Source organism: Marmota monax, unplaced genomic scaffold, assembly GCF_021218885.2.
Source record: "Marmota monax isolate L192 unplaced genomic scaffold, Marmota_monax_Labrador192_F-V1.1 WCK01_AAM20220418_F8-fsc00057, whole genome shotgun sequence".
Taxonomy (NCBI): Eukaryota; Metazoa; Chordata; class Mammalia; order Rodentia; family Sciuridae; genus Marmota; species Marmota monax.
The window spans coordinates 11,911,249-12,055,427 of NW_026693933.1; the positions used below are offsets into that span (position 1 = coordinate 11,911,249).

Consider the following 144,179-nt stretch of genomic DNA (forward strand, 5'->3'; position numbering starts at 1 on the left):
GTCCCCCACTGGGTCATATTTCCAACTTTAAGATGGATTCGGTTCCAGTCAGCAGAGTGGCCGCACACTCCAGGGGACTACCTTTTAATGCCTGTAACTCTTAAAAAGCTGAGCGAGGGTTCCCAAAACTGCCTTCTGGCTGTGAGCTTTGTGTTTAGGTGACTTTATACACCAGGCAGGGGAGCCACAATCCAGAGCAATTACCCCTTGGGGATGAGGGGAAGGAAAAACCAAAGGCCCTCAGAGTGACCTTTTTCCATTTAGTGACCCCATCAAGATCATATAGGAGCACTTGACATTGCAGTGATTGTGCCTGCTCCATAATGTAACCGTCCTGACTGTTCTGGGGCAAAGGCTGAGGGAGGAGATCGGTACCAATGAACCTTAGAATCTTCAGGTGGCTCGTCAGAGGGCATGTGATCCAGCGTCTCTATCTTTTCTTGAAGTGAAGAAACTCCAATAAGGACATGCTTATTCATCAACTGAATCATTTGTTGACTTTGAGATCATTAACAGTTCCGAGGTTGGTGGTGGTTGTTAAAAACAGATAACTTTCAAGCCAAATTTCTCCTATTCTGTCCTTGCAGAATTGATTGTAATACTTGTCATTTAGTTGGTTTTTTTTAATTTAAATTTGTTTTGTTCTAATTAGTTGTCATTCAGTTTTGCTAAATTTCATCATATTGATTTTGGCCTGTTAGTTCTATCAATGAAATATTTGAAAATTCTGAATTTGGTGTTTAATGTGCCTTATTTGTATCTTTCTCAAATTCCTTTATCTTTGTCCAAATGATAGAGAAAAATAGAAATTTCAGAGCTGGGAGGAAACTTGCTCATCATCAATCCAATGCTCTCATTTTAAAAGTTGTTGCACTAAAAGCTAGATGGGCCACCTTGCTTTCCTGAAGTCTAGATAATGAAATTAAACCAGGCATAGTCTTTGAATATAAGTTGTCTTACTATTTGAAAATAGGCACATGTAGCTGGGCTCGGTGGTGCACTCCTGTGATCCCAGCCGCTCAGGAGGGTGAGACAGGAGGGTCACGAGTTCAAAGCCAACCTCAGCAATGGTGAGGTGATTAGCAACTCAGTGAGACCCTGTCTCTAAATAAAATACAGAATAGGGCTGGGGATGTGGCTCAGTGCCCCTGAGTTCAATTCCTGGTACCAAAAAATAAAAGAAAAGAAAATGGGCACACATTTATTCATTTTATCCATAAGACTGTTATTAGAGACTTTATCCTAGAGTCAGAACCTGTCCTGGCATCTCTCTCCACATTACCTGCTCCTTAGGCTTCACCTCATATCCCCTTGCCTGCACCACTGGTTACTTGCTTCATTCAGCTTCCATGATGGTTGCTTTTTATGGGTACAACCTGGAAGTGCCTTTCTCATGGCTGTCCATGGGTCTCCCTCTTGGCACTGACTCATAAGATTATGGGGAATCCTGCTCTGCACCTCTGCATGAGCAGCTTGGAAATACAGGGCTGTGTTAGTCAAGGTTCCACAGGTAATCAGAACCAACAGGATGTATAGATGTATACTTTGGTCTGACTATGTCCCCCCAAGTTCAGGCATTGGAAGCTCAATGCCCAATGTAACAGTGTGGACCCATAATAGACCATCATGAATGGACCAATGTCATCCTTATGGGAGCAGGTTAGTTAATGTGGTAGTGAATTTGTTGGCCCTGACTCTCTTGTTCTACCTCTCTGTTGCTTTCTACCCTGGGGTTGTGCAGCATGAAGTCCTTCCCGATTGCCAGCACCAGGCTGTTGGGCTTCCCAGCCTCCAGAACCATGAGCCAAATCAATTTCTATTCTTTATAAATTATCTAATCTCAGGTATTCTGTTACAGCAGTATAAATGGACTAAAACTATATGTCTTAAGTGGTTTATTTAAAGGAATTGGCCTGTGTGATTGTGGAAGATGGCAAGTCCAAATTCTGGGGTGGGCCCCCTTGAATCTACCCTGAGATTCAGGAAAGCCAATGGAGCATTCCACCTGGAGGATGGCAGGCTGTCGCTGGTTTGAATGTTAATCTCATTCAAAAATATCCTCTAACTTGACACATAAAATTAACCATGACAAGGGGCTAATACCCTGTGAGATGAAACTTTTGACTGCTGAGGTATGGGAATTGGTGAATAAATATTCTCCTTATCCTTTCCTGCCCCCTGCCCCCAACTGCCCCTCCTCTAACAGATGGCCTGAAACACAGTAACTCAGACGACCTCTCTGAAGACCATCCTGCACAACTGGGATGTTTGTGCCTGAGTGGAACCCCATTTAATACCTTACCTCCTCATCCTCCTACTTCCCCTGACTCATTCCTTTCCCTCACTTCAGCTTCTCTGGGATTGTACCCCAGACACACTTTTAGCACATAAGCTTTTTACTCAAACTCCACTTTTCTAGAAAACTGGGCAACTATATCTTATCCATTAGCTGACCTCTTCTCAAACCTGAATAACGCCACAAGCTCATTGTACAAAATACATTTCCCAACTTTTGCATTCTTGTAGGATTTCAGGACCCTTTTTACTGCAAAGTTTCAGCTGATTTCCCTCTGAACTGTGTAACATCTATTGTAGATTATGTAGCAAGCTTTCATGTCGAAGATCACTCTCACCGTTCATGCATAGACTCTGAACTTCAGGTTCATCAGTTTGACTCACACACTCCAAATCAATCCTCTCTGTCTAGACAAAGCAATTTAACTCCTTTGTAACTTACCAATTACATAGTGCTCATTTATTGGAGAAAATGCAGGATATGATGAAAGATACAAAGAACACAAGATTTGATTCTGTTCTCAAATTGTTTTATCGTCTACCGTGTATTTTACTTTCTGTCCCCTACTCAGAATGAAGCACACTTGCCAAATTAGACAAATAAAATGTTTTATAAAAGTCTTCTGATCAACATGTTCCAAAATCCAAATGATGTTGTTGGAGCCATTAAAAACCTCGATGGGAAGGAGTCTGCAGATGCCAACCAACCCAGAAGATGGGGGAGGAGAAAATTCTGTAGCTGGAGCCACTACAAGATCATAGCAGGCTCAAGCTGCCTTTTCTCCTAGTTGCTTGCTGATGTTTTCAGAGAGTTGAGGGAAAAGAATTCACAGATAATATTAAATGAGCAAATAACCCACAGATAGCGTTGGCTCTGAAATATGCAAAACAGCTAGTTTTTTAGTTTTATAATTCTGACTAAAACTAGTTTAAGCCCATGTTTTGAATTAATTGCGTTCTCTCAAGCACAGGTGGACTTCAAGATGGAGGGCAAATCTGATGGCCAACACGAGGCTGCAGAACTTTCCGGTATTTCCTGCCATCTTGCTACCCTAAAGGCCCCAATGATCCAATTTAGCACACAACTGGTAGTTAGTTGGTGAAAAGTCTTCAGTTTTAGGTACATACCTTGGCTATTTTTACCTTTTACCCTGTTCTTGAATCTATAAGAAATTGCAGATAGACTTTATGGACTAGCTAGAAAACCTTTATGAACAATGTGTTTCCTGAATTATGGAGGCACTACCTCAACGTATCTGTGAAAAATTACTACAAGATCTAATATCTTTAAAAACATCCCCTTGTTTTATTATGCCTTCCAATAACTGGTCTTGACCCTTATTCAGGCAAAACTCCCACTGATTTTCAATTGATTGAGCTGATTCGACTTGAATAAGGTCAGCTACAAATGGCCTCCTTTCTACTCTGTATTCTGCTCGTGTGATGCCATGTGTCATAATGCCGCGATGATGTGTATTGGCAATCTTATACTGGTGATTAATTGCTGGGAAAGTAATTTCTTTATAATTGCACTCAAATGCTTTTGGTGGCCTGACATCATAGGGAACTCAGGTACGCTGGCTTCGAGTGGCCCCAGGAAGCTGACTGAATACTCTCATCGCACCCCAAAATGAACCCAAGTCTTTGAAAATTATAGCAGCAGTTAACATTTCTTAAATGCTGACTCCGTGCCAAGCAGGGTGTAAAATAAGTTTGCACACATAACCTCAGCTCTTGTAATCTTCACCCAAAGCCCCATGAGGTAAGCGCTATGAAGCAGGTTTACTGGCCCAGTTGGAGACCACTGGGGAGGTCAGTTTCTTTGTCCAAAGTCACACAGGCACTGGGAGGCAGACACAGGTTCTGGCTCCAAAGCCCAGTAGAGGCCCTGCAATAGCTGTCCCACTCCTTTCCAAACTGGCCTTCCCCTACCTTCTCCCCCTCTCTTCCATCCTAGCCACGCAAACCTCTTGTTGATTCTCAGCCCTTTCAAAAGTTTCCCTAGCTCAGTTCCCTTGCACTTTAAGTTAGCTGGGCTGGTCTGTTCTCCTGCTCATGGTTATGTAGCTGGGTTCTTTTCACATTATGAGTGTCACCTCCTTTGGCAGACTGTATCTGTTCACATCACAGAAATAGGCCTCCTGGCTAGCAGGGGTGGGTGGGAGAAACTCCACTTACTAGATTGACTCTCTTTCCCTTGTAGTATTTACCACAATCTATACTTATCTTGTTGGCAATAGCATTTTGTTTCTTTATTGTCTACCACTGGAATGTAAATTCCATGAAGACAGCAGCCCTGTCTGATTTATGTGTCATTCTAGCTCTAGCATCTAGGGTGTTGACCAGGACTTCATAGATGCTCAGCCACTGCTGCTGAATGACAAGGAGCAGGGTACCAGGAGCGGACTGCAGGTTGGATGCCTGGCAGGTGTGCAGACTGGGTGGGCTCTCAAGGAGGAAGGGAGAAAAGGTGCTGAAAAGGACAGGTGTGGGGCTTAGGAATAAGGACACCCTTCCAGCAAAGCACACTGCTAGCCTTGTGCTCCCATCCTCCATCAGGCCCACTCCGAACTCACCCCTGCCTTTCAAGCATCTTTTTGTCTCCCAGCAGAAATACTTAACTTCCCCTGTGTGGTGGGAGATGTTGAAACGGACTTTGGTTGTCTCATGACTGATGGGGACTGGCATTTGCTTTGTAGAATCACTGTGGACTCCAGACAGTCCCGGAAATCCAAGAAGACAGCTAACCAAAGGGACTTCAGCATCTCACAGGTCAGATGGAGGTGAGGGAGTGCTTGACAGGGATGCCTGCTGACCACACGCCTCCTTGAAAGGTGTCACAGCTCGTTACCAGCCTGTTTTCTTGGTGAGAAGTGACTCGACCTAATGCTCTGGTGTGAGTGCCCTGGCTTGGGAGGATGAGCTGGTCCTAACTAAGTATGAAACCAGATATTTAATGAAATACCTTTGTACCCCAAGGTCAGGAGGGAGACTGGAACGGCCTCTTGAATTTATTTGCAGGGTCGTTTGCTCCAGTTTCTTGGTGGCACACACACAGCAGGGCTCCAGTGTGAAGAGGATCCTCAAATAAGCACATTGCATTTGCATTCTCCAAGTTCAAAGCGCATCCTGGAAGCCTTTCAAAGCACCTGACATCCTTTCAAGTTAGCTGCTACAAAGGCAAATGCAAACAGAGCGCGTTTTGGGGCGTTCTGTCAGTCAGCCCTCAATCTGTATGTTCTTCCAGACACTTCTTCTCCTGCCTGATTTATTTCGTATTAAAAGGGCTGTCAGTCTGTATCACAAGAACAGGTTGAGAAAGAGTGAGTGATGTTTGTCGAGTGGCTTTTTTTTGTTGTTGTTTGTTATTGTTAAAAATAATGGTCTCCCCTTCTCCAGCCATACTCCTGACTCACCCTAAGTCACTTTTCCAAGTCCCTCCTCGCCTTGTCTGCAGGTATCCACACATCAGGCGACGAATTCCATGTGCTAGAAGCATTTTCATTAGAAACGTATTCTGTGAGGCTATGGCAGACCCTTTTTTATTATCCATCAAATATATCTCTTTTTACCATCTGATGGCTTGGCAACAGGACCATTCTTCTTTCAAATAAAATAAATGTGCCTGCAACGTGGCAGAATATTCAGCGTTGAAGAGGCTTTGCCCTGGCTAATGCGAGCTGCATTCTGTGGGCTTCATTATAGCGGGACACTAATGATGCTTTCGATGGCTCCCTGTGGGATGGCTTTACTGTACCAGCTGCATTATTGTTTTATGTTAGTATATTGATTATTGCCTTCTCCTGTCGTTTAGGCCAGGTTTCCCTACTTTTATCTGCTATTTTGGCTTACAAATAGAATTGCTACACCATTCTGTACTATTAATTTCTCTCTACTCTTGAAGGGGCCTAATTCCTGCGAACCAACCAATCAAGGCCATCTTCACTTGCCATGTGAAAACTCTCAAATTACAAAATCACCAGAAGTCAGATTCTCTCCAGCATAGGATCTAACCTAGTGGCTCTAATTTGAGGGTATATGGGAATTATTTGTGGGAACTTGTTGAAAAGCAAGCTCCTGAGCCCCTACCCCCCAAACTGTGGCAGGTGTAGGGGAGGGGCCCAGAGCTCTGAATTTTAAGTAATTTACTCAGGCGATGCTCAGGAGAAGGCTTGGGGCTGGGAGTGGACTCAAGTGATTGGTAATGAGGGGATGGCAGGGAGCTGGCAGGGGATCACAGGCTGCCTCTTTACCCAGACCCCACCCTCTTCCCTACAGTTCTCCTCTGTTCTCCTTCCTTGTTCTATCTTCTCTCTCCATCCCTCTTCCTCCCCTTCTGGCTCTACTATAAAGAAGTGTTTCAGAGTAATAATTTACTCAGTAGTAATTTACAGAAAGGCTCAAACCAGAAATATTAACATTGCATTCTGCTCTCCAAAAGAATTAGCTGCATAATACTATTTTGTGGTAAAGAGACAAGAGGGAGAGGGGAGGAAGAAGAAAAATATTCTCGAATAAAAATTATGCAAATGAATGCTCAATAACAAAGTTTTCCAGGGGCCTGAGAAAGATGGTGCCTTTGAGGAAGCTGCAGAGCCACCTCCAGGAGGTTGGGTCACTGGAGAAAACATCTGGGCTTCCAGGAAGGTCAGATTTGATAAGATGCTGCCATGGGAGGGAGCATCCTAGGCTATACAACCTGTATCCACCTTTCCTCTTGGAAAACACCCACTGGAAGGCAGCTCCTGAAGGCGAGGGGCAGAGACACGAGGACCCAATGGGAGTTAGGAAGAAAGCTCATGACACACTCTCAATTAAATAAAGTCTATTTATTATAAAGAAAGATAATACCCAGTGACTCAGGAGACTGAGGCAGGAGGATTGCGAGTTCAAAGCCAGTCTCAGCAACTTAGAGGGGCCCTAAGTAACTCAGTGAGACCCTGACTCTAATAAAATATGAAAAAGGGATGGAGATGTGGCTCCGTGGTTAAATGACTCTGGGATCAATCCCTGGCAATAAATAAATAAATAAATAAATAAATAAGGAAGAAAGATAATAAATACTTAAAACATTAATTTCTGTTTTTTATTATTTGTGTCTAGAATTTATTTATTGTATTTATGTAGTAGAAATATTATACAATGGTGAGTATGGATACTATGTGTCTTATCCTAATTGTGACATTGCCTTGGCTACTTCAAGTTGACCATGGCTGGAGTGTTTACATCACAGAAATGAGGAAATGATGTAAACCAGTCCTCCATTTATTGTTTTTGTAGTAGGTAGAGTTAAGAAAGCAATGGAGACAATGTTACTAATGCAGATTGAAATTAAAGGGTGTCATGTCTAGAGTTATTACATGGTGAATAGCACAAAAATCTGAGGAAATATTCTTCTAGTGTTTGAAAACTTTATCTGATTCAGCAAAGAAGTCACTCCTGTCATTGAGGAACATATGTAGTTTTGACAGATGTCCTCATCTTTTTCACGTTTGTTCTACTCATTACTGTAAATGACAATGGCAGTGCTATTTGTGTCACAACAGATTCTTATTCCTCACTTGCAACCTACAATAGGAAGGGCTAGAAAAGTTTGTCCAAAATTGGCAAATCTGTTCGTGAGAGAATCCACTGACTATTAGGAATTATAATAAAGAGTCATGCTAATCTAATTAATTGATTATTTATTTTTGTGTGCTAGGGATTGACCCCAGGGCCTTGTGCATGCTAGGCAAACACTGTACCACTGAGCCACATCCCTAGCCCTAATTTTATTTTTGTTTGTAAATGATGTGCTATATATCTTCCAAATCAGTAAAAATTTACAAATATATGTGCAGTAAGCTTACAGTTTATCCAGAGAGACAGTTTTTCCCTGCCCCTCCCTTCTCAGCAGATTGTGAAACCTTCATTCACTGCCCTAATGACACTGACAAATATAAACAGGGAACTTTTCCATGGGAACCCCAAGTGGGAAGCAAACTTCCTCAGGGCTTATCTTTCTGGCTGGATTACAGTCCTCTTGAATACCCCTGACGTGCTATCTTGCCTAGCACAGAGCCTATATTCAGAAAGTGCTCAAAGAGGCTGAACAAATAGCCTATCTCAATATGAGCAAGTCAACTAATTGTTACATAAAATACTCATGGTAAGAGTAAAACACAGAAAGATCAGAAAATAGAGAGAGAGGAAAAAAAAAGACTCCATGGTCCCTTATACTTTGGGATTAGAAATTAGGATGGAATTTCTTTTTTATTTGCACAAAACACTCTTTGACAGTTTACATTTAGGAAGGTGGCAAAACTTGTCTCTCTGTCCCTTGGCCATCTTTTCTGTTTATGGCATAGTCTTCGGAAGCCAGCCTGTGTTTGATATGCAAGACCAGCGAATTGGGCCTGGTGAAGACTGCAGCTGAGATGAGGAGGAGAAAGGATGAGCAGGAGAAGGGAAGGTCACACTCATTAAAGGTCTAGTTTATATTCTCACTAGTTACAAGCAACCGTGCTGCATATCACATCAACAATATTTTCTTTGAACTTCACCACCAGCTTTGCAAAGCTACTCTATCAACCTCATTTTGTACTTCAGGAAATGGAAACTGAGAGAGGATCCACAACCAGACAAGCCTGTCGCAGACCTGGGTTGCCCCTGCCAGTGATGCCCACTCGGGCTCTTCCTATGGACATCTTGACTGAATGACTTTTAGCAAGGAGACAGGGCTTTCTTTTCTCATGGCCCATAGCATTATGGAGATGCATAAGTTTTGGATCATATTTTGGTACATATGAGCCTGTGAGCCTGCTCTAAGAGGATATCTGGGTGTCTGTTTTTAGGGGGGTAGGGGGAAGCTGTGTGAGTTAGCAGAACATCGGGGACTTGGGGGTTGCCGCAGGGCTCTGCTGCTTTAGAAATGGCTTAATGGCTCCTGTGCTGGGAATTTTCTTGGCTTCTTTCAAAGAGGTCAAGTCCTCAGGCTTTGGAGGACGGGGATCATCAGGAGGCTTGTTCCATGCCAAGCTTGCCCTGAAAGCACCCAGGAGAGGGAGCCTCTGGAACACTTCTCAAGTGGCTTGTTCCACTGTTTTAACAAATTTGACTTGCAAGGATTTCTAATTTACATTTACTCTGACTTTCTCACCCTATTTGCGTACATTTCCCAGATCTGGGAGATGCGGTTTTCAGAGAACTCACATGGCAGTTACCCTTGGGGACTTTGGATCTTGAGTTACGAGAAGCTCCCAAGTGTGTTAGTGCAGAAAGGGCTCTGCAAACCTCTCTGTGCCAATGTTTTCACTCAAGCTGGGCCAGAAGGTGTTGACCTTAGAGTGGCCCAACATCGGAATGGGTGGCCACTTCTCCCCACATGGGTCTAATTGCCCTGGCATTTCCTAATTCCTCACTAATTCTTGTGATATTTGCTATAATAACGTGTCTCACAATGAACTCATTTGGTATTAATGTGAATGTAATATGCCGTTCCATAGGAATTCCACTGTAATTTAGCAATCATTAATGTCCACTTATTGTAAAGTGGTACAGAAAACACTTTATCGCCCGCAAATTGCCCAAGCGATTTCCCCCTGTGTGTGTATGTATGTTGTGTGTGCCATTTTTAATGAGGTCCTTGTGAACTCTGGAACCCTAGTAAATATAAACTTCCTATAAAGTCCCAGGTTGTAAATCAGGCAACTATTGCAAGTGACCTTACCATTGAAAGGTCAACTGTTCTTGGTCCCATCAAAGGACTTTGATCTTTTGCTGTGTCCAAGGACATCTCAGTACTTTGTTCCATTGGGCTTGCATCAAGGGTCTCTTCAGCCATGTGCACTTCCTGAGGTCTGCTGGGAGCTCCCAAATTCCTTCAGATGGCCATTTGTTGCATTTCCATCCTGACAGCCACAGGGACAGCCACATTCGCCTCCCCCATTCATGGGAATTTTCCTCTGTGACACTCCTGAATGCTAAGAGAACCAGGGCTATTTGAACCCATCCCACTTAGACACTAAACTCCTGTCGCAATAGTTTCAGCTAGATTTAAGATCAAAGGCAGAGGTAAAAGTCAGTGTAGCAATGCAAAGCATTAATCTCCTATGTCAGTTGCGTTCACTGTTGCTTTTTTTAAAAAAAAAACATTCAGTGGCTTGACATATTATTCATTTATATGCAATGGGAAGAATTTACTTTACTTCTTGCCATATACTTACCAACACATCTTCTGGGCTTTATTTATTTATTTATTTTTGAAACAAAGGTCATCTCTGTACTAAAAATAATCCCCACCAAAGAAAGGCAACACCCCACACCTTTCACTCTTCTCTATTCTTCTGATACCATTTTCTCTGTGATGTAACTGAGTGATTTTGCAGCAGAAAGCTCCAAAAATTAAACCTGAACTTTCCAAATAGCTTCCTAATAACCGTTGCCCAAATCAATGGGGCTCCATGAATATTTTGACACAGTTTAAATGGGTTTGTATCCTCACCACTGAGATCTGGTGATTTAGCCTGTCAGCCTGCAAATGTGGAAATATCACCTCTCACTGAGCAAAGTCCAATATCTCATTAGAAATGAAAATAGAAGAGAAGGGAAGCACAAATGCTGTCAGTGGCGGTGAGGAAAGAAATTAAACCTCTGGAGGCCTGTATATCTTATACAAAAGATTATGCACTGCCAGGCTATATAAATCATGCCAGGGCTCTGGGGCTGCAATGGGCTAGAAAATAAAAAACCATAAAAGTGTCATATTGAAATACAGTCACTGAGAATTCTTTTATGATGAGTCTAAATTCGCCTGACATTCTCGCAAATTCAGGGGCCTGCTTGGGTTGTTTATACCCGGCCTTTCTCTGTCAGTCACAAAGTCCCAGTTTCCACAGCAAATTATTCTAAACAGGGCTTATTATCAAGGCATAAAAAAGTTAAAACACAGATGGCTGGAGAGTTCCTGTTTAATTTAAATGCCCTGTGGCCCACATCAACGTGAGTCTGTCTTGTCCTAGATTTACTATCAATAAATTGGCTGCACTTATTAGATGGCAGAGGCCTAAGATGTTGGTGGGGAGTATTTCAAATAGAATTAACATGAAGAGATGCAGAGCCGTATCCTATCATCTGTGAAATATGGAGAAGGACAAGTCATACATAAACAGGTATGACCACTCGTACTGGGGTCTACACGGGCCAGTGTGCCTCCATCAGGAGCAGGAGCCTCGCCCGTGACAGGTATTAATTATTGTCTCAGGCTTAATTAGCAGTGGCATTTTCTCCCTGAGTTAAAAATAAAAATTTTAAATAAATGATCAGCATAACATGATCAAATGGTGATCCAGATTTTCTGAGCAAGCAAGGCAAGTTTGGGCCCCAAGAATCAAACAGGGCACATATAAGGATTTTATTTAGAATGACACACTGCCAGTTGGTGAAAATATGGGCCGGCTCTCTCCCGGGCTGATTTATCTTACAGCCTCGCTTGTACATCAACCAGCCAGTCAGTGACGGATGCTCGTTGAGTTTCTTGCTGTGTTGAGGGCATTGCAATGGGTGACTGGGAAGGTTGGAAAGAGGCGGAGAAGCCCCTGTCCTTGAGGCAACGGGAGCCCAGGGCACCTGAGCTGGGCATGGAGATGAGGGGATTCATTGTGAGTATATTACCAGTTGCCATTAAATGTCCCTTTTATCTAAAGGACAAGACAACTGCAGGGTGGCATCCTGGCAGCAGGAGAGCTGGCCTTCTGACCATCAACAGAAATAGGCTGGAGTCAGGCAGACCCGGGTTCAAGCCCCAACTCAGCCTCTTATGGGGTGTGTGTCTGGGAGTCCATTGCAAATAACTTGATTTCTTTGCTCTTTGGTTTCTCTAGGTGAAAAGAGAATGATCTGGTCTGTCCCAGAAGGTGCTTGGAAGGATCAAGCATGAGGAAGGACACGGGCAGACCTGGCAGGTAACCTGGTCCACTGTAGGCTCAGCAAGTAGCGACTGTGTAGCACCTGCCACGCTGACTTTTATGCTACAGAGGACTTTTCTGATCCACTGGAGGAACCAGTCAAAATCCAGTTAGAATGAGGGACTCAGGCAGCTTCTCATATTCGTGGAGAAGCTCAAACTCTTCTCTGAATGGTCTGTAACCAAAATCAAATGCCTGCCCAGCCCCTCCACACAGAGATTGTCTCTCTTCTGTAAGAAATAGCACAGCTTAGGGTTTGGGAGAGAGTGTACCAAGGGAGAGAAGGTGGCTCATTCCAGTCACATGGCCAACCTGCTGCCATCACTAAAAGTCACTGGGCTCCTCTGCTGGGCCTTCCCTTGGGTCTTCCCAGGATTTCTGGTCTCATTTGGAGAAACTCCAGGTCAGACTTCTTCATGACAAATAACTTCAGTCACCCATATTGAAGACGATGAGGGCTCCACCCTGCAGTTAGTAAAGGAGTCCTAAGTGAAACTTTTTCTCATCGTCCTCAACACCAAGTACAAAATGGCGGTGGTCTTTTCTCTACCTGAGTCAGAGCCATTTGAGAAGAATATATAGAAGGACAGATTTGGTTCCAGATTCCACTGTTTACTAAGAACAAAATAAATAATACAGGCCAACTATTCGTGGTTTCTGCTTTATCCCTCACCTTGTGTGTCTGGCTTTGGGGAAGAAAGTTGACCAAGGAGTAAATCAGCAGTCCGAGCTCTTCTCCTACCTTTGGCTTTGGACTGAAGTTCCAGCTCCATGTAGATCTCCCCAACCCCAAGGAGAGAAATGCTTGACTAGTCTGTCAACCAAAGACACCTGAGACTTTGCTTATAAGGTTCACCCCAGTTCATACCTTCTAGTGCCCTTATCTTTCTGGAAATTCAGCTTCTCTAAAGATTGTAACTTATTTTTGTTCAAATAACCTTGAATTGAATGTTGTCTGAAGATTGATAACCTGGCAGGCATTGAGACCATATTTGTTTCCTGCCCAGGATTTTTTCAGTGGGGAGATGAATGAGAAACATCTATGTGGCATGTCCTGCTACACACACACACACACACACACACCAGTAGGCCTCCTGAGTCATCACAGCTAGGAATTGCCTGAGAATTAGGCCTATGGCTTACTCATGTTACCATCAAGTGGGAGGGGCTAGGGAGCAAGGCACAGGGTTCCAATCTAGAAGCAGATGCCATGGTGCAATTCCTTTATTCTCCTTCAAGACTGAGATGTCATTTATCCACTCACCAATATTCCGGCCTACTAGCGGCTTACAGCAGAATCCTTTGGTCTTTGGCCAAAGATGGCTGTCTTGCTCCAAGTTAAACCCATCCCTGGGTATCCTGCATCTAATGACTGACCAAGCTGGGGTACAAAGGCCCCACTCCAATGTAATGACAGCCATCATCCCTGATGTAAATCTAATATTAAAACTCCATGACCATCTTCCAGCCCTCTTTCCTGGGTGTATGGGGGAGATATAATCATAGGTGTGATATATGCTAATGAGGTGGTTGATCTGTATTTTTTTTTTTTTTTTTGCTGGGATGTCATCACAATCTGAAAAGGCCCTCTTAACACCTTTAATACATTCTTGGGCAAATTTCCATGTTTGGAGAAAATCTAAATATGAGCCTGTGGTAGGAGGATATGAGGACTGGCTTATAAGTGGGAAGTGGTCAGTAGATCAACAATTGCATGTGATTTGAATTAATGGCATAGTTTTCTTGCACTATGTCTAAAATTTCAAGAACAATTTTGTTATTTGAATTTTGAAATATTAATAGTCTCATGAATATGCAAAAATAGGAGTTTAATACCTTATCAATTATTTAGTGTTACCTTAAACCAAGGAACAGGCGTAGAAGGGAGTGGGGAACGTGGGTGTGTGCGTACATGCGATCTGTAGGCAAGGTGCAGGGAACAGGGACACCCCTACCTGCTTTATCATTTCTCAGCTGTGATATGAGCCAAATGTTTCCCAATCCATGGTACCCATACCTGATCAAAGAGAATTTTACATTTAAATATTTATCATTTTCATTATTGTGAATTCACTGTTTCAGTTACTTTCTATTATGGCAAGTGTTTATTACAGGTAGTAATATAAAGTTTTCTCTAAAAATAAATTTATGTAAATACAAAATAAACATATTTAAATAAAATATTCAGTAATATAAATGGCCTGCAGATGTTGTTTTAAAAAAATCACCATGTTGGTGGTATATGAATGGTAAGAGTTTGGATATTAATTAATTTAATTTAAGGTGTAAAGAGAATAGACAAAAGAGATTGTCAACCAGCACATTGTGGAAACCCAGAAAACATTAAACAAAATGTTATCAAGAATTCATGTTGCATTGGTTAAAACTGTGAAACTGAGGTATATATGCATAATGGAATATTACTCACCCATAAAGAAGAATGAAATTGTAGCATTTGCCAATAAATGGATGGAACTGGAGACTATCATGCTAAGTGAAGTAAGCCAATCCCAAAAAACCAAGGGATGATATGTGGATATCTCTCTGATATGCAGATGCTAACATACAATACAGAGTGGGGGAAGAACAGAAGTTCATTGGATTAGACAAAGTGGAATGTCAGAAAGGGAGGGGGGATAGAAACAGGAAAGACAGTAGAATGAATTGGACATAACTTTCCTAAGTTCACATATGAATACATTACCAGTGTAACTCCACATCATGTACAACTACAAGAATAGGAAATTATAGTCCAGGTATGTATACTATGTCAAAATACATTCTATGGTCATGTATATCTAAAAAGAACAAGTTAAAAAGAGAATTCACATTTATTTGGTTAAAACTTTATGATTTTTATTGTTGTTTTTGATTTGCAGTCTTAAGCCAGTCCACCCATTCCCATTATATATTGGGCAAGATGGTTTTAAGGCTTTTATTCTCTGCCATGCTTGCGTGGTCAATGAGATTCCTACTCATCATGTCAATGTTATTATTGTTCATTAATTGTACACCCAGAATGGATCAGATATCATTGAAGCCAATTAACTAACATAAAAAGATAGATTTAAGAAGAACATGGAAAAAAATCCTCAGTCTGGATGATTTCCAGACTAACTATAGGAACACTGTAGAAAACTTGAGAAAACTAGTGGTTTTCAAAATTTTGCTGTCCCAGAACATTCTGTTCAAAGAACTCTTACTCAAAAGTTCCACAGAGCCACGGGAAAAATGATAACGAACTCCTTGGGTGAATAGAGGAGGGTGTGGATGTTGGGTACATAAAGGTTCTCACGTCATGCATAGATAAACTGTCCATTTCTCTCTCTGCTAGGCATCCACACCCCATCTCATCCCTGAGGCTTGTGAGAAATGATGTGTCATTTTAAAAGTTCCAATCTGGAACAATTTCCTTTTTTTCTATTCTCTCTGTAAATGTCCTTTTGTGTCTGCATCATGGTCAATGGAATTTTTTAAAAATATTATGCATTGATATATAGTAATTGTACATACTTATGGGGTACAGTGTGACATTTCGATGTATGTACACAATGTGTAATGATCAGATCAAGGAAGCAGGCATATCTGTCACCTCAGACATGTCATTTCTTTGTGTTGGAAATGTTCAAAATTCTCTCTACTATTTAAAAATATTCAGTTAGTTGTTGTCAACTGTACTTATAGATAGAACATTAGAGGAACATTAGAAATAATTCCTCCTACTCAACCTCTCGTCTATACCATGACACGGTGATTATGTATTCTCTGAGAGTATTACAGATATGTCTCGCCAAAGAGAAAAAAACAGCCTGAATTCAGGAGCAAACCAAAGAGCACAGGCTCTATTCAGAGCCTTGAGTTTCCGGCTTCTTTATACCAAGCAGTCCCAGCCACCTGAAAGAGTCCTGGTACACATTAGACGAACAAACAAAAGAATGGAAAGAAGAGAAAAATTGGTCAATGATAAATTTTAAGGAATGGAATGCGTGGGTCAAAGAGTTCACATTTTCACAACTTTTAGTGAATGAGTTAGTCTAAGGACCAGTTGGGGACAGTGGTAAGGGCCATAATAATCCAAATTTAGGGAGCTCTGTGGTTGCTATGTCAGGGTAAGCGGTGGCTAATGAAAGGACCTCTGAGACACTTAGAGAAAAAAGATTGCTGGTGAAGGGTGGGGTTTGGGAACCTCAAACTTGAGCCAATTTAAATTTGGGCTCTGATCACGAAACTACTTGTGTGAAGGACTGGCCAAACCACAGAGGTTTCTCACGTCGCAGGTCAGAGTCCGCTGGTGGCTTGGGCCAGCACTTGGCTTACCAGACAGGACAGCTTCTGCTGTGCAGCTGTGGGCATGCGATGTCCTGAAGACAAAACCAGGAATGCCTATGTGCTCGGGAGTTGCAGGCAGGGTTTGCCAAACCAGCCTATGGCACGCCTCAGTATTCAGATTGGGATGAATGACAGATAATTGAGCGTTCTCTTGTCACACGTAAACATGTCCCCACTCCTCCCTGGTGCTTCTCCTTCTCCACCCTTCTAAGTCATTTTGCAAGGCATTGAGTGCCTTCCACGTCTCCTTCAATCTTTCCCAGTCAGCCAGCCTGGGACAATGTCGCCAGTTCTTGTACACTTCTAGTCCAGGCCTGTCTGGTGGCTCACTGGTTGTGTGTAAGTCGTCTCCCTTACTGGACGAAAAGGTGTAGAGGGCAGCAGCTTGGTGTTTTTACACTCTCCACAGCACCTTTCCCTGGCCTCTCGTGGGACTCACTTCTGGTTGGCTGAAGGACATGAATAAGCTGGACAGTTTTGGGGAGTGCTCTAGTTCCCGGCCCTTCCTGGCCTACACCCTCTTGTTTGGATTATCCAGCCTACAAAGGCTGGTGGATTGGATCTTGAGCTAGCTTTTCTGGAAAACTGAAAGGACACTTGATTTAGTGGAGACTCACAGTTGAGTACCAGGAGGGACGGTGTCTTCTGCTAGGACATCTCCATTCAACAATGGTGTTAGCTGGTGCACGCTGAAGCCTCTTGCTCCACAGGGACATCCATTTGAAAGCTCTGCTAACATGATTCCAGGTGGATAGTTTTAGCTAATCTATCTTGAAGGAACACACACACACACACACACACACATACTCAGTGTTCACATTGGAGGCCTAGTGACCAAACTTCAAAAGCAGCTGTATGCAACCATCCTGGATTTAAAAAACAACAATAACTTGTAAATGAAATAATAAGGTGCCATCTATGACACTATCTTCCACCTGAGAAACTTAATTTGAAATTTTACTTCCACAGATCACTCCTCCCAACCCAATTACCCTGAAAGATAAGGCTGAGAGGCAGGAGGACGGGGAAAACTTTGACTGAGAATCTTAAGGAAACAGGTCATCCAGCTGGAGACCAGCCATAACATGCCTCTCTGGGTCCCTGGGCCCTCGTCCCAGTTCCAAGAGGCCATTACCAGGGAGGGATTGCAAAAAGCCAGCTCACTTTCTGTCTTTCCTTCCTTCGGGTGTTCTGGTTCTAGATCCTACCCACAGTGTATGATGGAACAAAAAAGCAACATAATTGTTTAAGAGTTCAGTGTTTGATGACGGGGGTGGGAGCAGACTCAATTTCCTGTTATACCAGGTGATAGGTCCATAAAAAATTTGTTTAACATTCTCAGTCTCTGTTTCATCACCCGAAACTAAGTTGATATTTATCTTACAAGGGTCCTGTGAAAAAATAAATGAAATATCATGTAAAACTCAGCATAATGACTAGCACAGGAAGAGATCAATGAGCATATTTGTTCCACATCTTTTTTTTTAAGCACCTGGTGTGTGCTGAACATTATTCTAGCACTTAGGCAATGTCAGTAAATAGTGGCTCTTTTAGGGGACCCAACAGTTTGGGACCCTGGGATGTAGGCATAGTGGGAGGAAAGCTTGGCTGAGTTTATGACATGATAAGGGCAGTTTACCACTTCTCCTGGTAACCCAGAATGAGCTGTGGGAAGGGACAAAGGAGGGACCATGTTATCACCCACAGTCTGGTGGAGACCCTGAATCCCTTCTGCACTAGTACCTCAACTCTAGTGCCTTGGTCACATCTCCTTTCATGGGATGGGAGACATCCAGGGATGTGGTCAACTGTATCCCCCAACCCCACTCCCAACTGAGATTCGCCCCAGCTGCACCCTGCCCAGAACCTGCTCTGGACCCCCTCTTCTCCTTGTTCTGACTCTCAGTAGTATTTCTGAGCAATAAGGTTAGTAAGACATGGAATCATATTCATTCTTCCTTTGAAAGCAGTTTCCAGATCTTTCCTCCCTAAACCATATTTTCCCTTTGTTTGCCTTATCTGGTTTACTAACAGTGCCAACCACTGCTCCTAGGAGTTAAGATTCTAACAACTAAGGAGACTAGAGGCCAGAGGTGATCTTGTGAACATGAGGGTAGTATGTTCATTACCAAGAACTGTTTCCCTAGAATAACAATCATACAAAGGCATAGGGAGGATACTTATACTTGGAATCATAGATCTGCCACATCTCAGCAAGAGTTGTTTTGCATGTGGGTTATCAAGAGTTGCACCTTCCTGTTGAGAGCCGCACTGTAAGTAGGAAATCAGCCAACAAGCAGGCTGTTCTCTGCTCCTTTCTGTATTTAGGACATCTGTGCAGCCTTACCATCCCTATAGACAGAGGCAAGAACACCATCTCCTACCAGAGGAGAGTTTGTGCTAATAATGGCCTGGGGGAAAGGCACTCTTGGTGTTTTCTATCAGCTCCAGATACAAAGGCTTGATTTTCAAGGTTGTCCACCGTCTAGTCTCCCACGGTCTAGGCCCTGCAGCCACAGAGACTTAGAGCAATTCACATTCACAGAAATGGTGGCTGTCCCATGGAAGCCTGATGGTCTCTTGTTGGTAGGAAAAGAATTTGCCTCTTGAATCACTTAGTTGATGCCAGGGTGACTAAGGTCCCCAAACAAGGTAATTTTCTTAAGCATACCACAGCATTCGGTTGAGATTCCCACAACCAAGTCAGCAACAACAGGAAGAAAATTCGATTCTCAGTCAGGTGACCCCAGTTACCTTCCAGCGGGTATTTTTGATGTCTTCAGGAGGAGCTGTGTCTCTGGGTCCTGGAACATCTTCCAAAACCTGCCTGCTGCTATTGAAGGGGCCAAAGTCCCACCCCAATGCTGGCCTGTGGTTTCCTTCTGCTCTTCATGCTGACCTATCTTCTTAGGACACAGCCACCAGGAAAGGGACTGGCCATCCAAGAATGTCTGGTAGCCAAAGTCCCCTGCACCAATTCTAGTTACCTCTTTCTACTCAGATTTACTTTCCAGTGTCAGAAACACTTTCAAGAGCATCAGCTCCCCAAGATATCTGGACCCAAAGTGAACCTGGTCAGAGGTATCCTGGCCTGCCCCCAACTCCCAGCTCAAAGAAGATGGTGTTGTGTTCTCAAGGATCCAGGTTTCACCAAGCTACCTACCTTGCAAGTCCAAAAGCTTAGCCTGTGAGGCCCAAGAAGAGGCCACCTGTGCAGCAAAGGCTCCATCTCTTGTAGCAGGACGAGCCAACAAGCTACTTGCCCTTGAGTCTCAAGGACCAGAACCAAGATCCTGCCAGCAGAGACCAGGGTGACTGTGCAGAGTTTTTGCTACCTCACCTGACAGATGACTGTTTCTCTGTTCAAGGAGGCCATTGGAGTGAAACTGAAAGCTGGTTTTCATGGACATCTCATTGCAAGCCAGCACTGGGTTACCTGCTGTAGCCCTCTCCTGTCTCTTTGCTCACACGCCTTGACTTGGCAGCACTGCTAGACAGAATAAAAACATACACTTCTGCCCAATTCCTGTCTCCTCTCATTTCCACCAAAGTTTAAATGATTTCTTTCTTTGTTTTATACTGCTAGGATTCTCACTGCCTTGTTCCAGTTTTTTTCTACATCTACTAAAGGAAGAATTCCGGAACCACTCAAATGTCAATGCTAGTTGTTAACAAACAACTAGCCTATTTTACAGATAAGAAGAATTACCACTATCATATTTGTTGATCCTCCACCCAGCTGTCCACACTAAAAATGGGCAAGGAGTGTCTGCTACGAACCAAGCAAAGTGCCACTTAATTTGAAATCGGAATCCAGTGCTTTTCTGTTTTACCATAGACTTTCACTAAGGCGCATCCTCCTTGATTATGAGGGAGCTTGAGTCAGTCAACAATTTTTATTTTTATTTTTTTGGTACCACCTCCAATGTTCTGGCACATTCTAACTTTGTACAGCAAAAAATAAAACAAAACCAAACAAAATCCACTTCTTCCTGAAGCTTTCATTCTAATTGGGGAAGGCAATCAAAATAAGAATAAAGAGTGGCGCATGCCGTAATCCCAGCTCGGGAGGCTGAGGCATGAGGATCATGAGTTCAAAGCCAGCTTCAGCAATGGCGAGGCATTAAGCAACTCAGTGAGACCCTGTCTCTAAATAAAATACAAAATAGGGCTGGGGATATGGCTTAGTGGCCGAGTGCCTCTGAGTTCAATCCCTGTACCCCTTCCCCTAAAAGAAAAGAATGAAGAGAAAAATGAACAAAAAGCAGAGATTGAGAATTGGGTGTTTAAACAAATGCTAGGTAAATATTATTGCCACAATTTTTTCCCCCCTGTATTGGGGATCAAACCCAGAGCCTCACACATGCTAGGCAAGTGCTCTACCACTGAGCTACAATCCCAGACCTCCATGAAGTTATCAACTGAACACCTGAGAGAATACATTTCTGTCCATACTAAAATATTCCTTAGTTTTAGCAATTTCTTCCTCTAAAGTGTCTCTGGAACTGCCAACCCGCTGTCCTGTCTCTTTTCTCTCGGGGCTGATCCCATCCAGTGAAGTGTCCAAGGTTTATGAGATTCTTTTTCATGAATGAAAGTAGAACTTCTGCTTGGTCCTTCAGCAAGGGTAGATCGAATGGAAATACCTGCATTTCTCTAGCTATATTTGGTTAACAACCTCTTTCTTCAACTCCAGCTCCAACTCCTCCCCCTCCAGTTCTTCTTCCTTGTCCTCCTTCTCCATCTTTTAGCTGTACTACAGAATCTTATTGATTTAGCCAGCTGTTTGACATTGATGATGACCTAGGTGGGCTTTGGCCCAAGATTGTTTTGTGGAGCTGATGTAAGCAAATTTAGAATGAAAATAAGACTGAGCAAATTGTATTACTTAAGGGAATAATTAGCTTTGTTTTTATTATCTCAAATAAGTTGTCTTTAAACACATCAGAAGGACAAAATCATAGTTGATTAATAGGCTCTTATAAACAATTCTTACCTATTCCTAAAAGCAGGGGCCTATTATGTACTTTCTACCTTGGCTTAGACTCACAATATTATACCTTGAGTCCCTGTGGATTTGAAAGTAATAAAATGACTTTCCTTAAAAACAAATATTATAGAATTTGCATTTCATTAAATTGAGATTGACTTTACCCAAATTTGGCTGATTTTAATATATATCACCCAAATCCAATTGGGGGTTTTCCTGTGGCCTATTTCAAAAGATGTATTTATTCAGCCTTATGGGTAAGATTCTCAATCACGCTTCCCTTGTATCAGGCACGTCAAGAGCAGGAGATAACACAAATGTGCTTGGTTTTTAATAGCTGAGATATGTCTACATGAACTTGGCTGTATATTTGCCCAATGCCAGATATTTGAAAAGGGTGAAAAATTAAGACAATCATTGGTCTTTCCAAGTAGCATGATGTTGGTGTCATATTTGCAACACATGGATTATGCTGTAAGGTCAGTTTGGGGATACTTTGGGAATTTGGGAATGGAATGGGGATTGTTGGCTGTGAATCTCAGACTGGGCAGGTGTGTGGATAGGTGATGAAGCAGATCCACAGAGGTGGTTACACTGTGAATCTATATGCATAGAGGGACACACAGTTTTGTTCCTGAGACACCAATTTCAAGGTCAGATCTATTTTGCTTAATAGCAATTCTATTCTTTTTATCCTTTTTAGAAAAACTAGAAAACATAGAAGTATATAAAGAAGAAAAAAAATTTAAAAATCACCTTCAATCCCACCCATCAGAGTTAAGCTATTAATGAGTTTTTTGGTATAGTTCTTGTTAAGTCTCTTTTAATTTTTCTTTTTATGCAAACATGTTTTTGAAAAACAAACATTGGTGTTATATTGTTTACACAACTTTATATGCCACTTTTTCCTACTTACTACAAGTAGGGCCTGCTTTTTTCATGTGATTAAATACTTATAGAAAGCATAAATATCTCATGGTTACATGAGATATTCAACTTTATTCAACTTCTCCTTGGCCGATGAACATTTAGACTATTTTGTTGTTTTCATTTTTTTCTTGTTTATATTAAGTAAACATTACTGAACATAAATGTATGTTGATAACTTTGACAAATTACTCCATGTCCATATTCATTAGTGTCTTCCTTAGCTTCAGAAGGACTGGTAGAGACTTAAAGTATGCTCAAGATCCTGAAGACAGACAGAATAGTTTATTTGTAGCACTGGATGTTTTGGAGTCACATTGATCAATTGTGTTTAATCAATTCTTGGCTTCATTTGCTTACTTAGCAAGAATTTATTAAAGTCATACCATGTGCAAGGCATTGTGGGGAACTGCAAAAAAGATGTCAGGACTACACGATCTTGTTGGGAAGATGTCTGGAAAATATTTAAAAAATCCTTGATTGTGTTGGATGATAATAACTGATAACACTTAGATAGAATTTTGTATCTTGTTCTGGATATTGAATGTATATTTGCTCAATCTTCTCAATAGCTGCTATTATTATTATCGTAAATCCCATTTTACAGTGAAGAAACCAAAACACAGAGAAGTTAAGTCATTTGCCCAAGATTACATACCAAATAAGTGGTGAAACTTGGATTTGAATCCAAGCAAAGAGGCCATGTTTTTTCCATTCCACATGTATCTTGAATATAACAATGCAGAGAAAAAGTAGTATAGAAGGTGTATGTCAAGGTTAGCATTTTACAGAGGTGATTTTTTTTCTTGCATTGGTTTTGTAAACCTTCAACAATAAGCAGATTTGGGTTTTTTATTAGTCAAAGCTACTCTGATGCCATTTTCCCCAATGCTTAGAATGTTCTGAGAATTTGTTGACCCAGAAGAAGTAGTTATAGCATGTGATTTGGATAAGTCATTTATTTGAGAATAGGAAAGTCATCATTTCACCTGTCCTGTCCCAAGAAACATCTGAGAAAATCTTGGAAAAATAACAATTTGTAATAAGCTCAATAGGGGTTTTATTTGAAAAAAGTAGCTATTTTTTAGGAACACGTTCATATTCCAAGTATACTTTTTTGAAAGTTCATTGTATCAATGAATAAATGCATTTAACAATACTTCAGGCTGCAAGGCTTAAAGATCACTGATCCAGATTCCATGGTATCCTGGTGCCAGCTCCTCCTGGTTCCCAATCTCTTTCCAATCTCCTGATGAGTGACTTTGCTTTGGTAGGTGATATCAGCCACGGTGGGAACAGATAAACTATAGAACTCAGAAAATGCTTCCAATCGAGATTCCCACACACACCCAGGCCTGATGGTTAAATATTTACCAGTACATCACTGCCTAAGCCTGTTAGGAAATTCATAAACCAGAAGTTCTGTGACTCCAGGGGAAGAAAGAGAAAAGTGTAAGTAAAATATCAAGAAGGCTATTCTCCTCCTGGATCTCAAATCTTTTTATCTGTGGCTTTTACTTGTTGGGTCATTGAGGGTGGAGGAGACCTTGTAAAGTTGGTTGAGACTCCTAGGTAACTGGAGGTTAATAGGTTAGTGCGGTGAAGAGTGGTGAAGAGTGGAGGCTGAGTGAGGAGGGCAGAGCAGCGAAACATCTCAAGGTCATCACTGTGGTTTCTGCCTTGCTCTGCTTGGTGTTGGTGGATGCCCTCTGGGAAGCCCTGGTGGAAGATCATTTTGTGTGCAAGGAGGAGGAACTAGATGGTGCTCAAGCTGGAATGAACCTCCTACATCTGGCCCAGTTCCTTCATTTGACAGAGGAGGAGAAAGGAGCCCACCTGATGGGGAAGGGAATTTCCCAAGGTCATGGGCAAGTTAGTTTTTAGGAAGGATCTGGACGAAACTGGTGTGACTCACAACTCTCCAAGGACTTGCTATTCAACATTGGACAATATCTTGGCAATAAATTGGAGATGGTGTCAGGATTAAATAATACATGCAAAGAGCTTAGAACAAACGCTCAATAAATATTTTACAGGTCCTTTGTGATGAGAGAGAGGGGGAGAGAGAGAGAGAGAGAAACACAGCATACTATTAATTAATAATATATTAGTTTGATTTACTAATAGATTAAAGACTAGGATATTACTATTTAATAATAGATTGCAAACCAGCCTACACATTGGTAAAACATTAACATTTTGGAATTTTCAATCTAGAATTTTCCTCAAACCCTGATTGTACAGGTATTCTAGTAAATGATTCACCCACAGCATTAGTTACTCTATTTTAAAAGAAACTTCAAAGAATTTGTAGCTGAATGAAGGGTCAAGTAATTGCCAGGTGTCTTTAGAGAACACAAGTTCCCTCAGGCCTTTTCTCATAGAATGCTTAAAGAGACCTTTCTCCTCTTGACAGGGAGGTAGCTGGCCTTTCTTTTGTGTTGGCAGTGACTTAAGGTTGATTCAAGAGCCTGACTCTTTGGGTTCCCTCTCCCAACTCTACTGCTTACTCTTCTCACTTCCATAGGAAAAACACTTAAAAGCTCTGACCTCCATTTCTCATCTGTAGAATGGGGATAATAATACTTGTTTCATAGGACTGCTGAGAGGATCAACTCGAAGAACACATGAAAAGCATTTAGAGCAGCACTTGGAACATAAGAAATACTCAATTTCCTGTTTTTAATTTATTTTTATTACTTTTCAGATTTATTTTACTGTGATAAAATATGCATAACATAAAACTTACTGTTTTGACCATGTTTAAGTCTACAATTCAATGGCATTGAGTACATTATTGCACAACCATCACCTCTGTCCATCTCCATCATCACAAACTGAAACTCTGTACTTTTAACCTTTCCTCATGTTAAGATAGGTTTTTTTTGTTGTTGTTAAGTTGTAGGAGTTCTTTATATATGGTAGATATTAATTCCCTATCAGATATGTTATCTGCAAATATTTTTCCCATTCCGTAAACTACCGTTTCATTCTTATGATAGTGTCCTTATATACACACAATCTTTTAATTTTGATGAGATCCTATTAATCTGTTTTTTTTTTCTTTTGTTTCCTGTGCTTTTAGTTTTATATCCAAGAAAGAAATCATAGCCAACTTCAATGTCATGAAGCATTCCCCCTATGTGATTCTTTCTTTGGGCTGGGGGTACCAGGGATGGAACTCAGGGGCACTGAGCCACATCCCCATCTCTATTTTGTATTTATTTAGAGACAGGGTCTCTCTGAGTTGCTTAGCACCTCGATTTTACTGAGGCTGGCTTTGAACTCACTATCCTCCTGGCTCACCTTCCTGAGCCACTGAGATTACAGGCGTGGGCCACCACACCTGGCTCCCCCGAGTGTTCTTCTAAAGTGTTTTATAGCTTTAGCTTTTATGTTTGGATCTTTGCTCCATTCTGAGTTGATTTTTGTAAACAGTGTAAGGTAAGGATCCTACTTTGCATGTGAATATCCAGTTTTCCCAGCACCATTTATTGAAAGAAAAACAGACAAACAAACAAACCAACTTTTCACCATCAAATGAACTCAGTACCCTTCTTGAAGATAATTTGACCATGTATGTCAAGGTTTATTTTTGACTCCTTAGTCTCTCCCCCTTGTTCTGTTTTTCTGCTGGTGCCACTTTGTTTCCATTAGTGTGGTTTTGCAGCAAGTTTTAACATCAGGAAAGGGGAGAGCCCCAATTTTATTTTTCTTATCAACATTGTTTTAGAACTTTAGGGTCCCTTGAGACTCCATATACAATTTAGGGTGTTTTTTTTCTATTTCTGCAAAAAAGGTTGTTGAGATTTTGATAAGGATTGCATTGTATCTATAGATTACTTTGAATGGTATTGACATTTTAACAATATTAAATCTTCCAATTCATGAACACAGAATGTCTTCCACTTATTTATATCTTTAATTTCTTTAAGCAATGTTTTGTAGTTTTCAGTTTGCAAGCCCTTTGCTTCCATAGTTAAAATTTATTCCTGCTCAGTTTATTTTTTTAACTCTAAAATATTGCTTAATTTAGGTTTGGCACTCTGCCAAAAACTTTATGAATGTTAACTTTTTCAATCTTTATATACAACATTCTGCAGATGGGAGAAACTGAGGGAAGAATATAGAAACAAAAAATAGCAAAAAAGGTAAAAAAATAGTGTGATAAATAATACGATAGGAGTATATTTGTGAACACATACAAATATTTATATGTATATAAAATCTATGTGGGCAAGATGAAGCAAGGCAAACAGTTATGTGTGTGTATGTGTGTATGTGTGTGTGGGTCTCTGTGTATGCATATAATGATTTTTATGCTTTTGTTTTGGGGTTGTTAAAGGTGTTTCAGGTACCAGGGTAACATGAATTGATTTATACATTTTCCTATGATGTGCATGAAGTATTTCCACACTTTGAAACTTTCCTACCCTATCATTATTTTTTTCTTTCTCTTTTTTTAACATTCCTGCTCCTACTTCATACTCTTTGGAAGTGTTACAAAGCATGGTTTTAATTTTTAAAATAAAGTAAATGAAGACTGTTCGTTGGGAAAAAAAAAAGAAGACTGTTCATTGGAATCTTTTTGAGAGTTTTTTCAAACTTTCTTAGGTAACTAGAATTATCCATCTGTATGGGGAAACCAGGGTTTTGAAACTGTTAGACTAAATACATGTTTGTTTGATATTAAAAAAATTTAAAAATATTTTCTTGCTAAGGTTTTCATAGCAACTCAAATCTTTGGAGGAATGTTGTTCAGTCCCCATCTTTGTACCATGAGATGAGGCCAATTACAGGGGGGTGTGAGACCCCAAGTTTCACAATATTTCTGAACTTATAATTCTGACAGTTCAGGTGTAGTGACAGGTTAGAGCTGTGTTGGGGGGCAGCCGTGGTTAAGAATGCCTTGTTTGGGTTGATAAGACTCAGTCTGGACAACGGACTCCAAGGGGGCCAGCCTCTGTCCCTAAGACACCAAATCCAGGGTCTCCTAATCCTGGCCTTTCTAGGATTCTGATCATTAATAAGCTAAGAAGTGGAGGCTCACTTGCCAACCTGGCTCCTAAATAATTTCCAAACAGTTGTGGAATTCATCCACCCATTCATTCATTCATTCATTCATGTATTCACTATAAAAATGGATGTTTTTAGTTGCCTCAAAAGGTTTAGGAAAACTAAAATATCCCATCTGACAGTCTTTATTTACTTTTTGTTGAAAGTTAAATATGTACTTTGAGGTGTTTTCAGGAGGCATGCAATAGGAGTGGGAATGTTAAGAAAATAATGATAGGGTAGGAAAATTTCAAAGTGTATAAATCTTTCCTCTCTATTATAGAAAAATATATAAATCAGTTCACATTGTGTTATGTGCCACACCTTTAACAACCCCCATTCAAGGCCAAGATGAACTTACAGGTGCATTCAACATGTATCTGTTGAGCCTGTTGCTAGGCAAAGTACAACAATGTTGCTCAAGTAGGTTGCCAGGAGCATCATGGAAGTATATCATCTGGGTTCAATCAGGAGAGCAAAACTGTGCTATAATCTGAACAGGGATAACTTTATATAAATTATTGCCTATATCGGGATTTTAGTAACAAGGTATTATCTGGTAAGAAGTAAGGAGAGGGCTGAAGAAAATGAGAATATCAGGTATAAGGAGCAGCCATAATGTGTGGGTCTGGAATTCTGATCTTCTTAGAGGGGACCTGATTGTGACTCATAATTGGCAGGGAAGATGCTATGAGGCCACGCTAGTGAAACTTGCCACCTGGAACTTGCCAGAATCTCCCCTCCTCAGGATGATGAGGAAAGGTGTCTCACAGGAAGTACTTGGCTATGAAATTGTCTGAAGAGAAGGCATGCCAGGGCAGCTTCTCAATTAGGTACTGCAGAAGCTGGGGACTGGGAAACCTGCTAAGAAGCCTGCTGAGCAAGCACAGGAGACAGCAAAGCAAACCCCTTGCCTCCTGAATGTCTCTCTAGCACCCTCTACCCACACAGATTAACATTGTGGCAGCTGGCGAAGGAAAGATCCATTCAAGGGCCCAGATTCATTTTCACAGAGAAGGCAAAAAGGGTGAATTTGGAGTGGAGAGGCATTGAATTGATAATTGGTTCAAGACAGCAGGGAATCCCACATGGAGGGAAGAGAACATGTAAAGGCAGGTAGACATGAAAGAGTATGCATGGATTTGGGGAGCAGCAAGTTTTGATCTTGACAACCAGAACAGGGTCACCTGTACCTATCTATACATCTGTCTCTGATCTCTTTAACCATAATGTATGTTTCTAGGGGTTAGTAATGGTGATTTTATACCCCTGCATATAAAATCTTAGCACATTCAGGCTCAATAATGATTGATTGGTTGATCAATTGTTGCAAAGCTTTAGGTTATTCTATTTGACCAGTTCAGTGTGATCCAGCAGGGTATGCTGCCTGTGTTTTTAGAAGAATAAAGTTCAGAATGTGTGAAGTAGTTTCCCCATGGAACCTACCTCTGGAATATTGTGTCCATCAAAACTATCTAATGAAAAACTATCTACTGAAAAACAAAACAAGATGGCAACAGCAGCAAAGGATGTCAAGCCCAGGATGGGCAAATGTTTGGAAACCTTATTTTGCTACAGTTGTATCCTGGTTTTCCTCCTAGCCACTCTCTGCTTTTCCTGACCTGTGCCCATTGCAAAAATGCTGTTTGCCAGGGTTTGGTTCTCAGTCCCCTTCTCCTGTCATGCAATACACTTCTGCTGGCAGACTTCATCCATACCCATGTTTTCAACAACCACTTATGGGCCATGACTCACTCACCTGTATCTCTGACCCAGATCTCTCCTCTGAGTGCTGGTATCACCTGCTCAACATCTTCACCTGTGTCCCACAAACACCTCTGACTTGACATGTACAAAGCAGCATGCCCCAGCTCCCCAGACCCACACTGGGCTTTCCTTATCTGTAGTGTGTTTTCTTAGTGACCTTGTCACCATCCAGTCAAACCAGAAACACCTACATCCAAGTGTTACTGGTTCAATGTTCCTAGCACTTCTCCAGTAAGTTCACTTCTTGCTATTTCCACTGTTACCATCTTAGGTAAGGCTTAAGGTGGCATTTTCCCCCGGCTCTCATGGTGGCTTCCTCATGAATGTTCCTGTCTTCACTTTTGTCCCTCTCAAGTCACTTCTACACATGAAAGTCAAGAAAATCTTTATGAAACTGAAATACTGTTATGTAATTCTTCTACTTAGGAGAATTCATCATGACTTTCAAATGTCACATGTTTTCTGATGAAAAGCCTTTGAGAACCAGAATAGAGTGGTGGTGGGAAGGCATCCCTGGGGATGAATCTGGGACTCATAAATCTTGGAAGACACCAGGAACTGGTGACAAGAACACTCAGTACAGGCAAGTGGCATGACAGGGGTGAGGCAGAGCAGAAGTGGGCAAGACCAGGTTTCTAGGAGTTCCTGCAAGAGGGTGTCCTAGGTGTGGTCCTATTAAAACACAAAGTACCACATCATGGCTGTAGATGAATGGCAGTTCAGGCAGGTTGGGCTGGGCTGGTGTTAGACAGCACAGGTTAGAGAACAACCGGCAAAACAAGTCAGGACCCCACTCTCAGACACCTAGGGTGGAGGCAAAAGCATGATGGCAGGGATGACTGCTGTGGCTGGGGAATAAGGACAAAGACCCTGCCACAGCCATCTCTTAATAATTAGCAACCTTGGCTACAAGTTCAGAGTGGGACCACAGTGGGAAGCTTGGACACCGGTCTAGAACTCTTCCTTCCCCCGCCCTTCCGTGAGAACAGGGTTAGCTTCTCAACTGGTGTAGTCTGAGCTCCTACTGGGGTTAAGTAGCTGTACCTGTGGAGAAGGGACAGGTGAAGACAGTAAGTGAGTCAAATCTTCACAGCTTGGAGATATTGTATATATCAAAATTTGCTCGTCCATTTGCCTGCTGATGAACATTTGGATTGTTTCCATTTTTGGGGCAATTTTGAATAAAGGCACGACATTCAAGTTTTTTTTTGGTAGGTCATTGGGTTGACCCAGCCCCAATTTGAGAAAGAGTTCCCTCTACTGGCTGATCTAAGTGAGAGTTTGTTGACTCAGGGTGCCTATTGTCAGGCTACTGAGTATAAGAAAACCATAGCTAGGTTTTATTATTACTATCATTTTAAAATTTTCAACAGATTAAAGGTTTTGGAGCTTTCTCCTTCTAAAAATCAACTTTATTGAGGTGTTCTTCATGTGAAATGAAATACACACACGTAAACACCTGAGTTACCACTACTACCATTGAGATATTGAGCATTTCTGTCACCCCTAAAGTTCCTTTGTTTTGTTTTGCAATCAGTCCTGACCCTTGACTACACATGTCTCCAGGAAACCGCAGATCTGCTTTCTCTAACCATAGGCCAGTGTTGCCTGAGTTAGGATAATAAATAAATGTAATCACTCGGCATAGACTTGTGCATCTAAATTCTTTCACTTAGCATGTTTTAAAAATTCATGCATGTCGGGCTGGGGGTGTAGCTTAGTGATAAAAGCACTTGCCTAGCATGGGCAAGATCCTCAGTACAACTCCCAGTACTGCAAAAGAAAAAAAAATGTTTGTGCCAAAATACATATAACAAAATTCAAAATGCATGCATGTTGTTATGTATCAGTACTTTTAATCATTCATTGTACGACAGATTCCATTGTAGATATCATAATTTTCTCGTCCATTTGCCTGCTGATGAACATTTGGATTGTTTCCATTTTGGGGGCAATTTTGAATAGAGGCACGACATTCAAGTTTTTTTTTTTTGTTTTTTTTTTGTAGACATGTATTTCTGCAAGTTGAACTTCTGGATCATATTATAAGTATGTGTTTAATTACAAAAGAAATAGCCAAGCTGTTTTCCAAAGCAGTTGTTCATCCCACCAGCAGAGTATGAGAATTCCATTTCCTCCATATCCCAACAACGCTCGGCATTGTCAGTTTTTAAATTTTAGATATTATGGTGGCTGTATTGAATATGTGAAAATAATTGTTAGATTTTGTTGCTCTCAGGGTCAGACATTCTTGAGAACTTAAAAAATATTTTTAAAAATTCAAATTGTGGTAAAAACCACATAACATAAAATTTACCATCTCAACCATTTTCAAGTGTACAGTTTGGTGGTGTCAAGTTCACCTGTTCATGTTGTATAACAGATCTTCAAAACGGTTTCCTCTTGCAAAACTAAAAATCTATGTCCACTGAGAACAATAACTCCCCATTTCCCCTCCCCTTTTTAAATTACACTTTTAATTTTGAGATGATTGTAGATTCATATGCGGTTGTAAGAAATAATTGGGAGGCACCCTCGGTTCTCCTACTCCTTTCCTCCAGTGACAGCATCTTACAAACCTACCAGCATGATGTCACAATCTATCGCAGCCTTTTGAAAATGCACACCTCTTGAAGTTCAGTAAGAGGGAAACAGAAACCAGGCACCATCATCAGATGGTGACCTGTGCTCCAAGTAGAAGAGCAGAGCTTGAAGCATTAGAAGCCATCACAGGGCTGAAGAACTCCTTTAGGTCACACTTCAGGGCCTGGAAGAACTTCTGGTCCCTTAATACTGTCAGTGCTTCTCATCTGAAAACACCACACTGAAATCTCAAATTAGATAGTTCTCATGAGAGAGTGAGACTCAGGGTAAATTGCAAGAAGATGGCCAGAAAAACCAAGAGGTATGAGCTTAGACTTCTGCCAGTGGGACTTGCACTCGGGTGTCTTTTTTCCCCACAGACATTTTCATCCTTCTGGTTTTAGGACTAACCACGGGCAGTGACCCTATTCAGGGTTAATGAAATAGCTGCAGATCTGAGCTAGGCCCCCAATATCATTTGAACTAATAGTTTGGTTAGATCCCAAAATAAGTAATAAAATAAACTGGTTTGAGTTTTCACTTTTCATGCTTTTGCAGGTGAGCCATGCAAAGGCTGAGATGCATAGGTCTGAGGTGAGAAAGAGAGACCCAGGTCACCTTCAGACTGGATGACTGGCCCCTGTGGGTTCTAGAGCTGATGGTAACAGGAGGAAGCAAATCCTTGAGTTGAGGGTTATAAGATGCTCCTGAGAAGTGAAGATGGGGAAGGGGGAAGAACTGCATTCGCCATTATTATAAATGTAATTTTAGAAAACCAGCCAGAAAAGAATAAGATGAAAATCGGATTGTTGAAAAATGAATGTAAGTGATCTCTTTCCATTCCTCTAGCACTGTCTTCTACTTTAGGACAGTCCCACCTGTTGTGACAGTACCATACCCCATTAGAGGTGATTTGTGATGGTGACAAAGTTAGAGGGGCCAGTCCCCAGTTCCTTCCACATCCCCTTCTCCATCTCAAAGTGACAACAGCTTCTTGCCTATTTCCTTGCTCCTGTCTCTGAAGGGCCTCTGCACCTTCCCACTTTGAATGAGTCCCCTCATGCCCTTGGTCCCTCCTGCTGCCCTGGATCTTGCCCCATCAGGAACACATTCTCCCCTGGGACCTTCTAGCTCTCCTTTCCTGGGACCTGCAAGTATGCTGTCTCTTTCAGCCTGCAAAGCAGGCCCTGCCCTGCCCTGCCTCTTTTTCAAGAGTAGTCTCCACTCTCTAGTTACTTTCCTCACCACCTCCCTGTCTCCTTGACCTTGGGCAAATGGCAGATTGCCCCTTCTTGATACTCTTTTCCAAGACTTCTCAGCAGCCCCACAATTAACAGTCCCTGACCTTTTCTCCTGGATCATCATCTTGGTCTCATTGGATACTAGGGACACGTCCCTCCCACCTGTCACCCTGGGCTTCCTGGGATTTCATGCCATTATTCTTTTCCCTTTTTCTTGTTTTGGAACGTCCTTTCCATTTCCTCTGTCCATGGATTTAGGCATCTGTAGAAGTTTCTTTCCTGGGCATTTTCCTCTTCCTTGTTATTTTCTATAGTTTTTCAATAATCTCATCTGCTTCCTGTGTTTCAACTGAAGCTCTGATTAGACGTCCTTGAACTTAGTGTCATCCTTTCTAAGGGCACCTCATCTTACTCCACTGGGCACTCCACGCACCTGTTTAAATGGTGGGTCATGGCAGGATGAGAAGGTCCCTTTGCTTTTCCCTCGTGGTCCTCAGTATCATGCCCTAAACACAGCAGAGATGCAGGTGATGATGTCAAGTAGCATCATCTTACCCATTGGCTGTTGGCATGTCTCCTTTTGATGGCCTTTTGACATGGTGGTAAAAGGAGGCCAATTTAACCCACAAACCCTCCCTTAACTATCTCAAAGTAACACCTGTGGTTGAGGACATTTGGTAGTGTGCCCTGCATCAGTTCTCCTAAGTGACAGGAAAGCCTTCAGGAGAGAAGTCCTGGGAGTAATTGAGTCGTGATTGGCGCCCCCTGCACTTTTCTGAACTGACAACAAGCGGGCCTGGCAGCAGGTGCCTCTTCCAAGTGGCATCTAATTTCTCGGAGGTGACTTTATATTGCTTTGCCGAGACTGGCACGCTGCTCTGGGGGAGCCTACTGGGAGTCGCACCTGAGCCCAGTGCCTGACTGCAGCAGACAGCTGCCTAGTTAAGGTGAATTTTACAGTTAAATTGTGTTCTGCTTGGGAATTGGAAGCTACTGCAGAAGGACAAATGCAAATGAGATTCCAGTTCAAGGAGGGAGCTTGTTAAGAGACAGCCCTGCCACAAAACCTGAAATCTCCCGGGTTCAGCTTTAACTATGGTTTTGGAGAAACTTATAAACCATTTTCCAAAAGGTTCCAAGAGAGGACAGAAGCAGCTTGATGCAATAGAAAGAACATGGGCTTTGGGAAATGACCATGACATGATTACTATAAGCACAGGCATCGCATGTTGGTTTCTAACGCTGTGTACCACCAATCCTGGACTGATAACCTTGGGCAAATTACCTTTAATCTCTGAGCCTCAGTTTTCCCATCTATAAGCTGTAAATAATACTTACCTTGCTAGGATACAGATAGATAAATAGAGAGAGATAGATACAAAAACTTTCACCCAGTGATAGACATGTAATAGGGCTTCAATCAATGCTAGAACATTCCTCATTATTATTTGCTTAATAATTGTGAGACCTTGGGCAAGTCAGTTAAACCCATGATATCTTTTTTCTATCCCTTGAGGTAGTTTTGTGAGGATTGAGGGGGAAAAAAGTTATATGAGGTGTTTGGCACAGGATGGAACTTCATTTTCTTACTTTAGGACAGTGAGCACCTGCTGGTTAGGACTCCCAGGGGGAGGCAGGTACCCTGAAAGGAGCAAGAGAAGACGAAGTAAGCATAGATTTCAGAGAAAAGCTTTTCATGTCAGATGGATCTGGTTCTATGGCTAATGACTTGATCTCCCTTCAACTGAATGTCCCCTCTCTATGAAATGAGGACAGCAGTGGTAATAGCATTCACATAGAGTTGAGGAGAGAATCGCTGTGCATACAGATAGCAGAGGAGGGGACTCGCCTACTCACTTTCCACCAGGTGAGGCTGTTGCTGAGGATGTGGGGGTTTGGGCAGGATTCTTGGGAGGGGGATGCAGAGAGGGAGGAAGAAGAGAGAGGAGAGGATTGGGTGGGGAGACCAGGAGAGAGCTGTTCTTAGCAACTCCTACAGAACATCCTAACATGCACGAGCCAGTGCTGAGTGTGGCTCGAGGCTCAGTCTTCCTTCTGTCATTGCATGTATCTCCTCTGGTGTCAAGCAGAGGATCCGACACACAGAAGGTCATCAGCAGATATGGATGGAGTTCAAGTTTCCCCCAGGGAGAGTGTATGTGCTTGATGGCCACTTCCAGGTTGTGGAGCACCAGATGGTGGAAACGTCAGGCCCTTCTAAGAAGTCTGTGTCTGGGGGACATTAGAGTGCCAGCCATTCTTTCCTATCCATTGGTGTGGACCCTGAGGATCTGATAAATGTCCACAGATAATGATTCAATTCTTTACCAAATAGGGTGGCATTAAAGTGGGAGTGGGTCTTTTGGGAGAGCAGCAGTCAAACTCAGCCGAGGTTCATAGGCAAGGTGCCCCATGGCCCAGTGAGTACAATCCCCAAGTCTTGCTCAGTGTGGTGCTGGATGAGCCAGCAGGCCCGCAGCGCTGCAAGGAAAGCTTTGAGAATCTCGGCTGGAGCACGGTTCTGCATCATCTGTTCCTTGGCCAAATTGCAACGGGAAGGAAGAGCTGTTTGTTTTCCCCCCAGAACAGGAATTCTCAGAAAATCGATTCTCCCTCATTGACAATGCACGCTAAGTGATTGAAAGGCCATTAAACCCATTAATGGGGTGCTCTTTAAATAAAATAAGTCCCTAAAAGGGATCTTAGGCTTGGCAACATCAGTAGAACTGACAGTGTGCCGGGCCTGCCCAGGGACCAGTAAATATACCAGAACAAATACTGGAGAGCAGGAGGGGGCTTGCAAACAGAGAATAAGAGAATCAGGAACGACCTATAGCACGGTGCATAGAGGAGAAATGTTGCCAGATGCACTTAATGGCTTTTATTTTATTTTTGACAGGATTTATAAAACGAGTAGATGAAGGGAAGTTTGCATCTTGATTTCAGTTAAACATTTGGCACTGCCTCCCACCAAATTTCATGCACAAAATTAATTCAAATTGTCTTGGATGGAAGCGAGGTCACATGAGTTGGAAATTGGCTGGCATTGCTTCCCTGAGCAGCAGGGGAGGAAGGTGGCCCCCTGTGGCTAGCCTAGTGGTAAGGCCTTAATTCCTACCACAAACTGGGGCTCCTCATTCTCCAACTCTCCCACTCTAGATAATAATAATTATAATTGCAACAATTAACATGAATCGATCACACACCATGTTCCCAACACTTTACCTGAGTGAGACCCTTCTTTCTTTTAGCTCCTGATATTTCTCTCACTCTCCATCAGCTTTCATATCCATCACCTCAGGGGACCAATTTGATCAGCATATAGAAGATACAAGGAAAAGAGAAAGTGCTTGGGAGAAGCAAGTGGGGGTGTCCCTCCTCAGACTTGAAACCACTTCTCCTGAGAGGCCATGTGGGCCTGGAGCCTAGGCCCCGTGTCGGCTCTCTCAGGCAGAGGTACTGAGAAGGAGTCACCAGGGGAAGTCCGACAGAGGTTACTGCCCCCTGCATGGCTCCTACCCAAACCAGCCAGGTCCAAATGGATCACTTGGGGAGGAATGTACACCCCCTTAGTGGCAACCTGTATGATGGAGGACAGTGAGTCAGCCACCACTTGCTCTCTTCTTGGACAAGGTGCAGGCTCACATTCAGAAGGGGAGTTGAGTCATAGGAAGTTTTTCTTTTTTTTCTTTTTCTCTGGCACCTATAGACCACAGGAATTAGCTCACCAGTTCTTCAGAGAAGTACTATAACATACAGATCAGGAAACTGAGGCTCAGAAAGTCAAGTAGGGGAGTAGTAGCAACTCAGGCAGAAGCCGCTTCTACTGAGATTTTGCCCTCCCCACTGGGCAGTAAGAACCTTCTGGTTCTATTTCAAATTGTCTGTTTCTTCTAAGGGAAGGGACATTTGGTGTCCATGGTGAGTCCAAATACATTTTTGGAAATAGATAGCTCCTCTGGGAAAGCAGCAACAGTCATAAAGAGGAAGGACTCCTCTCTTATCCTTGAAAGAATCACTTGGAATTCTGAATTTTTTTTTTCTGCCCAGATGTTTAGGGCAGGTAGGAGACTGGCTAATTATCTACCCAACACCTCAGACTTATAAATACTAGATTTTCTGTCTCCCTTCTCCTTCCAGAATTTCTATAGTGGTGTAGAATGTGAAACAGACTGGCCTCTTGTTAGAACCAGGAGAAGGACAGGAATTTCTACACTGGCTTCAGAAAAGTGTCTGATGAAGAGTCAGCATATTTTACTGTCTGGTGAAATAGAAAAGAGTTTATAAGTAAACACACTATATATATATTTTTTTTGTTTGAGTATTATATTTCAAGGACAAATAGTGTGTGTTTCATAACACAGGCTGCTGACTTTTGTTATAAACAAGGCTCTGGAATGGCATTGGGTATATTCCTCCTCACAAAAAAAACTAAAATAAAAAGCTTTTGAGCCAGGGGCAGTGTCACATGCCTGTAATCCCAGAAGCTTGAGAGGCTGAGACAGGAGGATCGTGAGTTCAAAGCCAGCCTCAGCAAAAAGTGAGCACTAAGCAACTCAGGAGACTCTGTCTCTAAATAAAATACAAAATAGGGTAGGGGATGTGGCTCAGAGGTCGAGTGCCCCTGAGTTCAATCCCAGTTCCCGCCCCACCCAAAGCCTTTAAAATGGGAACAGTGGTGTACACCTGTAAGGCTGAGGCAGGAGGATCGCAAGTTTGAGGACAGCCTGGGTGACTTAGCAAGACCCTGTTTCAAAATACAAAATTAAAAGGGCTGGGTATGTATCTCGGTGGTAGAGTGCTTGCCTAGCATACATGAGGTCCTGGATTCAATCCCCAGTATCATACATGTGCACATGTGTACACACAAAATAATAATAATAAAAGTAAATAAATAAAATCAAAAGGCTTTCTGCTATGGGAGTGATGCCCATAGTGTGTCATGAAACCACCCAGAAAGCAAAAACTTGGTGTATAGCATCTATTTCTTGGAGAGGAATCTGGAAGTTAGGGAAAAGGAAGAAACTACTTGTGACACTAAGCTGTGTCACCTCTTGGTATTTGGTAAGTTGGCAGAGGTGAATTTTTTGTTTTAATTTTTTAAATTTTTTAATTCTAATTTGTTATATATGACAGCAGAATGTATTCCAATTTGTTTTAATTTTTGAAGCAGAATGCATCTTGCCTGACCCATGTTTTAGAGAACAAGCAAACAACCAGGTACAGTGACAAACACCTGTAATCCCAGCAGCTCCAGAGGCTGAGGCAGGAGAATTGCAAGTTCAAAGACAGTCTCAACAATGTAGCAAGGCTAAGCAACCTATTGAGACCATGCCTCAAAATAAAAAGGGGGGGAGCGCTGGGGATGTGGCTCAGTGGTTAAGCACTTCTGGGTCCAATTCCTGGTACCGAGAGAGAGAGAGAGAGAGAGAGAGAGAGAGAGAGAGAGAGAGAGAGAGAGAGAACAGGCAAATACAAAATTGCATGTCCTTTGGTGTCTTCAATTGTGAAACAATAGATCTGATTCTTTCCTCATGAGTTCTTCAAAATGTCCCCTCTTTCTTTGGGCCTCCTCTCTGGACACATAGGGAGCAATCTGTGGCAATTCACATGTGATTCTGGATGAGACATCCCTGGATCAATATCTACCTTCACCTTGCCTTTTTGGGGGAGTAGGAAATAGATTGAGACAGTGTGCAGGCAATGGAAAAAAGACACCATGGAATTGTATGTTAATATGTTGGGTTGAAGGTTGTGTGGTGAAGGGACAAGAATCTTGACAGAGGAGATCTGTTCTTGACAAGATATCTCCATGACAACAGGGGAGTTTTTTTTTTTTTCCTGATGGAACAATGAGTAAGGGAAAGCCCAGTGATATTCAAGTCACCTTCCGGGTCTATCTCCTGGGCAAGCAGGGTTCCTCGCTGGCACAGGTTTTCATTGTACTTCTTCCAAACTCTAGACAGTCTGCAATCTATCTCTGGCCCTTACCTCTGCTCTGGACATGTGGCCATCTCATTTACCCTCTGGTTTCATTTCTCATCTCCATTTATCCAGTGTCTGCTCCGGCCTGGGTCTAGTGACAGTGAACCTAAGCCAGGCAGGGCCCTCTGGTTGCTCACAACCAATATAGGAAGCCACACAGGGGCCCTGCTTGGGTGGTGGGTATGTTAGGGTGTGCTCAGTGTCCAGACCACAGTGATGGCATGATGGAGGGCAGGATACTGGGGGAACTGAGGAATGTCTGTAGAGAGATGATGATCCTGAAAGACAAATAGGGCCAGGAAGAAAGGTGTTGGGAAGGGGAAGGATATTCCAGTACAAAAGACCATTATGAGAAAAGAGATTGAATTGTCTTGGGTAGTGTCAAGTGTGTTGGCTTCAATTGTAATATTAATAGTAAGCCCTCATATAGCACTCGTGATGTACAGGGCCCTGTCCAAAATTTTTAATTAACATACTCCTACTTATCTATCAAAGTTCAGCCCAAATGATACTTTCCCTACAGAATCTTTCCTGAAACAACCTCACCTTCCTCTGGACTTTGACTTGTGACATTAATCATTTTTTTTAACCTTGATTATAGTTAATAAAGTATGCTTGACATTTTGTCTTTAAGCTCTGACAGTATGGATACAAACAGTGATGTTTCAGCCCTCAGAGTGCCCAATGGACTATCTTACACATATTTGCTACTAAGAGTATTTGCTCCATGAATGAACCCGTGGACAATGCTGTCGTATGGTGCTTTTATAGTAAATCACTATCACCTTTTCCTTCTCAAAACCACCACTTGAGATTTATGATTCAAATTCCCTTCCTGCAGTGTGGGGATTTTTTAGAAGGTAAGGCATTCCTATAAGTGTCCAGAGTCATTGCACATCTTTGAATGCGGCCTAGGTTAATCCTGCGACTCTCCTATGTTTCCCTTCTTTCTAGAACCCTATTCCTGGAAAAGTTCTTGCTCAGAGACTTCCTGACTTTTATCTTCTGGCTTCTGTGTTGCCCCGCTGATTCCAGGGTGAAATGCATTTCTTGAAGTCACCTCCCCCCAGGGGTTGAGCACCTGAGCTTGTTCCAGGAATTCATGCTCATGGGACAGTGTCTCTCTCCTCTGCATTCCATGTGTCAGAACCAAATTCCTTGAAATGCTCCAAAATTCCCCCATCTGCTCACACCTGCCATACTCCTGCATCTCACCCCCTCCACCTTGGTGACACAGTTACCAAGTCCAGACTTTGAGATCACATTGCTTTCCCCTGCTGGGAAAACTAACATATCTCAAAAATCAACATTTTTTTTTAAAAAGCATATATTTTGAATAATCTCAGGACTCTTTCTAGTCCACATGTCATGAAAAGCCCTTGGCTGGATGTCTCACCTCCTTACAGAGGTGATGTTCTACCTCCTTGTAGAAACTTTCCCCTTAATCTCCTTCAGATAAGTCAAAGCCCAGGCTTTCATTTCATGAACATATGAACGGAGCACACATTATGAGCTGAGCTTTGTGAATACTTTGGTGGAAAAGGCAGAAGCATGGAAAAGAATTGTGCTAGAGTTGCCCCTCCCAAGAGCAGACAGCAGGGATGTGTGGGTGGTGGAGAGGTCAGATTCAAGGAGGTTTCACCCAGCAATGGACTCTGAGCTCAGCCCTGCAGGAGAAGCTGGGGGTGGCTGAAGATGGCAGGATAGTGGCAGAGAGGATGGAGAATATTCCAGGCAAAATGGAGGGGGTGCAGCCCTCGCCTCATTCCCTCTCAGATCCCTGCTCTATTGCCCTGGGTCTTCCACTTACTGGACACCTGGTCTCCCCTGCTCTATTTTCAGTCATTTCAGAATAAAGATGCTGTTCCCTTCCTTGGGAATCCTTGAGGTGACTAGAAGTAGCAGGCACTGCTAAGGAGAGCAGAAACCAGGTGGGTGTTCACAAGGCAGAGGAAGTCTGCAGGGGAGGCTCCTTTAAATGGATTGGAAGGTTTGTCCCCCCATGAAAAGATGGTTCCACTCGGGCCTTGAAATGAAGAGTGAACAGACGATCAATAGCTTCTTGCTTCTGGCCTGGGTGTGGTAACATCCAGGCCATTAATATGCTGTTGGGCCCTTTCCATGGACATTTGTTTCCCCGAAGCTGTGCTGCAGCATTTCCGAGATACTTGGCTTCCCCTCCTACCGTTCACACACCCTCGGGGAGGAAGGGCTGTCTCTCTCTCTCTGTCTGTTTATGAAGAAGGTAATGTGTGTCAAATTACCTTGGCTTAACCAGGCAATTGTGCACCTTTAAAAGGTACAGGGAAATGTCTCTCTGTGGTCAGATTGGCCCATCACGCACATCTGTTCTCTTGACCAAACTCCAGCAATCTGCCCTCGCTTCACTGCAGACTCCACAACCTGCTGCTGGCCGGAGTCCCAGGCCCAGCAGGAGACTCTGCAAGGCCAGCAGGCTGGGTTCCTGGCTGTCCCCAGGCGCTGAGAGTGGCAGTCAAAGGAATCAATGTTTATGTGTCCCCACAGTGTCAGGTCGTCCCCAGGAAATCTACAAAGAGCTCTGCAGGGACCCAGAGGAAAAGGAGGGGACAGTAAAGAGGGTTTGCCTGTAGAGAGCGCATGCTCACTGCTCCCAGGGAGTGTCAGGTAGAAATGGCAACTTGGACCTGCGTGGTTTTTAGAAGATGATCTACAAGGTGGTTGATTTTGACTTGTCATTGAAAAACCAGACACATTTTTGTCTTTCCCCAAACTCTGGTTTTCTTTAAATTCTATGCATGGTTTCTGCACTTAAGTATATTCCTGAGAATTTGGTGGGTCCCCAGGAGAAACAGCACAGGATTAAAACTGATGGTTGTCAGGGAAGATTTTATTTCCAAAGAACTTCAAGCCCCACCCAGGATCCCATGACTTCTCACAGCCCCACAGCCCAGCCCCTCACAGCTCCCATGCTGCTCTCCTCCCGACACCCCTCCCCACCACCGTCTGTTCTCAACATAGATGCCAGGTGCTTTAGAGAACAGGCCAGATCATGCCATGTCTTTGCTTAAGACTCTCCAAAGATTTCCCACCTAATGCAGAATAAAAGTCCACATACTTACTTCGGTCACCAAGGCCATCAGCCAACCCCACTCTAATGACCTCTCTGACCTCAATTGCAACTCTGCTATAGCCCCCTGACCTTCTCATTGCCCCTTTGGCTGGAATGCCCCTCCCCAGATGTCTGGATTTCCTGGGATTCTTTGCTCAGCCAGCACCTTGGTGGGAGGAGGGGGCTCACTGTGAGCAATCCTACAGGAGACCCTCCTGTCAGGCTGGTTTTCATGGCACTGGTGGTCCCCTGGGGCTTTCTCTTCCACCCTGCTCTCCCAACCCCATTTGAGTTTTCCCATAGTACTTATCACCCTCTGATGTGTGGTAGACTTTACTTTTGGGTTTTCTATTTATCTCCCCAATTAGAACTTACTGCTCCAATTCACTGCTGGGGCTCCTCTGTCAGGCTTGGTGTTCCCAGAATGATGGGTACTCAGTAAGATGGGTAAAAAGGATGGATAGAATCTGCATGAGCAGGAGATGTAAAATGAAAATTGAAAAAGATACAAAAATTGAGGTTTCTGAGAACAACAAAGTACCCTGAGCTTGATCTCAGGCTGTGAGTAATAACTAGCATGGGGCAAAATATAGGAAAGGAAGGGGTGAAGATGTCACAGCACTGGATTCCACATCCTGCTGGAAGAAGTAATGCACTGCCTGCTGTGAGTGACACTGACCCCGTCATCTAGGCATTAGTTTGGAAATAGTTACATCTGTCATTTTTAGAGTTACTGGGCCTAGGTATTGCACTAAGCACTTTTCATTCATTATCTAATTTAGTCTTTGTAAATCCTCTCTTCCCTGGTAGGTAGTATCATCCCTATTCTACAGACAGTGAAATTGAGGCTGAATGAGGCTAGGGGAACTCACCTAGGGACCTTTTGCTGGTGAGTGGCAGGATGAGGGGTTCAGAGGCAAGCCTGACTGTACACCTCTGCCTTTAACCCAGACTTTGCAAATTTTTCTCATCTGGACAGTAAGGGTCATTTAGCACTGTGTCACAGGGTGGTGCCAAGTCCAAAGAGCGAGTGATGTTGTGAAGGCCTGGCACTGGAAGTGGGCCCTGAGGGTGCAATGTGTAGCTTTCTCCCTGGACCAGCTTCCCTGTGTGAACTTCGGTGTCTAGACCCTCAAGGAGCCAGGCCTAGAGTGTGGGGGGGGGGAGGTGTGGGCAGCGGTGGTGAGCACCCAGAGGGTGAGCACCTAGGGAACATCGACCACTCCAGGATGAACCACAAACACCCCCAACTGTGAACACTACAGCAGTAATTCTGGAGGATGTTGCTCTTTGCTTATCCACACTTGGAACTATGTGTTTTCTGCCTCTTCTCGCAACTGTGGCCTGTGTGGAATCAATCACATGTGGAAAAGTGGCTGATGCATCTGGGGCAGGAACCTGCATGGCCAGAGGGGGAGTTGGCAAGTGGCCTGAAGACTGGTCACTGCATGTCCTTTGATCACCTTTTATTATAGCAGCACAACTGGCTTCTTGCTCATTAGAAATCTCAGGACATCACTTAATGCCTTCTTGGACCTCTTGTCGGGTTGACAAAATCTTCCCATCTGTCTCTAGCAACTGCTCCTCCAACTTCTGAGAAGCTCACTGGGAAGCTCTGGCTTCACTGGGAGAAGCCAGGGTGTGGGGCAGGTTACTTGCAGATATTTCTGCTGGCTTTAGCAGAATGGCTGCTGGAACTCAGTTGCTTCAAATAGACACACACACACACACACACACATATTTAAACTGACTCTAAAAGATTAATCTCTTACACTTGGCAATTACTTGCATTTAGAAAGCTGTAGAATTTGGTTCTGAATTGAACTAATTTGCCCCTTGCAGTCTCGAGACTAAGGGGTGCAGGTCAGGTGTGTTTTGCTTGTTTTAGGTGTAGACTTTTGATTTGTGATTCCCACTCCAATTGTAGCTGAATTAGAGTAATTGTCTCATTTATTTTATTTCATTTTTATTTATTTATTTTATCAGTTATACATGACAGCAGAATGTACTCTTTGTACACAATGGAGCATAATTTTTCACTTCTCTATTTATACACAAAGTAGAGTCACATCATTTGTGCAATCATACATGTACCTAGGGTAATGATGTCTATCTATCTCATTCCACCATCTTTCCTATCCCCATGCCCTCCCCTCCTCTTCCTCCCCTTTGCCCAATCCAAAGTTCCTCCACTCATCTCCCCCCACCCCCATTATGGATTAGCATCCACCTATCAGAGAAAACATGCAGGCTTTGGTTTTCTGGGAATGGCTTACTTTGCTTAGCATGATATTCTCCAATTCCATCCATTTACCTGCAAATGCCATAATTTTATTCTCTTTTATTGCTGAGTAATATTCCATTGTGTATATATACCACAGTTTCTTTATCCATTCATCTATTGAAGGGCATCTAGGTTGGGCACACTCATACACTGCAGGTGGGAGTGCAAATTGGTGCAACCAATCTGAAAAGCAGTATAGAGATTCCTTAAAAAACTTGAATGGAACCACTATTTGACCCAGCTATCCCACTCCTTGGTCTATACCCAAAGGACTTAAAAACAGCATACTACAGGGACACAGCCACATCAATGTTTATAGCAGCACAATTCACAATAACTTATAACTGTTCTATGGTTTTTCCTCCCACATTGGAGAGGGAAGAGAATGCCAGCATTTTTAGCAGCTCATTATGTTCTGGGATGTTTATGTGTATTAGTCAATTTAATTTAATTTAATGCTGAGGGCATCTCATGAGGAAAGCACTTCACAGATGGGAACCTGCTGAGATTTGGTAGTGGAGGAGCTGGATTTGAACTTGAGTTAGGTTGACTCCAAAGCCTTCCCATCTGCACACTGCTTTCCAGAACTCCCAGTTCGGACCACCTGGGCAAGAAAGAAGGGCTGGTGCAAGGCTCTCAATTGCAGGTGGTGACAGCATTGTCCCATAACTTAAGAGGTCACATACAAGTTTGTTACTATTTACAGTTGTGAATGATACATTTCTTCCCACTGAGTGAATCTGTCTCCTCTCACACCTGTACTGGATGTTTCTTACAGAGGCAGTCCTTATTAAAGAGTGGATGGGACTGCCTGACCCCCCAGCTCTACCACTTCCCTCTCCAGATCAGAAATTCCTCCTTGGTGACATTGGGGTCATAATGGTCTTAGTTGCTCAGAGTCAAGTGAGGTGCCCCCCTAACATTTGTAGATCCAGGGGAAGGTTCCTTAAATGTTAGGCATTATCATTGCTGAAAAGGAAAAGGTGAAGTTACAGATGATATGTGGAACTCTGCCGCTCTTGTGAAAATCACCTGTTACCTGTATGTGACAGGAAATGTCCAAGCTCTGAGTCACAGCCATTCTCTGATGAGGCTGGCGGTGCCCTTCCTGGCCTCGCCATGAAGCACTCACCTTCTGGCAGCAGATAGGGCAAGTATATCATAGTTAACACACATTGACGTGAAGAAGAGGGCTTAGATTTCTCAGTGTGTCCATAATATATTATTAATAAAACAGATACTCTTCCTATTTGTAAAGTGATTACTGGTATTGGATTTTATGGTTTGGTTTTGCTTTATAAAATATATAACTTGGAAAAAAGTATACTCTAAACTCTTTCTTTGCAACATCTCTTCCTTTTTTTTTGCCTAACAAATATTTGTCTAGGATTGGATATGTTCACCATTTCTTTGGCAAATATTGAGTTCTATATCCTAGGCTCAGATATGTATACTCTAGGTTTCTGTGCACAGAGGACCAAGTTTTCATGCAGGGAGACTTCCACTGAGCACAGTCACACCACTTCATCCCATATACAGAGAAGATGTTAGAGCCAGGAGGGGGCAGCTTTGGAAAACAAGGTTAAGCTTTGAGGTGGAGGGAATGCAGAGAGGAGGATGGGAAAACGTGACATTCCCTGTTCTAAGAATTGTAAGTGCAGCTTACATGTGGGGGATGCACCAGACAAACCAGGAGAAACCAATAGACTACAAAGAACCGTGCCATGGATTCAGACCTTTATTACATTGATACTAAGAGAACTTTCCAGGGGTTTAAGGGATCAGATTTCCATTGCAGAAGGAAAGGGGTAGACACCAGTTAATAATAATAGCTCATGGGTCAGCTCACTTAATTCTTAGATCTACACTCTGAAGCTGGTATTACTATTATCTCCCTTTTACTGATGAACAAACTGAAATAAAGAGGAGAAACTAACCCTCCATCACACTATTATTACAGAAGGCTACTTAGACTTAAACACCAATAGCATGATTCCTGGGTCTAGAGATATAAACATTAGGCAATGGCATATTTCTAAAATCTACTGTCTAAGAAACTGTAATAGTCATCATGCAGATGAACACCCAAACCATTTGTGTAATACCAGGGCCACAGAATAGGGGACAATTTTTCTGTAACGGAGATTGTTAGAAGTCTACCACATCCATTTATTCTCTCTCTCTCTCTCTCTCTGTCTCTCCCTCAACTCTTCATTTTTACCTGACTACTTGGTCATTTGGAATATATACTATATTTCCCAGTTATCCCATGAGGCAAAACTCTGGCAAATGAGATATTTAGAGATTTCTAAATGGAAATGGACAGCTTTTGGAAATATTCCTACTGATTAGCTCTTGCTCCTTGCCTCTTTCTTTCTCACCTCTTACTTCACCCTGATGCATGAAAGGTGCGTGCTGTGATCACCGTCTTGGATCATGACCAAAAGAGTTACTCCTGGGCTTTGGTTGCCCGGCAAGGGGAACGAAATGCTGCCATTCGCATAGGATACCAACATGGCAGAGATCTGATGTCATCAGAAAGCGGCGGAGGAGAGAACTTCATCAATACCAGCGGCGACATAAACAGTTGGTCTCCTGGTAGGGGGGGTGAGGCACAGACACCCGAGTCTCCTCAATTTGTCGTGGAGCCAGAGGGGAGGAGCCGGGCCGCCGCCAGCGCCCGGAGCAGGCCCAGCGGCTCACCAGCGTGGTGACCGTGTGACCCCAATTGGAGAGGGGGCGGAGCGGAGCCGCCGCCAGCGCCCAGAACAGGCCCAGTGACCTGCCGGCGTGGTAGCCACGACACCCCAATTGGAATAAGGAGAGAGCAGAGCCGCCGCCCGCGCCTGCAGGAAAGATACGCAAGCAGTATGAAAAGACAAGGAAAGAAAGGACCACAAGCAATGCAGGTCAACGCAACTTTAGAAGAGGTAACAGCTGCAGCAGATGGAATGTCAGATAAAGAATTCAGGATATACATGCTTCAGATGATCTGGAGTATCAAGGAAGACATTAAACAGCAAAATCAGACAATGAAAGATCACTTCGACAATGAATTACGCAAACAAATCCAGGAAGCAAAAGATCAACTATACAGGGAGATAGAGGTTATAAAAAGCAAACAAACAGAAATCCTAGAAATGCAGGAAGCAATAAACCAACTTAAAGAGTTACTCCTGGATGGAGCCTGGATCCCTGAAGACTTCGTGGAGCAGAGTTGCCACACCACCTGAACCGTTTTCTCTGTGGTATTTTTTAAGAGACAAATTTTTATTTTGTTTAAGATGTTGTCATTTTGGGTCTCTGTTACTTTCAGTCAAATTTAAGTCCTAATATATCCACTTATTTTCTGGAGGAAAAAAATTATAAATGTTGGAAATATGATAATTATCAAAGTAGATGAAATCAGCTCTGCAAGTTGTGAAACACAAAAATAATGGTTAAATTTATTTTTCAGTAGTTTAAAAATGAACAAGTAAAATCAACAACAACAAAAAAAACTATGGTAGAAAAGGTGGAAGGTGAGGAGATGCTCTTGGTGTGCTAGGTTGAGGAGATGAAACATGCCAATATTCCATTGTGTCAGGGCCACACACCCTACCACCCCAAGAAAGAAGATGGCACTTGTGGTGAATTTGATTATTGTTCCAGATTCCCCATCCCCTTCCTGTAATAGAATAATGCACCCACAGCCTTTCCCACTTGACATTGGCAGTAACTCTTGGCAGAGCAGGCAGACTATACATCCTCTCATCATGACATTGGTTTAGCCAAATGACTTGCTTGGCCAATAGGATGCTCGTGGCTGTGACACAGTTCCAGGCTTTAGGTATTGGGTTTTGCTTGATTTCTTAAACATTTGCCACCTACCATGAGAAGGTTACGAACTTGATGAAAATACAATTCATTTTACGTATGAAAATACAAAGATATGGAAATATCAACCCAGAAGAGTAATGACCCAAAACTATCTCAGTGATCCTTTAAAAAAATTTTTTTTACTGCAGCTTTATTTGGATGTAATTCAATAACATGCAATTCCCCCATTGAAAGTATATAATTCAAAGATTCTTCATGTAGTCACAGAGTTTTGTGGCCATCAACATAGTTAGTTTTAGGATATTTTCATCATCCCCCAAAGAAATGCCATACATTGGGGCTGGGGCTAGCGCTCAGTGGTAGAACACTCACCTAGCACGTTCGAGGCACTGGGTTCAATCCTCAGCACCACATAAAAATAAATAAATAAAATAAAGATATTGTGTCCTACTACAACTTAAAAAAAAAAAGAAAGAAATGCTATGCATTTTAGCAACTACCTCTCACTTCCAACTCCCCAATTCTCTCTCCATTCCTAGGTAACCACTCATCTACTTTCTTATTTATTTATGTATTTATATATTTATTTACTTTTTAGTTGTAGTTGGATACAATACCTTTATTTTATTTATTTTTATGTGGTGCTAAGGATCAAACCCAGGGCCTCACACATGTTAGGCGATCACTCTACCACTGGATCACAACCCCAGCCCTCATCTACTTTCTATCTGTAAATATTTGCCTGTTCTAATCACTTTATAAAGGGAATGATACAATAGGCAACTCTTGTGCAAGGTTATTTAATTTAGCATGTTTTTAAGGTTCATTCATGTTATAATATGTATCAGTACTTTATCTGTTTTTCTTTTTTTTTGCCAAATCATATTCCACTAGATGAATTCTATTTATCCATTCTACTGATGAATTCAGTGGTACTTTTAATGTAACTATAAAAATATCACAAAAAGAAGAGAGGTGCAATGTATTAATGACTTTATAGGACAGATTACCGCAATGAGTTAGTCATGTACATGTTTACTGTTTTATAAACATAGTAGTTCCATTTCTAATGGTTAATAAATGAGTTGGAATATTGTTTACAAGACTAGTCTCTCTGTGACTACCCTGAAACAATGTCCCCAAGTGCTATCAACTGGCAGTCATGGATGAAGTTATGTTTTTGTAGAACTGAAGCCAGAGACTGGACAGGTGAATTTGCAAAGATAAATGTTACTTTCAAACTGAGTGGCCAGCTGTCTTTCTGGGCTAAAACCTGCGGTTTTTACTATGAGGTTTAAGACAAGTTTTGTATAGCTCATGCAGACTGAAAATTTCTTTCCTTAAAACCCAGACAATTAAGTCATTTATTCTATCTGATTCACTGGTATGATGATGGGGTACCTGCATCAGAATTCACTGTATCAGAAGTGTCACTTTTTCTTAAAAGGTTTGAATTCTTGAATATCTTCATTTTGTGGAACTAACAGATTCGCCAATGCATGGGTTCAAATACATTTGTATATATCACCCACGTTCCATCAGGAGCTCTGTCACCTGGATTATAATAAGGTCACACAGTGAAGAAGAAGTCCACAGAGTTCTTCGAGGCCAGAAATGCAAGCTATTAGACTACAGTAATTTTCTATGAAGCAATGACAATTAACCTGAGGGATGGAGCCAGTGTCTCAAGAGAGTGCACTTCAAGAACAGAGCTATGGTTTATTCCATTTCTTTGATTTATTTTATTCCTAATATTTTATTTAGATTGAATATCAATTATTATTAAAGGAGGGCAAGATTTTATCTTATCAAAAGTAGTTGAGGAAAGAAAAACATTGATTTAGAAAGGTTAAGAAATACTAGGAAAGTAGTAAACCCAAATGCCTACAGGAACAGACAGAAACAACCAGTCAGAGGAAAGGACTGGAAGGTTCTAGATCAAGCTAAAGAACAAAGAGCAGCCACATTCTCTTGCAGTGAGCTGATAAAATTAGACATAAATAATCAAGACATAAATAATTTAGATATTATGAAATGTACTTGAATAATCCTTTGATAAAAGACAGAATATAAAAAAGTAAACTAACAAAATATCTAGGAAGCAAGAGAAAGTCACAAAAATATATAAATTTATGGGACAGAGTGAAAACTGTACTCAGGTAGAAGAATAGCCTTAAATGAATATTTCAAGAATCAGCAAGCTTTTTTTTTTTTCCTGGTAAAAGGTAAGAACTTTGTGGACCTTATGGTCTCTGCCATAGATTTATTTTTTTGTTGTTTGGTTGTTTTGTCTACAATCCTTTAAAAAGGTAAAAAAAAAAATTATTCTTAACACTCAAGTTATACAAAAACAGATTGTGGTTCCAATGTGGTTCATGTATAATAGTTTGGTGACCCCTGCTTCTGTTATTAAAATAGGTCAAAAATAAAAAATCAAAATCCAAGTACTAATCTTTGGGAATTAGAAAAATGACTGTGATAACAACAACAATACAGAAAACAAATGAAACTCTGCTGAGAAATCACTAAAGGAAAAACTGGAATAAATGACACAGGAAACATACAGAGAATAGGAAGAATGAATAAATTCCCAAACTGGCTGTCAGGACCACTAAAACAGCAACCATTTGACATTCAGCTAACCACTACCAAAATTAATCCAAGAAGAAATAAAAACTTGAACAGATCAATTACCATAGAAAAAAGTTGATTAAAGATTTATCACTGAAAAAAATCACCAGAATCAGGTGGGTCCACAGTGTTACACCTTCTTTAAAAAATAAATATTCCTCTTCGTGTGTGTGTGTGTGTGTGTGTTTTAATCCAGGCAATAGAAAAAGCTGAAAAGTTCTTTAGATTTCTTGTCTTAGGAAGTAAAGAGCTGAAAGTTCTAGAAGGAAAGCAAATAGGTTTCATCTTGAGGGCCAACTCTCACAAATGGGTAGTGTTTGTTGGAGCCTCTGGAAAGAGATGCTGAGGCACAGCTGACATCCAGTGGGAAAAAAATAGGGAACTAGTTTGCCCTTCCTCACTCGGATTGGAACATAAAACCAATGGGTCTATGTAGATAGTTTCTGTAAATATAGCCAGGAGTTACTCTATGATGCCTTACAGATTTCTGATCAATTTATTTGAGAAAACTTCCACATTAGGGAAAATTTACATTCCTCTAATTACCTTTCAGTGGCCATATAAAAATCAAGCCCCCAAACCTAAATCTGATTTTGCATTAATCATCCCTGCTATGAGAGTAGCCAATGAATTAGAGAAACCCAAGGCTGCAGAAGCCAATGGATTCCAAGAATATTTCCCAGTGTGAAGACCATTGTGGGAAGTTTGTCTTTCTGGTCTTCAGACACCTTTGCTGATTTGTAGTTGAACAGAAATCTTCCTGGTCCACTGATCTAATTGTGACCACACAGTTTTCTTTTCCTAATTCTCCAAATGCAAAAACAAACTAGACAACATCTCTCCCATTCCCAAGGGGCAGCACATTCAAGTGGCTGCTTTTCCAACTTCGCAGGGGCTCCCCAAGTCTGTCACAGCAACCCCTGCAGGTAGAAAGAGGGAAAAGAGCCAGACAGTAGCCGTGGAGAAAGAGGAACAGCCATCGCGATGAGTAAATCTTCATTATTATAAAAAAGGGAATCGTAGCTTCACTATCCTCATTTTTATGATGAAGTAAAATAAAACGGAAAGGAAGAGCAAGAGAAATGATTGCTTAGTAAACGGCCTCAGACCTAGCACGTGTTTACTTAAGCGTCTCTACAAACATAACCCTGGGTGTCTGTTAAATCAGCAGGCTTGTCAGTTGGCACCTCTGGTTACAGACCATTTTACGGTCATACATCATTCATGGCCGTAAAAGCCATTTGCCCTCTGTCACCCAACCAATCAGGATCCAGGCAGGAGGAAGCAGAGCCAGAGTCTGGCAGTTTTCTTCGGGCTCCTCTGCATTTCCACAACCTGGTTCATCAGAATGTCACAGAAGATTAACTCCCCAGGGTTATTAAGACCCCTTTCCTCCCCCTCCCTACTATGGAACGATGTATGATTTCGGGCCAATATTTACCCCATTACAAGCAGCACCTTGCATGCACCTACGGAAGGGGCAGAGATGCAGCCAGCCTCACGCACAAGCCTGAGTGGTACCTGCTGCTCTGGACCACTCGAATGAACAGATGCGGAGGGGAGGCTGCTCGCTTGTGCCTGGCATTCACTCCCACGGCCATAGGGAGTGGACCTGAAATTGATGTCAGTGGCTAAGCCAGGCAGTGGGTGACCTTGAGCTGCCCTTGGTTCACATGGGCAAGTTCATGCCAGTTCACTCTTCCCCTCCCCCATATAATTTTGTTATTGAAACCAAAAAGCTCCAAGATCACCTTCGGACTTGCAAACCATGTGTCTTGGGGTTCTTCCCAGAGGCCTTTGCAGTACAGTATTTTACAGGAGATGCTTCCTAAATCTGTGGTCTTCTCTTTACATTTATTATTACTTCTTAACTCTTTCTTAGTGCATTGCTTTATGAATAAGGCTTCACAGCAGTTTCATAATCCCAGTGGGTGCAGGACAGTCCCATATGGTCCCCTACTCCATTTCTGTTTGGACGTTTTTGGTGTCTCCCGCCTCTCTAGTCATAACAGGCTAGGATCAATTTTCCAGTGGCAGCTTGGAAATAATAGTACAAAACGTATATTAATACAGAAATATATTGTGAAACTGTCCTTAAACAAACAAATGAGCCACTTTAAAATATTACTGCTATAAATGACCATGACAGTAGCACAGCACATATAATAAAAAATAACTGCTGAAGAGAAGCTGCTGAATTACTATAGTAATAAACCAGATGTGATTATTATCATTTAACACGGTCATTGAATACCATGAATCCCTGAAGCCATTAAAATATTTATGATTAAACATTTGCTATTCCTTATAACAGAACATATAGTTGGGTACTAAAAAACTGTTAAAGTATTATTTCAGCTAATCTATGCCGGTTCTATAATAGAGGTCAACCAACATTGCCTACATCCTTCAAAAGAGAGATGAACAGCTGCCTCTTGATATCTTGGCATATTTTGGGACATTTATGTAGCTATTATATACTCTCATGGTACTGGGTGGGTGCATCCACTGCACACTACTGAGGTGAAAATATGTTCCTATTCTGTGCATTCATGGACACATGTGAGCTGAGAGTTATTCTGAACATTCTCCTAGAAAAAGTGAAGATGTGGCAGAGACTTTCAGAGAACCCTGTTCATATCCCTTGCACCTGTCTTCAGCATCCTCCAGCAAGGATTCCACCAGCAGGCCTCTGCTTGCCAGCCCACACCTGAACTGCCAGGAAACTTGTGCCTCCCAGAGCAGTTATGGCAACAGGAGTTAGAAACTAAATATCTTGGCCAAATTTATGGACATACCTCTGCCTCGGCATCTGTCCCTTGGCTGTGTTCTTGATATGCTGGTTGCTTCTCCAATGATTGCCTTCAGTTAAAACTTCAGTGAAACAGAAGGTTGTGGTTGGTTGCACTGATGAAAAATATTATAATTAGTGTCTTCTTAAATTTAACGAGACTTTTGCACAATGGGTCAGTCTTGTAGGGTATTTGCTTCTCATCTTCCTCCCTGTTTGTGGGCAGTTTCAGCTTTAGCAGTGGGTGGGGTTGTTGCCAGGAAGAGAACCCATTCATTCATTGAGCATCCACTCTAACCTGGTAATAGCCCAGGTGTGGCTGGTTCTGTGTTTGAAAGGAGAATGGAGTGAGAATTTACCATCATCACTTTGGATTTCCCCGAATATTTAAATTATGCTATTTTTTGCTATAAAATATGGAATTGGCTATTTGTTTTTAAATGGATACTAACTATAATCACCTTTTCTTTTATCTTTAGAAATGAATATTTTTCCAAAACGTAAGGTGCTCTACTGTTTTTCAACTTTAATAGGGAACAACATGATAAGAAAAATATAATTAAATTTTTGGAGAGAGACTTAGATCTGAACTCCAGATCTGTTCTTCACTGGCTGTATGATATTTAAAGTACATATAATGTAACTCCATTTAATGTATATAAAGTATTTCTATATATCACCACATGGGTAATCAATATTTAATAAACATTAATTTATTAAATGATGAATGAATGGTGAATTAACCCACTCTGTTTCCACACTACCACGGTGACAACTCAATTCTTGGCATAAGTAGTTACCTATAGGGAACCCATTTGGTTCCCAGCATGTCCCTCTTGAGCTTCTCATAACGTGCTTTTGGCAGTGTGACACAGCTCTGTCGTGTAGGTTCCGTATTTACTTTTATACTTCCAAGTTTTATTTGTATGGATCTGCCCCCTCCTTGAAGTGGTTTCATATTTGTGCATTTAATAAACTAGGCAGTGGTCTGACATGTGTACAGAAAAACTCACAAAGCCTCAGAGTGGAATTCAAAACATTTTCCAACACCCCTGCTGGCTCAGTCAACCCTAATGAGCTATTAGGTCATTAGAGACTCTTTGCCATCAATTAGTCATTAGATCAGCAACCATTCATTGATGACAGGGTTTTACTTAAAGGGACCGTATTATTAACATACAAAGGAGCCATTGCTGGTATCTCTGAAGATGAAAAAGTAGGCTCCCCTTGGTCTTTCCAATATTTTGGTTATTCCAAAATCTGAAGTGAGGCTCATCTGGTACAGCTTCTTATATTTTTAGGTTACCTTGAGCTAGTAAGAATTTCCAATGAAAAAAGAATCAGCTTTTATATTACACATAAAGATAGCTCAGCTCTGGTAAAACTCACTCAAATTCTCTTGTCCATAGGCTGTACAAATCTCACTGCCTTGCCCAGGATTTCTGTGACTTTCTGGGGCTCCCATTCTTAGGGTCTCTTCCTCTAGCTGATTGTTCTTGATGACTTCCGAGTCTCTCTTGGACCTCAAGGCTGTTTTTCTCTATCCCATGGTAGACCCTTAAGGGTCTCCAGTCACTACTCAGGCAATGTATATAGACCCTTAGCAACACCTCCGTGTGTGAGTGCACATGCATGTGTATAGTAGATGTTCCCTAGCAATCCAGTTTAGCAAATCACTAACTGATAAATAGAATTGAGGATTAAACATCGTTTTCTTGGTAATAGTTCCTCTATCAGGCTTCATTGAGGTAAACCTGTTAGCTTTCCTCCTGTGTTCCTCCACTGCCTAGCTGCTTTTTCCCTTTTTGTCAAAACATTTCCCCCCCTTTCACTGTTTCTTAGACTCCACCCAGAGCTCAAAATTCCTCCCACGTTATTATTCAAAGCAATTTACCTGTCTTGGTCCCATCTGAAGGCTGCCAAAATGGTCCATTTAAGTGTTTACCTAAACAAAGGCAGTTCTCTCCCCTAAGAGGAATTCTGTCTCAGCTCAGTTAATAGATGGCTATTGTCAAATATTTGTGACCTTTATGTAAGTATTCAAAGATCATGTACATGAATACTTGAATATCTTATTCTTTTCAGGATTTGTGTTGGAGAACTCCATTACCCACACTGGGTCACCCAAGGTACAGCACTTCCTGGGGTGACTTGTGGTCTCCTAAGGGTAGTTTTGTCTGATTGTGGATGGAATCAAGGTTTGTTTCTGCAAGCATGTGTTTCTGAAGTTATGATGAGCAAATATGATTCTCAATGTGTAGATATTCATTTACAAATGCTTCTTGACTATTTTAAAATAGAATTAAATTTTATTACCTTTGATAAACTGGTAAGAAGACCCTAGGGGGAACATTCTACTACTGGGGACGTCCAAGCTTTGGTGGGGAAGATGTGAGTAGAACTGAAGTCATATCATACAGGAGCTGGTGTTGGATAAAGACTCGATTGCGAGTGATTTTTACTTGAGAGAGCCTATTAATTTTAGTTCATTTATCTTCAAATTTGCTTTAATGTTCTACAGACATTATTGTTTAGTTCTTGCTATAAAAAAGAATTAGAATTACAGGGTAAAGCTCGTATCTTCTTGCAGGTGAAATGTCACATTACTAATTATTAATTTCTTTGGGAATCTTGGGATGGTACTTAGCAATAATGACAATAATTGCTTTACTGATTTTTTAAAACCAAGTCTTTACTTTATGCGATCAGCAATGCAAAGCCATAGTTGTACATTAATTTACTTAGTCTCATAGGGACCCCACGAGGTACTACGAGGTATTGTAGTACCCCCTATTTTGTCCTTAAGGAAACCAATCTCGTGTCACTTATCTATTACTTTCAAGGCTTCCCTGGATTCCCCTCTTATCATGCCTGTCACATCTTATTGCAAATGCCTGTCTATCTGCCCCACTAAGCAGTGCAGACAGAAACCCTGTCTATGTAGATATCCACTCAGTGCTTGGCATACAGTAGGTGCCTAACAAGTGTTGGTTGACAGACTGGATCAATGGATCAGTATAGGCAGAAAGAATAACTCAGAATCACTGGTAGGATGTGGAGCTGAGCCTTAGCCCAGGGCTGCTGGAGCGCTTATACCTCATGAAGAAATTTTCTCTGCCCACCGTCTTCCCCAGCCCTCAAACAAAAATAATACCTTGATTTGAATGGTAATATCTTTCCTGCGGTCAAGATGCACGCCTTTCATCATATCTTTGTGGAAATTTAAGCTCCATACAAAACAATTATCATCTTTAGGGAAATGCTGGTTCTTCTGGGGCTGTGCTTTTGGAGCTCTGTCTGGGTGGGGTGGAAGGGATAAAGAATGGGAAGGAGAAGTTGTGCTCTCCCGATGGACTCTGAATCCCTGGGTGTTGCCACTCATGGTGTAAGGAGCCCAGGCCAGGCCTTCCCAGTGCATGGTCAAAGCTCCCAAGTCATCGATCCGTAGTCTGGCTTTGAAGAAGTCTCACTAGGCTGAGTGCAGAGGGATAGGATGGGGGTGAGATGATGTAGAATTGAGGGTGGTGGGGGTTGTGCAGAATTTCTTTTCTTAAATGAAAAGCCCAAATAAAATAAATAAATGAAAACATAAATCACAGTGTCTTCTCCAGGCTCCTGGCTGGAGGAAAACAAATTAGAAAGGGCTTGAATGAAAGGAGTATTGAAGAAACTTGACTTGAATTAAGTGGTTATATATTTTAAAAGCACTTTGTTGGGTCCTGTAAAAATAGCAAATAAAAAGGTAGTAATATCCCCTGGTTCTGCGAGGCAAATGCCAGTAATAAAGTAAGCTTGGGGGAAAAATTTTAAGAGTATAAACTTCAGTGTAAGAGAAAGGAAAGTATTTGGTTTAGAAACACTTTCATTTCTCCCTTAATAATTAATGATGAGGTGCTACGTTTTCAAATAGGTATCATGTGTCTTTCTAACACCATCTACTTTCCTCTTAAAATGGCCCCAAATGAAATTTAAGGACGTAACTTGAAAATATTTTCTTTTGCCATCTAACCCAAAGGAGCTACTTTGGCACTATCAAATAGTTTTAATTTGGGATCCATTTTATAATCCCTTTAGTCATAGTTTGAGAAAAAATTTAATAATAAAAATTACAGACAGCAGCCACCCCAGGAGCCAAAAACTGGTTTACAAGTCCTTTTTGACCTGCTGTGTTATTAATTTAAAAATAAATATTAGCTGGAGAGCTTAGTTATCTTTAAAATATAGAGAAGGTTGGGCAGTGAGTCTTTAAAAAAAAAAGGGGTATAGGAGAAAATAACATTGGAAAAGTTACCAGGAAAAAACTAAATGAACTTTCTCCTTGTTAAGAATGTTTAGGTCCTTTTGTTTGTGGATGGCAGGTGGGTTGTACAATTCCAATGTAATTTCAGAAAGCCATCTTCTGAATGTAATAAACATGTCTGCAATAATAGGATTCAGAAAATAGCAAAATGCATTCCAGACGCCCTTTGATTGTGCATACAGAACAGAGAATTTAGCTATAATTGGCTATAACACAGTTATGGACAGCAAATGACACACTGTGGAGTTGGGTGATGTGGTGGCTCTGATTAGGGATGGTACGTTTCAGGTGAACACCAGAAATAAAACAGCGACATACACAGAGTGACACGGCAGGCACCTCCCTCCCTTCCTCCCTCCCTCCCTTCTCTCCTTGCTTGCTTCCTTCCTTCTTCTCTTTCTCCCTTCCTCCTCTTTTCCCCTTTCCTCCTTTCTGTTTAATTGAAGCATCATAAATTCGACTAGAAAACTTATTCTATTATTATTCAACGAATCAATTGTCAGCCAATACTCCAATCGCTTCAGAGGCTTACACTTGCATGAAAAGGGGAAGTCGGAGGCCTTGGAGAATTGACTTTTGGAGAACCAGATGTAATTTGAATCAAGAATTATAATAGGAAATAAACCATTACAATAAACAAGGAAACATGTACACAATTACTTTCACGGTGTAATTTTATTCACTCTAGTTGAGAAAATAAAGAGATAATACTGACCGTAGCACCTAGGTATTTAATGCAAACTGTAAAATCTATTATATTAAACAAAGTCAAAAGCAATGTGAAAGATCTTGAATCTATTCAAGGCATGCACCTCATTACAGACTTAGCAAATTAAAACACAAATAGGATTAGAAAAGAATAATGTAACAATCTCCCTCTAGGTCCCTAGAGCATTAAGTCATAAATTGGGTTTGCATTAAATTGTGCCTGCAGTATTGAATTCAGGGAAAGAGCTGTGGGCTGGAGATAAACCATGCTGGGCTACTCACCAACTTTGGCAAAGCTATGTGTTTTCTAAGACGTGTTGTAAATTTGTTAGAATATAACAGGTCCACAAAAAGGGGGGGCACACTTCATATCTTAATTTTAAAAATGTTCAGTGTCATGCAATATGTGGCCTGCAGAGATTTAAATGCAGACAAAATCCACGTGTGAAACGAAGCTGGATCAAGTGTGACGCCACTTCACTTAATGTATTGCTTAATACCAGGCATGTTTAAAGCAAAATGATAGAAACTTCTTCAGATGGGGTCTTTAAATGAATTTTGTTTTGCTTTATTTTTTTTGAGTTTTGTTTGTTCGTTTGATTGATTCTGAAAAGGAAGGAAGAAAAGGAGAAAGCAAACCATCTTCCTTAGAGAATGCATGTGGATTTTTAGAATATCCAGAGGAATGTTCCCTTACATTCCACAGAAGATCAGCCCTTAACAATTCTTGGATCTTAACAATCCATGGAAAAATACACATATGTGATGTTACTTAATATAAATGAATTTAAAAAATGAATTAGGCTTTGAGAAACACTCCAAAATGAAGCATTCTTTCTATTACAGTTCACTGTTGTGGGTTTGTTTCCTGATCCTTGGTATAATAGAAGCTAAATCAGGTGAAGAAGAAATCGCTGGGATCCTTCCTCCTCCTCCATTTGATAAGCCTCAGTCCTTAACATTCATTTCTTGAATTTCTTGGCCTCTTTGCAAATGGGCTGTCTGAAAGCAGAAAGCTAACTGTTTCTTCAAGGCCATTTTCAAGAGAACACTATTTTCTCTTCCTTTCCCTTGACTTCCTAAGGCTGTTTTGTGAATTAAAGAAAATAATGTAGAAAACATAGGAGATACTAGGAGCTCCCAAATGCTAGTCTCCCTGCTCTGGCTTCATTACCAAGGGTGGGGTTTGAAAGTAACTTTGCAAGGAGTCCCAGCTCCCATTTACCCAGAGGAAGCCTGGGCTGCTGTGCTCAGAGGTGGGGGACCTTGGGCTCTGCCACTGAAGTGTGTGAGCCCTAAGGGAGTCCTGGCTGCTCTTCCCTGCTGCTTCTGTCCCTCCCTGGCCTCTAGGCTCCCCCTCTCAGCCCCTGCAGCTGTCTGGCCTCCAGGGGATGGGTTTCTACATCACACTTAGCAGCAGACAGTCTGTTTAAACCTGCACTCTCTATTTTCAAAAGCTTATTTGAAAGTCTAAATGGCTCCCATTTTGGCTTTAGTGAGACAAATATGGGCTAAAACACGCGGTGGCCCTTAAGTGTGATGGATACGCAGGACTGGTTGAAGTTTCCCATAACCAAAGTCTGGCTTCTCCTCATGGCAATTTTTCTGCCATGTTATTTATGTGGTGGTTTTACTTCTAATTATGGCTCATCATGGCAGTTAGTGCTGAGCAGTAAGAGAGCAAACTGCATTGTACTGCCATTTAACTCCAGCCCATAAAACGGGTGATAAAGCTGAGGGATTGGAAACAAAACAGACCAAAAAAAAAAAAAAGTGTAACTTTCTGTGACAAGCTCACACCCCTTTCTGTCATTCGGAGGCTGGGAACTTTCACTGAGGAAGTGCACAGAGGCAGGTGACTTCTGGCCTGGCTGCCTCAAATTTCCGCTCAGGCTTCACCTTTAGGTCATCCTTTAGAAGAGACAAAACAACCCCAGACCTCGGGTATAATTAACACATGCCAGGTTTAATCAGAACTGGTGTACTTTGTTGTTTGGAAACTAATGAAAGCAAATAGATGTTACTTAACACCGTAAATAATGAAAGGTCTTTTGTTGGTTTCAATTTTGATTACTATTTTTTGATGCTAAGAAGAATGCTGCTAGGTGTGTTCGTAAACAAAGAAGATAAATGGCTGGGATAAGAATGAGTTGTCCATAACCTGATTAAAGCGTTAGAGCTGGCTCCTAGGAGAACCACACAGGGCTTAATGATTGGGTTGTTGTTCTTAATATGTCTAATGTTCACTCTTAAAGAAATCAAGAAAAATGTTAAGCGGTTCCTGGTATTTCACTGTGGCAGCGGGCTGTTGGAACTTCTGACAGGAAAAGAACATTCTCTGTGGCTGGAACACAATGTCCAGCCATGTAAGCTAATTTGCCCAAATGACATTAGGAGGCCTTCTAAAACTGAAATCTGCCCCAGTGTGCTCCTGCTGCTGGCCGAGCCAGGAGGGACAAGGATAGGCTTGTTTGGTTGAAATTGCAATATGGTAAACAGCTGCTAAACCCCACTATTTTTTTTTTCTTTAGTTGATTATTTTCTTCATTGACATTCACTTTTGGATTTCAGTAAAATGTCTGCTAGGGTTTGGAAGATACAAACATTGAGAACTCTAGCCTGTTAGGATAAAGGGGAGACAACTCAGACTCTCTGTGGAGCTCTGTAGGAGGTCATTGTAGCTGAAGGTAATGATTCGCCCCTCTCTGAGTGTGAGTTCTGTGGCTATGTGAATGAGCGTGGGTGTGCATGTTCATGCAGTGGTTACTCTAAGGTGGTGCTGCTAATTTAGATTAGTTTAACAAACCCTGAGGAGGTCTGACTGGGCAGTGGGCATTGCCTTCAGTGTAAGATCATCGAAAAAGCTTGCAGATGTCCTAATCTATTTTAGGGTTACCCCAAGGATATTTAGCTGTTAGTGCTATTGTTGGGGTATCCAGTTGGGGTTCAGGTCCTTAGTGTTCCAAGCAAAAAATTGAGTAAGACACACAGAAATAACAGGCAAAGTACAGATTTGTTGAAGGTGAAGATGGAAGTAGCACTAAGTAAGGTAAGGTAGAGTGGGCAGAGAGAGGGAGAAAGGCTCAAGGCCTGATGTCTGGAGATTTGTGTCTTGTATCTCGACCTGTAAGGTGGTCTCTTCCTCATACGGACCTGATTTGCTCCCATTGGTTACCCTATGGTACCTGATTAGAATGCGCTCCAACTTTCCCTCATTGGTTACTTTAGAATATTTAATTGGAATACTGTCCACTTTACCTGCACTGGTCATTTTAGAATACTGAACCTGTGGTGGGAGTTGTCATGGTGATGGGTCTTGGAATATGGAACATGGTGACCCACCTCCCTATGTTGTATCCTGCCCCTACCATCTTCGCATCCCTGCACTCCTACCTAACATTAGGATCTTTGTTGCCTTTGAAGTCTAAACTGAAAAATTGCATTCTAAAATGGATAGGAATTGGGTCATTCTTCTTATTTTTAAACTTGAAAACACAAATGATTTTGAATACTCTTGTTGCAATTCAACAAATAGATATCGAGAGCCAGTGCCTAGTGGCCCATTTAGCAGATGAGAGAGGTTGAATCACTTCTCCAGGACCACTAGTGGGGAGGTTAGTCTGGAGCTTGCCCCCAACTTAAAACAAAATCCATCTGATTCTCAAATCCATGCACTCGCTATCCATCCCATGTATCTCAATCAGTAGTTAAATCTCCAAGTTCCAATAAATATTAAATGTCTAAGGCTGGGCTCTCTTCTTGATGGAAACCATGAATGCTAATATATTCAAACGGGCTTCAAATGGGCAATTGATATGTGCCCAAGCTAGGAGAAGCAGCAATGGGCAGGGGCTTGGTCAACTCACTCCCTGCACCATGGCGGGTGGAGTAAGGTTTCAAAATGCTTCTCTGTTCCCTGGTGTGTCTATCTCCTCTTTCTCTCATGGGTCAGCCTTTGACTTCAGTCACTTCCCAAACCCAACAGACTGAGGGTAGATTCCCAGACACAGGGAAGACATTGGAGTGGAAAGGGAGGAGGAAGGAGAGAAAGAGAGACAGAGAAAGAAAGAGAGAGAGGGAGAGGGAGAAGTCACTGATCCTCTTCCTGTCCTTCCAGGCCTTTTCCTTCTCCTGGTGACCCATTCAGAGTCCTGTTGTCACACACTGGTTCACACCCCCCACCCCCACCTCACCCCCCAGGGTAGGGAGAGGAAATGAGGAAATGAAAAGACATGAAACAAAACCACAGCTGTGCTGTTTATTAGGCCTTTGGTTGAAAATAATAATAATGATAAAAATGGAGAAAGAGGTTGGAACTAAGCTGTTTTCTCTTAGAAAATGCTGGCAGTAAATTTAGTGGCAGGTTTTTGGCATGTGAATATATTAGCTAAAATAATTTAATATAATGAGCTGTGCCACACAGTGGAGTTAAAGAGAGCCCGAGTAACTGGCACACTTGGGTTGACCTTGAGCAAGCCACTTTACCTCTGTGGAACCGTTTCCTCTACTGCACCAGGTGCACACTGAGCCAGATGATTCCTAAGATTGTGAAGGACAGCAGCAAGGAGCTGGGTAGTGCATCTGTGCTGGAGGCAGCTTAGCTCAGTCATCCAGATCACACAGGACCTGTGTGACCCTGGTCATGCTATTCAACTTCTCTGAGGCTTGGTTTCCACCTGTATAATACAGGGCCTTCCTCAAAGGGTCGTAGGTGGTTCCATTGGCAAAGACACAGACAACTTCTGGAGTAGGCACCTTTCGAAAACAAGGAAGACTGGTGAGTGGGATGCTTTGAATGGAAGTGAGGAAGGAAAGCTAGTCTCTGAGGAAGTACAGACTAGAGAACCTTGGCCTTGGGGCAGACCAGAAGGACTCTATGTGACCCTTTCAAGTGAATTTATATGAAGTGACTATAGATATCAGTATAGAAAACAGGACATCTCAATGCCAAGGTTCATGGGGACATTACTTTGGGGAAAGAAAAAGAAATGGTGGAAAACACTTGTCTTCTTGCCAATTGCTTTTCATTTTTCAATGTTTTATAACAAAGATGGGAAAGTGTACAACTTTGACAGTTTTATTTATTTCTACCTTTTATACCTCAAACAATGCAATGGACATCACATTATTTCTACCTGGGTTTCCATGCAGCTAGACAACATGTCCCATGTATTCTGTGTGCGTCTATCTTTATCTCTTTCTCTACCCCCTGCCATCACACCATTCCTCTCCCTTTCTTCCTTCTTATCCCAGTTCTCCAGTCTCACTGTTGGGTCCAGGTAAACACCTAAGAAGGACCCAGTTGAACTAAGAGGCTGAACCTGTGACTAGGAACCACATGCTGAGAAGCACTGGTTCCTAAGAGGTTGAACCTATTACTAGGAACCACATGCTGAGAAGCACTGATCCCCTGTGGAAGGGCACACTGTGGAGCCCCAGGAAGGAGGAAGGAAAGCTTCCGTTCCTTGGTTCACTCTCCCAGGTCTCAGAGTCCCAGAAGGCTGCCCTAGCTGCACCCCCAAGCAGGAATTTGACTTGTCCTTGTCAGTGTCAGGCAGAAGCCCTTGCACCTCAGCCAGGGAAATGAGATCCTCTCCATGGATGTTCCTCAGATGTCACTTACCCAGCTTAGCTATGAGTGGACCAAGCCCCCAAGCATGCAAAGGGAGCTGGCTTTGCATAATAATGGCCAAATATTGTTTTAGAATTTGCTTCTATAGGATTTTTTTGTAATTGAAATGTATTTCCAAATGAAAAACTGAATCTATTTCCCAAATAAACACAATGAAAAACAGAATGATAGCAGAAGAAAGTAGAATTGAAATTATCAAATGAAAACCGAGGAATTAGATAAATCCAGACATCTGAGATGAGATCATTGGAACAACAGATCTGAGATAAGGCAAAAGGGGAAATCTGGAACACCTATGAACTATGAACATCATAATTCTTATTTTCTGACAAAACCAAGCATGCACACCTTCTGTGCTGACCACACTGCTTCCTGGGACAAACTCAAGGTGGAAATCACAACCTGGGTTGTTCTTGTTTAAGTCCATGTTGGTTGGCCAGTTGAACAAAGCCTTCAAATAGAGTCTTGCAAAAAGATAAAGAGTGTGACATGGAATATTGATTTTTTTTCTTAAAAAAAGACAGAATCAAAATTATAGAGGCAAACCCAAGATTGGGTCACTGCCTTTTAAATTGGACTTAATACCTTTGAAAAAATATCTTGTTTAAAATAAATTTTCTTACATCAAAAGTATTATATACTCATTGTAAGAAATTTATAAAATATGGATCAAAAGACAGAATTCTATAATACTCACTCATTTAACTACTATTAACATTTTAGTATTGTAAGGGTAAAAGAAATTGAAATTAAAGTGTAAAAGACCGGGCATTGTATAAAGTTTCTAGGCTGCAAGGCCTGAGTTAAAATGTAAAGGATTAGGTATTGTTAACCTGAAATTCCTGTAGCTATTAAGACAATGCTTGGAACCGCCCAGTAATATTCCCCCTGACTGCTTGTTGTTTAATAATTCAGGGCTCTGTGTGATCTTGCACGTAGGCATTGCAGGGTCTAAAACCAATCAGTTTGAATGTGTACCCCGCTTAGGAGTGACCAATCACCCCCGCCTGACCTGTTCCCGCCAATGAATGAACTAATCATGTCTCAGAATTATTGTTTGATTTTCCCGCGGTGTATGATGATTTGTTAAAGGAGACTGTGATGTATGTAAAATCCCCGCCCTCCCCCCAAAAAAGTGTACTTAAGCAGTGCTCAGCCCCTGCTCGGGGCTCTGGGCTGCTTTCCCTTCTTGAGTGGGCACGGAGCCCCAGCATGCTGGTTCAATAAATCCCCTTCTGCCAATTGCATGAGTAGTCACTTGGTGGTCTCTTTCTCTGACGCTTCGCCGGACCCTTACAGTATCATCTTCCCAGTTATTTTGTCTATGCATAAACATGCAAGTCTGTTTTACAAAGATAAAAATTTGTACTATATATGATTTTTAACACATTATATTTGATTATATGCCATGAATATTTCCCACTCAATTAAATATCTCTACAAAATCACTTTGAATGCTGTGTAGGATCCAGCTTGACATGACTATGGCCATCTTGGTGGTAACTGCCATTTTGCCCTCCAGGTGACCTCATTGCATATCTTGAACCCTATGGGACAAACAGAATTAACATAGTTGAGCATGTTGTGCAACTTAGCGAAACCTGTCTCAAAATAAAAAATATAAAAGGGTAAATTGCTCCTGAGTTCAATCCCCTGTATGAAACACACACACACACACACACACACACACATACACACTCCTATGGATATAAAGTCCAGAGACTTTATATCCAAATATGCTTTTAAATTTAAATACCTTTTATTATCAAGGACTATATATTTGGGTTTCTCAACATTTTGTCTTTTTAACTACTCTGTGATGAACATCTTAGGTTATCTGTTCTCCAGGTATCCTCTAGGACTAGCTGTGTTTCAGAGAAGTATCCAGTCCATTCGAGACCAGTGTGCCCCAGAAGTCCATGAAGTATTTACCCAATTAATTGTAGGCCCAATCTGTTACTTTTTGTAATTTTCCAGGCAGGAAGAAGGCAGTAATACTGGGATTCTACAGTTTTGGTTATAAGAGTTTTTTCTGGGCGGCTTAATGAAGGGAATAGAATCCTTTCTTTCTATCCTCCAGGTTCTTTCTGCAGCTCTGGGCTGCAATGGGATGCAGAGAAGACAGAGTGTGCAGGCCACCATGGAGGGAGATGGTGAGGGATTTGTTTGAGCTGAAGATCAGAGTGCTAGTATTCCTTTCAGGGAGCAAGTGGTAGGGAGCAGGTGCTTCTCTATCTGAGGGTCAGCCTCGTGTCAGGAGCACAGTGGCCCTGCAAGGACATGGAACATACTTGAATACTCTTGCTCATATTGAATATGTTGCTCCCAAAGTGTGTTTGGCACTTGGAAGTAGTTCTCTTCCCCCATGGTTTTTTGAAAGATTTGTGTTTTTTGATCTAACCAAGGCTGCAATTCCCTCCTAACGGCCACACAAATACATGATCTCCCTTCCATTGAGTTCTCTCCATCACAGAGCATGGCATCCATGATGATCCTCAGACAGATAAGAATTGATTAGAGAGAGAAGATGGGAGGGGAGGGGAGGGGAGGGGGGATAGTAGAGGATAGGAAAGGCAGCAGAATACAACAGACACTAGTATGGCAGTATGTAAAAACGTGGATGTATAACCAATGTGATTCTGCAATCTGTATACGGGGTAAAATGGGAGTTCATAACCCACTTGAATCAAATGTATGAAATATGATATGTCAAGGGCTATGTAATGTTTTGAACAACTAATAATAAAAAAAGAAATAAGAAATCTAAGGAAATAAAATCTAATTGTGAACTAAAAAAAAAGAATTGATAATATTTTTGAACATTGATAAGGAAGATTTTTCTAGATAATGTAGTAAAGCATCAAACACAACTAAAAATGCATCTACACATGTCTTTATTATGTTTATGTACATCCAACAAATTCACTCTTTAGTATACACAGGTAGAATTAATATTTAATCATTAAGTACCTGAATTTATTGCAATCCTATTCTAGCCCTATTCTTTTCCCCTAAGTGCTTTTTTATATTCTAGATTGTACGTCAACCCTAAAGGACATACTTTTGGAAAATACTTCATTGAAGACGTTGTCAGAGCAACTTTTATTATTCATTAGTGTGTTTTAAAGTGGACCTCAATAGAAATGCTTTTTGTTAAAGTAAAAATACATCTGTTTCTATGATCTAATTGTACAATTGGTTAGAATTTCTATCTATCAGTTCAAAGGGAAACTTGGTTTCAGTGAATTTGTTTTTAATAAAAATGTGTTATCTATGATAAATATATTTCGCTTTGTTCAAATGGATTTGATTGGGAAAACATATTGAGCACAAGTACTAGTAGAGCTTAATTTCATTGCTTTGAGAAAACGTATTGAATGCTGGTTTGAATTAAATTCTATTTGTTTTAATAAAAGTGTATTGGCCTGAGTGTACATATATTTGTTTTAGTGGCAGTGCATTGGATCCAATAAAACTATATTGGCTTCACTGCTTATGTCTCCTGTTCAGTGAAAATGGATTGAATGGGAAAACGAAATAGGCAGGAAGCAGCCAGCCCCAAGGTCTCTGTTTGGTGTGAGTATCCAAATAAACTGGTAGAGAGAGGACTTTCCATAGACTTTATATCCAAATATGCTTTTAAATTTAAATACCTTTTACTATCAAGGACTCAGATGTGAGACTGAATTGCCACCATAAAGAAGGCAATTTTCTGTGGCAGGCCTATCCATGGGCAAGTTATGGAGCTGCCCTGAGCACCAGAGGAAGAAATTCTATGCCAGCTAGAGTAGGCTTGTCAACATCCCTTAAGCTTTATATGGGCCTCATTGGTTCCAATGAGATACTGTCCACCAAGCATTCCTAAATCCCTTCAATGAACAGAAAAGGGATCATGAGTATTCCCAGAGAGTGATGCTGGCCCATCAGCATTGAAATGGGTCTGACTTTGAACTGATTAAACAGGGGGAAGAATTGAAGTAAGTGCTACCCTGAGACATATCAGAGTTACTAGGCTTCCCAAAGATTACAGATCGTCAGAGAGGAATCAGCTTCCCGGAGGGTGCTGATGTTGGTCTGCCATTTAGAAAATGGTAGCCTGTGTGAAGTCCCACAATCAGGTTGTATAGCTGCATGAGACTCCCAGGTGCCCAGCCCACAGAAACTCCTTTGCATAGGGCCCTGGCCCCAAAGCCAGAATTAAAATAATTTGGATTAATAACAAGTTTGGCTGTTATTCTTATGTAACTGACTCTCTATTAAGAGAGTGTGTTTTCTGAATTGGTTTTCTCCCCAGAAGACAAACTTGATCTGACTCTTCTACCTAGTTTCATTTAGCCTTGATGAGAAATAAATGCAAACACTACTTGCATTAACACCTTTGCTCCAACTAAGTGTGCTAACAAGCTCTAGACATCAACCTTCCCACTAATAACTGTTAATTCCTAAGTACCATCATTACTAAGGTTTACATCTTTAGTGTATATTTGCTTATTTTTTGAATGCCTGAATTCTTACAAGATTCTACAAGGTTAAGAGAAGACAATTTATTCATGGATTTCTTTTTACCCTGTGGAAATATTCCTAGCTGTATATTGGAAGTCAAGAAGAAAATGGAGTTGGTTGGTAATAAAGAAATTTTCTGTGCTGTCCTTGGAGATGTGGGACTGTGACTCTGAGGGACAGTGAGTGGTTTACTTGGTCAGAAGGTAGTATTGATCCACCAGATAGTATAAATATGATGTGGGGTGAGATAATTTCAGGAAATCCCAGAAGATGAGTGGGCAAAACGAGACAAAGAAGAAAGGCAGCTAATAAAGGGTTTGTTGTTAAACACGTGACAGTTGTGGTATGCTAGAGCTTGATCTTGCTGTAGAAATCTAGGAGCCAATGTAGAGCCTGCATCTTAGAATTATTCCACCCAAGGGGCAAGGGAGCTGAAGTGCATGCATGCCAGTGCATATTTATATATCAATTCCCATCCTGATTGGTTGAGAGCTGCTCCTGGGAACAGTAATTCTCTGGTGCATGAGTCCTGACAGGTGAGCAGGTGCAATGCACTTTATCTGCCAGAAAAACAAACAACAACAACAAGAAAACCTCTCAACAAACAAAAACAAAAACCTTAAGGCAAAGAATGAAGTTGGAAAGGGTAAGGCTGAAGGTAAGGACAGGGCACCAACAAGGTCTGCTCCCCAAGAAGCCCATGTTACAGAGAAGTAGCTTTTCCAGAGGCACACACCTAATGCATGGCACAGACAGAATGCAATCCAGACTCTGCATCCCTTGAAAGTCAATGGCTTAGCCCCCTAGCACTGCCCTGGCCATGCTGTCCAGCTGAGGAGGCTGGCATGCCTCCCCAGATTTCAAAACCATATTTCAAATGGGCGCAGGGGTGCACAGCTGTAATCACTGTAGCTCCAGTGGCTAGGGAGACTGAGGCAGGAGGATTGGAAGTTCAAAGCCAGCCTCAGCATCTGAGCAAGTGGAATGTGTCACCCAATCAGAGAAATCCTGTTTCTAAATTAAAAACAACAACAACAAAAAATGTATGTATATATGGGCTAGGGATGTGGCTCAGTGGTTAAGCACTCCTGGGATCAATCCCTGGCACTAAAACAAACGAACGAAAAAAACCAACAAAAACCCCAACAAAACAACACACCATATGTTGTGGGGGTTTTCCATGAGTCAGAGCCAGGGACTGGGTATCATGGGTAGGAGACGGGACTGGAGGGCTGTACTACCTGAGTGGCTGTCTCTAGGAATGGCCACATGGTACGGTTGATCTCAGGCCGAACTGAATCTAAGTAATCTCGGTGTGTGTTTAGTAGATACTAAACTCAACTGGCTCTCTGGTAGATCTTTGATTAATAGTGAAATGCAAATGACCACATGATCATGGGCGCCTGGGTCGCTTTCCGCCAGCCAGGGGCTCCCAGCTGTCTCCCACCTCCGCCAGCCTCTCGCTGTTCAGCAGTTTGCTCTCTGTCATGTTCCTCCTTTTGCAAGCCTCGCTTCTATTTCAGCCACGCTGGCTAGAGCTAGCTGCTTTGTAAAGTAAGTTATGATGACTTTGTGCTATAAAATAAAACAGCAATCCTCACAGCTGTTTTGATTCCATTTAATGAAATGGTGGTGACATCTGAATGTCATAGTAGCAGAGAGGCGGACGGGTTTGTTGCGGCTGCTGAGAAGAGAAAGATCAGTATTATTCTCCGGGCTAATATCTCATATGACAATTCTGCGGTTATCACTGTTCTGTGTCAGTTGATGGCTGCTGCCAGGCTCCCTCTTACCAGGGAGAGACTTCAGGCATATCAGCGGAACTCTAGGTATTTTTGTTTGTTTGTTATAAATGCAATAGGGACAGCCAGGGTGGGGAGAGTGTCTGGTATGGAGAAGATGGAGTGAAATATTTCCATAGAAAGAAGCACAAAACTAACAATTGCTGCCATTCAAAAACTCAAACAGTGTACTATCTCCAGAAAGCCACCAGTGAATGTGTCACCCCATCAGAAAGTGCTGGAAAAAAAACATCATTGGTTTCTCCTTTCTTCATCACACATAAAACAGAAAGAGCGATGCCGGGAAGGTATCAGACAGCAATGTGGAGGCAAGTCAAGAAGCCAGTCTGGTCTTCAATCAATTATGCGAGAGTATTATCAAATCAATGAATTCACAGTGTGAATGCTTGCGGCAGATGGACGAACACTTGTCGGCTATCTGGAGCCGCAAGAGAGTCAGATTTATTTTCAAAGCTTGTTTGTCTCATTTCTCCTGCCTGGTGCTGGAAGGCAGAGCATGCAGCTGTGATTTTTCAAATGCAAGAGATCTCCAACTATTTTATAGCATGTTAGATTGAGCTCTGCGAGCTAAACTCTCTAGGACTTCTTTTTTCTCCTCAGAATGAGGACAAAGTGGTATGGGTTTAGCAAGGGGTCTCTCTCTCTCCTTTCTCTTTCTGTGCCTGCCTTTGTCAGCAATGGAGGAATTAAGTTGAATCATTCCATGACTAGTCTCTCAAGATGTTCCTTGTTTTATGATGGTGGGAATTTGCTCCACCATGACCTCAGGACTGGGGCTTAAAGGAAGGGAAAAAGAAGCTTCTCTCTGAGGTATAGCTTGTGTTAGGTTGATCAGTTAGTCAGCTGTTATTGTAACAAAATACCTGATAAAATCAGCTTATAAAGAGAGAAGGTTTGTTTTGACTCATAGTTTCAGAGGTTCCAGTCTGTGATTGACTGGGCCCACTGTTTTGGGCCTGTGATGAGGCAGTACATCATGGTGGGAAGTGCATGGTGGGAGAAGTCCATTCATCTCGTGGCTGGGAATGAAAGAAGAGGAAGGGCTGAGGTCATAATGTCCTCTTCAAGGGCACAACAATGACTGGAAGATCTCCCAGTAGACCCTGTCTCTTAAACAGTGCAGAGCTGGGGACCAGGCCTTCAATGCATGAGCCTGTGGGGGACATTTGAGATCCAAACCACAGCCGATGAGTTATTTAGTTCATGGTGGTGTTACCAGTGGTCACCAGGCAGTGCTATCACTCCTTCCTGTCACTCAAAATTCTGTAATTCTTAGCTGGCAGAGAACTTGAGATGAGCTGTCTGTTACCTAAGAGGATCTAGTGACACCCAGTTCAAAAGCATTTTCCAGGTTCCTTCTTGTGGGAGGGAACCATTGTTCTCATTTTGTGTTTTGAGCCAAGTGGAAGTTGGTTCATGGTTTTAAATTCCAACAAGAAGTCAAAGAACCTGAGAGCTTCCTGACCTGGTGCACGAATAAGAAGCCTTGTTAGACAAATTCTAAGTAATTCTGGAAAGTATGAGTTACAGTTCTCCAGGAATGGTGGAGTGTCAGGCTGTGGGTCTCAATGTGTTTCTCATTCTTTCATTCATTCATCTATTCAATCAGTTGGTCAGCAAACCTTGATTAGGCCTGAGATTCTCAGTGCTACCCTATCACTGATAATTAAATCAGATTTTCTGGGTCATTTTATCATGCAGTCAAGATTAAATCTTCATGCCGTGAGGATCCGTATCTTCGTGGCCCAGGTTGATGAAAAAGAATAAGTGCCATGATAGAAGTAAGTTCAGGCTTCTGATAGAGGCATGAGAAGCAGCCCCCCAACCCAAATAGAGCAAGGATAGCGAGGAGTTCACAATGACTGGCTGGAGAATCGGACACTGAGCAGATTTCAAAGAAGTAACAGTGATTCTGAGTTATCTAGTTAAAGAATGGGAAAGGCGGGCTCTTTCAAGTCCTGGAGAGTCTACAAGACACCTACTGTAGCCTATGCCACAAGGCGGGGCAGAGGGAGACTCGGATGGGGCGAGAGGTGCATTAGGCCTAACAGAGAAAGAGTAGGTGGGCCAGCCTGGGGCGTTCAGACCTTGTTTTATAGGAAAACCTTTTGAAGGGAATTTTACTCTGATCAGATTTCAGTTTCATGAAAGGCATTCTGGCAGCTGAATAGAATAACAGGAGGATGCTACGAACAGTTACAGAATGAACAAACCAAACTCATTAAAATTGGTTATTTTTTCCCAATTAAGGTTGTGATGTAGCTCTTGGGGAAAATAGATGGTGAAATTTTCTTGAAAGAAAAATTGCCAGAAAATTCCTCTTGGGTTGTTTTAGACAAGCAGGTTTTAGAAATCAAAGAATTGGATTTGAAGTTGAAAATTAAAAGTTTGCTCCAAATGTATGTTTATGTCTGTGTGCGCACGTGTGCGCACATGCATTTGATTCTCAAAAGAAATTGCTTCTTATTTGCGGTATTTTTAGAGTGACAGTGTTTGATGAGCCCTGACATCCTCCCTTCCAGCTGAAAAGACAGTAGTATTTGTAGGGTTAATAAGAGCCCAGTTTCTGAGGTTAGAGAAATCTGAATTTAAATCCTAGCTCTTCCCTCAATTAGTTGCACAACTTTGATAAATTTATTTCATCTCTCTGTACCTCAAATTCTCCATCTTTAAATAGGATGGCCATAGTACCTCCCTGCCCCGTTACACAACTAAACACAAATAAACACAGGTGTGTGCATGTGAACAACTGAACACAGTTGGCACATGGGAAGCATTCAACAATGGCAGAAGGAACCAAAGGACAAGAGACCAAGAACAAATGACTCAGAAAGGAAATTTGATGATCCACTAAGTGACCCCTATTTCTATTCTGTTCATTCTAGCACGATCTGGCAACTTTTATTTATTTTTTAATGGAACTCCTCGTCATTGTCTGGGTCAGAGTCTTTTCAACCAGTCGTTGTAACCTCTGTGCAGAAGAACTGTATGAATCTTGTGATTTCTACTGCAAGTTGCTGAACCAAAACCTTTCTTGCAAAATGACCCGCCTCTGCTCTGGTGTTTCTCTCTCTCTCTGTTTTGAAGGCAGGGAGAATTTGGCTCCTTCGCTTATGAAATCTACAGTAACCCATCAGCTGCTGAGCTGAAGGATGCGTTCAGCACTCCCCTTTCCCCTTTAATGTGCCATTAAATCAAATACTCTATTAGCAGAATTAGTTCATTCAGTGTCTGCACTGAAACATCCCGTGAATTGCGTGATGTCTCTCGCAAATGGCCCTGCACTCTGGGGTCTACTTCAGCAGTTTATATCCTGCGGAGGAGGGCCAAGCTGCCCAAGGATCCGACTGCCTTCCTCTAAGTGAAATATTATGGCTTCCACAAAGGATAATTATTTGGATCATTTTGCCATGTGCAAACCTGGTGAATTTCAAACACTGTCAATCAGGCTCTGGCCCAAAGCCTGCTGTCCTCACACCTGCAGCCCAGGACCTGCCTTGGCGATGGCCTTCCAGCCCTCTTAGCTCCTCTGCACTACGTAGGTCTACTCCAGAGGCTGGTGCCAAAATCCAGGCTTTTGCTGAGAGTTCAAACATGGAGAGATTTCCCTCCTCTCAAATAATATAGGTCAGGGCTGTAGGTTGAAACTCAGTAACAATATTTATATTCTCACTTACTTATATTTGTCACCACTTACATGGGAAAGCAGACAACGATAACTGCTGTGCCTCTGTCACAGCAATCTCACCGTCTGAGAATTAGCAAGGACCTCAAGTACGCCATATTAGGTTCAGTTGGGGTGTATTGAGCATCAGAATGAGTTTTTGTCTGCTGGGTGATGGCTGCTGCTGTGGACACTTTGGCTGCATCCTTCATGCCCAGGTGCATTTAGCCAAGATGAATTTAATTTATTATGTCTTCTTATCCTACAGTAGAAATCCAAAGTGTTAGGAGAATATTTGCTCTTATACCAGGTAAACCTTAAACTGATGCACTGGTAAACATTTAACCTTTTCCAAGGGAAAAGCATGGATTATAGTGTTTTCCGATTTCCCCTGTATAAATACTGCCACTGTGTTTGATTTCAAGCTACCAACATTACATTATTGAATGCAGAGTTGGGAGAAAAAAGTTTGTAACACTTCCATTACATAGTATTTCCTTGAATGTAAATTCAACAGTAGTATTTAATAGTAAAATAAAATAAAATTATTAGAATGGGATGAGTTTTGAATAATCAGTAGTTCTTTTGAAAATATAAAGCATTTAATTATAAATGTGTATACCTTAGCTTTAGATGATGACTGTGTTTACAACTGGTTTGTGAAAGCCAGCTCTTGCACAGTGGGTTTAAGAGTATAAACTATTTCTTATTTCCAGCCGAGTCCAATACATGCTGGCAGTGGGTACTCAGCAATGGGTCGCCACATGTGAATTCAGGGACTCAGGAGCCCTCATCTTGAATCTACATCACCCTTTAGGAACCTCAGAGCCCTTCATTTCTGGTCAGGCAGGATCTCACATCAGTGGTTTTGATGAGTTGAACTTGGACTTTTGTTCATGGCCACAGGAGGGAATTCTGTCACCTGGTCACATTTAACTGAAAAGGAGGCTGGGAAATATCATCTACCAGTGTGCCAAGAGGGAAAATAAATGGGATTGGTGGGCACGTAGTCTGCTTCCTTCATAGCACATCTCATGATTGACTTCTTCACAGGCTGATGTTGGGAAACAGGTAAAACAGGGAGAAGCGTAGCTGGCTCAGTTTTTCTTTTTAAACATTCTTCAAGAGTTTAAAGGGCATAGATAGTGAAATTAATTGTTATGAAATGTAGCAATTAATAAGTAGAATTATGCCCATGTTAAGAACCAGGTTAAATATTACTTACCATTACTGAGATAAATATGATGCCTCCTGGGACAGGTGCTATGGCAGTTGCATGAGTTGATTTTTCTAAGCTCAGTGATCCATCCATCCATCCATCCATGTATCTGTTCATCCATAAACTTATTCACGCCTTGTGTTCACTCCTAGGGATTAAGAAGTGCTTAGGAAGTGGTCATAGTCCCATGAAGAAGAGGGAACCAGACAAGTCAAGGTCAAGGTATGTGCTCTAGCCAAGAAGAGAGAGACTACACATCTGAGAGAGACACCATTTGGGGTTCTAGATAAGTGTATGGATAGAATTTTCTAGGTTTGGAAGGGGAAAGCCATTTCAGTCAAGGAGGACAATTTGTGCCTAATCCAGGGAGTGATACAGCATGGTTTATTCCAGAAATGAGAAAAAAACTCAGTATGGCAAGCAATAGGGCTGAATAGATGGACTTAAATCAAATTGGAAAGGACTTCATATGGAGCTGAAATTTACCTGTAGGGTCTTACTTCTCAGAATGGGGGCATGTACCTGCTGGGGAACCCTGTAGCATGTCAGGAGGCATGTAAATACAAATGAAAATCTTCTCTAATCCCTCCCTGATGGTACCAACTTGAAATGATTTTGAGAAGTCCTAAAGAAGGTTCTTCCATCTGTGTGGACCAACGTGTAGTTCTGAACCAATCCTCTGGTCAGCTCAACTGAATGCTCTGACTGGCCCGTGCTGAGTCCTGTGCTCACCCTTGAGCCTGGGAGGTAGACACCCAAAGATCAAGGACTAAAAGCAAGGAAGGAGCATTTCCCTAGAGAAAAATCCAGGTATGGGACTGAAAAAAATGGGGAATGGTGGCCACATTTCCCCATCAGCAGTCACTATAGGTAGGACAACAGTCCCCAGGGCTGCCATTTATAGCAGAATGAGCAATGTATAACAGAGGAAAAATCATTGTCTTTCAGTTTTCGATGCCTGAATTGATGAAAGGACCAACATAATAAAAAGAGAGATATTTTTACTAGATAAATCCAACTGGGAAGCTGGGGCTCAGAGGTAACTCCATCTTCAGCCTGAAATATGAATCAAGGCCCCATCCTGTTTCCCCTCAGGTTCCTGACCTGGGTGGCTTCTAGACAAAGCCAGTGGTTTCATTGTGGTTGCTGTAATTGTGCCAAGTCATGACCCCACAGGGCTGAGCCAGGAAGGCTCTGCCCCAAAGCAGATAAGCCGGGCTGGTAACACGAGTATCTCATACCTCATGTCCTGTCTGGCAAATGGTTTCAGTGAAACCACAGAGCCCAGAGCTGACCCTGCTGTGCTGCTCCTGTAAAGGGACCCACAGACCCTGAAGTTTCAGGAGAGGGCCTAATGTGACTTATGAGGCCCCTCTGTGGCAGGTATGGTAGGAAGAGCCGGATCTGGAGATCAGCCAGTCTGGAATCCCAGTTCTATACTCCACACCCATGGGTCAGGGGAAAATGGCTTTAGCCTTAAATCTAAGCTCCCTCTTATCTATCTGGGGATGACAATAACCACCCTTCAGGATTGTGAAGACTCAATGAGATAACCCAAGCAAAGCACCTATCGCAGACTGTGGCACAAAGGAGCCATTATAGTTTAGATATGAGGTGTCCCCCAGAAGCTCATGTGTGAGACAATGAAAGAAAATTTAGAGGTGAAATGACTGGGTTATGAGAACTTTAACCTAATCAGTAAGTTAATCTTCTGATAAGAATTAAGTGGGTGGTAACTCAAAGCAGGTAGGATGTGGCTTAACTCTAAGGAGGTTGTCATTGGGGACGTGTCTTTGGGATTTACATTTTGTCTGTGGTGAGGGGAGTCTTTCTCTCTCTGCTTCCTGGTTCTATATCCGTAGCAGCTTTCCTCCACCATGCTCTTCTGCCATGATGTTCTGCCTCACCTCAGTCCCTAGGAATGGAGTTGACCATCTATGGACTAAGACCTCTGAAACCATGAGCCCCCAAATGAAATTTTCCTTCTTTAATTGTTCTTGTCAGGTCTTTCAGTGGCAGCGGTGAAAAAGCTAACTAAAACACAGGTGCTCAGGGAAGCCAGTCTTCTCAATAATGAAAAGGTGGGTGCTTGCTATTTAATATGTAGTCACTAGGTACATCCAGTGTCCTCCCATGCATTATTTCATCTGATCCCCATAACTGTCAGAAGTGGGCTGTTGCCCAGGGTCTCACAGTTGGTGAGCAGAAAGCTGGGATTGAAACCCAGGCAGCTGGGGCCTGGGGCATTGAGGGAGGATGGGTTCTCCACAGTGGCAGAAAGAAACTGGTGATGAAGCCTGGGAAATGGGTTGACTGGGCTTCTTTGCCCAGTTCTTGGTGCCTTTGGCAGCCACCACTTGTGAGTCAATCTTGTTGCAAATCTAGCTGTGAGTTGCCTGAAGGGTTGAGCTGTCCCAGGCTGAGTGCACATGGAAGGAGTGTAAATGGTAAGAAGTACCCATTAAAAATTTACAGCTACCATCTAATTTTTAGAGCCTTCATTTTATCAGTATAAAATTGCTACTGTATATGCCACCAAGCTATGAAGCAAACAGAATAGTGCCATCAGAAAAGGGCTCTTCTAGTAACTAAGAACAGAGTAGGGACGAAGAGCATGAGAATTAACATTAAACTGGGATGAGAGGTGGGAGGGAAAGGGAGAGAGAAGGGAAATTGCATGGAAATGGAAGGAGACCCTCAGGGTTATACAAAATTTCATACAAGAGGAAGTGAGGGAAAAGGGGAAAATAATACAAGGGGGAGAAATGAATGACAGTAGAGGGGGTAGAGAGAGAAGAGGGGAGGGGAGGGGAGGGGGGATAGTAGAGGATAGGAAAGGCAGCAGAATACAACAGACACTAGTATGGCAATATGTAAATCAATGGATGTGTAACTGATGTGATTCTGCAATTTGTATACGGGGTAAAAATGGGAGTTCATAACCCACTTGAATCAAAGTGTGAAATATGATATATCAAGAACTATGTAATGTTTTGAACAACCAACAATAAAAAAAATTAAAAAAAAAAGAAAGAAAAGGGCTCTCCTTAGGGATGATGGGGTAAAAACGTACAGTGGGGAAAATCTCAGTATTAAATTACTCTGGTACCCTCTTTCCCTCTCGTTTCGCATCAGAAGTGATCCTGAGTTCCTTCTAGAAAGAGCTGAAGGTCAAGCTACAAGAATTCTGGAGAATTCTCCTTGAAGCAGTCATTGCATTTGTAGTGAAGGTCCTCTTGTAATTTCCAGGTGGGTAAGAGTCTTGGAGGAGGCCATCCCCAGGAATAACAGATTCAACATCACCCTGGTGTTCAGCAGCCCACTCACGACACATGGAGAGGAAACCAAGGAGATAGAGCAGGGTGGCAAACCCACTGTCTCGAACCAGGCCGGCAGTTTCTTGCCATTGTAGTGATAAATTGTACACTGCTTGAACTAAAAATTGTAATAATAATAACAATTAACATTTATGTAGCATGTACGATGCTTCACTAAAATATTCTTTTAAGGTCACAATGTACCTTTATCATTATGTTGTCACAGTCTATCTATAATAATAGCAATACTAGCTAACATTTATTGAATAATTACTGTGGTTACTTTATCCACAGTATCACATTAATCTTCAAAACTTTACAACCATGCTTCCAAGTGGGAGCTTTTATTATTCCCATTGCTCAGATAATAAAGCAGGTTTACACAGTTAGTGGCTGAGCTGTGTTGCAAATTCAGTGTGTCTGCATTCACAGTTCAAGTTTTTACCTCTGCAGCTACAGCTTCTCAGAAAAGTCCAGAGCGATATCTGTTTCCCTTTTATTTTTATTAAGCACCTGATCACCCAGAAAACATGCCATGCTTCATGCATGTGCATCATGCACACTCATGTGTGTTTCTTTTATCACCTCTGCACCCATACCTGTTTATTTGCATAGTGTGTTGGGAGTCAAAGTTTGGTCCATTGTCTTCTCTATACACCTAGCTTCACTGTACTCTAGAAGATTGCTTAACTTCTCCAACATTGTTATAAAATCCCTGGAGACCTCAGTTTCCATTCTGGGAACTTACCAGAAGTTTGAGCTCTGATGAGAAACTTCATCCACCTAGAGCAGGGCAATGGGGAGGGGTAAATTTCCGAGACCAGTGGGATTGGTCCTGGCCTTAGATAAAGAGAGTGGAAAGGAGGATGGGAAAGGGCGGAGGACTGAGTGCACCCTAAGCTGAAATAAGAGGACTAAAATGCTTCTGCAATTGCGTAGGAATAACAAGACCAGAAAAGGACCAGGGCTGTTGTGTGCAGGGCCTGTGGGCCTGGATGGGGCCCTCCCCTGCCCTGGGGAAGAAGGCCTTTCATTGGTTCTGTTCAGATAAGATTTTCCTCTAGTCTAAGATGACCTTATAACTTACTATATTTATTACCCAAATCTAGAACCTTTTTAAAAACTTATTTTAATTGAGACATAAAAATTTTATATATTTAGCCTGGGAAACGTGTTGTTTTGAAATCTTCACAAATGTAAAGGTAACTTGAGATAATTAGCATGCACATTACTTCATATACATAGCATTTTTTTGTGGTGATTGAAAATCTGAGTTTATTTTATAATTTTCAAGAACACAACACAACACATTGTTATTAATTAAATTGCACAAAAGTTTCTTGAACTTATTCTTCCTAACCAAAATTTTATATTTTTTGACCAACATCTCTCCAACTTCCCTAGCCAACCCTTGGCTCTCTGCTTCTCAAGGCCAACTTTCTTGGATTCCTCATACAAATGAGATCATGCAGATCATACTTGACTCTGTATTGGGCTTATTTCACTCAGCGCAGTGCACTCCAGGTTCATCCATGTGATCACAAATGACAGGTTTTCCTTTCAAAAAAGAAAAGCATTCCATTATATACAAATATCACATCTGCTTCATCCATTCGGATACCTTGGAGAGTGAAAGGGGGCACTAGGAATACTAGACAGGACAGAGGGGTGAGACAGGACTGTCCCAAGCAAACCAGACCTGATTTTGTTTTGCTCACATCTTGCAAACTGACCTGAGAAGACCAATACATTGCAAGTGAGCATTTTCTTTTTCTGAAGTCTTGCCATCCCTTGGCATGCAGGGAGCCCTATTTCTGAAGCTATGTAGAGTTACAGGTACTGTCTATAGAAACCCAGTAACAGACACCAGGCATGTAACCATTCACTGCCTTTTAAAAACAAACTTTAGAGTTAGATGCCTTATCCTGATACTATATCATTTTTTCTGTATCTACCAAATTTTGTAGATTTGCTTCCTGAAATACATGAAGGTTTTATGAGAATCCTTCCTCAATGAAATGAGAGATAATTAAGTAGCCTGCTATACATAGTCATGTCCTGCCATCTTGTTGAAATGCTTATACATCTGTGTACACAGAGAGAGAGAGAGAGAGAGAGAGAGAGAGAGAGAAATTTAATCATATTGAAATTATTTTGTTATCTTTAGAATACTAACTGTAAAAATGTGTTTGTATTATTGGATACCATGACTTTCTTACTTCTGCTTAAGCGCCTAAAATATCTATTTCTATATAGTTTTTAAAACTCATTTTTAAATTTGAAAATAATACCCAGGGTTGGGGATGCAGCTCAGTGGGGGAGTGCTTGCCCAGCATGAGTGAGGCACTGGGATAGATCTTTAGTACTGGGAGAAAAAAGGACACAAATACAATATCATTATAAAAGATTCAAACAATACTGGTGGTATATAGAGGAAAACATGAACAATTTCCCTTTTACAACCCATATTCCAAAAGACTCTTATGCCCATTCACCTTACCCTTCAGGAATATATTATGATAGGTTGGTGTTTATCCATGTGGTCCTTTTTCTTTATTCTTTTTTGTAACACGAATTGAACACAGGGGCACTTAACCAATGAGCTGTATCCCTAGCCCATTTTTTAATATTCTATTTTGAAACAGGGCCTCACTAAGTTGCTGAGGCTGGTCTTAAACTTGTGATCCTCCCTCCTCAGCTCCCAAGCCTCTGGGATTCCTTTTTTTTTTCTTATTCCTTATTTTATTTGTTCTTTTTATGTGTACGTGACAGAAGAGTGTATTTTGACATATTATACAATATATGGAGTGTAACTTATTCTAATTAGGATCCCATTCTTGTGGCTGTACATGATGTGGAGTTTAACTGGTGGTGGGATTCCTTTTTAATGTATGCATGAGCTAAGCAAAAAAAAAAAAAACAACCAAAATTTATATTTTATTAAGAGAAAAATATGTGTTATATTACAAAGCTGCTTCTCTGATCCCTCAGATAAGCTTTACTCCACTTCCTCTTTGACTATTGGTTGAAACAGTTTTTAAATTGCTAATGGGGTCTCAGGGTCAGCTGTGCACTGAAAGAAAGAACCCTGCTTGTGAAATTCGTTGAGATCACCATTTAACTGAAGATGTTGTGCAAATTGTGCTCATCCCTTCCCAGGGATCAAAGGCCAGGATTCTGGAGCCACCTTGTTGCCCAAGTTCAAATCTCACTCCCCTCTAACTCAATAGATAGCTTTCAAAAACCACTTGGCCTTTCAGTGCCTTAGTTTCCTCATCTGTGAAATGCGGATACCATCGTTTCTAACTCTTAGGGTTATTATGAAGACTCAATAAGTTAATTCAATCCTGGCACACATACACACAGTGAGTGTTCAGCAAACACTGGCTGCTGTTGATTACACTCTTATGCATATGAATTCAGTTATAAGTCTAGATGTAGGTGATTAATTTCCTGCCAGAGGAATAATCGAAATCAAATTACTATAGCCTAAGAAGACTACACAACCTTAAAAATCCTTGCAGAAAATTTCTTCCTCAGGGTCTGTACTAAGCACATAAAGCATTCTGCTCAGACTCAAAATCACAGAAGTAACTCCATCTTTTCTTTCATCTTGTAATCCTTCAATTCATTCTTTACACTCCAAAGTCTCCCTCTTTCCTTCTATTCTGTCTCTGAAGGTCAAGGCCATGTGACCCTATACCCATTCCACTAAAACCCGTAACTGTCCTCGATATCATCAGTCTCCTCTTCCCTGTGGGCTGAGTTCAGGTCCTAAATTGATACTTAGTACCTAGAGCACCCACCTCTGAAGCTTTACCTTTATTGACTCTTTTGTTGATTACAATGGCATTCAAAATCCTTTCTCAGGCTTATCCTCAAACACTCCTCTCAAATCAAAGTCTTCTTACTATTCTCTAAGCATGTCTTTCATAATTCCTACTCTAAGCCAACAAATTCAAGCTTCCAAGGGTCTGTGGGTGATATGCTGGAGAGGGATTGGATCAGAAGAACTTTAAAATTCTTTCCATCCTGTAAACCATTTGTAGACAGTCTACAAATCCAGGATTAATAATTGCTTTGCCTTTATTATGTGCTAAACATCACATAAATTGCCTTTGTTTTCTGTTCATTCAGCCATTTAATTCCTCATGACAGTCTTAGGAAGGAGATAGTATTACTATCCTGTGTTAAAGATGAGAAACGTGGTCTATGAGAAGATACATTGTGGGTCTGAGTTTACCCACCCAAGATGAACAGACTTGAATCCAGAGCTTCGAGACACTGAGGCCCTGCTCTAGTTTCTATTAGAGTGTTGTCTCCTGAGCCTCGGCTAGCCTGTGTGAAAACTTTCCAAGTCATATGACCCTATACCCATATCTCCACTCCTGCTCTCATCTATGTTTTTATTTTAATACATAAAAAGACAAAAAGAAAACATTCATGGCTCCTCTCCAGAGCAGCATAGCAGAATCACCCAGAGGACTTCTACATCTGGGTTTCACCAGAACCTGGATCAGAATCTCTATAGATATGCATTTTGGAAGGTGCTGCTCAGCGATTCCAATAGGCATCCCGGGTTAGAACCCTGCCAAGCAAGTGGTTTAAGACATGGTCTTTCTCTGTGGCCAGTAGTACCTGGCTTTGATGAATGGCTCTTAATCCCTTTGTTTTGGTAGAATCCAGAGAATAAATAGGCAGCTGCGTGTTCACAGGAAATGTAAGTATTTGACTACACAGAACAGTGGTGCATCTGGAGGTTTGGGGGTCCAGCTATAACCAGACTGTCCTAAACAAATGGATTGACTGCTTCCGGCCCCATCACTTCACTTCTGCATGGTGACTGACATCCGGAGCTTAACTCCTGATAGCCAGGATGTAGGAAGTGAAGGAAACCTTTTAATTTATAGTAAGCAGAGATCAGTTCCTTTTTTTACCCTCCCTGGCTCATTTTTTGTTTCTACTTGAAACAAAAAAATCTTGTGTAGTTTTCTCCTGTGTGAAATTTCTCAGGTATATACCAAAACCCAAGAAAAATACATATAGTTGTCAATACACCACAATTTCTACAAGAGACATTTCCAAAATTTGTTTGGAGTAGTAAAGATACAAGGCTCTCTTTAAAAAGTATTTATCATTGAGGGAATCCTTTCTTAAGTTTTTTTTTTTTAATTTAAGATCACAATACGTTTGATTAACTGCAGCAGTAGAAAAATATCTTTACTATAAACAAAGTCTACCTTTTCTCTGAAAGAATAGAGTACTGAAGGTAGGAAATGAGGCTAATTTCAGTTTCATTAATAATATTTAAAATGAAGTCATGTTATAACTCTCCCTTCCAACCTCATAGCTAGACAACTGGAATATTTATTTATTTCTCCTTCCGAGAAAATAAGAGTGGCTGTTACCTTTAAGCAACATGCACAGTTAATTAATGGATGCAAGGAAAATGATTCTGTCTGCCTTTAAATCAGGCACAAGCATGTAGAATTTAAGAGATCTGACCTTAAAAATGAAGAAAATATTATTGTAATTACTCCATTTGCTAAAAACAAATGATGTGACATTTGAATTTAAGACTTCTATCAAAAGCAGTTGAGTGGCTCTAATCAGTTCACACCTTCACATTTTAATGGAGTTGAGTTTGAGCCATTGCATTCACAATTATTGAGGCTGACTTCATGCCTTCGAAATGACTTAAAAAGATTAGCATTCATGGATTATTTATTAGCTCCTTGTGAATGTATTTCCAAGAATGGAAACAACATATTGCATCAAAGTCTAGTTTCCAAGTTTAACTCTTTTAATTAACAGCGCGACTTCATGTTGTTGCAAAGGCGTCTCTGAAGTCACAGGACGTTTTGTCATGCTCTTTCCTCCATGTGCATCTTTAGTGGCACTCTTTGTTCCTTGCAAGCTCAGGGAGAATGCTAGCCCCAGCCCTGGCGGCCACCTGTGATATGTTGTAAACACCACCGTTTGCAGTAAGCAGGCTGCTTAGACAGGCTGATCCTGGCTTGCTGCAGCTATCACTGATAGGGAATGCCTGTCTTGGGCTCAGCAGAGAACCTGGTGACACGGTGACACTTGCAGTTTAACCCTACCACACTTTCTGCCTAGATAACAAAATTGTCATGCACGTGTCCCTGACAGCAACCCCAGAGGAACTGCAGGTTGGAGGCAGTGCTGGTGGCATGTGGCCGGCCTATCTGCCATCAGAAGCCCTGCGTTTCCAGCTGGGCTGCGAATTACCTCCTAAAGACAGTAGAAAGCAGTCCCAGTAGAGGACTCCTGGCAGGCAGGCAAGAGACAATGAATCTTGCAGGGAGGGCCTTGTGCTAGTGGAAAGCCAGGCCTCAAGTTAAAGCTGACAAAGGCACGAAAGGGCGGCTTTTCAGGGGACCTGAGACCCTTCCAAGAAAAAGCAGAAAGGGAGCAAAACAAAAAAACTGAGGGCCTGGACTAGAACAGCGCTGGAGCCTGGAGCCTGCGTGAATCTCCTCTGGAAAGGCTTGTTTTCTTGCACCCAAGGAAGGAGTGGTGGTCGCCGCAAGTCTGGGATTTGTCTTCTGAAATTCTGATTCTTGGCAGTGGTTTGATTTATACACACTTTCATACACAGGCTGTGAATGCATTTTGCTACCTTTTTTTTTAACCTAAGGGCATGATAGATAAAACCAAATGCCTTAACTTTTTAGAAAATCTGATATAGCAAAATTTGCAATGGGTACAAGTGATGGCTGGTTACTTGTTTTGTTTATTTATAGAATCCTTCTGAAAAGGTCTATCCAAACAATGATGCCTATATGACATTTATTTTATTCATTGATTTATGAAAAGTTTATTTATACAAAATGGCACCACTAATATAAAAAACAAGAACCACCTTTAACTTTTTTCCTAAATGTTGGAAACATACAAATAGGATCATTTATAATACGTGTATACTATCTTGTTATGACATGTCTGAGGTCCAAGTTAAAGCAAATTTAGTTAATGAAAATTTGCCTTTGTTGAGGTAAAAATGGATTCATATTATTTAAAATATGAAACTGAGATAGATGACGTCACAAAAATTATCTATGTTACTTGTTATAATTCTTACTAAACTCAAACAACAAAAATTGGGGTGATAAAAAATCAAATTTTGAGAATAAGGATTGCTATTTTGCGTGTGTGTGTATGTGTGTGTTATTGTCTTATTTTGTTTTGCTCTGTTTTGAGACAATGTTGACTACGTTGCCTAGGCTAGCCTCTATCACCTTAGCTCATGTGATCCTTCTGCCTCAGCCTCCCACGTAGCTGGGACTTTAGATACATGCCATTGTCCCCGGCTGGGATTGCTGAAAACAAATTGACTTAAAACTGATGAGAAAAATTTTGGTTTGGCTCACTGGATTTGCTGATTTGCTCCAGAGTTCAGCAATATGTCATTCATTCACTTCTGTGTTCATCATTAACTCAACAGCTACCTGTCCAGTGCTTGCTGAGAAGTAGACATTGTGTATGTATTAAGGAAGAGAAAATGAGTCCATGTGGAACTGTGTACAAGACAGGATATGATAAATGCACAAAGGAAAGAATGTCATGAGGGGTTGCATTCCGCTTGAGCTATCTTCTCATGGATGGGGAAAAGTTGGACAGTAGTGGTGCTGGGACTGGTGGCAGTAAGGAAAATCCTCCAAACACTTTGGTATAGAAGGTCCAGTGCTCCCTGCCACGAAACCATCTGTGTCCATGAACATGGAGCAAGAGAATAGCACTTGTGTGCTTGTGGGCTCGCTGGGTGAGAACTGACTCAATACTCCTGGTTTCCATGCTGACTCTTTCATGTCCTTGGGCAAGACACCTATGGGCTTCAGGTTACTTTTACAAAATGTTCTTACCATGACAAAATAATTTGTAGATAGAATTTCAATATATACCATTATAGAAAAAAAAAGCATAAATACAGATATATGAAAAGAAAACAGCATCCTTAATTCCATGCATTGGAAAGATTGCATGGGGTATCCCACTAGACTTTTCCTTTATATAGCTATATTTCTAGAATGGAAATAGTATATTACACATATGGTTTTATAGTAAACTTTTATCATTTATATCACAAATATCTTTCTATATCAGTAAGCATATATTTACAACACCATGCTTAATATTTTATGAATCCATCTTCTTCTGTAGATTATTTCAATAGCATACTTTTATATAGATCTTTGTGTATATGTTCAATTTCAAATTGAAAACAATTTCTTAGAAGTATCATTGCAAGATAAAAAGATCTACATTTAATTCTGCAGTGTCTAAAATAAGATTTAAATTTAACTAAATTAATCATTAGTTTAAGGTTTTTATGCATTTTGATATAATGTTATTCTATAAAATGTTTATCAATTTATACTCACATCCATACAAGGTATTATCTCTCTTTTAAATTTTTGAAAAGCTGATAGTTAAAATCTTGTCAACTTACCTGTATTTCTTCCGTTATCTATGCTGATTTTTTTTCATATTCATTAGTCATGTATCTTTTGTGTATGTGAATCATCGGAGCAAGTCCTTTATCATTGTTATGCCTGGAGTGTTTGCTTTTGTTGTTTTGAAGGAAGCTTTTACATAGGAAGAAATTGAAGCCTTTGTCATGCATTTTACAATATTAAGATAAATTTCCAATGGTCTTTTATTTTTTTGTATTTCTCTCAGACAGGCTCCCATAAAAGCAATGCTTTATTTTTTGGGAATTGTTTTTAAATAAAACAAGAAATTAAAGTCTTCATATTTCCACCATTTAGCATGCAACCTTCTTAACACCAATGTGTACATTCCAGACCTTTCCTACGTTCTTGTTATAAAATTGGATTGTAGTATACTTTCTTTTTGTTATGTGCTTTTTCTGTTTAGTGATCATAAATGTTTCCATTGCAATAAATATTTGTGTGTATCTTTTGAGTATATCTTGACTATTTTCCCTGGAACATAGTTCTGAAAATTTCTGGGTCAAAGAGTAGACACATTTTTTTAAATTTCGATATGTGCTTCTCAGCCAGGCTTTTTCTGCCATCTGGAAGTTGCTCATAGGAATTGGCCTCGGTGCTAGGGGTCTGTAGGACTGTGCTGCCCTTTCGGCTGAGCTCCTCTACATGAGGACTGAAGCAGAACCATGGAGTGGAGAGAAGATGCTAAAATAAAAGCCCTAAGTGGCTGGGTGTGGGGCACCCTGGTGGACAGTGATCTGACCTGGGGATCCTGGGTCTCTAAGGCCTGGGAAGGTGCACCAACGTGATACAACACAGGGTGCCTCCCTTGTTTTTAGAATGGCAGTCCTACCCACTGGACAAAAGCATGGGAGGCAGGGCCATTACTGGGTTTGTCAGATGGTGTCAGGGCCACCAACAGGCAAGGGAGGCTAAAAAAATTTTTGGGTGGCAAGCATGGCCAGTATCATGAATAATGGCACTTTTAGAATTTTTATTCATTTATATGATAATTTGGGGGATTTTTTTAAGTGCAAAACAAAATTTACCAATCTGTTTTTAATTACATGGTTCATTAGTGCTGTACATTGTTGTGTAATCAGCCCAGAACTTTTTCATTTTGCAAATCTGGACTCTATACCTACTAAATAACTATTTCCCCTCCCCACAAACCTCTGGCAATACACACTTACATTTTGTCCCTATGATTTTTCCTAATATAAGTAAGTACCTGACATAGGTAGAATCATATAGTATTTATCTCCTTTTGTCTGGCTTATTTCACTGGCTTATAACAGCTTCAAAGTTCATTCATATTGTAGCATGTATCTGAATTTTATTCCATTTTTAAGGTTGAATAATATTCCAAGGTACATTTATACCACCATTCATCTATCCATGAACATGGGTTACTTCCACTTCTTTGCTATTGTGAAAAATTCTTCTATGAACCTAGGTGTACAAATACCTTTTTTGAGATCCTGCTCTCCATTCTTTTGAATACAGAACCAGAGTGGAATTGCTGAATTACATGTCAATTCTATTGCTGTGTGGATATACAGTAATGACTTTTGATTTTTGGAGGAAACACCATACTGTTTTTCATAGTGACTGCACCATTTTACATTTCTATCAGTGTTGTTCAAGGGTTCCCATTTCTCTACATCCTTGCCAAAACTTGTTATTTTCTGTTTTTGTTTGGTTTTGTCTTATAGTATTCATTCCTAATGGGCATGAAGTGATATCTCATTGTGGTTTTGATTTGCATTTCTCAATCTAGAAAGAATCCTACTGAGAAAGTAGAAGTATCTCTGCAAGGGAAAGCCTGGCTCACAGACCAAAATGTGAGAAGTGAGTTCCCATCATAGCTCTGAGGTTGGCCATGCCTTCACACATCCTCAGTCAACTCTCAGTTTCCTCCTTTCTCTCAGCCATACAGGTGAGAACTCCAATACCTATTCAATCTCCGTTTTCCATGTCACTACAGAGGAGCATTGAATTAGCCTCCAAGGATAACAAGGCCACTAACTTTGTTCCAAAGAAACAGAGGTGTATATAAATATGAGGTACTAGGAGCAATTTGCCAAAATCTGAGTAAAGGCTCACAGAACAAGGCAGGACCCTGAAGTCACATCACAGGAAACATTATTAGTGGCTCACTCCAAATCCTGCAGTGACATCTATTTTTAAATACTGTAATCCACTCTAAACCAGGCACTTATCATTTTATCTGCGTGGTGAGCCTGACCATATGTCTCTGCTTTTCCTCCTTCATAAACTAAAACAAACTCAGAATTTTGAGTTTTCACTGCCCCACTCTTATAGCCACAGAGACAATAACAGATTAAATAGGACGAACCAAGCAGCCATACTTCTTGTAAAGTTATCCCTAGAGATAAATGTACAATGTTGTTCTGGAGGCTGTGGTGGTGTCTGCAGTGTAACTGAGGTTGACAGACTGCCTGCATGTGGGTGGCTGTCTCCTTTCCAGCTGTGACCAGCTGAATTATATCACCTGTCCTGTTTGATGTATTAGGATATGCCCAAGCTCAAGACGCATGTTGCTGCAATAGGGAAATTAATGTCCACCACTGGAGGCAATTAATAATGATTAGGAGCAAAACAGCAGGGTTAAATCTGTGCATTTAACAGAGTGTTCATACACTTTTATACTATATTTCAGCCTAGTTGCTCAAAGGGAAAAAAAAACCTTTTGGGAGACTAGAACAATCTTATCTTAATTAATGCGTAAACTTAGATGAAATGTCAAAGTCACTTCAATGAGACATGCTTATTCATTATTTACTTAATCCTCCCTTTCTGGGGTTGTAGACAAACAAGCACAAGAAGTAGCATACTATCATAAGAAATGTTAAGATTGGATAGTGAGTACGACTCTTGGACTTCGGAATTGCTGCATTCAACCTATGAACCGAAATGATAATTTTTCACCACTTTTATTTTTATCATTCTGCAGTCAAGGCCTTTCAAAAGAGCAGAAAATGGTACAACATCGATTTGCAATGCTGTCTGGTGCAACTGCATGAACAATGCTCCGTGGTGGGCAACTAATTTTCATTTGGTGACTAAAATCTAGATACAAATTTGGACATTAGAACTTAAATGGAGAGTCGGGTACTGTGGCAGGTGTCTGTAATCCCAGCAACTTGGGACGACACTGAGGCAGGAGAATTCCAAGTTCAAGGCCAACCTTAGCAATTTAGTGAGGAGTGAGACCCTGTCTTAAAATAAAAAAATAAATAAATAGAAAGGGATGGGATTGTGGTACAGTGGTGAAGTGTTCCTGGGTTTAATTCCTGGTACCAAAAAAGAAAAAAGAAACCTAAGTGAACAAAGTATCTTGCCTGCCAAATGCAGAAAACAGTGAACACTGATAGATTATAAATCTATACCACAGAAGAACCTGAACAGTGTTGATGAAGTAAACATACATGGATCTTCCTGCCTCAGCCTTCTGTGCCGCTGGGATTACAGGCGTGTGCCATGGCACCCGGCCAAGAAAACTATGTTCTTAACCTAAGAGATGATGCTGTTCTCTTCGATTGAAAACTATGAGATAAAGATCTCGGAAAACTTCAGAGCTCTATTTTATTATGATGGAATCTAAAATTAAAAACTCTGAAGTAATTCCTTCACCATGAACCTGAAAATGCTGTGGTGACCCTGGAGTCCTGCTAGCAAACTGAGCTCATGACGGAGGCCAAGGCCACCCAGGAGGATAGCTCTACCTCTCCCTTCCCTGTCACTGTCCTCAAGAGTGACTCAGTCTGCACAACTCCCAAAGAGACACAATTAAAAGTGAAAAATTTAGGCGATGATCAGTCATTTGGCTTACTTAATCCAGATATCTAGGTCCTTGGATATAACTGAAATACATGATTGAATTTTTAATAGCACTTATAAATATTGGGCACCATTTTCAAGTAGCTATCTAGCATCCTGTGACTCCAAATACTAGTTTAGTTTCAGTAATTCATTCATTTATTCATTCAGTTGTTCATTAGATAGTCTTTATGTCCTCATCACCATCATTTTTTCATTTGCCTTGAAATCTCAACATGGTTGAGCACAGATGAGTTAAGTTTTAAAGGCAAGATAAACCTACTGCTTATCTTTCCACGGATTGTGTCACTTTATTTATTTATTTATTTATTTTTAGGGATCTGTTCACTCAGCAGAGAATTTTTGAGTGCTTTCTATGTGTGCAGCATTCTTCTGGATGATCACACAAAGATATAAAAACCAAAACCCAGGGACTCTATTCTAACTTAGCATATTGATTAGATGCCAACCTTGTGCTGGGCATGTTCTGTTCCTTTGCTCTACCTTGTGGATTGGGCATTACACCTACTTACATTTGAGGAAATTGAGTCTTAGGAAGATGAATTTTTCCAGATGACTTTGACCTGTATAGACTCAGGATTCTAAACCTCAGATTTTTGTGTTTTTTCCCCCAGCATTTCAAGTTCTTGCCAGAACACGGCAGCCTCCCTGAGGGAGGTGGCCCATCCAACAGCAGATCTGGTAGATGTGTTCATGCAGCCCTCCCTTGACCAGAGAAAATGCTTCTGTTACATGGATCTGGTGGAATTTCATAAGTGCTGAGCCAACAGTGGTTACCTTGTACTAATCAGAAAAAAAATGTATGAATATACAAGGATTTGAAAATACAAATTAGTAGACATATAAGTACTATCCCCAATAGTAGAATAAAATTATTTTGAAGCACACAAAAATCATTTATGCAAATGTTCTACACTATAAACCAAACACAAATATTGACAGATTTTAAATTATTGGTATGACTCAAATCACATTCACTGACTACAGTGAAATTAAGTTATAAGTAAATTATTTAAAAATTTTAAAAGCCATTTGTTTTGAATATTTAAAAACTGTACTATCTAAAATAGTCCATGTTCAAGATGAAATCTTGTTGGAAATTCAAAGATGCTTAAAAGTTTTATTTATTTTATTTTAAGGGGAAACATTGTTCATTAAAATTTGCAGGATGAAGATTGGGTTGTGGCTCAGTGATAGTGCAGTTGCCTGGCAAGTGTGAGGCACTGGGTTCAATGCTCAGCACTGCATATAAATAAATAAATAAAGGCCTATCAAATAACTAAAAAAAATTTTAAAAAACTTGCAGAATGAAGAAATAATGTTTAGAATAGATGAAGGAGTCTCAAAACACAATTGTAATAAATAAAATAAATCAATTATAACATGAGCAAAAATATAATGAGACATTTCACCATTATATGGTAAATAAGCACGTGAAAAGATGTTCAACATCATTATCAACTGGGGAAATACAAAATTAAAACCACAATAAGATATCCTACAAGTCTCTCAGATGACTAAAAATATAGTGATAACACCAATGCAGGCCAGAATGTGGAAAGATGGGGTCATTTGTACATTGCTGATAGGGGTGTAAAAAGATATATTTGCTCTGGAAAATAAATAGTTCAGTTATTTCTTAAGAACTACCTGTGCCAGACATGGAGGCACATGCCTGTAATTCCAACAACTTTAAAGACTGAGGCTGGAGGATCGCAAATATGAAGGCAGCTTTGGCAACTTAGTGAGAACTTGTCTCAAAATAAAAAAATAAAAAGGGATGGAAATGTAGCTCGGAGGTAGAATGTCCAGAGGTAGAGTATCCCAGCATCAAGAAAATAAAAGAACCAAGAAAAAAAAAAAAAACTTCACATGCAATTACTAAACCTTACATGGAAACAACCAGATGTCTCTCAGTGGGTGAATGGTTAAACAAATTGTGGTACATCCAGACCATGAGAGGATATTCAGCAATAGAAAGGAACTAACTATTGATACACACAACAACTCAAGTGAATCTTCAGAGAATTATGGTAAGTGAAAAAAAATTCCCAAAAGGTATGATTCCATTTATATAACATCCCGAAGGACAAATTGATAGACATACAGATTAATTGTTTCTAGGAGTTAAGGAGGGAAGTGAGAGCAGCCATCAAAAGGCAACATGGAAGCTCAAGGACGCCTGCTGATGGGACTGTTCCATCTTGGCTGTATCAGTGTCACTATCCTGGTTGAGACACTGTGTTATGTTTATGGAGGACGTTACCATGGGTAGAAACAGTAAGGGGCATGGGGGATCTTTCTGTATTATTTCTTACAATCGCATACAACTTTGCAATCATGTCACAATAAAACTTCAATTAAAAAACATGGGGTGCAACAAAAGTATGTTCAGAATTAAACATTTATGTTAGAAAAGAGGCTTAAAAGGAATGATGTAAGAAGTTAGAAAAATAGCAACTCAATAAGCTCAAATAAAATAGAAGGAAGGAATAGTAAAGAGCAGAAATTAGAAATAAGAACAGCAAAAATACTATAGCTTGATAAAATTAAAAGAATTTCTCTACAAAGACCCAATAACTTGGGCAAGTCTCTGGCAAGATTAGCCTCAAAAAGAAAGGCAGGCCCAAATGGATAATGATAGGAACAGAAAAGGGATATCAATACAGGTGCAAAAGACATAAAAAGAAGATTCTATATGATTTTGTGCTAAGAAGTTTAAAAATATAGATGAAGTGGACAGGTTTCTAGAAAAGTGGAACTGACCCAAACCACCTTAGATGAAGTACAAAATCTGGTTGAATAATCATTCAATATTTTTAAATGGTTTTCACAATGAAAGCTCTAGGCCCACCAAATTTTCAAGACATAGATGATTGCTGTCTTATATAAGCTCTTCCCAAACATTAAAATTTTAAAAAGATAGGAAGAAAGGAAAGAAGGAAGGAAGAAGAATGAAAGGAATGAAATTGTATTAGTCTATTTTCTGTTACTATAACAAAATACATGAGGCTATTAAATTGATAAAGAGGTTTGTTTAGTTTACATTTCGGGAAACTCAGAGGAATGGTGCTGGTACCAGCCCAGGTCCAGTGGACAGCATCATAATGGGGGGGGGGACATTTGCTCAAGAAGAAAGAGATCACACTGAAAGTCAGGAAGCCAGAAGGGGACTGGGGTCCCATGAGATCTACCTTAATCCCTTCTGAGGTTATCCTCCTAATGACCTAAGGACTTCCTACTACAAAAGTCCCCACCACAAAAAAGGTCCCACCACCTCTCAGACGGCCTCTCTGGGGACCAAGTTTCCAACATACAAAGCGCTCAGGGACAAACCACATCCAAACCATAGAGAGAGAAAGGGAGGGAAGAAGAGTGGAAGAGAAAGAAGAAATAGAGAAAAGAAGGAAGGAAGGAAATACTTTCTAATTCATGCCATGATACCAAGTGTAAACAGATCAGGACCAAAACACTAAATAAAATAACAGTAAGCCAAATTCAGCCACAAATTATACAGAGATCCGATGGTGTTCATTCCAGAAATACCACATTGCTTTAATATTAGAAAATTTACCATAGTAAGAAACCAAATGAGAAAAACCTCATGATCATTTTAATATGGAATTCAGTGAAATTCTAAAACCATTTATTTTTGGAAAAGCTATTGCCTGCTAGCTACCAGAGACATGTACGAGAGTGCTCACAGGAGCTCGTAGCTGGAAACGATACAGATGTCCCGGAGCAATGGATTGGATGAGTTAGTTGCGGCATATTGGTACCAAGGAACACAGCGGCACAAATGAACCACAGACAGCAATGAGTATGAGCCTCACAAATGAAATGTTGGACTCAAGAGCAGGACAGTGGCACACCTAAAGCCACACCCTCCAGGGAGATGCAGAAGACATTAGGTAAAGAGGGGAGGAGGCACACAACAGTGTTGCCTCAGGGGTGGGGACAGGGACTGGTGTGAGGATGGCCCTGGGGAGGTAAAATTTCATGGAGCAGGCAGTAGGTACCCAGCTGTTCATTTTATTAGTACTCTTTAAACTGGCATAAACTTAGTAGATACTGTTTTAAATGCATGTTAACTAACTTCTTCTTCTTCTTCTTCTTCTTTTTTTTTTGGACTGGGGATTAAACTCAGGGGCACTCAACCACTGAGCCACATCCCCAGCCCTATTTTGTATTTTAAGCAACTCAGTTGCTTAGCACCTCGCTTTTCCTGAGGCTGGCTTTGAACTTGGAATCCTTCTTGACTCAGCTTCCCTAGCCACTTGGATTACAGGCGTGTGCCACCATGCCCAGTTAAACTGTTTTTAAAAAGGAAAAGTTCTCTGCATCCTCTGCATTCTGAGAGCTTCACCAAGTTAATCGTTTGCTTTTCTGCCATAAATACGACTTCTTTCATCAATCAAACTAAAAGGGGGGAGGGTGAAAGGAAGAGCAAGTGACATTCCTTGGGCTTTTCCTACTTCTTTTGGGTCTCAAATCTGTGAACTAGGGTTATTTCCATGGCTCTTCCAACATATTTTTATTGATTTTGAGAAACCTCAGCCTAAAACAAACCTTAGTTGATATTAACTGCCCTTTACACTTTCTATTAGAATCCATGAAGCTCCTGTATGAGTAGCTACCATTTATTCCATCATTTTATTGGGCACTTACTATGTGCCAGGCACTAGGCTAAATACATCGCAGACATTAGCTAATTTTCCTTTCCCCTCAGAGACACCTACCATTAATACCCTCATTTCTCAGATGAGGGAACTAGTCGCATGATTAGTATACAGTAGAGCAGGGATTTGGACCCAGAGCTGTTTATCCATGTGCTATATTGTCTAAGAGTACAGGAAAAAAAAAAAACTGAACTGGCACTTTTAGAGACTTGATTTGGGTAAAGCAAAATGGCTTTTGAAATAGTATCCAGTGCTGAGGAATGTGGTTATAGCCCTCGCGTGGGGACAGGACCTCTAATCAGTAGAAAAACCACATTATACCAAGCTTTTATTGAATGTAGTTCCTGGCTTTGATTGGCCCACACGTGCGTCTGCAGCCAGGGAAGGTCACGGAGAGCTGTAACTCTATGCACTGCTGTATTTCTTTACAATTACCCAAAGGAAGCTACAGGACTTAAAGACCAAAGGCCTACTTTCTTTACAATCCTCACACCAGCCTAAATCAACTATAACTGTCCTGAGGGTTCCAAAGTGACCTCTTATTAAAATGATCTACAATTTTGATTAGTTTCTATGACTCTCAGCAGAGGCCTGGGCCTGTTGACTCCAAATTCACGAGTTTTCTTGCTGAACAGAGGTTGGACCACTCCTTTGTTGGTGATGGTCCTCTGAGAGAGGAAGGGGTTGGGCCTCCAAATCAAAGTTAATTTGCCTTTGCTTTTATTCTTGTTACCCCAGATTACTTCTGCAGGTTTATGCCTAGTTCACGTCAACTCATTTTCCCAAGGTCAGTCTCGAGTGGGCTTATGATGGGGAGAGTAGTTCTGTGGCTTTTCATTCTAGCTCACAAGGAGATAGGTCTCTTCTGCAAGCCCACTGTGTGTGGTTTGGGATGCTCCATAAACATCATCTCATTTGATGATGTGTTCTTTTTCTTTCTTTTCATTTTTCTTTTCTCTTGGTACTGAGGATTGAACTGAGGGCCTTGTGCATACTAAACATGTGCTGTACCACTGAACTACACCCCCAGTTCTGATAATGTGTTGTTTTAAATCTGTATTATAAAGATGAAGAGCCTGTAATCCTAGTGGTTCAGGAAGCTGAGGCAGGAAGATCTTGAATTCATAAGCCAGCCTCAGCAACTTAATGAGGCTCTAAGCAACAAGGTCTTAAGCTTGTAACAAAATAAAAAAAAAAAAAAAAAAAAAGAAGGGCTGGGGATGTTACTCAGTGGTTAAGTGATCCTGGGTTGGATCCCCAGCACCAGGAAAAACAAACAAACAAACAAACAACAACAACAAAAACAAAACAAAACAAAACATGAAGAACTGGATGGAGAATCGGAGATGTGAATTATGTTGACTGCGATCACAAAGTTAGAAGGGGGCAGAGCTTGAATTTGAGCCCCAATCGGCCAAACCCTCCTCCCTTCTAATCTCACATGATGCCTATATAAGAATTCTTGTTCTGATGATTTGAAATGAAGAATTCAGTTTCAAGAATCTCACACGGAAGTCAGAAGTTTGAGATCACTTTTCCAAGTGCCCTCTCACATGGACACATGGACAGCAAAGTGGAAGTCTCTTCCAAATACAGGCGTGTCTCTAACGCAGAATGTGCTTTTGTCTTTCATCATCACCAGGAAAGTTTGAAGGGAGTTTGTAATCCAGAGTTGATCTATGCATACTAATGTGGAAATGGTGGCTTTAAAACAATTTAACGTTTTCATTTGAAAGTTGATTTGAGACATTGGATTCATTTCAATATCTTCAGAGTATCATTGGCTCTATAACTGGACAAATAAACAGATAGACCGATAATATCACCATTCAAATGATTAAAAAGAAATAAAACGATGCCAGATGTTTATTTGGAATAACCCAGAGAACACATTGAAAACAATTCCTATTTCTGCAACTGGAATTTGAATTGATCATTACTGGGCATTAAATGTGCGTATGTTTTCCTGAAGTTCCTAAATCTATTTAATTTCTATGTTGACAGAGATATTAGACAGCTGTTTGAAAATCTGTCTCTCTTTCCTGAGCTATGCACAAGAAATCTTTATGTTAAGCCACGAAATGTCAATGAGAGCTCTTCAGCGCACTAATCAGCCCGCGAGTGGAATGTGCGCGGTTGGAAGCAATAACCTTAACTTACATTCTCAATGGTCTTGATTGCTCCACGTGCAGCCCCTTAAGACATGGCTGCGGAATGTGACGTCCCCAAGTGCTGCTGTGCCATGCCAGCTTCGGGTGATTAGAGTCAAAGACGATGAGTTAGGGGATGTGTACTCTGTAAAAGGCGTCCTCAGTGACTCACTGTGCACCCCGCGGGGAACATTCTAGAATCCTCTGCTCTATTACTCTATTACCATATCCACCCTATGCACCGCCCTCCAAATGGGATCAAATGCTTCCATCTTTGAAAAGCCTGTGGCAAAGCACCGTGGGAACCAGGTGCAAGAAAAGAGAAAACCCACTTCGTTTGAAGTCCTTCAGGGAAGGGATGGGGGGAACTTGCTGATTGGCTTTATCTTAGCTTCACTTAGCATCTTTGAAATTTCCATATTTCCACAGCCACAACAATGGAAAAAAAATCCCCAACTTTTATATATAATGGTAGGTTTTTTTTGGTAGTGTCATTTATAAAAATTGGATGGGAGGGGATGGGGAATTAAGCCTTGATGTTTTAAAATAGAGAAATAACTACATAAATTATGCCAAATTCACTACAGTGTGCCTATTAAAAATAAGATCTACCAGAATCAAAAGTTCAAAAAAGAGAAAGGTCCTTGTATCCACTAGCTTGGTGACATTTTTTCATAGTAAAAGTTGGGTCTTTTTCTTCTTAAGATCAGAAACCAGACTGTTGGTATGGCTGGGAGGAGTCCTATTTCTCAGGGGTGGACACATATTAACTAAGTCTTTGAGGATCCCTTAAAGCAGAATGACAATACATCATTTTATATTGGGATACTGCGACACACCCGGAATGCTTAGACAGACACCATCAGCACATTCTCTCCCTACACAAAATTTGCATGGGAAGTAAACGTCTATTCATTACATACATTCACCTGCTGCTATTTATTGCTTACTGTGTGCTAAATACTGCACCAAGAAATTATTGATACTCATTTAATGAGATCACATTTGCAAAGCACCTTGCACAGGCCCATACAAAATGCTCCATATTTTTTAGCAGGTGTTATTACGACCACTTATCCTCATCTCATTGTGGGCTCTAGGTGACATTGTCCCCTTAATGCAAATGAGAAAACTAACATTTCAGTAACTGCTCAAACAGGTTGGCAAAATGCAGAGCCACAGTTAGAAGTATCATTGTCAGAGGAACTGGAATACTCAGTTCCCATCACCAAAGTCTGCTTTGCTCAGCAGACCCTGGGGAAGCGTCATCAGAAGATTATTTTCTAAGCGTGAAATCTCAGGTAGTTAGAGGAACAGAGTACTACTTAGCCTCAGGCCAAAATAATTTGACATGCCTATCTCCTTTTAGGATGATCTTGAATTTAAGACCCATTTTCTGAAATTTCTTCTCCCCTAAATAAGAAAGAGAAACTAGCATTGACTGAGAACTTGTGTGACAAGCCCTCATATCAGCTTCAAAATGACATCATGAAGTAGTGAGAGACCTCCCTCCACCCTGTTTACAGAGAACAACGCGTTTAAGAAAACATCCCCAAGGCTCAGAGGACTCAGTTGCAGAGCCTGGATTCAAGCTCTGGACAGTTCAACTCCAAAGTCCTGTCTATGACCTTGAAGCACCAGCACCTCCCCTGGGACGGAAGCAGCTTGGTCTCTGTGACCTTCCTTCCTTGAGGCTTCTCTCCTCAGGACCACCTTCCCTCTAGAGGCAGAGGGGCCCAGTGTGTCAAATTACAGTCACATGACAAGAGCTACCATCTCTCAGGGACTCTGCAGCTCTTGGCTCTGATCCATTCTCTATTTAATGTATGTATTTTGATTGTGAAGTTTTACTCTCTGAAGATGAGCTTATTTTCATAATTTACAAGTTCTTGGAGGAATTGCCTCATAATTTCTCTAACACTGAAACGGCAACCAGTTATTACCCTTTATTTTTAGTAACCCGGGGGAATGCTTATGACACAATGTAGAATAAAATAAAGCAGAATCTAAAATTGTATAGACAACAAGATCACAGTTATGTTTAATAACTGGATGGGAGGGAATTACCAAAATGTTTATAAGTGGCTCTACTTTGGTGATGGAGCAATGCAAGCTTTTTTCTTTCAAATTGTCTATAATGAATGGCTAAATCATAGTCATTGATTTTATATGAGCTGCTGTGCTGCTTTGCATTATCTCATTTAATCCTCCCAGCAACACAGAGATATAGGTGTTACTGTCCCCCTTTTACAGACGAGAAAACTGAGAGACAAGTAACTGGCCCAGAACAGTGTGACTAAATGACAGAGAAGAAATCCTAAATTGACCTGTATGTATTACATTGTACCCATTGGGGCCACCATAATGAAGTACCACAGATTGGGTGGCTTAAACAACAGACATGCATTTTCTCACAGTCCTGAAGGCTCAAAAGTCCCAGGTCAAGGCGTCTGCAGGAGTGGCTTCCTTTGAGGCCTCTCCTCCTGTCTTGCTGATGGCTGCTGCATCTTTCTGCTTCCTCACAAAGTCCAGCACATGTCCAGCATCTCTTTCTATGGGTGTCCAAGTTTCTTCTTTTTACATGAACACTGTCCATATCAAATCAGGGACCGCACTACAGATTCTATTTTAACTTGATCACATTTTTAACTCCAAATGAATTTGGGGAGATGCAGTTCAGCCCACAATGTGTATCTTCTTAGCCATTAATAACACTGCTGTCCATAAACAACGTGTTCAATAACTTTAAATTTTTTTTTTTTATTTTGCAGCCATTCAAAATTAAAGGATGGTTTGCTTTCGGTGGGCCTCTCCATTCACTTGTTAGTTTAGGAATGGATTCTGAAAGAATGAACAAAGCTCCTCATCAGAGAAAATGGGGAACAGTTCTGCATATTTATAGAGCCGGGGGTGGTTTGACAGTTATGACAGTTGGCATCGGGTGCTTTCTGATTGGTAAGGATCATGTGAGTCAGCAGAGCTAGTCTGATTGGTGGGTAAGGATCATGTGAGCCAGCAGGGCTAGTCTGATTGGTGGGTAAGGATCATTGAGCCAGCAGGGCTAGTCTGATTGGTGGGTAAGGATCATTGAGCCAGCAGGGCTAGTCTGATTGGTGGGTAAGGATCATGTGAGCCAGCAGGGCTCACCATTGGACGGCTCTTCTGGGGGGGATGGGGAAGATAGTCTTTGGGGCCAGGGCGACTCCCAACAGATTCCAACCAGGGACTAGAGAAGGATGAGCTGGAATCCAAGGATTTCCAAAATGGCTCCCCTAGTCCTATTGCTTTGGTCATTCTAAACAAGTTATCTTGTTATCCAACCAGAGCTTAAATCAAATAGCAAATGTATTCAGATCAAGGCAGCACAAAGAGTATTCAGAAGTACAAAAAAAACTAAAATGTAGTTGAGGAGACAAAAATACAAAGATATGAAACCTTAATAACAATGTGGGGCAGTAATGCAAGAAATGCCCCAAGCCAGCATGGGATGGATCGCAGAAAGGGAAGCCAGAAGCTCGAGGCTGTGAGCTCAGAGCACCGTGAGTGACTGGGAGGGGTGACTTGGGGAGGCTTCCTGGAGGAGGAAGAACCTCCCCTGTCGACCAGGTGGGCAGCCCTCTTCCCCATCTCACAAGTGCTGTGAGGGTCCAGATGCTCTCAGTGAAGTCCCGGTGAAGTCCTGTGTCTAGGAGAAGCTGTTGAGAGGACAAGAACCGCAGCGAGGGAGAGAGGGTAAGTGATGGGTGCAACCCTCAGCAGGGAAGGCGAGGAGGAAGTTTCCAGGTAACAGTGTGACCGGTTGTGAATCTGGAGAGGCAGACTCATGCACAGTCTACCCAAAGTTGGGGTTAAAGGCACCACAGTGGCCCTTGGGAAAGTCAGCTGCAAGGGAAAGGGACCCAGCCTGAGTTTCAGACTGTGATGGGGGAAGAAGCTCATAAGGATTTGAGGATCCAGAAAAAGCTGGAACTGGCTGCTCTCTTTCTCATATTCCAGAGGAGATACAAAGGGAGAGACAGGAACCCTTGTGTCTTCTGCAAAAGGTGGAGGGGGAAAAAGAGGGCGGATGTATGTAAGAAGACCCCTTACCTGTGACAGAATACAGGCCCAGCCCGCCAATTTCTAGTTCTAGCTGTTCAATGGAATAAAACCAAGGGTCCTATTTTCAGCCATTCTATCCCCGAGCTTCATCAGCAGCTCAACAAATTGGTTTTATTCTGGAGACCATAAAAATGGGAAAAAAATGTCAGGAAAGTTGGAAGAACTTTATTACAATTCCACTTAGTGAGCCAAGGTCAAGTATCTATCCTATTCATTCTCTTTGAGGGAAGTTGTAGAGACAGCCACCCGGTGACAGGGAGAGAGACAGATGGTGACACATCACATGGAGTTAGGTGGGCTACGGTGGTTAAAGTGCTCAGGAGTCAATCTGCCTAGGCTGAAACTCCTGCCTCTCACTGACAAGCTGTATAACCTTAAGCAAGTAACTTGACCTCTCTGAGCCTTAGATTCCTCATCTACAAAATGGAGCTTGCAATTGAAGCTATTTTGCAGGTTAGAAATCCTTGCAATCACACGTCTGATATTTAGGTCACACTCAAGAAATGTTAGCAATAATATTAGCCTCACTGAGAATGGCAGGTCGTCTTGGAAATGGGAACAGAACATGTGGGGGTGAATCAAAGCAGAGGTGGTGACAGTGAGGGAGAATTCCAGTAAAGCCAAATGACTCCTTAGGCCCTGCACGGACTCCTCAAACCCCTTGTCTCTGCTGAACAACAAACAAAAAGCCATCCGGATGCAATGCCTAATGGGAAAGATGCTCCAGGTATTGCGGAAGTGGATTTGGCAGAGGCTGCACTGAATCCTAGTGTGAAGGCTCCCAAACACACAAACTCCCTGGGAGACTGTCCCCAGGTCGAGGAGGTGGCCCTGGCCGGCAACATCCACAGCCCCAAGAAGAGGCACATTTGAGCTATCGAGAGGCACAAAGGCAAGATCTCTGTTCCCAGGAGGGTGAGCAGAGGAGAGATGGAAGTTAAAGGTAAAAGGCGAAGTTCTGAGGAGGACGTGACGTGGGTGCCATGTTTGCGGGATGCTGAAGACAGGCGCTGGGCTGGCAGGACCCTTCTCGCAAGGCCGGGCAAAGAGAAAGCAAGGGAGCGTCAGGATGGGAAGAGGAGGTGGAACTGTCCCCGAACAAACAGCCACTCCCTGAGTCTGCACATAAGAAAGGGGGTTCCAGGAAGCAGGGGCTTCAGGGGACAAGATCGAGGGAGCCAGGGTGAGGATAGCGAGCCTCGGGTCTTGCCATACGTTTAATTTGTCTTCTCTTAATAAAATCCAGCCGCAGGGCCCATCTGCCGTGGTCGCCAGGCCTCTCTGCTGTCCTGCTTTCTCTGTGATGCTGCTCAGATCCTCCTCGCTGCCTCCTGGTCGCCTCTCATCCATTGGCTGTCTCCATTCCTGTGGGGTCTCAGCTCACACAAGACCCTGGAGACATCTCCAGCTGATTCTGTTTCTTAGTTTAAAGTTCCATGAAAAAAAAAAATCTCATGTATGCTGGTCTTTTTCAGACTAGGAGTCACTGTAAAGGTTGAATTAGCTGTTGGCTACCCACGGGTCAGGGAGTGGCCCTGGACTCACTCAGCTGTGACTGGGAACCCAGAGAGGCCTGGGATGATCCAAATGGCCTACAACAGCTAACTCTAATCCTTCAGGGGCTGGGCAAGATAGTTGCTCTTGGAGGCAGGGCTTAGAGGACCACCAGCTCAGCCAATCTCAAAAATATGCATAAAACCAACGACAAATGAAGACTGGTGAACCCCAAAGGTACAAAATGAAGCCCGGGAGACATTCTAATGCCATTTCAATGCATTGAAAACGTGAGACCTTTATCCTATAAAAGAAGATTTTAAGAGTTTTTTCCTGTTGTTCTATAGGGGAGACAGGAAATTAAACACAGGATGTGGATATCTGGGAAGATCGGTGACTCCATTCATTTATCCAGGAAATACTAATTGAAAATCTTCCCCTGTGTGAAAAAAGATGCAGTGATTGAAATTCCCAAATGGAAATGCCCAACTTGTGAAGGATTGAACTTCTTGAAGAAACACAGGGAGACAGCTATTTTAGAATTTGGACCTTATATGGACTTACTAGTGTGCATAAAATGTGGCAGAGCTTGAGAAAAAGGAAAAGTGGGGGTGAGTAAAAGGGAACCCAAGAGCCAAGTGCCTACAATCCATCTGTAAGAACCAAGAGCTTATCTTATAGTTGGAGTTGGATAAGTAAGATAAACAGAATTTCTGTGTGAATGGAATAAAAAAATATTAGCTCAGTTTGATTAAATCAAGAAAATATTAAATGTATGATAAGACTTGTAAGTGATAGCTGGTCTTCTGACCATGTTTCTGGGCATTTATCTTCTACTCTAGAGATGAGGAAGTCAGAGGCTCCTGCGCAGTTGCAACAACTGAGAAAATTTGCCAAATGGGTCATTATATCTTGAGAAGGAAGAGAAATAGGAACAAAGTCCCACAGAGCATCAGAGCCAAGCCCTGCCAACAGACCTGTAACCTGTTTGTTTGCAGTGTGTGTGTGTGTGCACAAATGGGAAAGAACCCCATTCAAACTTTGGCAAAAAAGCCAAATTCTTGGATCTCAATATACTTTGGAAGGGCTGTTTGCTCCTGTGGGCTAATTTGCCACCTTAAGGTGCCCAGATGGAAATGGAGGAAACCTTGCTGGACAGACAGAAACCTGAAATCCCAGAGCCATGGGCTTCCTAACCACCGGGTTGTGGCAAAATGCACAGATATGTGTACAGAGATGCCGGGGCGGCCCTCACAGGGGTCATTTGTTAATTATTTTTTCTATCCACTCTTAACGCAGACAAGATATTGCGCACTGCCTGTTTCCAAGAAAGAGAGAGGGGGATTCATTGGCTGCAGGATTTGTGTCTCCACTGCTGTCCTACGAAATTCTGTTTAGTCGTTGAATGTTCACCACAATTTTTTCAGCAGGATCAGGCAGGACAGGTGCTGCTTTTCTAGAAGAGAGTTCTCCTGAGAAAGAGCTGTGAGTGTTTCATTTCAGTCCCCACCATGGCTGAACATCCCTGACCTTTAAGAACTTCTGAAGAGCTGGTACCCTAGGTGCTTTTTTTGTTGCTGAAACCAAAAAAACTCACAAGAACAATTTTAGAGGAAGAAAAGATTATTTGGGGCTCACAGTTTTTAAAGATTGCAGTCCATAGATGGCTGGATCCATTGCTCAGGCAGGAAAGCAGCTCAGGAAGTAGTACCAGGAAGCAGAGAGCCCAAGGTTTGCTCATGCCTTTGTATACCCCATGATCACCCTCTCCAACCATACCCTGCCTGCCTTCATTACCACCCAATAAATCCTTATCAGGAGATCAATGCACTGAATGGGGTTCTTTCCTGGGGTTTGCTTTCCTTGTGTTTGAAAGAGGTCCCACAGATAAGGGATTATAATAGAATCATGACTGATTCAAAAAATACTCTGAAGCAGTAGCTTTCCCTCTGTATTTTAGAGGGTCTGGCAGATCTGCAGAGGTCCACAAATTCCTCCTGGAGAGAGCAAGGGGAGAATCCTAGAAATGGAGCCCTGGTCAACCACCCCCTCTGTAATCCCAACTGGACAGCTAAGTCTTTTACTGGCAAAAGAACATTTCAAAGAACCCAGTGTCCACAAAACACTTGAGTTATCAGTTTGGGAATTCAGAAGTAACCACATTGTGATTTAGAAAGAGAATGAACTCCTTGATCTGAAAGATTCTGTTTCATTTCTTTCTATCACAAGCTATAGAAGATGGACTGGTAGTAACATCTTTAAGGCTCATCTGTGAAAATGGGATCTCAGTGCCTACTTCCTGAGGACATTATGAAGATTAAATGAGATAAATTCATAAAGTAGGGGCTCAATAAATGCAAGATGAGATACATTACAGAAACTTAGGAAATATGAGTTCCCTTCATTCTACCTCTTCTTTGTGGATATGAAGGTTACAATTACCTGACTTATCCTGAGTAAGAGACAAAGTTGTCTCTTTTATACCCATAAAAGGGGCCTACTCTACCCCTAACTTGTGCCATGATTGTGGGAAGGTCACTTGACCTCATCAATAAAATGGGTAGACTGTCCCAGAGAAATCCCAAGATTGTTGTGTGGAGTAAATAATGCATGTGAAAATGTTTTGTCCAATGTTAATGTCACAATATATATGTAATGTCAAAAAACTCTCCAGTAATAAGATGTCCTCTCAATAAGTGTCCATTTTCCCTTGTAAAATGTCAGCGATCTTTAGGCAGACTCCCAAGGTTATTTAATTATTAAATAATATACTGGTGACAGAAATTAATTTCATAGTGCAGAGGAATATCCTGCTTTGTTAATGACGACACCCAATGGATCAGAGAACATGGGTGAGCCTGGACAGCCCTGGTAACTGTGAGAGGGGCAACAGCTGTAGAGCCATGAAGCTTCTTCCACACAGGTCTGTAATTAGCTCATGCCACCAAGGAGCTATAAACAGAAACTCCTATACATCATATGGGCCCTGAGATAAAAAGGTAAATAGAGGGCAGTTGTTCAATTTCTCTAGCACGAGAGAGCAGAGCGCATGGCAAATAGGTTTATAAATACACTTTAAACCATTTCAGTCCAGTAGGGTTTTCCCTAAGGATGGGTGAGCCCTGAGCTGTGGCTGTGCCTCTTTTGATGCTACCCAAAGGCATGATCTAGGAGTCTCCAGTCACCTTCCCCAACATGGCAGATGTAAATGACTTAGAAATTGGTGTTGAAAACGTGTTGTGTTCTCTGACTTTGGCCTGAACTTCATTATATCTTGTGTCTGAAAAATTTTCAGTATCTAGGGTCTAGTTTAGTTCTTTTCACATTTAAAACAAAGCTGTATGATGAAAGCAACAGATTTACACAGCTTGGGATTATAGAGATCAGAAATGGACAGCTTCCTGCCTTAGTTTGCAGACCTAGTCCTGGGCACTTCTTATTTTCCTTAGCTAACCGCAGCCTGCTCTGCAGTGCTCAGGAATAAGCCAACCTCCCCCCCAGTGGCACTGGGACCACCTTCTGCATTGTGCTTTAGAAAGAGAACGAATTCTTAAATCGGATGGATTTTATTTGATTCCTTGCTCTATCACAAGCTGTAGAACACGGACCAATAACACCTTGGAGGCTCATCTATAAAAATGGGGTCTGAGTATTTTACAGTGCTCAGAAATAAGCAGGCTACCTCCTCCCAAATGGCACTGGGGCTGCCTTTTCAGAGTTAAAATCAGAGGACTATTGACATGTGGGTGGATAAACAAAATGTGGTGGGTACATAACTCTACAGTATTACTCAGCCTTAGAAAGGAATGGAATACTTCACGTACCACAACCTGGATAAACCTTCAAAACATTATGATAGCGGAATAAGCCAGACACCCAAGGACAAATATTGTATGATTCCACTGATGGTCCCTAGAAGAGGCAAATTCATGTCGACAGAAAGTGGAGTAGTCATTGCTTTCATTGGTGCAGAGTTTCAGTTTGAGATGAAAAAGTCCTGCAGATGGATTGTGGTGACAATTGTACAACAATGTAAATGCGCCTAATGTTGTTGAATTGTGCATTTAGAAGTCGCTAACGAAGTCAATTTCATGCTATGTATATTTCATCATGACAAAAGAGACAGTTTCGAAACAAGAAAAATAAATAAATAAATACACAAGTGAAATACCCGAGGAGCCTCCACATATCATAAGGAACTGGCTCTGAGGATCTTGATGCGTAGATCTCTCGTTGGTGCCTTGTTTCTTGGTACTTCAGTTGATATTTTATTTCTAAAACATGACATCTGTCACAATTTCTTAGGATCTGAGAAGGTTGGATACAGTAAGAAGAGAGGGGTTTGGATGGGTTGTGCTTTTGTGTTTGGACATGTGAAAGCATTTTTGTACAGGTTGACTGTTCCAATGTTTTAAGCAATTTACAGGTAGTGTTAAATACCTGGTTAAAATCCCTCTAATGTGTCTGCTAATCATTTTAGCTGTTAAAGCATAATGCGAATTCAGACACACAGTTATACTACAATCTTTCCCACTTGCCTACCTCTCATGCAGATTACAGAGGGAATGCGTTATAGACAATAAAATCTAAGGGGAAAAAAATTGCCACCCTGCTTCAGTTCTGCCATTAAACCCAAACGATGGCGGCCATTGCCGTGTAAAAGGAAAAACAACAAGTTTACAGTTCCTCATTTCCCATGGTAAACAGATTGCTTATTTTAATTTTGAAAATAAAGCGATGGAGGCTATGTAGGTCTGTAAATAAGAGTGTGCATCTCAATTTTCTGCAAATGCTTAAGTGGTTTACATCTGTTTCCTCCCAGTTGTATTTCTCAAACATGAATTTCCATTTTAAAAAGAGTCGTAAAATCACTACTGTTTCTCTGTGGATCTATTAGCAATAAAATAGCCTACAGAGGTTTGCACAGCCATGGAAAATGTACAGTGATAATAGGCTGTCCTGCTGTTACATGGCTTATGCAAACTTTACATTTATCACGGCAGAACCATCTATCCGCAGGGTTGTAGCACAGCAAACAACTGAATAAAAAGGACCAAGAGAAGGAAGATGAAACTGAAATCTCTATGTACACATCATTAATCAGACAAGATGAATTCTCAAACTTGGAAGCGCATTTCCTCAAAGCCAACTGCGAGAAGGAGCAGGAGGAAGAGAATGTGTCAGGCTGATCTCAATCTGCAATGTACAACTTTTCATAAAAATTAATCTCCAACAAACAGAAGCATTGGCTCCTCTCATTTGCATGCAGTGTGGTTCACTCCTCTTGTGATTTTTTTTTTTTTAAGGAACCAAGCCGGTCATCTGTTGAAAACTTTTAGTCTAGCAGACAGCGCAATTATTCTTTCATTGCTCCAAGTAAAAGCGCTCAGAATAGCCCATTACCTTCTCACACACCGGTGAAGCCTCCTTAGTCCTCCTTCATAGACCGGGTAGCATAGCCCAAGTCCAGCAGGTCCCTAGAACCCTCATTGTAAGTGGGACTGAAGGTTCATGCACCTCTGTCCCCAATTTACATCCCATGAAATTCTACCATATACACAGAAAATGGTGGCGGTTGGTTTTCTGAGTCTAAATTCACTAAAGGTCTGGAAAGAAGGTGGGAAGCAATTTCAAAATGGCCTCCTTCTAAAACACATGGGCATGAGGTATGCCATATTCTTTGTCCAGAAGCCCATGTGTCCCTCAGTACTCGAAGAGGCCTTGATTTTCTGAAATAGAAAAGAATCAATGTAATATTCTAGTAGTCTAAATTGCTTTGCATATCACCACCTGTTCTATCGAGTGGGGTATTTATATTTTTTTAAAGTATATTTTTTAAAAAGTGTGTTAACCACAATAAGGCGGGAAAGGGAAGAATAGAAGTTCAGAGGATTAGACAAGGGGGCATGAGGGAAGGGAGGGGGCATAAGAATAGGAAACAATCTGGCATAACTTTCTTTGTACATATATGAATACACCACAGTGAATCCCACTATCATAGACATCCACAAGACTGGGACCCTAATTAGAATAAGATATATTGTGTGCATGTATAATTTTATCAAAATGGCTCTACTTGTCATATAACTAAAAAGAAGCAATAAAAAATAAAATTATTTTATGTTTTGTTTTAATAGTTCAATGGACACAGGAGTTTGAGAAATAGTTCTGGGGGCTTTCAGAGGAAAGATGGAAATGGGACCCTTTGGTTGATGCCCCGTGAGTGACTACTTACTAGGCTTATCCCTGGATGCTCCCCTGTTGTGAGAACTGACCACAGGAGGGACCACAAAAGGTAAACAGGTAAGTGAGGGGAGCCCAGGGAGGGCAGCTAGCACGTCCAGCAGCCCAGCAGTTCCTGCTGTTCAGTGTGGGTTTTAGTCGGGGTGGATTCATTCATATTACTCAATTCCTGATAAGGCCTTTAGCCATGTGTCGCCTACTTCTGAAGCCTCAGAGAGGACAGTATGCAGCATTGCTTTCCAAAATTATAGTTTAAACTATTGGTGGAAAAGAATCCAACAATAGAGGCAGGAGGATCTGAGTTCAAAGCCAGCCTCAGCAAAAGCGAGGTGCTAAGCAACTCAGTGAGACCCTGTCTCTAAATAAAATATAAACTAGGGCTGAAGATGTGGCCCAGTGGTTGAGTGCCCCTGAGTTCAATCTCTGGTGCCAAAAAAAAAATCCAACAATAAACCTCAACCCATTTGTGGGTCAGACAACTAGTTATTAAGACTTATCATTTTTTTCTTGGTTTGACATCTTATGCACATCACTAAAGTATATTGTTCTGGGGGTTGCGGGAAGTATATTTGCATTCTAGATCAGAGGTTCTCTTGTTGAGTTGCCCCGGACTGCCCCAGGAAGGGGTCTCAACATTCTCTGATCAATAAACCTGAAAGGGCTCACTGAATCTAAGCCCTAGTTTCACTTTCTATCCTCTTCTGACATTTCTCCCCTGGTGCTGAGTCATCTTTCCCTGGGATGCTTAGGTCTTCTCTCATTCATTCTCTGTGAGCAGCACCATGTTTGATACCTCTTCTAGTGAGCTCTGGTAGGCCCTGCAAAGCTTGCAACATGACTATATAACACATGAATCATCCCAGCCTTGTGTGGTTTGCCAGAAGCAGAGATATAATAGGTTCAGTAAAGACCACTCAGCCCCATGCTTCAGAGAGGAACTGGAGGACAGTATGCAGCATTGCTTTCCAAAATCATCTCAGGATTTCTTGTTGGAAAGATGGACGTGGGCCTCAATGATTAATCATATGCCACACTGGTACCTCTTCCATAAACAGAAACCCAGAGTTTATTAGCAAGACTGCCACCTCTCAATAACTGTTTTTAGGTTAAATCAAGGAACCCATAGGGAGGTCTTTGGCAATATTGGGACATGTTCATTTGACCCCTTTCCATGGTTCCGCAGTGGTTGCAGATTCTCATTTCTCCTGTATCTGTTCGGTGACACCTCCTACCCCAAGAGATCCTAACTGTTGAAAAGCCATGTTGATTATGTACCAAGTCCTTCTGCAAATTACTGACAATGGGACCAAGTTTTAATGATAACAGTAGAATTGTAGAGATAATAATCACTACAATTATTTAGAGCTTTTTATATGCCAGGTAACATAAACTGAAGCCCAGGCAGGCTCCCAAGCTTGCTGAAGGCACACAGTTAATAACTGCTAGGGATTGTGATTTAGGGCCCTGTTGGGATTTAGGGCCCTTCTTCTAAGCCCCATGCTGGGCTTCTTCTCCCATTTTAGCATCCTAACTGTACTTTATGTTTGCTTAGTGGGGGTAAAAAAAAAAAACATTTCTGGACTCCAGCTATAAGAATGTGCCAGTGGAGGCCCCCATGCACCAGGTGCTCTGGGTCCCTGTCCCTCTTTAACAGATTTCATTCTGCTTCCCCCTGCCGTCTCCATGCCGCTCCTCCCTCCACACCTCCCTATCCCACTATACATCTTTTACACAGCAGGACAGGGTAATTCGCTGCATGCTAGGCAGTAACTACGTAGTAATAACAATAATTCTTGGTACTTAGAGCTCCTCATCCGAGGATGTCACCCAAGCTTAAAGAAATTTAAATATATCTGTTCCCAGCAGCATGGTAGGGGTGGTTTGGGTCTCATTTTCAGGCCTGGAAAGAGGCAAGCACATATAAAAGAAGGAAGCACCTGGCCCTTTCTAATGAGGCCCCCTTAACCACAGCATGGAACTAAGAAAGAGAACTGAATAGGGGAAGGCCACACAAAGAGTAATGGTTTCTCATTTCCCTAAGTTCCTGGCAGGGTGCAGGTGAAGCTTGGCAAACTTCCTGTTTCCAAGAGCCCTCTGGTTCCATGGCATTGAGGAGAAAGGGCTGCTCACCAGATGAATCTCTGTTAGGAAATTAGCCACCAGTGTCTGAGAATTCTCAACTGAAATTGTCCCCAAGAGGAGCACCACTGGGATCTGATGGGAAGGAGCTCTGATGGGTGCCTGAGTCTGAGGGCTTATGTGCCTGTTACCTTCCATCCTCAGTGCTCCCCACTCCTCTGCCCCTGTGGGGTGTTCCCTATCTCTCCTCTGAGGGTGGATTCACCTGCAATCACCCATATCTGAAGCCCTCCCCAAGGGAGGCTGGGAAGATGGGGTGGGTGAAGGAACTTTGACCCTCAATAGCCAAGGATAAAAGTCCCAGACCCTCATTTTCTATTCCTACCCACTGACCAGCCTTTCTTACCAGGGCTGGGCTTCTGGGCTTGTTCCTCGCCTGCCTGGACCTGTAGGACCTTGCCCCTCTCCTCTTCAGTCTAATCCATGCACCTTTTGGCCAAACCTATCTGTCAATATCTGCACCCCACATGACACACTGGAGAGGTGGATGCACTTGAAGGACACAGTTAAACTATGGAAGGAGAGAGTCAGCTATGGAACTACCCTGGGATCATGGATTAAGAGTTAAGTCACTACTCTGAGTCTCAGAAACAAAGAAGCAGCAGGTGTCTTGTTCCCTGTACACCATATCCCCACTTGAGCAGCACAACAGGTGATGATGTCCCCTGCTGAGTGCAGGCCATTATCCTGAAGGCTGAATGGTTTGCAGAGAAGGAGCAGACATTGCCCTACCTCTCAAGGAGCACACAGTCTTAAGGAGATGAGGGAGTAACATGGAAACAAAGACACACTGAATTTCCCAACAAATCCTTGTTCCCAGCATGCACCGAGCTTAGAGACCAAAAGGTGTTTCCCATTTCAGACTCGGTCACAGTGAGAAATTCAGAAGAAAGAAGAGCAATTTAGTCAAGGTAGATGAGAAACATTTCAACGGTAAAATCACTGGAGCTTTTCCCTTTGACTCAAAGCAAATGCATTTGTCAAATACACCATAAATATACATTTGCACTATTTATTACCTCTGCCTATAAAAGAAAATTGTATTAGGTGATTGTGCTGAAAATGTGTCAAAAATATAATTTGCATCTCTTTTATGTGGGTGTTTTTGTGTGTATTTGCTATATTTCAATTTGCTAATATACATATATATCTCTGTAGAGACATATATAAATGCTGTTTAGTTCTTCTGATCTTTGTTTTTATTTTCTTGGTATAAAAATTTCAATATAATTTGTGATTCTAAAAATATTGCTTTTGAAAAATACGATATGGATCCTTCGTTCCCCTAATTCCCATAATCCAATACAATAAAACATTTACTAAAAGTATATTAAAGAGAATGTCCTGAAGGATTTGCTTTTCTTTGACAAACTGCCACAGGAGGATTATGCAGAATGTTTTGTGTGTTGTACTGAGTTTCACAGAATCCATCTCTCTTCAGTTAGGCAAATTTCCCCAAGCTTCCCCTCAACCCCCTAGATGGGAAGACTCATTTTCCCTCTTAGCAATCCTAAGAACTATAGGGAACAGAGATTTCAGTTATTAGAGCTCAGGGTTTATTCTAGAGATGTCATGGATTTTGAAGAGGTATATTTCTTCTGCGTTACTTTTATTTATAGTATCTAATAGCATTTTGATATTTGCAAAAAGGACTTTTACAATTATGTCTTTGCCATTTTCTCTCAACCACCTTAGGAAACAGTCAACAGCCCCCTACATTAAGGAAGAAGGGATAAAGCCCAAGAGGAGATTGCCACTTTAGGGTCACACAGAAAATCATTAAAAGATTAAAACTTAGGTCTCCCAAGTCTCAAGCGTTCTGCTTTGCTGTTAGAAATGCCATCTTGGTTTCTTTTCCTCATCTACAAGCCACATACATATCATTTCTTCTGAACTAGACAACACCTGGGGGCAAGAGAGACCAGTGTCCCCTCTACCCTATTTTGAACTCTGGAACAAAATCCCCTCTCAAATTTCTCCAGGGAACTTGGCCTCATAGGGTGGTCATGTGGACAGGCAGAGAGACTGCTGCAGACTGAATTGTGCCCCTCCCCTGAAAAATTCAGATGTTGAAGCCCCAACCTTTATCGTGACTATATTTGAAGATAGAGATTTTAGGAGGTAATTAAAACTCAGTCAAGACTTAAGGGAAGGGTCCTAGTCCAATAGAATCGGTGAATTTATGAGAGAGACATCTACACACACACACACACACACACACACACACACAGGAAAGGCCATGTGAGGACACAGTGAGAAGGTGCCTGAGAGCAAGCCCTTACCAAAACCCACCCTGCTAGATGTTGATCTGGGACTTCAGAACTGTGACAAATACATTTCTATTTTAAGCCATCAGTCTGTGGCATCTCGCTGTGGCAGTCTGAGCAGATTAAGACAGAGATCTTGCGGTTTGGCTTTCATCTCTTGGGGTCCATGTGACATGGACAAGACTTAGAAGCTGCTCATAGCATGACTGAAGAATCACTTGCCAGAGGGGGTCCCTATAAAGAGGGGTGAGGCAGCCCTATAGCAAGGACTGCAAAGTGGACCCTGAGACCAGGTGAGGTGAGGCAGAATTGGAAGCCAGGGGGCACTAGAGAGCCTTCTGGAGCAGGAAACCCCTGCGGAGTTCAGCAGGCACCATTGCCACAGGACAAGCAGCTCCTAGGTGGCCTTGGGTATCACCCTGGGAACAGCATTCAAGGACTCCAATCTGCCCTGCTTGGCGTGACCCCAGTCCTCATCCCACCCTCCACACAACTGAACATCATCAGAGGAAAAGAGGGACAGAAAGGAGTCCCTGAAAGATGGGATGTGACTACCAAAGAGTCTCGACTCCAACTAAGGGAGCTGTAAGTCATCTGGACTGGATGTCACCAGGATTGGAAGTTGGTGCACTTTTTCCTCTCTGCTGATGGAGGCTCAAGAGAAAGCCCTTCTTAGTCGCAGGCAAATAAGGGATTCCTCTTTTCTTAGCCTTGTACAAGTTGTAAATTTAGGTTGAATTTGTCATCTGCTATACGGGAACCTGGCTTCTCTTGCCCTGAAGAGGTGGGGTTGCACCCAAACTACTACTACTGTATCCCATGAAACTAACCATCTCAGGAGGTAGTAACATGGTGTCTTGATTCTGTCTCCCACATGCTTAGTGTAACGAGGTTATACGGTTACTTAATGCAATAGGTGATCTTTGCCTTCATTGTCATATATTTTTATCCTCCCAACCATGTTCTAAACTCTTCTTGAGCAGAAACATAAAAGGGTTCCAAGTACAGAGCTTTGCTAATTATTTGTCAATAAGGCAATGGTGTTGCTGTCCTAGTGGAACTTGAGTTTCTGTAGGCTTTTGGAGCATGTTTCAAAATCACAGCTGAAGACCCCTGAGGTGGGTAGAAACCTTGACATTAATTATGGGACCTTGAAGTAGTCAGTTTCCATTTCAGGACTTCCATATATGTAAAAGTAAAGTTGAACGAGTGGACTATTAAGATTCCCTGTCAAGTCTCCAGTTGTGTGAGGGTGTGAGCCATCTTATTTCATCTTTTATTGTCTTTCCAATGGACCATTGGAGAACTGAAGCAGAGTCATTACTACAAACCATCCAGAGATGGCTCCATGTGCTTTATGTAACTTATTCTATGAAAAAGGCCTTATTACTGCCATAGCATTTTACTCACAAGAAAATCGAGACACAGGGAATAACTAACCCCCAGAAAGAAGGTTAGCAAGTATTAGCAGGGATTCCAAGGCAGACAAATGGGCTCTGCAGTTCTGCCAGGGCCACCATACTGTGCTGTCTTCACGATTGGGAGTTCAAAGCCAACAGTTTGGCTTTGGGGAGAAGGTGGCCCCTTACATCCTGAGCCTCTGCAGAGATCCCTACTGCCAGAGTTCATTTTCACTCCAAGATGCTTTTATTCCCCCAAAAGATGATTCTGTAACTTATTTCACAAACATTTATTGAATGTCTGCTGTGTGCCAGGCTGCCCTGGATTTGTACAGGAATCTGAAGTAAGAGCCATTGAAAGGGTCTGGAATGGGGAGGAAGGCTATGCCAGTCTCTCTGCAGAAAGTCATTTTTCTGAGATGTTTTTTGGAACTTCAAATTTATCACCCTTATTTCAGTAAACCTAATTCTGTCATCTCATAGGACGCTGAAGGACATCTCCAAGGTGCTCTCAGATGATCGCCAAAAGAACTCCAAGTAGGTCTTCTTACCCTGCAATTTGAAATTTTTCTAATCCTTAAATGACTTATTTGGTTTTTGCAGAGAGGTAGTAGGGAAGAAAAGGGAGAAGTGAGAATAATTGGCCCTATGAATAAATAGCTTGCAATTCACTTTTATTCCCTGCTATGAAAAAAATGTGCATTTCTTCTTTAGAGAACAGTGACTTTTTCATGCATTCCTCAAATGACTGATAGGAGCTGAACTAGAAGCAATATCCTACATTGAGGAAACAATGGTAGTAGTTACTTTTTTATTTTTTGAAGAGAGAGAATTTTTAATCTTTATTATTATTATTTTTTTTACTTCTTGGAGGACACAACATCTTTGTTTGTATGTGGTGCTGAGGATCGGGCCGCACGCATGCCAGGCGAGCACGCTACCGCTTGAGCCACATCCCCAGCCCTAGTAGTTACTTTTCTAAATAATGCCACCAGCATGTCTGAGGAGCCTTGCTGTCTTCCCACAGAACTTTACACATTTCAGCAACCTTCCCCTTTCCGGTGGACCTCATCTGCTGCCCCACAACTGAAGGGACGAGGGCCAGTACTCATCCTCCTCAGACTGAATGCAGACTGGGCTGGGTCCCCCAGGAAGCTGCCCAGGTACCTGCATAAATGACTTAGACCTTGCTGAAGTTCCTCCAGTCAGACCTTTCTTATCCAGGTCGGCCATCCTACTCCAACCCACAATTCATGCATGTTTGCTAGGATGGCAGCCACTTGTCCTGTCAATGCTCAGGGCCAAGGACACATGCCTCCCATGCCCAGGGCTGACAAGAGAGCTTGGATGACAGCACAGGAGTATGTTTCAAGGCCGCAACAGGCTGAAACCCAAGGCACGGGAGCTGCATCTGTGACTGGGGCAAATGACAGGAGGGTGTGGCCTTTTGTCATCACAGTAATAGGTGGTGACTTGGATAAGAGGGGACTAAGGGCCATACAGTGGCCTAATTAGGACTTGAGGTTTACTTGGAGTTGTGAGGTCCAGCCTGACCATCTTGGCCCCTTCTAATGGGTGGGTGGCGGGAGAATAGGCAGATTTGGGAAGTGAGCAGAGTCTCCAGAGCAAAAGCAGCTGTGTCCACTCGTCCCTGAGCCACAGCCATTGGGGTGTACTAGCCTGGGCGGCTCAGCTCTTTCCTCAGTTCAGGGAAGACATGTGGCTGGCTTCTCCCTGAGTTTCTTGACACAGCTCCCAAGGGAATGTTAGCCTGGAAGACATCTCTGGCCTGCCTGACTCCCTGAAGCTGGCAGTGGCAGTGACCAGGAGCCAGCAGCCACTTAGCCTCTCCTTCAAAAGCAGGATTTTGTCTGCCTGGTGCTACATCAGCCAGCCATGGTGCCTGTGGGCTAACGAGATGCCTTCAGGGACATGGTCCTCAGGCCATAGCTGACTCTCTAGAGTCAACAACACTCTCTTTGTCTCCAGGAGAAGCCAAAGTCTTCCCTCAGCTACAAAAACCACCTTTTCCTTCTAGAATAGGGCTAAATGCAGCCAGAGGGAGGAAAAAGAAATACACGCACACAAGACACCAAGTGCAGAATAATGTCAACGCTAAACTCACTCTGGGTTTTTCATATTGTTTCCTATTTTCAATAGCTACTGGGTGCCAGAGAGAAAAGGAACAACTTTAAAAAACAATTAGCGGGACATGTGGTATTCATTCTTGGCTGAAACTACGCAGCCTCATCTGCCGACAAATACTCTGCAGTCTTTCATGAAAAATGTTTTAGAACTAATGAGCTATATTTGCATTCCCCGTAGAATGGATTCAGAATTTTTCATCTACGCTGCACCATGAAAAATGGATGTGTTTGGCACAGAAGTCATTTGAACATAAAGCCTAGCCTCAGTGGAAAGACAACCTTCAGAAAAACTTTCCAAGTAACTTAGCTCTTTCACACTAGTTTCCACCGGGGAAGGTCAGGCTCATGTGAAAGATGGAAATTTCCTGCACAAACCTAGATGCTGATGAGATTTGTTTTTGTAGATAATCTGCAGTGGCGAAATTTTTCATAATGTCACTGCAAAATAAATTAAAATGTTCATCTTCATATGGCTGGTTCCATTGCATTAAAATAAATGTTGCAAGCTCATTTAATTAGTATAGTTAGGAATGTCTCTTCCCTGCTTCACTGACTCTCCAAATCACAAGTTAATTTGTCAAAATCAGACCATTGTTTTTCCTTCATTCTTCATTACTAGAGACAGCCCCATTTAAATAAATGTTTATGCTACAGAGAGCAGAGCAGTGAACAACCCCAAATATTTTCATAAGCCAGTGCTGGAAAAGTTTAAAACGCAGGGAGTGAAGATGTGGGTTTTTTTTTCCTCCCTTTTTTGTTATTGGATATTTGACTGGCTGAAAAGATACAAAATTGACCAGTCTGCTGTAACTGATGGTGTTCCGTCCGCCATTGCTCATGTTGGCGGGCTACATCCTCTTGAAAGCAGTTTTCTTCTATGTTTTCAAAGACAAATGATGACAAAAGATACCATCTCTATAAATTACCCTCCTCAAATCATTCTCTTCAGAACCCTTAGTTAATCAATTAGTCTGTGTGGAAAGGAGTCTGAATGGGGGTGGGGGGGTGCATATCTTAGTTTTCACAACCACTTGCTCATCATTACTGGCTGTGAGCATCCAGGCATTCCTGCTGAAATTTCAAAATAGTAATAATAATAATAATAATAATAACCAGACTCTAGGAGCTTACGTCTTTCCCTCTCACTTTCTGACCTTCCCAAACTCCAAGAAAAATCAGGACTATGCAAACATGGTAGCCATTAATAAAGCAGGAATTCCTGGTGGTAGAAGTGTGTTGGGGTTAATGATGAAGATGGGGGGATGTCATGTAATTGGCTGAGGAGCTACGAGTGTGGAGGTCTTCTGGAAGGCATCCATCAGTAATGGATGAGAGGGCTTATCAGATCATTATCAGCACCCCATACTAATGAGATGCTGAGCTCCGGCTCAGGAGACTCCTCCATTGGAAAATGCCACAGGGCTTGGCTCTGGATTCTGCCCCAACCAGGCAAAGGTTGACTTTCCTCCCTGAAGTTTTCTCTTTCCATGTGATGGAGTGATTGGACTTCCCCTATCTGTAAGGAAGTTGCAAGATAGGTTAGCTTTTTTGTTTTTACTGGATAGAATTTTCTTGCCCTGGTACCCATTTTCCTCGCTAAACTACTTTGCTTGGCTTTCCCCCTTGGGGCAAATAGGAGTAAGGAGAATGGATGTGGCTCTTCAGATTTCTTGTAATGCAGTAAAAAAGGCTTTCAGAGTTGCTCTTTGTATGATTCAGATGAGGTCTGGTGGGTAGAATCAATCTCTCTCTCTCTCTCTCTCTCTCCTTTCTTTTCCTTTTTTCCTGAACAAATCCTTGGGAGCAACTTTGCTTCATTAATAAATTATTTGATTAACCAGAAGATTTAATTACTGTACATTGTACAAATGTGCCACCTAATGACTGTATATTGTACAAATGAACTTGACTTTCTGAAGTCAGAACTCTTGCAAGGACTCAGGGAGGCAGGAGGCAGTAGATTTCCTACCCAGCCCCATTGACAGTCGGGAGCTATTGAGAGTAACAGTTGCTCATGAAGCTGAGCATACATTCATTCACTCCCTCCCTCCTTCATTCACTTGATAAACATTGGTTGGTAGTCACTGAACTGGATCCTCACATTGAAAAAAAAAAAAGCCTCTGAATTGGACAGCATGTACCCTGCCACCTTATCTCCTGATGGTGCAATTTATGACAAGTACCCCTTGGATCTCTGCATGGCTATGGAGCAGTCTTTGTGAACCAAGGAAACTGGAGAGCAGAACCAGGCATACACAAAAGACAAGTGAACTGAGTTGAAGCAGGGCAAGCATTGGCCTGGGTGGAAGTCTAAAGAAAATATAATATGTCACTCAGAGTCTCTTCTCCTTGGGTCAGTTCATTCTACAATGTGTTTTTCAGGGAGCACAAGAAGGGCTGACAATATTCTGGTGTTGAAAAGACCAGAAACAGATGAATTCCAGCTCAGAAAGGCAAACCAGGGAGTAGAGGAAAAGTTTTCTTGATTAAAAAAAACAAAAAACAAAACAAAACAAAAAAAAAACGCCACCACATAATGTCAGCCTGGTCCTCTCTGTTCACAGATCAAATGCCAGACTGGAAACAGGAAGCTGGATTAACCACCCACGGCAAGGACAGCAGGCCACTGCAGGTAAACCTAACCAGCTCTGGGAGGCCTCTGCCCTGGGAGACCTGGGTTCAAATCCCACACTCCACTCACCAGCTGTGACATTAGGCAAATGATGACTCCTTGGGGGCCACTTCTCGCACATGAAATGGGTATAGTAAGAACAGTACATATTTTTGCATTGTTCCTGTGAGGATTAAATGAGATACCCTGTGTAAAAGTGACCTGGCACATACCAAGTACTTGACAAATGTTAGCACTCTTCTGGGGACTTTTAGAAGAGACAAAGCAGCAAAGGGGAGGACAGACAGCAGGATCAGAAGGAGAGTGAGGTAAACAGAGTGTCCTTTGAGAAAAATTAATGTTTCATGCAAGTGACTTTTAAAGTCTATCTGCTGAACTCTTCTCAAATGGGACACCACCCAGAGATGGAAACACATCTGCCTCTGTTTTATAAAAAATTCCTATCTTTCTGATTTTAGTAATCATCTGGTCAAAACCTACTCACAGCTTGCAAAAAGATGAGATGCCTCCTGAGGTCATGTGCTAGTTAGCTGCCCCTCTTTGTTCCCCACTCACCTCCCTTCAGATGGGGGAAAAACACAGACCACCCCTACCCAAGGCTGCCCAGACCTTCTAACTTTTTCTCACATGATGAGGTTTCCCAATTGCTTATCACCCTTTCCCCACTTGTTTAGCCCTCTCCCATTTTACCATTTCCCTTTTAAAATTTGATGCCCAAATAAAATATACCAAGCACTTCTGATTATAGGCAGAATAAATGGAAAAGTGACTTTTTTTTTGTTTTAGAAAAGTCTCCCATTCAAGTGGCCTGTTGGCAGCCTCTCTGTGTTGCCTTGACCATTAGCTGAAATGCCTAGAATTTTTTACACCCGAGTGAATGTTAGTCAGCCCCTCTCATCCTGTAGGTGTGTCACCTGTTATTTATCCTGAAAGCAGAACCTTATGTTTATCACCATTAAATTCATTGAGTTTGGGGCCATTATTTCAGACTGTCAAGATCTTTTTGCATCATAATTCTGTCACCTGGTGGGTTAGCTTTACTTCCCAGCTCAATTCAGGTTGTTATCCTGCCAGTCACTCATACACCTCTCCTTCTGACCCTCAAGGATAACATGGCAGGCTTTGGTGTAAGTTGCCAAAGTCTGAGCCTCCTATTCTCACCTATGCTGGACTCATGTTCATACCATCTCAAACCCCAGTGTCTCCTGAGGATGAAGGACTTTTGAGAGGTCCCCTGGAGGGAAGTGGCCACTGATTACTTCTGAACACATCCACTATCATTTAACACTTGGGGATGAAAGGCGAGCAATGGAAGCTAGGAAAGAGAAATGGTTTAAGTCTCCTAAAGATCATGTGCTGAAAATGTAACCCCCAAGACAATGTTGAGAGGTGAGGTTTTAACGAGGGGATGGGTTAATTTTTTATCACAAGAGTGGCTTGTCATAAAGGGGGGCCTGGCCTCTCTTGGTTCCCTTATTCCCTTTCACACACTGACCATGAGATACTTGCTGCTGCAGGATGACACAGAAGGAAGATCCTGGCCAGAGACCAGCAGCTGGATATTGGACTTCCAGCTTCCAGAACAGTAGGAAATAAATTTCTTTCTTCATAAATTACCCACTCTGGGGTATCTAGGATAGCAACACAAAAAGGGCTGCAACAGAAAGGGTCCTTGAGAAAAAAAGAAAAAAATGAAAGGTAGACGGAAATGGAAGAAATGCTCAGAAATCAAGCAGTATAATGAGAAAATATGGAAACACAAGAAAGTGTGAGAATTTTTTAGAATCCAGTTTAGTCAGAAGTGAAAACAGGGATTGCAATTCTCTCTTAGATTAGTTCAGTCTTTGCCAGTTAGAATCCAAAAATTGAATATCAGGCAAATTCTTATAAGACTGAAAATTTTGCTTTGATCTATATTTTGAAATATGAATGAATATATATAGTGCAATACCCATTATGCAAAATTCAAAAACTGGGAAAAACTCACCTATGATGTTAGAAATCAGGACAGAGGTCACCTTTGGAGATGATGGTTGAGTAGTGTCCAAGAGGTTTCAGGGGAGGGTGACAAGTGGCCTTAAGTGGACTCACTCTGAACATTCTTCTAATCAGACAAGACTGAATCATACCTCTTTATATGTGAATGGTAAACAGAATGCCTTTCATAGTTCTCTCCTTTTTTTGTCCCCTTTTTCTTCATGGAGGAGAAAGGGTAGAGGAAAATAATTTAATTAATTCATTAATTTTCTGTGTTTCGAGTGTCTTTTATGGGGAAGCATTATTGCATTGATGTTCTGGAGATGAAATAAAGATGAAGCAGATGCCTGCAAGTAGCTTAAACCCTAGTGATGGATAAATTTGTGTCAAATGTGGCTCCACTCCAAGGGAAAATGTCCTGAGTCCTAACAGGGCTCAGACAGCTGGTCTGTAAGAAAGGCCATCTGAACTGTATTTCATGTATTCAGGAATTGCATGTCATTTTTAAGTGCAAATTCCTGTTTAATGACTTGTCATTTTATTACCTCACTTACACAACAAAGACTTCCTTAAATTCTACATTTCTCCTGTGTTTTGGTAAGAGCTATAAGAAATTTAAACACAATCAGTAAATGATATGTGATTGCTATTGCAGATGTAAAAATATCATGCATTATCTTATTTTTTTTCAAGGATCTAACTTTTTAAAATATTCCAAACAGGAGGATATGCCTAGGGAATTTTGTAAGTCAGCTTTTGAACCTGTCAATGAATTTTTTAAAAAATAAAAACCCTATCTATAAACTGATGAATGGATAAGCAAAGGTGGTATATCCATACTATAGAGTATTGTTCAATCACAAAAAAAAGAGTGAACTACAACACAGATGGACTTGAGAAATGTTAAATTTCAAATGGGAAGAACCAGATACACCTGGCCACCCACTTTGTTTCCATGTATATTAAATGTCTAGAATAGGCAAATAAATAGGGACAGAAAGTAGATTAGTGGTTATCAGGGGCTGAGGGAAGAGAGGAATGAGAAGTAACTGCTAATAAGTATAGAGTTTCTTTTTTTTTTTTTTGGATTATGAAGATGTTCTGAAATTAGAATGTGATAAAGTTGCACAAACTCTGACTAGACTAAAAACCACTGAATTGTTCACTCTAAAATGGTGAATTTTATGGTATGTGAATTATATCTCAATAAAAAATATAAGGTAATTTTCGAATATATAGACAGAAAATTTTAAGTCATAAAACTTTAAACAGAAATTCTCAGTACAAATTTATGATACATCTAATGAATGAATACTAAAAACAAATCCATGTACATTTAAGATAAAAATGGAGAAATGGGTTTCCACTTTTGTGGAAATGAAATCAAGAGCGAAAGCACCCCCTTTTCACGGGACTTTGGAGTGATCAGCCATCACTGCGTGCACCTACATCTCTACGTGTCTTGACGACAGAACTCACTCAGGGCTAGATTACCTGCATCAGTGAACATTTTATAGACTCCTGCTTTGCTTAACCTAATTGGCAACAAAACCACTTTGGTTTGCCTCCTTGATAAGCAGCCCTTTCTCTGATCCCTGTTTGCAGAAATTCGAGAACACTTTGTACAAATCAGCCTTTACAAGTAAGGTGAGCCTTCCACTAGAAAGAGGGAAAGAATTCAAAGCAGCCAGGCAAAGGCTGGGTTAGGAAACCCAGGTAGTAGGCCCCCAGTAATAAATACATTTATTGCTTGGACAGTAAAAAGTACTGGAGAGTTTAAAATAAATTCAGAGTTATTTAAACTTAATTTATGACCAGGAAAATAAACCCTCTCTTCCACCATTAATGTTTTTTATCTGGGCCATCAAATGTCACACGCTACTGATTTTGGATGTAAGGTCACTGGAAACAACATATCAAAGGTGTCAGCACTACAAATCAAGTGAAATTCCCTTAAAAATAAAAACGTCAGGAGTAAAATAATAGGCAATGGTTATTTCATGCTATGAAAGACTTGTAATATATCAAAGGCTTCACCTTTTTCTACCTTTATGATGTATCACTCTGAACACTAAATATACTTCTGCTTAACAGATAAAGTAAAGAAAACAGGCATTGGAATGTTGATGGTAATAAGAACAATGACACGTAATAAGACTATCTGGAGGCACATAAACATTAAAAGGCAGACCGCTGAATACATCAAAAGACAAACGATGACCCTGCATATATGGGGATATTTTAAGAGGGCATCTTAAAGGTCACCTAAAAAGGCATCTTTGAATACAAATTATGTTGGGTTTTGGATAAGGAAGAAAAAAATAAAAAAGGATGTCTTAGGGCTTGCAAAGCTAGCTACTGTAGTTCTATACAGAAGTCCAGATCCAGAAGCAACCCTCTGTCTTTTATCCCAGGATTGAATAAAACAGAAGCAAGTGCCAATCTTCAGGGAGAAGATGAAAGATAAGGGAGACTCGGTGCAATCGGGTTCTTTATGATCTTCGTGTTATGCAGCTGACAGGCAGTGGCATTTGCCATAATGCATGGTTGCTAAATGCATTAACTCCTGGCAGGGTAAATTCACCCAGGATTATACTTTATGCAAAGGCATCTGACTAAAAGGGTTATCAAAGCCTCAGGTAGAGATGACTTTGTTTCATCCTTGTGACATATCTTACAGTGATTTTTCTAGGACATTAAAGGTAAAATCTTGCTTCCTGATTCAAGGACTCATAATCTGGTGGATGAAATGGCTCTGGGGAAGGATAAAAGAGGATGGAGCCATTCACGTATAAGTATAAATTTTGCCCAAGATGCTAGTAAGCAGTTAGAGAAAAGCCATAACACTTTAAGCCTCCCAAAGTCCTTTTATCATGGGGCAGGGAGAGGGAGAGGTCGTGTTTCTCAACCAGCAGGTAATGCAGGGCAGTAGATGACCAGCACCATCACTGTAAGTTTTCCACAGGGGTCATAGTAGTTTCCCTGCCTTCCAGACAGGTGAAGTATGGCTGACTTCATAATGAAGTTTTCCTCTTGGCTGTGAAGCCTGTAGAATTTTAATGATTAAATTGTAACACAAAAGACCTGGAAGTCTAACTCTCTTCACTTGTCAGGTGAGGAAATGAGACCCAACCTCCATAGGGAAGACGGTGCCTCACTCACGGTGCTCCCTGACCCTGGTCAGGTCACCTCTATAAATGCTACATGCATACCCCTTGTGCATGAAGGAGCTGCTCAGACTGGAAAGCGGGTTCCCTGAAACTGTTTCCAACCACCCTTGACTTGATGTGTGCCACTGAATTCTCCACACATCAGTTTTGCCAAGAAGTTACTTAATATCTGCACCTACTGACTTTTCTGATCACCTCCGTTGGGTATCTAGAAGAACACTCCCTAGGAATATGCCTGCATTGCCTGCATAATCTACTGGTGAAGAAATTAGTTGTTTAGATTCAAATCTAAATCTTAGGACTTCTTACAAAATGCTAAATCTTTATAAATTCTGGTTTCCTTATCCTCAAGGTGTGAGTGGTGGTAATAATAATTACCTGGTGTGGTGTTGCAGGGATTAAATGGAAAGTTTTCAGTGGTGTCTGGCCTGGAATGAGGGACCATGGAATGTGGTATTTATAAAACAGAGACTCCCAAAGTCCTTCAAAGAACAAACCTGGAAGCCTCAGAGGTTTTCCTGCCCCCTATTTTCCTGCCTCCCAGAACATCAGCTTTCACCGGCAGGCAGGGACCTGCATTTACAAGGAGTGCAGGACTGAGGAGGGTGATATGTGGAGGGCAGACCTGTGATGGCCCAGGGTCTCTTACCCCAGTCTGTCAACCTCCTTGAATGATGGATGGATCCTCTGGTCAAGACAGAGTGTGATTCAGGGTCAGGTAATGAGAGACAAGAGCCTTCATGCTAGCCAGCATCCTATTTATTTGTGAATTTGGCTTATTAGAGACAAATAATGCTGAGGCAGTTCTGCAGGCATCAAATGAATTATTTATGCATCGGATAAAATTGTTTTATTGGCAATTTCCAACCTATTTAACTCTTGAGTTTTTCTGCCTGGCATGTAGAAGTCCACCAAGCACTTCTTAATCACTTTCTAAATTGTATTTTGGGTCCCACCTTAAAAATTCATGAGCATTAGGATGACATGCAAGGTGTCCATACTTAAGGATCTCTAAAGAAAAAATAATCAAAACTAAAAAGTCTTGAGGAAGATCACTGGTTTCTACAAAATACTTATTGAAGAATCTGTGTTATTGAACTAATGAGACCTTTCAACATCTACAGTGAGAGAGATTTAAAATCAAGTGTAAAGATTCAGCACTTTCCTTTATTTTCCCAAAGTTCAAGGGAAACTTTCACTTTCTTTTGGCATGCAATTTCACTCAAAAGTAATTGCTAGCTCTGCCTTATCCTATTATTTGAAAATTCAATATAATTAGAGACATATTCTTTACTAGCTTGAATTTTTGCCCGGCTTTTTTCAGCCTGTTGCCTTTTCAAAACACTTTATTAAAAACTTGTTTTAGTGTCACATTCTTTAAAAGAAAAATAATAACTCCCAAGCACATTTTATGGGACTTGCTCAAAATACAGGCCGTAATGCCAGAAACTAATAAACTCAAATCGCACGGCTTCCATCAGAAGCCTGCCATAAACTCTTGCAGAGAGGCATGGGCACGTTTGACCTGAAAATTGAAATTCGTGTGCTATAATACATAGTTTTACTGGAGAAACTGTCACCGGGCCCTGCAATTTTAAAATCGTGTTCTTATTCTATTGGCTGTAATGCAAGTGAGCTCCTAAATATCCTTTTTGCCTCTAAAGAACTCTACTCTCCCCATCCTATTACCTTGAAGCATCAGCCTTATGGGCTGGTATTTATTAGTCCTGCTTTATGGAGTGAGACTTGGTGGGCAGTGGTTTTCAGGCCAGATCCTTGAGATGAGGCGTTGTGACCTTGAGGTTGCTTTGGTTGTGGGCAGAGGGAATTTTGGGTGAGAACACCTGGGTGAGAGGCCTTTGGATGAGTCCAAGTGGATGCCTGAAACCCAGAGGTGGGTCATCAGGCTTCATGATCCATGGGTTAAATGGCCTTCAAGGAGCCCATGGGTACACATGAAGCACAGTGACAGTGATTCTCCAAGGCAAGTTCCTCAGAGAGCTCAATAGCAAGGCAACCCTTCTGGAATAAACAGCCCGGGCAGGAGGTTGGCCCCATGGAGAAGAGACATCTATAGTAGTGACAGAAAAGATAGTGGCTCTAGGGTACCTTGTTGCCTGAGGCTCTGAGTCCCCGCCAGGTGGAAGGGCACAGTTGACATCACAGTTCAGACAGGGCCATTCGGGGGACTCATTTCTTAAATCTGCTTTTATTTCAAATGTACACTGTGGAAAGAAGTGGTTTAAATACCTTATTAACTACCCATAATGGATCAAAGCAGGAAAATTTGCTCCCTGGAATCTGGTAAGTGTGTCTCTGATGCTGAGCATTAAGATGTCATGCAGATGAAGAGATCTTACCTCCTAGCTTCCCAGGTCAATAGCATTTAAAAACTTGGGTCTAGTCTCTGGGGAGAGAAATTGAGGCTGAAATGTGTCTTAAGTTCAAATAAAATACAAAAATTTAAGTTGCATAGCCTACTTCTAATATCCAAGGCTTTTCCTGAGCCAGGAAGGGAAGGGCCCATCAAGAAGAAATAAGCATTTTCTTACTCTTCTGAATTCTGTCAGTGGAAGGGATGGAACCCAATACCCAATGAAATATTCTGACCTGAACAATGCATTTTATTTTTATAATAAATTCAAATTCTAACACATTCAATTTTAGGGCCCTCTAACCTAATAAGTATGCAAATAACCAAAAGTAAAGTCTGGTGGATAATTTTCCTATATGACCAGAACCATTCAGTATAAATAAGAGTTGAAAACTTGAGTGTATTTTCACTTCTGCAAACCAATTTGGTTTAATTTGCAAAATTGGTAGAAGATAGAAGATAAAATTAAGTTATTTAACAACTCAGTTTAAATTATTTTTAAATTGATTTAGTTTACATTAGCACAAAAATTGAATCACGTAGGTATAAACTTAGTAAAGTGAGTACAAGATCTATATGAAGAAAACTAACTACAAGACTGATGAAAGAAATCAAAACTCTGAAAAAATGGAAATACATTACATTTTCATGGGTAGAAAAACTCAATGTTATCAAGACTGAAGTTCTTCCACACTTAGTCTTTAAACTCAATTCCAATAAAAATTTAGCAAGTTACTTTGTGGATATCAACAGTCTGATTCTAAAGTTTATATGGCCGGAAAAAGACCTAGAATAGCCCACATGATATGGAAAAAAAAAGAATGAGTCAGACATACCCTGTTTAGGACTAGGTATAAAGCCATAGAAACAAAGAGTGGTCCATGTAAAGAAGAGATAAGTAAATCAAAAGAACAAAATAGAGTCCAGAAATAGACCCATACATATAAAGTCAATTGCAAAGGCAAAACAGTGGAGCAAAGATGATTTTCACAACAAATGGTGCTGGAAGAACTAAATGTACACAAGCAAAAAAAAAAAAGTCTAGACATGGACTTTACACCCTTTGTAAAAATTAATTCATAAACTTAAATGAATCAGAGACCTAAATGTAAAATGGGAAACTATCAAACTCCTAGAAGATAACATAGCAAAAAAAAAAAAAAATCAAAGTGACCTTGGGTTTGGCAATGAGTTCTTTGACACGACACTAAAAGCATGATCCATGAAAGAAAAACTTGATGAGTTGAACTTCATTAAAAATTTAAAACTTCTGCTCTGTGTAAGACACTGTAAAAAGAATGAAAAGATGAGTGAGAGAAAATCCTTGCAAAATACTATCTGACAAAGGACTTGCATTCAAATATATAAAGAACCCTTATAGCTCAACAATAAGAAAACAAAAATCCAATTAAAAAGTGGACAAAGGATCTGAACATACACCTCCTCTAAGAAGATACATAAAGATGACAAATAAGCATGTGAAAAGGTGCTCACCACCATATGTCACTAGGGAGATGCAAATTAAAATAAGGTACCACACTGGGTGCAGTAGCACATGCCTATAATCCCAGCAGCTGGGGAGGCTGAGGCAGGAGGATCACAAGTTCAAAACCAGCCTCATCAACCTAGCAAGGACCTAAACAACTTAGTGAGACCTGTTCTCTAAATAAAATATAAAAATGGGCTGGGGATGTTGTTCAGTGGTTGAGTGCCCCTGGGTTCAATCCCTGGTAACACACACACACACACACACACACACACACAGTGAGTAGTTGCCAGGGTTGTGGACAGAGAGGGAGGAATGAGAGGACAGAGGATTTTTAGGGCAGTAAAACTACTCTATAAGATATTATACTGGTGACTATGTGTCATATGCATTTGTCCAAACCCATAGAGTGTCCCTTAATGCCAACTATGGACTTTAGTTAATAGCAATGTGTCAACATTTGTTTACCAATTAAAACAAATATACTGCACTAATGCACTAATTCTAATAATAGGGTAAACTGGTGCAAGGGAAGACAGAATATTATAGCAAAATTCTCTGTACTTTTTGTTCATTTTTTCTGTAACTCCCAAACTTCTCTAAAAAACAAAGTCTATTAATTTTTATTTTTTAAAAAAATATTGATTTAGTGGATGCCTGTTTGACCAGATGATAGCTTCGCTTCACTTCACTTTGCTTTGTTTTAAGATCTTGATCACTGGTTAGTTTCCTGTAAGAAGAGCTTTATGATGGCCTTCCTTCAGGTCTAAACAATACACAGAAAATACCTGTAAATAATAGACAATCAATACTATCATCTCTAATCTACAGATAAGAAAACTGAATTTATGAAGAAACATGAGACATGAAGCAGTGCCTAGAATTCAGGTCTCCTGATCTCAGGTACCATCACAATTGAGTTTATGGTTTTCCTTCACAGGAGGGGTCAGTCCGTTTAAAAAGATAAATAGAGGCATGACTACGTATTTTAAAAAGCTGCACCTGCTAGACACAGCAGAGGCAGATGCATTCACCACATTAACCACTACACATATGTTGATCCCACAAATGAATTGGTCACATGGTAGAGGACCTTATTTGAGGACCATGCATACCTGGTATAAGAAATAAGAAACTCCTGGTAGATAGAGAAGGATGAGAGGTGAGAGTGGGAACAGCAAAAGAGAGATACAGAGGAAGGACTCATTTTCTAAACCAGAGTGTGCCTGACTGATTTCATTTATCAGTCAGTGTGGATCAGGTTTTGCTGCGATAACAAATGAAGTTTCAGTAGTATAAACAGTAAAGGTTTATTTCCCTCTCTCTATCCATGGTATTCTCTGGTGGTAGGAACATTCTATCCTATTTTCTCCCCACACAGGCTTTTGGTATTATGGCACCTCCACCCTCTGGAAAGTTGCCAGTAATCAGAGCAAAAAAATAGGAATGTATGATTCACACTCCTTGCCCTCAAAGACTTATTCTGAGAAGTGACACACAACATTTTTCCTCATAGTTCATGGGCCAACAAAATCCCATGACATGTCTAACTTCAAGGGCATGGAAAAATGACATCTGGAGTGTCCCTGAAGAAGGAGAAGGAATGGATCTATGAATGACTATCATGACTGGCTCTTCTGCCTCTATCAAAGTTCTCTTTTGATGTTACACACACCAAAAAGTGGCTTTTATTGGAGGAGGTAGAGAAGAAAGGACAAAATATAATAAAATTTAATTGGTACTCTATTCCTTTGGGCACTACTGAAATGGGAGCTAGACCAAAACTTGCCTTGGTTTGGAAAATTACATGTTTTATTGATAATGCAAATTAATCTTAAAAATAGAACTTATAGAGAGGTTACAAATAAGACTGTGAGTTCCCCAGGGAAAAAAAAAAGTTCAGTATTCATGAGTCAAACTGAACTCTGTAGGAGAGGATCCTCGTTGAGCCCCTAGTGAAATGAGTGTGTCTTGTGGTATTTCATGGAAAAACTCTACCCTTAATTCTAGGCAGCTCTCTGACAGTGATGGGATGATCCAAAAGGGGAGTTGTTTAAGAGATGCAGGTAAAAACTAAAACACATAAACACCAGGAAAACAAAACTCAGCACACGCTGTGTTTCATCTGTGTGCCAGGGCAGTGCCAGGGCAGTGCCAGGGCAGGGGATAGGTTGCAGACAGGCCAAAGAAAGTGCCCAGAGACAGCACGAAAAACATATGATTTATCAGGGGAACGCTTACAAGAGATCAGTGATGGCTCCAACAGGAGTTCAGTGGAGGTAGGCTGATAGATAACAGCTCTGTTCTTGGTGATGCTTTGCCAAGTGGTGGCTCCTGTCCCTCATGGTGTTTTGTCCAGTGGAGGACGGCTGGATGAGACACAAATATCTTTTCCACACTGCCCTCAGTTCCATGCCCGTGCCCTCTCAGAGAGGGCTTCTGTGTTAGGCTGCAGAAGCAGTGACATCATCAGCATTTGCTGGCTTAGTTTCCTTATATAACCGGCATCCTAAAGAGCAGCTGTTCTGGTGTAAATGCAAGAAAGTAGCTTTCTACAGATAGCACTAAGTTGCCCTAGTTCCCAGTGTGCATAAGAGAAAGCCATTGACCTGTAAGATATGGATCTGGGCTTTCCAGCCCAGGCTTATTGTCATTGTTCCCTTAACTTGGAGAGATTTCTGGAAACAGAAAGGGTGCATTTGGTGGTCATGCTGTTTCCCCTTTTCTCTTTGCTTTAGGGTTAATGCACATGGCTTGTAGGAGAAGAAGCAGAGCTTCAGCTTGAAGGGCTCTCTGTCAGGGTCAATCATCTTCATCAACCTCATCACTGAAAAGCACGCTCGCTGATCTTTTTAAATTAGACTAATCTAGTCATTAAAACAGAACTCTAGTAGACCTTACCAAAGTAAAATATGAACAAATAAACTCATTTATTCAACAAACATTAAGCACCTACTGTGTACCTGGCACTGTTCTAGAAAACAAACACAAGTTCCTATCCTGAAAGAATGAAAGAAAAATTTCATTTCATGGTTATTCATCATGAAATAGCTGATAACTCAAACTTTTCCAGTTGTACCTGAGGTAAACTGTTTCAGTCTTTGAGAAATCTGGGTTGGAGCGCTGCCTCCAGGCCTCAGGACAGAGGCTGTGAGGCACAGCATGAACCGGAGGAGAGACAAAATGTAGGGAGATGTCCTGTGTCACATCAGGGAAGGCCCTTGACCTGACCGTTCTGTGTTGAATTTCCCCTTTGGTAAAATGAGGACAATGGTTCCTCCTGTTCCCACTCCTCCCAGCATGTTCACCAATTAGTTTCCTGTGGTCTAGGAGGCTCTAAGAACCTCCTAGAATGGAGTTGTTTCAGATGAAATGTTCTACTTTGAAATACCTCTTTAGAGGCCATGACCCCAGGGAAGGGTCTAGCACTGCAGCTCAATTTCAGTTATTCACTTACTGAGGGACCTGCCCTTAGGGAAAGTGGGAGGGGCAAAGATGAAAGCAGTTCCTGCCCTCAAATATCTCACAGTCTGGGGATAGCTCTGAGCTGACTGTGTACCCGTAGGCAGGCCAATCTAGGTATGCTAAAACCAAGCACAAGACAGGTCCATGCCATGGTGATTCAGAGGAGGGACATTCCTGGAGAAAAGACCATTTGAGATGAGGGATGAGATGACAGATGAATCACCAGGCTGGGGGGTAAAAAACTACCATGCACAGCCTGGCAAGTCATAAGTACTTACTAAATACTTATTGAATGAACGAGTGAATGACCTGTTTTCTCTACTGGATAAATTGGGGCACCTTTTTCCCCCATGTATGCAATGGGAATGCCACGCCAATCCCTCCGGGTTGTGGTGAGGACTTTGAAAAAATTCATTGAAAATACTCACAGATCAATAGTACCTAGCACTCAATAAAAATCTACTCTGGAGGAAGATCCTTCAGGGTGAGAGGAAGGCATGGGGATGGGGACAGGCAGGACTATCGGGTGGCAAGATGCCAGGTGGTGGGAACATCAGTGGAGGAGAGAGCAGCACCTGCAGAGAGTAGGGTGAAGGTGTGTGGAGCCGTAGGGGGCATGACATGTAGCAGCATTGTGGAACAGAGGACCAAGGAGGTTCATCTGGGATGAGGAAGGGACACTGTAGCTGGAGGGGATGGACATTTTTTTAATGAAAGCCAAAGACCTCCCACATAGATGTCTTAAACATGGCCTTCTTCTGATATCCCTTGTCTCCATCTTCCAAGCCGGTTCGCCTTTTATCATTTGAGTGTGGCCTCTTCTTTGAGTCTCCCTTACTGACACAGTTACTGAGCTGTCAAAACTAGGGATTTAGTTTTCTGTTTGCCAGGACAGGGGATTGAACCCAGGGGTGCTCTATCACTAAGCCACATCCTCGGCCCCTTTTATTTTTTATTTTGAGATAGGGCCTCGATAAGTTGCTGAGGCTGGCCTCCCACTTGTGATCCTGCTTCAGGCTGTCAAGTTGCTGGGATAACAGGCATTTTCCACCATTCCAGGTCGGATTCTACTTTTAAAAGAACTCTCTGAGTGACTCTCCTGCTTCCAATTCCATCACTAGGACTCTGGTTGACATTCCATCCCTCTGGACTCCCTTGGTCTCCACAATCAAGCCCATGTCCATCTGCCATGTGCACCCTTACAGGCTGTGTATCAGGCTCTCCTGTCCTTACTGCATAATTCTTAACTCCTCCTCCTCTTCCTCCTCATTACCTGATCCCTCTTCTGGTCCTCATTTCTTCCTCCCTGGCATTGGACCAGTGTGGAAACCTTATCTGCCTCCTTCAGTAGACCTGGGATTATTTGGTCTGTTTCCAGTAAGGTCTGGCATGGGCGTGGCACAAGGTATATATCAACCGATAAATGTGTTTTTGATGCAGGAGTGACTGGCTTCCAGCCTCCCCACCCACATCCAAATGATGGTGCTACTTTTCCTGATCTCAGCACAAAATCTTGGAAATCTCATCACACATTACACAATGATTTGACCTCTACTATCCCTTTGCTCCCTACAATTCTAGGAAGTGTTAGAGAATTTAAGAAGGTTATATGATTTGCCCAAAATCCACAGACATGAGGGTGGCATTGGAACCCCAATGGGTACCACTTCACCCACTGTGCTGGCTGCCTGCTGAGAAACTGCAAAACTTGTCATAACAGCTCTGGATCTACCCTCACCACCTCCTTTTGCCTTTGCTTTGATGGTCATAACCAGGGTCCCCACCAATCACCCACCTCCCCCAACCCAAATGCTGGGGAAATGGTTGTCTCTACCTTCCCCCTTCCTCCTACAAGCTCTGCCTCCCCACAGGCCTCTCTGCACTGCCTTCTCCCCACAAACTCTGGATCCTGCTCCCTTCCTTTCCTTCCACTCCACTCTCTTTATCCCGAACTGCTGCCCTGAGCTGCTCCCAGTTCCATGCATGTTTTCCCCTTGTTTTAAGGGAAAAAAGAAACCAGATCTTCTCCCAGAAGGATTTGTCCTTAAAATCCCTTCATATGGAATTCATTTTAGAAAAGCAAGAAGGACCTTCTGGAAGGAACTGGACCTGGGCTTTGGTGCCTGCTCTACCTGGATGGGTGTGACTGCTGTGAGGGGACCTCATCTGGGTCTCCAGCTGCTCACGGAAAGCACATACTTCCCCAGGTAGCTTTCTCTGCCAACCACCTGGATTCTTTCCAGCAGAGGATGGAACCTGAGCACACAGTTCTTCCATTGGCACTCAGGTGCTGCCGCTTACCAGCTGTGTGAATTGGGTGGATTCTTTCCCTTCTCTCCGCCTCAGTCCTCAGCTGTAAACTGGAGATAACAACTGTCAACGCACAGAGCTGGGGGAGGCTGTAGCGCAGGCATGCAAAGTATGAAAGCATCCTAAATGCTCACCATTTTTATGATTCCAGTGGGTGTTGGTTTGTATGGGACATCCCTCACACTATCCTCAGCCTGCTGTCCTTCTCCGACACATAAATTTAAGGTTTTCATAAAGACCCATGTCATCCCGTACACGTGGTGCTGTGTGCAGAAGGCTGATAGCATGACATCCAGCGTGAATCATCCTGCTGCCGGTGGATGCCAGTTGGCCACATGATGGAGAAATGGGAGCCAGAGCAGGATGAGGTGGAGAGGAGGAGGAAGTCCTGCAGAAAGAACAGGGAAAAGGAGGGATAATGTCAGCCTTTGGCCCAAGTCATCTGGTATGTGCTGATTCCCACTGCTCCGTCCCAGGATAGGGCTCAGCAGTGTGTGTGTGTGTGTGTGTGTGTGTGTGTGTGTGTGTCCATGTGTTTACATGCAGGGAGAGGGATATTAATGTTAAAAAATGAGATCTTTCTGTCTCAAGTAGCTTGCAATCTAATGAAGAGACTGAGACTAGTTTAATTCAATTCAGGTCATGGCACTTGAAAAATCAGAACATATGAAGTGCAAAGAAGGAATCTAGTCCTGTGCAGGGTCTCACCTCCTGTTGGAGGTGGCAGCTGAGACAGACTTTAAATAAATAGCAAGGACTGCAACATTCATCCATTCACACATTCAATCAGAATTTTCTGAGGACCTGCTACATGTCAGGCACTGTGCTAGGTCTTCGGGAGGTAATGACAAACAAAACCAGAGTTCCCAGGCGAGGCATGGAGAATATTGGGGACAAAAGGAATGGGAAAAGCAAAGGTTCAGGGGCAGGAAAACACAAATCAGAGTGTGGCTTAGGTGACAGAGGGGAGGAGGCCACAAGGCAGGCAGTTGGAGCCATGGCTGGGACAATTCAAATACCAGGCTGTGCGCTTGACCTTCATTCACAGATATGATATACAGAGGCAGGTCTGGAAACACATAGGCCCACTGAGGAAGGGCGACAAGGGCAGAGCTGCAGCTGGTCAAGGCTGATCTAGCTGCAGCCAGCAAGGCAAGGACATGAGAGGCAGAGCCAGAGGAGGAGTTGAGTTAGGAGAACAGCACAGTCCCAGTGCCCAGCTGGAAGGGCTGGCAGGACAAGGGTGGCACCCGGGCAGGTCATTGTGGATGAGAAAGAGGCAGATGGCCTGTGATTGGAGACGTGGGTCGCTGCCAGCCCACCTGCCTACCTCTTCCAGGTTGGTACCCTGGACTTCAGTTTCTTCATCCACAAAACAAATATACACCATATTTTGAGAAGCATAAGCAAGCTGCAGAGAGTGCTAGACACTGGATGGTGACCACTGGGCAGTACGTGGGAGATATAAGGACTGCCACTTAGTGAACATTTCTTGACTTATTTGCATCCCGCGGTTCCCATGGACATACAGATGAACTTGAACTCCACCCTTGGTGACTGGATAGAGTGGCTGGGGAGTCAGAAGTGTCTTTTGAGGGGGAAATGGAGAGTGGTTGAATGGGTATAGAGGTCCATTGCACAGCAATGTGGTCGTACTAGACACCACAGACCTGCACACTTAAAATGGTTAAGATGGTAATTTTATGTTATGGTATTGTAACCACAATTTAAAATAAAATAAAAATATTAAATGAAAGTAAATGTAAGAGGAAATAGCAGTTTTAAATGCCTTGATAGTTTTAGGTCTTTGTTGCCAGATGCATGTTGGGACTCATTTAAAGAAATAAGAAAATCTACAGGATTTTTTCATTCCTTGGTTAAGTCCAGCTTACTCTTGCCTCCAGGGTCTGTTCTACCTGTTCTCCTGCCTGGAACATTCTTCCTCCAGATCTTTCTGTGGCTGACTCCTTCTTCTTCAGGCCTCAGCTAAAGTCTCCCATTACCAGAGAGGCCTTTCTGCACTATTACCTTATTAATAACCCCACCTTATGTTGTGGCTAAAATCTTCATGTAAGATTTTGTTCACCAAATTACTTTTTATTCTTTATCTTTTGCTTGCTTATTTTCTGACTTATTTCTGTGACAGAGACAGACAGGTGTCTGCTCTATTCTATTCTTTTCTTCTTCTTTAGTAGCTGAGCCCCACAGTTTAGCCATAAAATAAAACCTTATAACCTCATAACCCAGCCTCTCTGGCTGACTCTGACCAAATGTAAGTGGAAGTGTTCTTAGAAAGAAGGGACACACTCATCTTGTCTTCTTTTTTTCTCCTCTGTTGACTAGAATGTGACATGATTGCTGGGTCTTAAGCAGCTATGTTGGACTCTGAGGTGAAAACCTCATGCTAAGGAGAACAGAGCTCCAAAAGAAAATGATCCTGAGTATTTTATTGATCCATGTCATGATAAGACCCTATCAGCCTTAGGTCACATCCTTCTGGACCTCTTTAATTGGAGAATTAGTTCTAACTTGATCAAATTATTGTTACATTGGGTTTTCTGTCATTTGAGGCAAACTGACTCCTAATTTTATCCTACCCATGCCCCACTTCAGAGAATATAAACTCTATAAAAATAAGGCTCTTGCCTGCCTCACTGAACACAGGAGCACTAGATGCTCCAGTAGGAGCACAATGCCTGTGCATAGTGACGTTTGGTAGGCACTTACTTTGTGAATAACTTGCTTGAATAACTTGTTTCTCTTCATATTTAATTTCTTCTCTCCAATGGTTTCTTTCTCTTTCTGCATGGCTTGATTTTAATTCTCTTTTGACCTTCCTCAAATCTTTCCTCTTTCCATGTCTCTAAAAACCCAGGCATTTCCCAGACTTTGTCCATAGCTAAAGCGGAAAGTGCTAGACTTTTCCATGATGTGTCTTCAATGCCCACAAAACTTTTCCAAGTGAAACTATCTGAATCATAGGTTGCCTATGGCCATATTTAAATTCACATGTTCCTATCCCACCCTGATTGGACAAGGGGTTGTCATGTGACCCAGAGGTGGCCAATCCATAGGCTTGTTGGGAACCTGTCTTGGTCTGGTATGGAAGAATGAACTGTATTAAGAGATTCCTTCTATCCGGAATAGTTCTTCATCTTGATTTTAGATTTTCTTTAGATGAAAAAGGTTGATAAATACATAAAAGATAAAGTACCCCCCTGAATATTACCAGTTTAAATATTATTATATACAGACAGGAAATTCCTACCCAGGCCTGTGTAAGAAATCTTATCCTTAAGACAATCAGAATTAGCAGTTAGGTGCATATTTTTCCTGATTTTTTTATTAAACAGGTATCCATTAATACACATATTTATGTACAACACACACCCCCACACACCCCCACACACATCCCTCTATGCTGAACCTGCAGCATAGAATCTCTTCAGGACAGGAGATGCAGTTTATCAGGGACTGATCAGCATTCCTTGGACGGATGGTTAATATGATATTTTATAATTCTCCACTGATTCAATATTCAGGATGTCGTAGTAAACATTCTTAGATATATAGATTTACAAACTTGTAAGATACTGACTGAAAAGTGGGATTGCAAAGTCAAAGAGGATTAATTTAAACAATTTTTAGCAAATGTTATTAGATTAATATCCAAGGTTGCAGCCAATTCACACCCAGACTCACATACAGGAGAATTTCTGTTTTCTCACACTCTCATTAGCACGGGCTCTTGTCATTCTTTTAAATCTGGGTCAATTCGCTTAAAAAAAATGAGTATCTCCTGGTGATGGGGTGAGATGATGGTGGGATGAGGAGACCTTTTGTACTTCGGAGGAAACTCAGGCACATTCTTGGAAGAGGCTGAGACTGAGACTGCACTCGCACCAGCTGGAGGTCCTGGTGTCACCTTGGAGACCATGTAATCTTCTAGCTCCTCCCCTTGTCCTCATTGTGGGTCTTCCTTCCAGCTTCCCCATTTCTCTTGGCTGTAAGTCACCTTTCACAGAGCACCCAGCTGCTGCTTCAATCTCCAAGTGTGTAAACTAGCCCAACTTTCCACCTAGCCCCGCAAAGAGAATCCTATAGATTTTCTTATTTCTTTAAATGACTCCCATCATGGATCTGGCAACAAAGACCTAAGACTATCAAGGCATTAAAAACTGTTATTTCCTCTTATATTTACTTTCATTTAATATTTTTATTTTATTTTAAATTGTGGTTATAATACCATAACATAAAATTACCACCTTAACCACTTTAAGTGTGCAGGTCTGTGGTGTCTAGTACAATCACGTTGTTGTGCAATGGACCTCTATACCCTTTAAACTACTCTCCATTTCCTCCATTTCTGACTCCCCAGGTCCTCTATCTAGTCACCAAAGGTGGAGTTCAAATTCATCTGTATATCTGTGGGATCTGCAGGATGCAATGAAAAAAACCACTGATGATCGTGCACTCAGAGGAGGGGAAACAGCCACATTCTAGGGAACTCGGGAGGGGTTGTCAGCGTGTGTGGATGAGACAGAGGGTGAGGGAGAGATGGACACAGACACAGACAGGCAGAGGCTGAGTACCTCACTCAGGTGTGTCCTCATCTCTCCTAGGCATTCCAGAGTCAATATCAAGTGAAGTAGGGTGCAGTGGCGCTCGCCTATAATCCCAGCGGTTTAGGAGGCTGAGGCAGGGGGATTGTGAATTCAAAGCCAGCCTCAGCAAAATGGAGGCACTAAACAACTCAGTGAGACCCTGTCCCTAAATAAAATACAAAATATGGCTGGGGATGTGGCTCAGTGGTCCAGTGCTTCTGAGATCAGTCCCTGTGCACTCACAACAACAACAAATGATCAAGTAGATGAGCAGAGTAGAAAGTCAGGGATGACAAGGTAATCAAGCCAATTTATAATCATTATATTAGATTCTCTGTAACTCAGAGCTTTGCTCCCTAGCCCCTGTCAGTGCCCACTGGAATTCCATGCTACCTTTATTGAGTGGGAATTCTGGCTCTTTGTCAGGTGTCAATGATTTTGCGGCATTTCTGTGGCATAACGATATGTTCTGGTTCAGCCTCCAGGCCATAAGATGCAAACAGTAATTTTATTCCAAGGCAGCTTGGCCAGAAGATGGAAGCCATTAAGGATTGCACAAATTTTCCACTCAAATTCAGATGGGATCCGACTCCAATGAGCCAAATTATTTCACAAGTTCTATGGAATTTAATTCTCACAGTATCCTAGGCATTGAGCAAATGGGCCTTATTCCCACTATACAGGTGGAAAGGAGAGTTGAAACACAGACAAGTGATTGATTGACCTAGGGTTAGGCAGCAGGTTGGCAGCAGCACCAGCCTCTCTGCTTCCCCGTCTGTGCTTGGCCAGTAGCCTCCCCAGTGGGGCTGCTAGCACATCAGCCTCAGGTTACTGAAGCAAAATAGCCAGGGGATCCTTGCTGTCCCCTGTGAAGGTGACTGGCCATCCCAATTTGCCCAGGACAGGGAGATTTCCTGGGCAGGAGAGTTCCAGGCAAACTGGGACAGTGGTTGCCCTCTCTGGAACAGTCTAGGGACACATGACAGGTACTTAGGTAAGTAGAACTGCAGAGGTGGGTGAAAAGGAAACAAGTCTCAAGCCAGGTAGGCTTTTCACAAATGCTTTACAATTTGCTTTGAAAATGGAACAGCTCAAGGAGAAAGATTAGAAGGAGATGCACAATGTCTAGAGAAAACCCTCCCCCCCACCAAAAAAAGAAAAATGAGTTCAGAGTCTGGAATTGGCCCAGCTCTTATTCCCCTGGGCTCAGCCTCCTCCACCCCAGCTGCCCACAGCTTAGCTGCCACCTCTCCCTTAGGAACACACAACATTGGCCACCCAGTAAGGCTACATATTTCATTCCAATCACAATGAGAAACAGAGGCAGCACCAAACCAAGAAAAGAGGCTCCAGCCCCCACTTAGTCTGTGTGTATCAGAGAAGCCCCTCGGAAGGCAGCACGTGTGCACGATTATGGCCCCCACAAAGGTTGTGAGTGGATTTGTTCCCTTGTTTTTCTTTTCTTTTCTTCATGTGAGGCATCCCTGAAGCTGGCCTTCTAAAGACAAGAGCTAAGTTCATGGTTTTTATGTGTGACACTCTCTACCCTTTGGAACCTGATGGGTATCCAGGGTGTGGAAAGGATTAAACCCACTGGCCCTGGGATTTCTGATTTACCCAGGAGAACAACAGCATTCAAAGGAGAGTTTGGAGCAAGTGCCCTATTTTGAGGCAATGCCATCACAGAGTTCCTATCTTTTATTAAAAGTTTAAAGGCAAAGGGAGAACGCCGAAGGATCCCATGAAATCCTTTGCTCTTGCGGAGAAAAAGAAATCTGTGACCTCACTGGATACATGAAATTGTAGCCAAAGGATTAAAGGATAGGAATGGAGAGTAGAAACTTACGAGTTTCTTTCAATTATCTTCCGGAAAGTTCCTGCAAGCCACACGCGCCTCTTTTATTGCTAACAAAAGGGGATTGTGCTTGAATCCCTTCCAGTGTCTGCTTTTTTTTCCATCTCCACAGTGAACATTCTGCTCTCAGCTACACAGGTGCACGGCACAGCTCCGTGATATCTCATAAAACCAGCTCCAGCCGAGGTGTTCACAGACACAATGGTGGAATTTATGAGACTCACATCAGCGAGTCTCTGTGGGAGGCAGGGCTGGCGCAGGGGCCAGGTTAAAGAGCTCCCTGTGTTACTAGGTCATGTGAAACGCTGGCCAGGTGTCTTGACGACACATTTCCCACTAATAAACCTTGGGTAATGTGTGAAAAACAAGACCTTGAATCAACTTTCAAGGTAGATGGCAATCTTATCTGCTAGGCAGTGAGACTCTCCCTAGTAAGGACTCTGGTGAGTTCAGAGTTTCAATGGCGGGCACCTTTCTAGGTTAGGCAGGAAGCAGAACCAGGCAAATGTTTGCTTCACTTGAGACCAAGTTTAGAATTTTAACACAAAGTTCAAAGTCTCCTTGAGCACAGTAGAAGGGTGACTTTCCAGCCTGTGGGGTCAGGGAGACCTAGGTTCCAGTTCCAAGTTGCCTATTTCTTAGTGATGTGGCAAGGGGCAGGTCACTGAACTTCTCTCTCTTCTTCTCTGTACCATGAGGAGTGGTTTTCCACCTGCATTGTTGTGTAGATAGGTTAGGGGGTGTGTAATACTTGGCCTGCAGTAAATACTCAGGAGTAGTTGGTGGGATCCAACTCCAATGAGCCAAGTTATTTCACCAATAAAATTAGGTATGAAAATGGCATCATTGTGCATTGACTGGGTTTTTTTTTTTCCAAACTGTTGTCACAAAAATCTCCAGAAGCTCATACCAGAGCAGGTTGAAGTCCAGAGACTGTTTCCAGGCCCTCGCTGACTCTCAGGCGGGCACCCCTCTGGGATTCCATCTCCTTTGGCATCCTCTCCTTTAACGAATTTGTCCCCTCCCACTTCCATCTCTGCTACTCCTGCCAGGGCTTGTAGCATTGGCTGAGCCATTTGAATTTCTAGAGCCATCTGGGTGCACAGAGCCTCACAAGATGGTCTATTTCCTGGTTCGCTCTCCATTCACTGCCATTTCTGATGAAAAGTACGCAGGTGGCCTGGCCTAGGATGCTATCTGTGTGCACCACACAGTCAGCCATTGCACATAACCAAGGCATTATTCTCCTGAGGACAGCAGACAGCCAAGTCCTGGAAACTCCCTCAGAAGTCCCTGCACAGGTTGACTTGGAAAGAGAAAGAGCTAAGAGGAGAGTGCATGTGATGAATGGTTTATTGCATCAAGGAACCATTAGAAAAATAATTAGAAGATAAGAGAGAATGAAAGGAAAGAAATGTGGCAGCTCCCCTTGGCCCAGTCACTTCCTTTTGAATCCAAGAAGCTGCGAGACATGATTTAACATGACACATGAAGGCACCGGCATCACTTGGGCTTGCAGGCACAGTGTACTCCAACGGCTTTATGTGCCATGATGCCAGTGGCACTTCTCGGAGCCCAGGCTGAATGGACATCAGCCAGAAGCCTTGCAGGCTGGTAGTCACCCTTCTGACCAGAACTCTGCTGGGCACATGGGTAGAGAGCCGAGAAGGCCTGTGTTTGCTGATCCTGCTCTTTTTGCACTTCTTATAAAGACATACTACAAATAAATACCCTGAATCCAAGGTTTTGTAGGTTGGTCTCTTTGGCTTTCCTCCTCCTGTCTCCATGAGCAAAATAAAATGCAGAATCAAAGTGCAACTCCTAACAACCTGCTTTTGTTAACTACATTTTCTGGAAACATCTCAACTCTGAATTTCACAGGTCATGGGTAGAGGACTTCAAAGAGAACACTTTTGTGTCCCCTAAATCATGTCATTAAACATGATAAGCAGTTGCTGGATTTCTTCTATACGCAAAGCCCTGTGCTTGGGCTCTGTGGGGTGCAACATGTAGCTTCATCTGGGAACTTCCTGTGTGGAGGGCAGACAAACACAATCCTAACTCTAAAGTCAGGCACACTGGGCCAAAGTACTAAAAAATGTTCAAACACAGGTTGTGGGGTATAAAGAAGACACTGGTCTTCCAATTTGCTGGACTGTCTGTACTTTCTAGAACTGTGTCTTGTTCACCACATACATCAGCATCTTGCATTTGCTCTGTTCTACCTGGCCACAGAGGACACTTAGATAACCCTGCCATATGAATGCTGTGTGGAAAAACAGGTAGCTGGGTGTGGTGGGTAAGAGAATTCCAGAAAGGGAAAATAGCTTCTGCCAAGGCTTGTAAGATTTGTCAAGGAATAGCAAATACTTAGTATAATTAGAGCTAGGAGAGAAGTGTAGAGGAAGGATAACCAGCAATAGATAAATCTAGAATGGTGGTGAAGGTTCTGGAGAGTGAGGCAGGGAGGT

The 144,179-nt window shown here is 41.8% G+C and overlaps 1 long non-coding RNA gene across 1 annotated transcript; it reads left to right on the plus strand.

The window, feature by feature from the left end:
- The first annotated feature begins 23,864 nt into the window (after positions 1 to 23,864).
- On the plus strand, positions 23,865 to 87,818 carry LOC124106069 (uncharacterized). The gene is made up of 5 exons (XR_006855976.2): positions 23,865 to 23,937; positions 75,713 to 75,782; positions 77,565 to 77,641; positions 78,696 to 78,809; positions 86,346 to 87,818. It is a non-coding gene; the product is annotated as an uncharacterized LOC124106069 (long non-coding RNA).
- Positions 87,819 to 144,179: the final 56,361 nt, after the last annotated feature.